We start from the raw sequence: 144179 nt of genomic DNA, 5'->3' as shown, positions 1-144179 counted from the left end.
GGAGCATGATAGCGTCTAATAGCTCAGCTACTAACGCATGATGTTGAATAGGCTTACCAGCCGATGTTAAGAAACCACGCATTTTCCACAAGACACCAAAATCATGGCACACACCAAATGCATACCTGGAGTCTGTGAAAATGGTTGCAACTCTACCTTTAGCCAAAATACACGCCCTCAGCAGAGCATACAACTCTGCAGCCTGAGCCGACATGCCATTTGGCAAGGCCCGGCTTTCTAAGACCTCCCAGTCATTCACAACAGCATAGCCTGCTAAGTGTACTGTGTCAGAAGGCCTGCTCGCAGACCCGTCTGTGTATAGAATCATATCTGAATTAGGGATAGGAGTGTGCAACATATCAGTTCTGGGGGAAGAAGACATGTCAATCGTTGTGACACAGTCATGTGTGATTTCAAAATCTGGAATTGGCACCAGCGTAGCTGGGTTTAGGGGGGGTAGCGTTTAAGTGTGATGTGTGGGCTTGTAAGAAATATCGCTTCATAACCAGAACGCCTTGCTGCTGTCATATGCTGAGTAGCAGAGGTGTTCAGAATATGCAAAACTGCATGTGGGACATGTACTACACCAGGGGTCTTCAACTAAAATTCAACGAGGTCCAGTTAGAGAAAATCTCCCCATGCAAAGGTCCGGAACATCAAAATGTCTAAGTTGCTTCATGAATTAGTGTGATATATATATTGAAGTGACCTGTAGCTTTATCAACGTCTGCATGTAATCAACAACTGACTGCCAATCAAATAAAGAAAGTACAATTCAAAAACAACAATATTTATTGTCAATTAACATTACTTAAATACTGTGGATATGTGTAATGTTTAAATATTGAAGTTAAATGCATCAATGTGGTGCACTTTGAGAGCAACATTAAGAGATCTATGGATACATCTCTCAACACCCATATGAAACAGAACTGTAGCATATTTTCCTTTTAGGATATTTTACAAGTCACTCCCCTTTTAAACTCTATTCTTGTTATTTTTAACAACTTTTTTGTTGCTGTCATATAGTATTTTATACCTGTTTTTCATTTAGTCTAATTAATAACTATAATGATCATATCAAGGTGTGCCTTAACCTCACTGAGCTGAGGTTATTTGAGCCTCTCAGGAGATAGCTCTCTTCCACCTGGTTGTAGAAAAGCTCTTTAAATTCGTTAGCATAGCTAGCTAACCAGATGCTAATAACAACATATCGCCACTGTGCTTACAACTAAAGACACAGCCACGCAAACACTGCGGCATGTGTACGGCTCCTTATGGGTATTGCAATATTTTAAGGGCTGGAGCGGCGTTCCGGTACTCAGCACTCCTTTCAGACGAGACATATACCACGTGAAGACACGTTACGCTCGTGTTGTGTTCATGAACCTGTCCTTGGCCAGGAAAAACAGGTACTCGCTTGTTTAATTATTTTTGCGGTCTAGATTTGTTCTTCTTTTTTGAAGTGAGAAGTTGTCCGTCTGTCGGACTGACTCCCTCCCCCCCACCCCCAAAACGAAAACTCTTCGGTTCTCCACGAATTACACAAGTCACGCAAATCAGCGTTAAAAAAGCGGGAGGCGGCGAAAAATCCCCTATTAATGTATTGATTATAGCTCCGGGTCCGTATAGGTCGGCGTCCGGATCCGGACCGCGGTCCGCCTGTTGCCGACCCCTGTACTACACAGTCACTGGCCAGTACAATAGGAGAGGATTGTCTGATAACAATTGCAGCTGCGGCCACTGCCCGCAGGCATGAAGGCATACTGAGCACCACAGGGGAGAGTCGAGATGAGTAGTATGCAACAGGCCAGAAATTAGAGCCATGCTTCTGTACCAAGATGCCCGTTGCAAAGCCCCCCTTTTCATGGATGTGTAGATGAAAAGGTTGATGGTAATCAGGGAGCCCCAGGGCAGGAGCTGATGTCAGGGCTCGCTTTAAGTCCTGAAAAGCTGTGTGCATGTCCTCAGACCATTGAACAATGTTAGGGGCAGCCTGCAGAGTGGCAGCATGCAGGACAGAGTCCATAGCAGCGTACTCGTATATCGAATGTCTGCAGTAGTTTGCCATGCCCAAAAAGGAAAGCATCTCCTTCTTTGTGCGGGGTGGTGGCACTTTGTTCAAAAGACAAATCTTTGCTGGCGAAAGGAGTCTGTGTCCATCCTTCAGAATGTGACCCAAATACGTGACCTCAGTCTGGCAGTACTGCAACTTAGCCAGGGATGCTCTGTGTCCGCATTCAGAAAGTCTTTTCATGAGCAGAATGGAGTCGATACGACAGGCGTCCATGTTGGGAGAAGCTAACAACAGGTCATCTGCGTCCTGAAGCAAGGTACTACCTCCTGTAAGGACCAAAGTGTCCAGATCTCTCTTAACCGCTGCTGCGTACACAGTAGGTGATTCAACATACCCCTGTGGGAGGCGCGAGTATGTGATTTGTTTACCTTTAAAAGTAAATGCAAACAGATACTGGCTGTCTGGATGCAGAGGAACAGAGAAAAACGCTGAACACAAATCAATCACTGTGTAGTACTTGGAATCTGTGGGCAGAGAAGCAAGGATTGAATTAGTGTCAGGCACTATAGGAGCTGTCGGAATGACAATAGCGTTAATAGCTTGCAAATCTTGGACAAAACGCCACTCATCAGGGCGATTGTGTTTAGGTATGGGTAGAATTGGGGTATTACACGGGCTGGTCGTGTATCTCAACACGCCCTGATCGAGCAGAGATTGGATGACTCCTTCAATTCCCAAAATGGCTCTATGGGGTAAATTGTACAAACTCTGTATGGCGAACAAATCATTGCCCTCCCTTTTAATGCCCGCATTATTATCCCACACTATCATGAAACGCTGGAGAAATTCTGGGACAGTTTCTGTTGGGTTCTGTACGCAAGCCATCACTTGCGAAAAATCTGTGTGAGTCTTAGCGCATGCTCTAATAGCCAAAGCAGCGACGGTCTGGATCCACATATCACGCGTCTGTGTCGGAGGCCAGTCACCTGCAGGCGTACCCTCAGGAAATTTAAACTCGTCTCTGCACGTGGGCCAATCTGCCTTGTATGTTAGGAGTATCAGCTGTTTAACATCATGAACCAAACAGTTATAAACTGAGCAGACATTAGTCAACCACGACAGATACTCATCTGGGCTTTTAGTGGGACTGGGAGCGTGATTAGTGACATCCATGACCTCAGCGGGTGTCCAAGGCTTATAAACTGGAACTTCTCCTATTAGTATTTTCGGGGCGGTCACAGTTTCAGCAGAATTATTATTCTGAGATGTTTCCAGTCTCGTGATAATTCTAAAACTGCTGCCGTACAGCGTGTTTGGATTGTATAATGTTTTTGGTGCAGGACTAGGGGTGGGGGTTTGTAACGGGCTGCTGTCTGAAACTTCCCCTCCACTGTCCACTGCACTGTGTTCCTGCTGCTCAATATCTTGTTCTCCATACTGTCCTGACTGATATCTCAACCCATTTTCATTCATGATAGCTGCAGCTGTCATTAACAGATCATCATCGGAGTTTCTCGCAACAGGATTTGAGAGTTCTATCGCGGGAATTATTTTTCTACAGAGAGCTACAGCCTGCTTTTCCTCCAGCAGCCCAGCGTCTGTTAAAATGCAAATTAGCTGAGAGGGGCTGGGAGATTTCCCTTGTCTTTTCAGCCAATCGTACATAACTGATTTCGCAATGGCTGCAACGTCCTTCCCGTGTCTTTCCTTAATTCTGGACATGTTCTCTGATTTAACATCAAAAGCAGCCTCTAGGCTAAGCAAATGACAACTCGCCGCACATTTAGAAACCCTATCAATCAACGCTTTGAGCTCAATGGAGCCTCGCTCGGTGCCAACTGATTTTTCATTTTTCCGCTCATCATAACCTCTTTTTTCTGCAATAGCCATCCAAGCTTTAACACATTCTTTCATGTATCCTATATCCCAGGAGCAATTCGCCTCATTTTCAATGAATTTAAACGCCTGCCACAACACGGTCATGTCAAATGTACCAGTTAAAGGCCAATCAAATTGAATCTTCCCTTTCTGACTATTCTGTTGTGAGTGTTCACAAAGTAACGAGGTAAACGGCATAACTTTAGACCAATCCAAGCTGCTTCCGACAATTCCTGACGGCATATTAGGGGAAAACATATGAGTGTAGTGGCTGTCTGTAATAGGATTTTTTGGAAGTGTCTTGGTGCGTGAATTCGCTTTCCTCTTACCAACTGAATCGTTTGTGGAGACAGTATTACCCATGTTTAACGGTTAGTACAATAAAACAAACATAAACTCGTAACAAACATCAGCGTGACAGAAAACTCCTCCAACTTAATTTAATCCGAATTAGGGAGATTTTCAGAGGGAGTAGAGAAATATCTGTTTAATTATGAGTGCCTTCTTACTCATAATCCTTGTACAAGTGCTAAGAACGGAATCTGTTGAAGAGCAATAACTAATTTATTCTCGATCAACAACCACTGTCCTGAGTCAGCAGTGCTATGCTGTCCGTCTGGGAGCATAGACTTTAATGTATCCCCACCCTTTCTTCCAAAATAACAGCCAAATTCCGCAACTCATCAGTTATGAAAACACAGCGCGATATCACATTCTCATATCAGCCTTCCCATTAATAACCGCTTTCTTTAGTTCGAAATCGGCAATGGTGTGGAATAATGTGACACTGTGCTCCTTCCTCTCTGTTGCCTGCGGCTCCGCCACAGGGGGGAGGATCGGCAGGCAGCTAGGAAGCGATGCCAGCTGTTGATTTAATCAGTTTAACCTCTGAAATCTCCAGAATTCGGCGATTTGTTTCAATACAAATCTATCACATTGCCCCTAATGCAGAAGCTCCACTTTACTGATGCACTCTTTTAAGGTCTCTCCGAATATTTGCTGTGTGTAATTGTCCGGTAATTTAATTCCGAGAAACACACACACAATCAGTCAAAGTCTATATCCTAGGTTATTTATTAGCCCCAAATATTCTCATTGTTTTTACATGAGCTGTGCTTGCTCTGGAGGCACGTGCCCCAGCAGCAATCACAGGGCAAATCGGCCAGGACAAAGTCCCCGAGACCCCGAATCGCCAGGTTATGAATTAAACCCCCAAATGTAAACGAGTAGAGAAACCAAAAAAATTAAAAAAATGCAACCGCTCAGTTTCACAGGTAATTTTATGATACTGTCAATCACAGATTCTGGTAAGGCAATGTCCAAATATAGATTTGAAATTACACTTACCAGTCTCTGAAGATCTTTTGGTATCCTGTCGACAACGCCAATTTGTAGAGGAAACTTCTGTGTAGCAATGCATCTGGAGTTACCGACTCATGAAGGAGACACAGGACGAGCAGGAGTTCTGATGTCAAACACTGAGATTTAATACAAGTATCGGCCGGAGAAATTCACATCACAAGTCACACAGTCAAAGGTTCTGACTGCACGGGTGGGTTGCCATGTCAAATCTGAATCCGCCTCTCATCCTAATAGACCTTTTAACCAGCTTACAGGGAGTCAACCCCCACATTGGGGAAGGCATCTGTGTCCACCGGGAAGCACTGAATCATTTGTATCTGACTCTAGGGCTCTTGTGACCGAGAGTTGACCGGTCATTAAACTGGTAAGGTCAGCCACAGCTGACCGTTCCCCTTCCTTAAGACAGATAACAGACTTCGGCTTGGTCATAAAACATCAACAGGCTGAAAGGTCAAATATCTTAGTAAAGCTACAATTATTCCCTTACACAGAGGACAACAAATCACTGACTGTTCTCATTATGACAAGATCTTGAGACAGGCTTGTCTCAGACTGGTCAGACTCTGAAGAAATTATGCAATGATTTTACAGCATAACTGTGCAGGAGTTTTCCAGAAGGTGGTGTAGAACATTATGCTTAGTGTTTAGGAAAGGAGGCTGATTTTTTAAACGATGGTTTGGAATACTGAAAAGATTAAAGTTTAATATCCTTGTTTGGTAAACAAGACATCTGATTATTATGTCACATGGAATAATCTTGACATAGAAACTAGCTATGGGTAAAACGTGTGGTTGTTATACCATTGTTATCATGAACTAAAAAATAAATAGGGAAATAGTATCTGGTTAAAGATTAACGGATTTCATATCCTAGAGAGGGTTAGTTATATTGTGAATACTTCACAAGGTATTTACTAATGTATTTTGAAGAACAAATAACAAAGACACAAGTCCAATTGTTTGTTTTTTAGATTAAATTGACCATTACCAAAACTGTTCACCTTAGGTCTAGCTTTAGACTTTGATAGTAAATGAGTATTTAGTAGGGGTGTAAAAAAATGCTAGAATTAACCGAGTATGCTATCATGGTGGGAGCGGACATGAACGCAGTATGGAATTCAAACGGTCAAGTTTAACAGCCTCTAGAGATCAAGAGTCGGCTACTGCTGCACTCCAGTCTTGGGCTGGGAGTTTGGGACTAGTGGACATGTGGTGAGCTTTTAACCCACAGGTTAAAGATTATTCATTTTTTTCAGCCAGACACAAATCTTTTTCTAGGATAGATTATCTTTTTATCTCTCCACAACTTCCAGAAAGTCGATAATGTAATGTTGCTTCCTATTGCCCTCTCAGACCACAAGGGAGTACTCTGGTACTCTGGGCAATTCATCCAAGCGCGCCAATAGATGGCGCCTCAATTCCACTTTACTAGGAAATGGAAAATATAAAGAACAATTCCTGACACAATTGGAAGAATTTCTTGACTTAAATATAGGTTCAGTTGAGGACCCAAGAATATTATGGAATGCAGTCAAAGGCTTTATAAGAAGCAATACCATATTGTTCTCTTCAAATGTATGTAAGGAAAGATCCGCCAGATTACAGGCTTTGGAAGCAGAATTTGCTAGTCTTGACTCCATTTTGCAGAATAATTACTCCAAACAAACGGCATCTAAACGAAAACTTGTCAAAAAAGGAAATAAATGATATCTTGAAACAACGATCGGAATGTCTAATACATAGGGTTAGTTAGCGCTATTACTTCCACGGGTCTCGGCCCAGTCTCCTCTTGGCTTAAAAAAATCAGGTCTAGTGAGCACTTTGCAGATATTCCCTCCATTAAATCTTTGAATGGTAATGTCACAACTGAGCCAAAGCAAATAAATGAGACTTTTCAAACCTTTTATTCCAATTTATATAAGTCAGAGGTTCAGTTGGACAAGAATAGATGTGACGTCTTTCTCGGTCAGCTAGACTTGCCACAGCTTGCAGTCACTGATTCCACCCATCTTGATGATCCCATTTCCTTAGAGGAATTAAAAGTTGCAGTACGCAACATGCAACGAAACAAATCACCAGGTTTAGATGGGATACATCCCGAATTTTATTTAGGATTTTGGGATAAACTGGGTCCACTACTTTTGGATATGATAATGTATTCGATAGATAAAGGCAGTTTTTCGAGGGACGTGAACATAGCCTTGATTTCCTTGCTCTTAAAGAAGGATAAGGACCTGACAGATTGTGCTAGTTGCAGGCCTCTAAGTTTATTAAATTCAGATCTAAAAATATTTGCAAAAGTGCTTGGCAGGCGCATTCAGGATTATATGCCAACTTTAGTTAACTGTGATCAGACTGGGTTTATAAAATCAAAGCTAGCTGCTGATAATGTTAGACGTCTTCTCCATATAATAGATTCTTCAGTAGACAAAAAAGACCCGGCAGCTGTGCTGTCTCTTGATGCAATGAAAGCCTTTGACAGACTAGAGTGGTCCTTTCTGTGGTCTGTGCTGGAGAAAATGGGTTTTGGTAATGGCTTTATGGTTAAGGTGCTGTACTCTAATCCCTCAGCTCTGGTGCTCACTGGGCAATTATCCTCCGCGTTATTCCCTGTTTCTAGATCTTCCCATCAGGGATGTCCACTGAGCCCAGCACTTTTTGTACTCTTCCTCGAACCTCTAGCCCAAATGATACGCCAATCCCCTAGTATCCGATTTCTGTTCGTGACACTCACCATCAGGTGGCACTATACGCAGATGATATTCTGGTTTTCATGGAGAAACCGACTCAATCTATGCCTGTATTGTTATCTACACTGAACAAAAATATAAACGCAACACTTTTGTTTTTGCTCCCATTTTTCATGAGATGAACTCAAAGATCTAAAACATTTTCTATATACACAAAATAACCATTTCTCTCACATATTGTTCACAAATCTGAAAAAATCTGTGATAGTGAGCACTTCTCCTTTGCCGAGATAATCCATCCCACCTCACAGGTGTGGCATATCAAGATGCTGATTAGACAGCATGATTATTGCACAGGTGTGCCTTAGGCTGGCCACAATAAAAGGCCACTCTGAAACGTGCAGTTTTGCTTTATTGGGGGGGGTCCAAAAACCAGTCAGTATCTGAGGCACGTGCGTTGTTTTTGGTAATGATGTCAGAGAAGAACGATTGTCGTGCGTTTTTAAATTCCAAATTATAAAGGCCAAGTCTCTCTTTATAGATTTCAAAGTGCACCTGGAGATTTGTTTTTCGCCACCTGCGTTCAGCTTTTCGACTTTTTCTCTGTTCTCACGGTCATGGCCTTTCTCCATGGAGATATTTTCTTGCCAGTGACTTCCTTTACCCTAGTTGGAGCAATGGCATCTATAACATCTTTAATTTTTGAATTAAAATGATCTACTAGCTCATTTACTGAGATGTTAGCAGGGGCAAGGGTGGAAGAACAATTCTGAGCAAACATTTCCTTAGTGTTTTCAGTTAAATATCGCTTTGTGGTTACCTCTTTTTCAACATTTTTGTGAACAGAAATAGAGCTCTCAAAGAAAACACAGGAATGATCAGAGAGTGCAACATCAGTCACCACAACCTCAGAGATATTCAGACCCTTTGAGATAATTAAGTCCAGAGTGTGCCCCTTATTGTGCGTGGGCTCCGTCACATGCTGAGTCAGTCCATAGTTATCAAGAACACAGTTCTTTAGCCCTTCTGTCCTGGGGGTTGTCAACATGGATGTTAAAATCACCAACAATGACTAGACGGTCAAAGGTCAAAGTTCAGTAAAGTCATCAAAAAAGCTTGCACAGTATTTGGGTGGTCTATAGATATTTAGGAACAGAGCTCGAGAGGAGCATTTCAACTGAAGGGCCACATATTCAAAAGAAGCAAAGTTCCCATAAGATGTCTTCCTGCATTGAAGGGAATCATTGAACAAAATAGCAACTCCACCTACTCTCTTATGCATTCTTTCCTGACTCATAAAACTAAAGTTGGGAGGGTTTGATTCGATAAGAACAGCTGCACTGTTATTTTGTTCAATCGATGTTTCTGTTAAAAACATAAAATCGTGATTGTGTTCAGATTGTGCTCAGTGATAAAATCATTGATTAAAAATGTTTTACCTGCCAAAGACTTGACATTTAATAAAGCTAGTTTAAGTTTGTTGAACACACTATCAGTCAGGTTTTTTGTAACAAGCTGTGGCTGACATGGAATCACTGCTAAATTTGATAAACTCACACAAACTTTGAGCGCTGTTGGAGCAAGGTGTGGTCTGAAACCCACCTTGGCTCCGCGTGTTCTTTGATGAGCATCTCAGATTTATAAAAGACGGAATTCTAAGCACCAGATAAAGGGTTAAACAATAATCTGCTTTAATGGTAAACAACAATACACTTTAAAGGGGGATCCCCTACTCTGTTTCCAATGCCGGGAGAACTTACCATCTTGACGGCCTGGGAAAAAGAGACTGAACAAAACACACAACAGGAGATATGTAAGAACAACAGGAGGAGTTGTGTCGATGCTCCTCCCAGAGGGGTCATCTATTGGGCGATATAAAAATGACAGCCTGTCGCAGTGAATCAGCGCGAGCCAGCCAGGAGAAAGAGTCTCTTCAGTTTGAGGGCAAAACAAACACATCTGGGGGGTATACTGCGAAGCAGGATTTTCGCTTAGCCGGCTAAATTCAGGGAAAACTCCGGCTTTCCGGTCATCCGAAGCTGGTTCTCTTTTTAGCAGGCTAGATCTCCATGGTAACTTATGCTAAGCAGCTAACCTGGTCGGGACCAGGTTAGGTTACAGGCTAAGAGCTCAACTCAGTGAAAGCACCGCCTGCTGACCAATCAGAGCTCAGTGTGCGGAGTTTAAAGCAATCAAGTCATATTACAGGAGAAAGGAAATACAGAAAAGCTGCCGTCGCAGGAAAGACGGCCGGCAAAAATCACCGACTGTGTGAACGTGAACATCAATAGAATATCACCTCCCATCTTCAGAGCAATCTGACTATTATAACATTAGCGTTAAGAAAGCTTACTTAAATATCGGCCACAACATAAGTAACCGGATCAGAGTACATTAAGTACAGTCCGCGGCATATCACTTCATAATGTATCATATATCTCCTTATCTGAGTCAGCTGAGCCGTATCTGGCCGTTCAACACTCACAGTGTCACATACTGTATGCAGAAGTATTATTTTAAGCAACACATTAAGTTGACGAAACACTCGAGACAAATGTAATTAAAGTCAGATCGTGTTTTAGACGGGGCAGTGATATCATAAACCTGTTAATGTACGCATTCAAACACTTTTTCTTTTGCCAGCTGTATTCACCTTGCAGGTGCAGCTCTGTGGCTTTGATCCTGGATCAAGTGTTTAAGTCATGGATGTTTAAAGTTTAACTTCTTCATTTTTGACTAGTATTAAAGTTCACTTTTCATTCAGGAAGTATGACGCTGCGCTGTCAGTACGCTTCTCCATGTTTGTGATTGGTCGAATGCTCCAGATACCACCCCTTTCATGTGAACGCGCACCTAACTAGATAGGACACGGCTGGCTTGAGCGATCCACTTGATAACCAGCGTCGTAGTACAGTTTAGCGAGAGCGCGTATGTTTTGGATTAGGCCAACCGGCTAACTCAAAAATATCCAGGTTAGGTTGAACCAGCTTCGTAGTATAGGCCCCTGGTGTCCGTTGTCTCACATTCCTGCACACACACATTTTCTGCATATACTTCCCTCTCTCCTGCCCCCTCCCCATCAGTTCAATACACACACAGTTTAACATACTTTAGGTATATTAAAGATATGTTTACAACATAGCTGTTTATAGTTGGCCAATACAAGTAATACATATCAGTTACTTTAATATCACACATCTATTTTAGACATGTATTGTTCCAGATACTTGACATGCTGTGTTTAAATAAGAATGTCTCCTTCTTCCACATCTCTAGTCTCCTGTCATGCAAACCTGCTTCTACTTCATACAGAGTAATTAAGCATGTTTAAGCCAACCACTCCACAATGTTGTAGCAATTTAGTACCCACACATGAAAAAATAAAACAGAGAAATCAATAAAACACAAAAATAGGTACAGTTTAAGCAGTAATTATAGCCATGTTTTAACGCACACTCATTTCATCATGCAGCCCCTCACAAATGAATACATTTAATGATAATCCAAGCCGACTATTGTCTCCAGGCCTCTTTATGAGCCTTGCAGGAAATGAATCATTAACTAACAAGACTTTAACTGCATTATATCTGAGGAAAATCTCTCTTGGAGTTCCCCTGTTAATTGCAAAAACCATTGATGATTAACAAAGAGACTCATGGGCCCCTCTTGATATCTGGAAACTGCAACAAGACTTTCTGCCATTCAAATTTAACACACTTCTTATATATCAGGTGACATCATCTTCAATTCCCCCTTTTGATCTCAACCTCAAGAGATCAACTTGCACAAGGCATTGTGAAACATAACCACTGTCATTCTGTTCCCCTGTGTCTGTCCCCCAACATTATACAAATCCATCAGAAGCTGGGATTTAGAGTACTTGAAACCTTCAGGGAGACAGAACACAACTTTCCATGGTAGTGAAGGAACTATTAGAGGGGGTAACCTTGCTAGAAAGCAGTACCCTTGTGTTGGTGAATCATCAGGGTCCTCCTCCCCCTCAGGGGAATAGCCAACAAGGGCATTTGGTACGGAGGGGGAGGGGCAGCTTTTCCTTCAATGGTGGAACTGATTAATCTGATCCGTCCGTCCCGATGTCGTCTAGGGTCCTAGCAGGAGGTTTCCCCGCCGAACACTGGCTCCAGTGGTACTAGTTGTCCCCCTTTACTTCTAGGCGGACAGCATGGGATGTCCTCTGGGTGACTCAGTAGGGGCCGGAGAACCTAGGGTTGAGCCACGTAGGCCTGATGACCTTCAGCCAGACGAACTCCGCTGTGTTGGCCTCGTGCCTCTCGGGTCCCCCTTTGGCGTCAGCAACCTGTGTGGAAAAGCCTGATACCAACCCCTTAAGTTGCTGGAAATAAGGTTTCGAACTCATGACCTCTACTTCCTTTCCTACGCTCAGGGCTCCTGGGCCCGGGAACTGATGGCCATGGGTCAGCTCAAATGGGGAGAAACCTGTCCCTCGGTTAATAGAGCTCCTGATTAACATAAGGGCCAGAGACAAGGCGTCTAACCATTTCCTGCCTGTCTCCTCACATGCTTTGCTGAGTATCTGTTTGATGTTCTGGTTCATCCTTTCTACCTTTCCCTGAGATTGGGGGTGGTGCGTAGGTCATGGTTCTTGAAATGGCTGCCATTGTCTGACCTCACTTTCCTAGGAAACCCATGTAGTGGAATGTAATACGTGACTAAGAACTTGATCACTGAGTCTGCATCCTCATTATATCCCTGTTATAATTCAATCAATATTTAGAAACATGTCAACATTCATCAAACAGTATCTTATAGACATGGAGCAGGTTAACCTCTTAAGCCCTGAGCCTGTTTTTCAGGTTTCAGGCTCGAAAATGCCACTAACACAACAAAGACTATATCTTCACTTCTAAAAGGGGTAAATTAATAATCTTTTCTCTCAAAGAAAGGTTACATCTGTGAGTTGGATGTAGAAGTGTCAGAATCAATATAGATGTTTTTATTATTATTATTAAGTAAATTCAGATGGAACACAGTAAAAACATGTAAATTCTAATGTCCGCCTTTAAAAAATCCATTACTTATAGTGAAAACCACCCTTGAAAGATGGGCTAGTAGACTAAAAGATTTAGGAATCCAAACTATAACATATAATAAGTACCCTGTATCAAGATTGATGCAAAACAAGTGAAATGTGACCTTTTTAGAGAGGTTTAGAAAAATAAAGTCCAAGCGGACTCACCTCTGGGTAATTTGGGAACCATCAGTTCCATTTGAACTTTTTCACTGTAAAAATCATTTTATTACTTTGAATTATCACTATAGGTATTCATTACATCCAAATACAACTGTTATGAAAACAATAAAATAAAAAATAAATAAAACATCGGCCAACTCTGTTATCCTTGAGCCTCTGAATTAGCCCCGAGCGAAAAATGCTAACCTATTACTGCACCAAAAATCACTCCTAGCTCCCTTATTACTTATCCTAGCTGCACATCCAACACATTGTTTATGATCGTAAAGACACATAATCTAACGGTGCCCACCTCAACAGTGAAAAATACAAACTTGCGACGTTATCAACAAAAACGTACATCAAAACAAGTGATGTACGGATGATTGTGGTAGGCATGGTGACGGGGGTGTTGGTGCACGTCCAGGGGGAGGAGGTGGTTGACGTAGGCACGGTGAGGGAGACTGGGGAGGTGGTGCGCGTCTCTGCTTCTGTGATTTTGATGGCCGTCGTTGAGGAGCGGGGGTAAAGGACATGCTGCCAGCCCTGCGTATCGCCTTAGTTTGGTTATTGAACTCCAGGAAGGAATCGGCGCCAACCCTCTGTATCTCCTTCATGTGTTCAGTGATCTCCAGGAGGGTGGGCGAGGGTGAAAGGGTGAACGGAGAGTAGAGAGAGCTGTGGGGTGAAGGAAGAGTATCCTCAGAGGTGATAGGGGGGGGTGAAGGGCAGTCGAGACTCCTCCATTTGTCTCCCATAATCAAGACATTCCTCAGGCGGGTGCAATGATAGATTTTCAAGGTTTTCTGAGCGATGTGTTGTGTCTTTCTCTTGTTTTGATTCCTCTTGTTGCTTGTCCTTGGCAGAGGGAACAGATTGATGATGCAGGCAGTTGAATATGTTAGAGATAAACAATTTAAATCCTGACTTGTTCAGGCAAACTCCATTTGCCTTAAAAATATGTCTGCGGTCCCAGAAAAAGTTAAAGTTGTCAATAAAATGGACAGAATGGTCAGTACAGACAGTTGAAAGCCACGTGTTCAGTGCAAACAATCTGCTTCATCTCTCCACTCCTCTTCTGACTGGCGCTCGAAGGCCACTGATGAACACCTCTGCATTTAGAGAGCTGACAGTTTCCAACAGACATTTCAAGTCTTTTTTCAGCACTTCTGACTGTTGTTTCACAACATAATTTGTTCCAATGTGCAGTACCAAATTTGTTAGTCTGATGTTCAGCCCCAATATGCAGGATCTTCTCAGCCAAGTCAGAGACCTTATCCTTGGGAAAACAGAGTACTTTGGTGTTGTTCTTATTACACAGACTGTTTACATCTCTTACAGCAGAGTCACCCACAATCAGAGTTTCAGGCCCAGTCGTTAGCTTTCCCTCTAGCCTTTTACTTTTGGAGTAGCTATTGGTCCTTACCCTGCTGTGTGAAGAGGACAGGTTATCCAGGTCATCAGAAAGAGTTCTCCGGTTCTCAGTCAGCGGAGCGTATCTGTTCTGGATTGGCACACTTGGTGGTTTAGGAGGATTTTTTGTAGTTCTCCCTTTAGCAGCTGTCCACGGCTGTTTCCATGTATGAATAGGGGTTGAAGAGACGCTCTTCCTGGGTGATAACAATGCAGGCCAGCCGGTCGCATCACAGATTTCAGAGCGCTGGGCTCTGCCTGTTGTTCGTCCTCCCAAATCCCATGGAAATGATTTACTCTTCGGCCTTGCACCCAGAGAGTTCCAGGGAGGAAACTTACATTTCCCGGGAGATCTCGAGATTTGTCAAGGGTTGGGGGGGTTTAGGTTGCCATAAGGCTGTTGATGGTCTTATTATAGGCTACATCCATTGGTTGGTTTTGTGGCACATTTGTAACGCTGTGCCAACTTGGGCAAGCACGCAGGCAAACTTGAGCGCACACAGGGTGGAAAGGTGGGTTGAGCGATGGAGAGAAAGGGAGAGAGAGAGAGAGAGAGATTGAGCGAGGCAGAGAGCATGTGCAGCGGTCTGCTTGCGCACAGAGCAGGAGTTTGTGAGAGAGCCGGCTTGAGAGTAAATTTCTCTTCAAAATATAATTGATTGCCAGCCTCCCTTGTCCCTGGCTGGCTTGCTAGCTCGTTGGTAACGTAACTGATGTCTTCTAATGTGCCTGCATCTGGCGCTGATGTTGCCATATTCCTTTCATGAACCACTTCCTGATATCCATTGTTGCAGATAAATATAAATGATAATAGCCAAACTAACCAAGCAAGAGTAAACTGACAGGCTGCTTTGCCGCATCTCACTCAAAAACCCACACGACTCAACCCAGCAAAAGACCAGTCTCGCGCGCAGCCTTTCATTCAGAATTTCATTCAGAATTTCATAGCAAAATTAAAAAAATGCTATTAAACTAATCTTTCAACATAGTTTAAAACAAAAATATATATTAGGACAAAGCCCTACAAATAACAACAATAAACATAATCAGTGGCGGCTCCAGAGTATTTTTGTTGGGTAATCTCTGGTAGGGCTAACCCATACAGTGGTGGGGCTCAAGTCAGTATTTGCAATGTAATTACATACACGCTCCCCTTGACAGTGAAACGCCACGCGTGAGGTTTAGATTATTTCCCTGTCTCAATCCAAATTGAACTGTATGAAATAAAAAGGCACATTTGTCTTGTAGTAAATAAAAAGGACGACATGGAGCCAATCCTGCAATTTCCCCACAAGTGAAAGAGTTGACATGCTGAAAACCCAACCCCTGCAGGGGGGTCTGGCGGGATTCTCCCCCAGGAGATTTTTTGAAATACTAACATAAAATACACATTCTGGTACTCTCTTGAGAAGAAAAATAAATAAATCTATTACTACACGACATAGGCTATTTGAAAAAATGAATGCCATTTTAGTTTTTTGTTACTTTGTTCTGAAAGCTGAACCTGCTGCTCCTCACAGAGAGAATAGGGAAGAGGCTCTGTGAATTACTTCACATTGTGGATAAGGGTGGATAGCCCCCATTGTTCTGTGTGTCAAAATGAAAGACAGCCCACAGACCTATCAATCATCAAACCGTGGGGTCTTATTTCATTACGTGTTGATTTCTATCAACACGTAGTGTTGTATTGATGTATAGAGATGTACTACAGCAAAAGTATTCTCCGTCGGGACCTTCTGCAACAACACCACCCCGTTATCTTGATTCTGATTGGCCAGAAGACATTACCAAAGATGTTCTATTGAGAAGACGATCACTACAGGACAAAAGTTTTCAAACCGTTTCTAGTCTTCGGTATTTCCAGACAAGTGGCTACTGAAATCAATCTTACTTACTTACTGCTGTCTGTGCAATTTATTCCGCGCGAGTTGGCGGACTTTATTTTGCTTACTTTAAAATCATTTTTCATGGTGGGGTTAAGCCATTTCTTGGTATGGCTGTAGCCTATCCCAGTATACCCTGGCGCCGCCACTGAACATAATAATAAAACAATTCAAATGTTGTATTCAGCCCTGATTGAAACAGCGGGCCCAAATCCTGGATGAGCGGGCCCGGCCCCATGGGGCCCGCCCATGACGCCGGGTCTGGCGGTAACTACGCCAGCTGCCTCCAATCTGTTGATTAGTAGGCAGCAGGGTTCGCTGCAGAGGCCTGGTGGTTATGACTTTTCGGTTATTAAACCACAGACCTTGCGGCATTCCTCTGTCCGAGATACGCCACCTACACACGGTCACAATAAGCCCATGAGCGCCGTGGACAGCACTGCACACACCTCCACTCATCCCCTGAGTGTGTACACGCCTCATGATGACAGCCGGAGTGAAACGCAGCGTGTGGAGGCTTCCTCGCAGCCCTTTCGCCTCAAGGGCAGTGGCGGCGAGGGCAATGGCAGTATTCCGGGCTGAGTGGGCTGAGTGGCCCCAGCGGCAGCAGCGCCACGGCGTCAGGGCTCGCTGTAGAATTCTGCTGGTTTTAACCTATCGGTTAATAAACTGTAGAGCTCGCTAACGGCCCGTCCACACTACAGCGTCGACAGCGTCGACAGCTTCAATCTGCCCATTCACTTTGAATGGGGTGACGTCACGTTGCCTCGCTTTTTCGCCGAACTGAATTGTGGGTAGCATAGCGGTCCGTCTCCAGCCAATCAAATCCCGTTTAGGAAAATCTGACAGCTCAAGCTGTAGCCAATCAAACCGCGTCTAAGCTGGGAGAGATATCCCGCCGTTCATTTCTATATTTCAAAAAAAGTTGGAGGAGAAACTAATTATCGCTGTAGCAAATCACCCGGTTTTGTATGACCAGACCCTCTTCACCTACCGGGATACAAACCGGAGGAACTAGGCATGGAGGGAGGTGGCAGAGACAGTGGGTGAAACTGGTAGGTTTTCGCCTCTTTGGGGAGTTTATATATATATTGCTCCCATAAAATCCCCGGGGGTTTTTGCTTTGTATGTCGGGGGCGGGAGATTCATGTGATTGATTGTTGGTCGCGTTGCTTGAATAAAATCCCCAAGCTACAGACACGCCCAGAGGCGCGGGAAGGTATTTTGAGTGGGGGTGCTGAGGTGCTGGACTCCAGTGAACAATATTACGGGCACTATAGAGCACGCACAAAAGCACTCCCCACACGCAAACACACAGTACACCCGCGACTGTTACAATGAAGGCTCGATAATCAGCTCACGGCATATAGGCAGGGGTAAAGTGCTATTTTTTACGAGTGGGGAGCGGACCTCCCCCGGGAAGATTTTTTTTAAATATTGAAGTTAAAAGCATCAATCTGGTGCACTTTGAGAGCAACATTAAGAGATCTATGGATACATCTCTCAACACCCAGATGAAACACAACTGTAAGCAGATGTTCTTTTTCTTTATGGATAATTTACAAATCACTCCCCTTTCAAACTGTATTCTTGTTTTACTGCCATATAGTATTTCATAACTGTTTTTCCTTTATTCTCTTATTTGTTTTATAACGATAGTGATCATATGAAGGTGTGCCGCGGAAATAATCTTTTGAATAATTTGTGACCAAACCCTTTGAGACCCACTGAGATAACTTAGACTAAAGTTAACTATCTAAACACTCAGAGAGTCCTTTAGCTCACCTGAGTCTCTCAGTCTGAGAGGAGAGGACTCTCCTCCAGCTTGTTGTGGAACAAACAGCTCCGTATGTCTGTTAGTGTAGCTAGCTAACCAGATGCTAACAACACGGTCCCTGCTGCTGGCACCGGTCCCTCTCTCTCTCTCCCTCTCTCCCTCTCTCTCTCCCTCTCTCACACACACTAAATGCGCTATTTCCGCACACACACAGAGCCGAGCTTGAATGACACAAGCACACTTTTATTTCCATGCAACTCTCTGATTGGTCTGGTGTCTTGCCTCTGTTGCATTCACTGAACACGGGAAATTACAGTTCTGTCGTCCTCTCTAGTGTCTTGATGAGGTTCACGTAAAGCATGGATAATGTATTATTATTATTATTATTATTATTGAGGTAGAATTGTCCGGTGCTACAGAAAAAACATTCGGGGCAGGCCAAAATATTATTTTACCAACAATGTGGAATTTATTGGCTACATATTACACAGATTATGCACAGCGGGAGCAGCAATAACCGTAAAATAATAATTCAGACAGGGGAGCTCCGCACCCCCTGCCTGCCGCTAGGGGGTGCTGCAGCGCCCTCAGCACCCCCCTTTCCGCGCCCATGCAGCTCCAAGCTTTTTTTGAAGCTGTAGTGTGGACGCTCCGTAAGTAAGCGGGCTGCCACTAATCTGTTGATTAAGTAGACAGCAGGGCTCGCTGCAGAAGCCTGCCGGTTTTAACCCCTGTTAATAACCTGCAGAGCTCGCAGCATTCCTCTGTCCGAGATACGCCTCGTACACACGGCCTTAATAAACCCATGAGCGCCGTTATAACGCTTCATGTGGCCAGCACTGCACACACCTCCATCCATCCCCTGAGCGTGTACGTGCCTCAGGATGAGAGTCGGAGTGAGACGCAGCGTGTGGAGGCCCCCGCGCAGCCCTTTCGGTCCAAGCTCACCTTGGGTTGCCTCACGGGCAGCGGCGGCAGGGGCTCTGGCGTGGCTCATCACCATGACGACCAAAAACACATCTCGAGCACGTGCGCCCGCTCTCAGAGGTTTTCTCAGAGTGGCAGCACGTGGGTCTGATGGACAGATGGATGAGCAAGCTGATCAGCAGAGGATACGTCCTGCAGTTCGCCTCTTCCCCCCCCCCCACAGTTCAATGGGATACAGGAAACACTCCTTTCCTCCCAGAAGCTATGTCTTGCGCTCCAATCCGAGCTGCTGGAACTCCTGTTGAAAGAGGATATTTCCAGGGTTCCTCAAAGGGAGGAAAATCAGGGGTTTTCACTCCCGTTATTTTTCTAATCCCGAAAAAGACTGGGGCAATGAGACATCCTCGATCTGTCAGTATTCCACATGCTGAAGATCAAACAGGTGCTGGAATGTGTTCACCAGGACGACTGGTTCACTTCCACCTGAAGGATGCATACTTCCACCTGAAGGATGCATACTTCCACGTACCCATCATCCCAAAACACAGGAAATTCCTGCGTTTTCCATTTCAGGGAATATCAGACCAGACAATCGTCTGCCGTTCGGATATTTCCTGGCTCCTCCCATTTTTGTGTAGAGAAGGCTGGAGCCGCAACACAGAGGAGGGATGAGAGTGTGGTTTTCTCTGGACGACCTGCTATTTGCTGGCTCGCTCCAGGGAGGAAGTCGCTTTACAGACGGTACATCTCGTATCGCATCTGTCAAAGCCTGGGTTTCATAAGAAATTGGAAGAAGAGCTGTCCTCTTCCCTCTCAGACAAATGTTTATCTGGAGTGGAATTAAACTCAGCCAGCAGCAGAGCGCGGCTCTCGCGGCGGCGAGTGGAGAAACTGACAGCTCTCCTCCGGCATGTACAGTGGCGCCTCCAGAAATGTTGCATAGGGGTGGCCAAATGGGGCCACTGAAAATCTTGGGGTGGCCCACCAAAACCAAGCATTTAATTGTTGTAAAAGTATAGACTAGATGAAAACAATGGAAAAGAGAATCACCTACTGATATACTTTGGTTTCTTATTTTACATTTTCTGATACTATTGATCTGAAGTGAATATAATACGGATAGTTAACATTTTACTTCAAACAACATTTAAAAGAACCTTGTTTTGTGTTATGTATACATGTGTTAGGTGATTTATTGTTTTGTTTTTTATATATGCTAGTTGTTCTTTCCTTTTAAAAAGACAAATATAGCTTAAGTTAAATAAGTTCCTTTATTGTAAGGCACAACATTTCCAGCATTCTCAACACATACAATACACAACAGCAACACAACATGTTCTTCAGTTATATTATGTCTCTCGATTATAAATAGTTTTAGACTGAACAAAGCCGTTTGTGTCACACTGGGATCAAAGATGATTGACATGACTTTATTAAATCAAGTTTTAAAACATGACTATTTTATTTCAACAGGACCCAAAAACACAAGGGGTATAACATGGTAAATGCATACTGTGATTGAACACAAAAACACCATCTATTATTGACCTTTATAGCAAATTCAAAACATTATAAATGACACAAAACACCACCTTTTAGTGTTAGACAGAAAATAGGTGAGACATATTTCTATTTTTTTTAGATTAGGCCACTGTGGTGAGAGTAATACATATAGCTTGTATTCCATTTGTTTTGGAATGTATATACTTTATAAACAAACTGGTTTCACTTTTACAAAACAGAGTTCCACATGTACTTTCTAGCATGTATGGCCATCTCCTCACTAGCCCTATGCTGCTGCATGACAAACGTTTCGGGACCAAATTAAGCACAGTGTTGGTGTGTTGCAACCCAGTCTCACGGCATTTCGTGTGATAGTAAAAAAAGACACGATTTCCCCATTTTTTTCGTGTCACACAGAACGACTTTAAAAGCAATGTAAATAATAACAAATACAAATACAGATTTCAGTATTCTGACACAGAACGATTTTTAGAAGCAATGCATTTGTATTGGTAATATGTTTCATGCCTGCGCCAAATTACAAGGAAAAAAAGATGACGACAAATACAGATTTCAGTATTCTGAGCCATTTCTTTTCCTCCGACATTATACCATTTAAAATAAAAGGGTTAGGCTAAGGGTAAGATATTGAGTAAGAACATGTTTTTATGAACCACACAGCTTCTGGTCTTCCAAGAAAAGAAAAATCATTCTGTGTGCCACAAAACAAATGCGAAAATCGTGTTTGTGAACACGAATCAATAGATTAAATGTATGCCGTGAGAATGGGTTGCAAATATTCTTAGCAAGATAGTTAACATTATTAGCTACCACAAACAACTACAATTATTTTCAAGGGAAATTAACTAATGTTAGCTAACTGGGGAACAAATTCAATTAAATGTAACGTTATCTAGATAACTCACTGCATGCAGTCTGTTGTTGAGGCCACACAAGATGGCTGCTTCCGCACGGAGCAGAAGAACACGTGCTAGAAAGGAAAAGGAGCCAATTAGCCAACAACTTTATTACTGTACATACACTTAAATAATTTCACTTGGGGAACAAATTCAATGAAACGTAGATAACTTACAGTCACGCGGTCTGTCGAGACCACACGGTCAAAACCCGCGGGGACTGATGGCTGCTTAGGTGACACTGAGATAGTGATAGAAAGGAAATTGGAAAAAAAACAGTTGTTAGCGAAGTCGGCTAACTATACCGATAAGGACCAACACCAGAACCTCTTAGCTAGCTAGCTGTCGAACTAACGTTAGACATGTGCAATACGTTGGTGTTTGTAATGACATAATAGTATGTAACATAGCTAATGTTATCTAATTTGACATCTGTGTGTAATTCGACAGCTAGCCAGCTAGCTAACTAACTGGCTAGCTAACTAGCCAGCTAGCTAACATTTAGCAAGCAGGTGCACGGCCAGTACAGACAAATATTCTTAGCAAGCTAGTAAACATTATTAGCTACCACACACACAACTGTAACATTATTTTCAAATTAAGTAATGTTGGATAACTGGGGAACAAATTAAATGTAACGTTATTTATCTAGATCACTCACTGACTGCAGTCTGTCGAGGGCGAGGCCAAGCGATCACACTTGCTGCAAGACAGACTGATGCTAGAAAAGTAAAAGGCGGCAATTATCGAACAACATTTTTACGGACACTAGAGCTTGTTAGCTCGCTGTCGAACTAACGATAGACATGTGCAATACATTGGTCTTCGTAATGATTACATATTATGTTACATATCTAACGTTAATTCGACATCCATATCTAATTCGACAGTTAGTTTAGCAAGCAAGCATTGACTGTATGGTCTGTGCACCTGCACCTGGTCAAATAGTAATAATTAGCAAGCTAGTAATGAAAACAATACATTTACAATTACGCTACCTACCACACACAACTGTATTTTCAAGCTAAATTAATGTAAGCTATCTGGGGAACAAATTATGAAACGTAGCGATAACTTACCGTCACGGACTGCGGTCTCTCGAGACTGAAGGTTGCATCAAAAAGATGGCGGAGATCTAAATAATTTCACGCACATCACGTAAAAGTACCCGGATTGAGAGAGCACACTATCCGTCATTAAATATGTTTAACACCATGATCCAACCCTGTACTATATAGTGTGTTAACAACAGGTGGTGTTAATCATGTTAAATGTAACACCAAAACCACAACACTTTACCCCGAAAAGCTCTAACACCAGGATTTTCACACTGGCGAATTTGCTGTGTATCCATTGTTATTCACATTTCCGTTTATGTCCATGTTATGATGTGAAATGATGTATGATGACTATTAGCCAATACTTTTTTTTAAATAGCACTGTTGGTTCTGATGTTTAGAATATAACCTTAGAGCGTAGATATGAAATAATAAAGATGTTGTACAAAACTTATTTTTGTAATGTGTCCATCGGTGTGACAGAATGTCCTGTGGTGCGACAAAAAGAAAAGTAAAGAAAATAGGCATTTTGGTTCTCAAATGCCTGAGAAAAGAGTTGAATAGAAAAAGAGTAATATAATCACTATGGATATGTAAAGATAGTTTTTAGTTCAATCAGGTTTCATACATATATTTTTATATAATGAAAATAACCAAAACTTTTATGAAAAGTCCCTATGTGTAGATGATTTAGTAGGGCAATAATATGATTGTAAATGTAAATGGATTACTATTGTTGTAGGGAAATATGTAAAACAAGTTGATAATGGTTGAGCATATATTTCTTCTCTGTCTGACCATCTCTGAATTAAATATAATCATTAAACATAATGTCACACCAGGAAACAATTATTAGGACTTCCGCACAGAAAAGTTCATATTATATCAAATAATTAAGGAAATAGATTGGGTCTCACAAAGTTTTGAGTTATTCACATATTAAGTAATACAGTGATATGTAATTTGAGTAACATTTCAGAAACAAATATAATTTGACTTTTGCTTTCAGTCCACGTCAACTACCCGACTGTCACTGCTTCCTGATCAGGGAGAGCATACGCCTCTGGCCATTTTGTGAAATAGTCTATGGCGGTGAGGACGTAGCGGTTACCCCTGTTTGACAGAGGTAGCGGCCCACCACATCAACTGCTACTCTCTCCATTGGGACCCCCACGGGAAACTGTTGCAGCGGAGCATGGGAACGACCCTTACGAGCCATACAAGGGTCACAACGGCGACAGAAGACTTCCACATCCCTCCGGCACTGCCTCCAGTAGCAGCCCTGGCGAAGGCGGCGGAGAGTCTTAGTGACGTCAAAGTGCCCAGAGCCTGCCGTTCCATGCATGGCCTTGAGTACAGCCTCTTGCAGACCCTTCGGGACCACCACCTGCCATCTCTTCTCCCCCGTTGCTGGCTCCTTCCACGCACACTGTAGTACGCCCTGACACCGACGCAGAGCCTCAAACTGAGACCACAGCCCCTTGGTTGCTTTGGAGAACACTGCCACTTCGTCCCACGGTGGCCGCTGCTGCGCCTCGACCCACTGCAGTACAGACTGTAGGTCTGCGTCCAGCTCTTGCTGTTGCTTCCACTCTGCCACGTCCACTGTCTGGAGCTCCCGGCAAATAACCTCTTCAACTTGTCGAGCTGCAGCACAGACGGTGTCCTCCTCAAGCAGCTCCTCTTCACGGGTCTCTCTCCTCTCACAGTAGTGGCATCCGCCGGCGGCACACGGGCGGCGGGAGAGAGCATCTGCATTTGTGTGACGCACCCCAGCCCGGTGCTCCACCATGAAGTTGAAAGCTTGGAGCTCTTCTAACCACCTGACGACCTGCCCTTCTGGCTCCTTGAATGTCATGAGCCACTGTAATGCAGAGTGATCACGCCTGGCCACACAGGTAGTATTTAAAGTGCCTGATGGACAGCACCACTGCCAAGAGTTCCCTGCGAGTGACGCAGTATCGTCGCTCTGCTTTGTTGAACGCCCGGCTGAAGTATGCCACCACCCGCTCCCCCTCTGGTGTAGTCTGGGGGAGCACTCCGTCTACACCCACGCCGCTAGCGTCTGTGTCCAGGGTGAATGGCAGACTGGGGTTGGCTGGGGCGAGAACCGGGGCCTCACTCAAGGCACGCCGAAGGCTGTCAAACGCTGCTTGACATGGCTCAGACCACAGGAAATCAAAATCACTGTCCTTCTGTAGCAGCTGGAACAGATGTGCAGAAGTGCAAGCAAAACCCCGTAAAAAACTTGCTGTAGTACGAGGCCAGGCCCAGGAAACTCTTCAGCTGCTTCTGGTTGCGAGGATTTGGCCAGCCTAACCGCCTGCACTTTCTCTTGCAGGGTGCCGATGCCTTCGCCCCCCACTTTGTGGCCCAGGAAAGTGACCTCTCTCTGCATGAAATGGCACTTACTGTATCTGGGTGTAGCTTCAAGCCAGCGGCTCTGATCCTTTCCAGCACCACTCTTAGAGATCAAATGAGCTGCCATTCACCAGGATGTCATCCAGGTAAACCAAGCACTGCTGGCGGGGGATACCAGACAGCACCCTGTCCATCAACCGCACAAAGGTGGCAGGGGCATTACAAAGCCCAAAACTGAGGACCTTGAACTGCCATAGCCCCCGGTCGGTGCAGAAAGCAGTTTTTGGTCTGGCCTCTGGGGCAAGAGGGACTTGGTAATACCCACTGCGGAGGTCCAAGGAAGAGAACCACGACGACCCTGAGACCAGGTCCAGGGACTCATCGATGCGGGGAAGGGGGTACGAATCCTTCTTGGTGACCCCGTTCACCGGCCTGTAAGGCAAGGCAAGGCAAGTTTATTTATATAGCACTTTTCAACACAAGGCAATTCAAAGTGCTTTACAAAAAATGAAAGACATTAAGAAAATGGCATTTAAAATCAGTCATTAAAAAGAAAAGCTAATAAAAAAATACATGGATAAAAGTTACAGTGCATTCTAAGATATGAATAGTTCAATTAAACATTAAAAGCAAAAGTACATGGATAAAAGTTACAGTGCAGTCTAAGATATGAATAGTTCAATTAAAAGCAGCGACAAAAAGAAAAGTCTTCTTGCTGGATTTAAAAGTAGTCAGAGTTGCAGCGGACCTGCAGGTTTCTGGGAGTTTGTTCCAGATATTTGGAGCATAATAACTGAACTCTGCTTCTCCATGTTTAGTTCTGACTCTGGGGACAGAAAGCTGACCAGTCCCTGAAGACCTGAGAGATCTGGATGGTTCATAATTTAGCAGGAGGTCAGAAATGTATTTTGGGCCTAAACCATTCAGTGCTTTATAAACCAGCAGCAGTATTTTGAAATCTATTCTTTGACACACAGGAAGCCAGTGTAAAGACTTCAGAACTGGAGTGATGTGATCCACTTTCTTAGTGTTAGTGAGGACTCGAGCAGCGGTGTTCTGAATCAGCTGCAGCTTCCTAATAGATTTTTTAGTGAGACCTGTGAAGACACCATTACAGTAGTCGAGTCTACTGAAGATAAAAGCATGGACACGTTTTTCCAAATCCTGCTGTGACATTAGTCTTTTAATCCTAGATATGAAGCTTAGCGCAAGTTCAGACAGGAAGACCTATCACTCCGTATTGCTCGTCATGGCAATACTCGCTCCCTGCACTAAAAGACAGGGAGCGCCACTCCTCAGCTAACCTATCACTCCCCTCCATTTACAAGCCTAATGATCGCACCTGTTAATCCCTCTATATATGCTCTCCCCTTTCCTATCAGCTGTCTTCCAGGTGTCAACGCGCAAGCAGCAACAGGGCTTCTTCCCAGCTCCAGGCATTATTCATCAGCTCCGCAGTCTGGCGGATTAAGCTACAGGCGGCGTTCCCCAGTCGGCTAGCGGTTCCAGCCGGCCGCCCCGCAAACCCGGACGCGGGAGGAAAAGACAAGGAAATCGGGCTCCACGGAAGTTCCTCCGGCTTAATGGAAACGGGCTACTTCACCCAAACAACTGACGCACGCCTTCAGTCTCTCAAGAGGGCATCACTGGCTCAAATGCGGCGCTTCTGGCTTCACGCGGAACGGGTCCTCATCGTATGCGAAGCTTTACCCATTCTAGCTTCAACCACAACCCCTCCTGCAGGCAGGCAGGGCTCAAGCTACATCCCATTGAAGCTACTTCCTCCTGCGCCTCACCCTAAAACAGGCGTCAGGGTAGCGCTGGCAAGAGGCAGTTGCAGCAAATTCACGAGATGTTTCGTTATATTGTCATGATGTATTTTCGATCAGACGAGATCTCTCTCCCCGGTCTGCGTGCGAGGGGGCGGGGCAGTTTACACACACGCAGCTGCTACATGCAGCGGAGCACACTGCGGAGGTGGCGGAGAGAACGCGCTCCGAGGTGTGGTTAAACTTTACCCGTCTCGACGTGGAGAATGCTCGTTGCCAAAAGTGCAATAAGAGTTTAGCAATTTGTCTAAACATTTATCAAAAGTGCAGCACATTCAGACAGAGGAATGCACCGTTTTCGACTGTCTAGCAGCTCTGTAGCTCCATCCACGAGTAACGTTTCCACGTCAGGTGTCATGTTAGGAAATTAGAGGTAACTGAGTATTTATTTTGTTAAAAAAAAAAAAGAACAGCTGTGGGGAGCAGGGCCACACCTCCCCTTTCTGCCCTTCAGTGCCTCTCGCCGGGCCTAGAGTCTTTCCCACGCTGTTTTCCGGGAATAATAGTCAAAGCCGTCAGGTGCAGCATAGGCAAGACGAGAAGATTTGTCATAACTTTAACGAAAACGTCTGCTCCCACCCATATTGTACATTCCTCCACATCTGCAGTTCTGCAAGGACGCTCATCCGAGGTCTGTATGCCCCAGGCGCAACCGCAGCTTTGCCAGTACCTCGCGCCAGGAACCACCTGGCAAATAATCTTTCGAACCACCCCCCCCTACCCCCATTAACGCCACACATTAGCAGCGGCCGTATCTACTAACTCAGACACTCAATGAGTCTTCTTTTTTTTGTTTTTTATTCACGGATGCTGCCCATCCGTGGTTTTGGGGGGTTTCTTTCAGGGAGAAAGAGAAGTTCACGTAAGATGATAGACAGTCTAATCACCCAATCAAGTGCATCAATGTCTCATCGTGGCGTAATTAAACTGCTAATTAAGCTAGTCCCATATCATGGGTCATGTTTCAGTATTTACCTAAGCATACATAATGTTATGCCGCGCATATTGCACTCATTTATATTGGTTTCACATGGCTTACGATAAGCCAGGGTATAACATTCATGTATCATTGTACTCAAGCTAACAGCTGCATTACATTGTCTACATCTCCCTCTTCGCCCGGACATCGACTCGTGCCGGCAATCCAAGATCTCTCCAGTTTACCTATGGTAAACATGCATATAACTGGTGGTGGTGTCTTAATAGCATTTCAGGGCTTCGTCCAGGATAGGTGCAGCAACCCTGCCGCAATCAAGGTAATTATTCCTCATCCCTACAACAACCAGACGGCCATCCAAGATCTCTCTTACCTGGTATTTATGCATTTTAGTGGTAGTGTTCATCTGTGTATGTTTAACCCTGCATCGCAGGTCATCGATCATCGTGTCAGCAATGTTTAGTGGTAGTGTTCACGTAAGCCCGGCGCTGATTCTGGCCGTCGACTTCCGGGTCAGCATCTTATGATGTACAGTAAGCCCGGCAGCGATTCCGGCCGTTGTTTAGTGGTAGTACGTAAGCCCGGCACTGATTCCGGCCGTCGGCTCTCGGGTCAAGCATTTTATGATGTACAGTAAGCCCGGCAGCGATTCCGGCCGTTGTTTAGTGGTAGTATGTAAGCCCGGCACTGATTCCGGCCGTCGGCTCTCGGGTCAAGCATCTTATGATGTACAGTAAGCCCGGCAGCGATTCCGGCCGTTGTTTAGTGGTAGTGTTCTCGTAAGTCCGGCGCTGATTCCGGCCGTCGACCTTTGGGTCAGCATCTTATGATGTACAGTAAGCCCGGCAGTGATTCCGGCCGATTGTTTAATCCACATGTTAATCTCTCATTTCATCCATAGATCACCGCAGTCAGCCCACAAGACGTTCCGGAACCTCTGCCCAGGAGCCAGCGCTCAACCCGTCAGGATTCCTCCCCTGCATCTCCTCTCTCTCTCTTAAATAGAAGCCCCCTAGAAAGGCACCTTGAATCAGCCAGGTTTTTTATGAGGAAGGGCTTAGCCGCGTCCACCCTCAAAACATATGATTTCGCTTGGAGAACGTTTGCGACGTTTTGCTTTTCCGTAGGCATCACACTTAAACCTGTTCTCATCTCCACCGTGTGTGCCTTCATGTGCTACTGCGCCACTGATCGCCACCTCAAACCCCAATACATCCGGGGCCTCTTAGCAGGAGTTCAGTTTAACGTTCGCTGTTCCGATCCCGGCTTTCCCAGCCTGTTCGCAAACCAGTCAGTCAAACTCATCCTCAAAGGTCTCATTAAAACTTTTCCCCCCGTCTTAGGCCGGAGACGCCCTATTACACTCTCCACTTTACGCCTCATGCTCTCCAAACTTAGAAGTGGGTTATTCTCCCCTTATATCGATGCGCTACTCGATGCTCTATTTCTCCTAGCTTTTTATGCCTTTCTCAGACCAGGCGAATTTACCACAGCTTCCCTTACTTTCGATTCCAATCGAGACGTCAGCTTTTCTGACATATCCTTTCATGCTAGCCACTTTAGCTTATATCTTAAACACTCCAAATGCGGCGGCGCCTGCTCCGTCATCGCCGCCCGCATCGACTCCCAGTTCTGCCCTTATAAGGCCATGATCAAATTCCTACAGCTTAGACCTACCTCTAATCCTCTCTCGCCATTATTCCTTATCTCAGGGAATTTTCCTTTAACTCAACAACAGTTCAATGTCTATTTAAAACAAGTCCTCATTAAATCCGGGTTATCACCCCTTCTATACACGGGGCACTCCTTTAGAATAGGCGCAGCTACTTCCGCTGCTAATCAAGGTGTCTCATCCTCATCCCTGCAACAACTCGGACGGTGGTCCTCCTCCGCTTTCTCATCCTACATTCGCCCTGACCTCAATGCCGTGCTGGCTATCCAAAGGTCTCTTGAACCTTAACAAATTGGTACGTATGCATATAACTGGTGGTGGTTCTTAGCATGTCAGCACGTATGTCACCCCGCGGCTCATGTTTATTTCTGCATATCTAACCCTGTATGTCCAGGCTGTAAAACCTCTGGGTCTGTATAAATGTGTCCCTGCTAAGGCAGGTTGCCCCGCACGTTCGGGAAGCCCTGCACGTTCCGGGCGCCCCGCACGTCGGGTCGCCCGGTGCGTCCGGGATGCCCCGTTCGCCCGGGATGCCCCGTACGTCCGGGACGCCCTGTATGTCCGGGATGCCCTGTATGTCCAGGATGCCCCGTTCGCCCGGGATGCCCCGTACGTCCGGGACGCCCTGTACGTCTAGGATGCCCCGTATGTCCGGGAAGCCCTGTATGTCCAGGAAGGATGCCCGGGAGGCATCAGTCGTTTAAATTCTCACATGTATTAACCTCTCCTTTCCATCCATAGATTTCCACTGCATCCCACAAGGTAAGATTCTTCACATTCAGTACTTCATACTTCATTCTTTTGGGGGTTCATCGGAAACGGTTCTTCCCTTCCCGATTGACATCCTACAAAACCTGGGCCTAATTGCCAAAACACCATTTCATTCACTTGTTATAAACTGTCATCATTATGTTTCATTTATATAATGTGACCGATAATAAATATGTATTCCATACATCACGTCTCTCCTGATTGAAATGAAGCTTAGCGCAAGTTCAGACAGGAAGACCTATCACTCCGTATTGCTCGTCATGGCAATACTCGCTCCCTGCACTAAAAGACAGGGAGCGCCTCTCCTCAGCTAACCTATCACTCCCCTCCATTTACAAGCCTAATGATCGCACCTGTTAATCCCTCTATATATGCTCTCCCCTTTCCTATCAGCTGTCTTCCAGGTGTCAACGCGCAACCCTCCTCCACCCCTTCGCCTCCTGCTTTCAACTCAGGGCCAAGCTTAACCTTCTCCCTTCCAACCGGACCAAACCACTTATCACCACCACCAGTGTCTAGACCCAGGGGGGTTCATCGGAAACGGTTCTTCCCTTCCCGATTGATATCCTACAAAACCTGGGCCTAATCGCCAAAACACCATTTCATTCACTTGTTATAAACTGTCATCATTATGTTTCATTTATATAATGTGACCGATAATAAATATGTATTCCATACATCACGTCTCTCCTGATTGAAATATTCTTTAGGTGATAGTAGGCTGATTTAGTAACTGTTTTAATGTGACTGTTGAAACTCAGGTCAGAGTCCATGACTACAACTAGATCTCTGGCTTTATCTGTTGTTTTGAACATTGCAGACTGAAGCTCAGCGCTAACTTTTATACGTTCTGACTTGGCTCCAAAAGCCAGTACCTCAGTTTTATCTTTGTTTAATTGGAGAAAGTTCTGACACATCCAGACATTGATTTGTTCAATGCACTTACTCAGTGTTTGAATTGGAGCATAGTCTCCTGGTGAAATTATTACGTAAATGTGTGTGTCATCTGCATAGCTATGATAACTTATTTTGTTGTTCTTCATTATCTGAGCCAGTGGTAGCATGTAGATGTTAAAGAGAAGAGGCCCCAAGATGGAGCCTTGAGGAACCCCACATGTCATATTTGTCAACTCAGATGTGTATTTACCTATAGAAACAAAGTTGTTTCTATCCTTTAAGTAGGATTCAAACCAATTTAGAACTGTTTCCGAAAGTCCCACCCAGTTTTCCAGTCGGTCTAGTAATATGCTGTGGTCAACAGTGTCAAATGCAGCACTGAGATCTAATAATACTAACACTGAAGTTCTGCCACTGTCTGTGTTTAAGTGGATGTCATTAAAGACCTTGACAAGAGTAGTCTCAGTGCTGTGGTTTGGACGAAAGCCTGACTGGAACACATCGAAACAGTTATTTAAATGCAAGAAATTACTCAACTGTTGAAAAACAACTTTTTCAATGATTTTACCTAGAAATGGCAGGTTTGATATGGGCCTGTAATTGTTCATTACTGAAGCATCTAGATTATTCTTTTTTAAGAGTGGTTTAATGACTGCAGTTTTCAGGGCCTGTGGAAAAATACCTGAGTGAAGAGATTTGTTTACTATATGAAGTAGATCTGAAGCCATGCAAGGCAAAACATCTTTGAAAAGTCCTGTTGGAATAATATCAAGGCAGCAGGTGGAGGATTTCAGAAGTTGTATAATGTCCTCTAGGTTTTTATCATTAATCTGATGGAATTGTGTAATGGTGTTTGAATTGATGTTAAGTGGACACACAGAGACAACACATTTGCTGTTCCTGATGCAGAGGCACTGACTGCTTGTCTGATTTTCTGAATTTTGTCAGTGAAAAAGGCGGCAAAATCATTGAAATTTGAATTGATTGAAATTCAGAGGCTACTGACACTGGGGGGTTAGTTAGTCTGTCGACGGTAGCAAACAAGGCACGTGCGTTGTTTTTGTTTTTGGTAATGATGTCAGAGAAGAACGATTGTCGTGCGTTTTTCAATTCCAAATTATAAAGGCCAAGTCTCTCTTTATAGATTTCAAAGTGAACCTGAAGATTTGTTTTTCTCCACCTGCGTTCAGCTTTTCTACATTCTCTTTTTTCTGTTCTCTGTAGTCTGAGCACAGCCGCCAGCCACCTGTCTTCTTTGGTACCATGACTACAGGTGCTGCCGTCGGAGGGCTCGATGATGTCTGCCTGCAGCATGCTCTGCACTTTCTCGTCACAAGCCTGCTGACGAGCCAGGGGAAGTCGGCGAGGACGACACTTGATGGGGCACGAGTCCCCTGTATCAATCTCGTGTTCTACCAGATGAGTTCGGCCCACCTCCTCCTCACTCATGGCGAAACTGCCCTGGAACTCTAGCAGCAGCTGCCACAATTGCTTTTGCTGCTCTGGATTAAGGCCACCACAGTTCTTCCTCCACACCTCCAATACTGCAGACTGAGCCTCTTCCACCCCAGTCTGGGGTAACTGGGGGGGACTGTGGTCGGGTGGCACAGGCCGGGGGTGACAGGTGTGGAGTTGTCCTGAGTGGGCGTCACCGGGAAAAAATCTAACATTTATCTAACAGCTACGTTTCCCACAGATCTTATTTGGAGCTATTTTCTAAAATCCTATGGAGAAATCTCATTGCTTTTTTGTGGAGGGAAGCCATGCGCAGCTTACTTCCGGGTTTTAGGATGCGTCACTGCAGCTCTCTCGTCTCCTCTTCACACACCACACTTTTCGCGGCACACGTACTTACAGCCAATCAGCTCTGAATTATGTGAGATGACGTATGGTGGGGATGGCAGCTCAGTGCCCCTATGGTCATTATTGTTTTGCCACACACATTAAATAGGAAAATATTGCTGCGCAGTGTAGTTGTTACAGTCACCATTCAGTTAGACCAGGGTTCTGCAACCTTTTTGACCAAAATAGCCATTTTGTTCCTTTTTCCCCAAAATTGTTTGTCTGGTGCCGCAAAACATATTTCATAGCTTGATAGCTTATAAAGTTGTATTTATTGTTATATCAGACAAAAACTACAGTTGTTTGCATTTATTAGGCTCTTTATTACATTATATAAAACTGTTAACCTTTAATAAGAAACAAATAACTCTAAAAATAATACACAGGCCTACTTTAAAATAAATTCAATCCAATCCAATCCACTTTATTTATATAGCACAGTTTAAAAACAGAGGGTTTGCCAAAGTGCTTCACAATGAACATAACATTATAATAAAATATAATATTACATGAATAGATAAAAAAGGACACATAAGAATAAATACAAGGCACATTATGGACAGACAGTAAAAGCATACAAATAGGTATGACATAGCTCAGACTGACTGGTAAGCGAGGGAAAATAACTTAATAACTTAAACACAGCACTTGGGGAGTCCTCTGCACAGTTGAAGGAAAAAATTGGGCCCACTTTGAAATATATAAAACATATAGCTGCACCCTAAAAAGAGTTGAAGGTAGGGTAGGTAAGAATGGAGAAACGAGCTCGAGTGCGCTAGAATTTGAAATTACACAACCGGGAAAAATCTGCCTCTTCCTTCAGACTTCCTCACAGAGCCCCTCCTCCAACACACGAACGCGCACATGTCCAATGAGGGCACGAGATAAGTTTGTGCACAGATGGAAGGCTGACAGGCAGGTAGGCCATCCAGTTATTTTAGCCGGGCCGGCTAAAATGATTGGTCGTGCTTTTTAAAGTGCTACAGCTTCCAGAGATAAAAAATGTTACGTATTTATTGTCAAATGTAATATATTCATTGCTATCGGGACATTAAGAGCATTCCATGGAATATAACGAAAAGTGTTTTCTAAAATAAATTACATACCCCATTGAATTATGACTGAAGATCGCCAGCTGTCTTCCTCTCCCGTGTTGTTCCTCGATACGTAAAGGCTGCATCAACTTTTACAACTTCTCTCTACATATCAGACATACCGGTAAACCAGCATCGTTTGCTGTGAAAGCAGATAACTCTGTCCACGCAGAATTAAACCCTCTGTGTTCCTCCGGTACTTTTCTTTGATTTATCCATAGTTCGCTCATCGAGCCGGGGGTCAGGTTATTCGCCTGCAAGGAAAGGCAATAGTGCGGGACCGTAGCAGGATGTGATGGATATTTGAGTTGACCTCATTAAAACCGTTTTGTTTTTTATTTATGTGTCACAGTATCACCTCAAAATACAAGATACGAAACATTTTCAACCATGCAAGAAAATCTAAATAGTCCTACAAATACTTTTATTTTATTTCCTTCTTATTTTTGTCTAAGCTCAAGGAAGCCAGAGCAGAAACGCAAAATCCCAGGAACTAAACGAGAAAAGTACGGGGAAAAGTCCTCCGGTGTAAAAGCGCCTATTGATTCAGTAATTCACACATAGCACAGCATTTTGTTGTAGTTGTCTAAACCACTTTGATTAATTTTACTGTAATTTTTGTTTTCAGAGAGTACTGGAAATGGATGCTGATGTCATCAGACATGAATTAATTTGTTTTGACGAGGCTGGCGTCAACCTCACAAAGACCAGGAGAAGGGGTAGAAACATTATTGGTCACAGAGTCATCATAGATGTCCCTGGCCAACGTGGTGGAAACATCACAATGTGTGCTGCTATCACACAAAATGGTGTCCTCCACCGCCATGCCCACCTTGGTCCATATACCACAGCCCACATTCTAACATTTCTGGACAGACTGCACCACATTTTGACCCAGGCAGACCATGTTCATCATGCAGAGCAGCCTAGATATGTTGTGGTATGGGACAATGTCAGCTTCCATTGTGCTGTCTTAGTCCAAAACTGGTTTGTTGAGCACCAACAATTCCGCCTACAATATCTTCCACCCTACTCTCCATTTCTCAATCCAATTGAAGAGTTCTTCTCGGCATGGCGGTGGAAGGTGAATGACTGTCGGCCCTATGAGCGCATGCCTCTTCTGCAGGCAATGGAGGAGGCATATGATGACGTGAATGTGAATGCTATCCAGGGCTGGATACGTCACTCAAGACGCTTCTTCACTCGCTGTTTAGCCAGGGAAAACATCGCCTGTGATGTGGATGAGGTGCTGTGGCCAGACCCTGCTAGGCGGCGAGATGCAGCCTAAGCATTTTTTCCTTTCCTTTGTTTTTTGCTCAAAATATTTTCTGTATGACAAAATGGACCAAGAGTCTCTTTAAATAAAGCTGATGATGATGATGTATATTTTTGTACTCTAAGTTTTCTTTCTATCTACTGTATTTGACAGAAGCATCATTTTTGTTTTCTGATAGTTGTTAGTTTTTTCACTTTCACTATGTGCTGAGATGCATGTTGCACAATGTTATTTTTTGAATAAAATGTGATTTTATTCAACAACTCATTTGTATTTCTTCATTTACTGTATTTATGTATACTCAAGCAATCTTTCTCTGAAGAAACCTCTATGTACAGAGCCCATAAAAGTGCTTTAGATTTTGCTCAGCAGTGTGTAGTTGGGTGGTCAAACAATCTAGTATTATGAATGAAGTGTGTTATATTTGGTGCGTGTTTATGTAGTTTTGAGTGCAGTTCTTAATTTAGCTGGAGAAATTAGGTGTTTTGCACTTTGGGTGTATGGTTTTGTGAATTGTGTTTAGTGTTCTGAGAAACTGAGCAATTTAAAAAAATATGTGTTAGCAATCGAGAAAAACTGTATTTGCAGCGTAACGGTTAAAGCTGTCTTTTCCATTTACTGTATCCAATAGAGAGCATACTTTTGGTTCATACATATGCAACTGTGTTTTCTATGCATACATTTTGTTGTGGAGAGAAATATAAATGTTTTGTTTCAACAGAATATTGGTGTTTCTGCACATTTTTCTGTAGTGCATAATTTTCTACATACAGAAAAAAGCCCATAAAAGTAAGTGTGCTGGACCTCCGATTTACACATGAGGCGGTAAGCAGCAAAAAAGAGGAGCTCCCGGCCGAATAAGTTAAAAAAGGAAGAAAACCCCTTTAAATGCAATTCGAAGTTGGAAGAATAGGTCATGAGCAAATCACTAAGTAAGAAAGGAATGGAGAAAAAGACGAAAGTTGAAAAACAGTCGGGAAAGATGCAGGTCCAGACGGAACACAGACAGCAGCTAACGGCTAACGAAACTAAAGCTAGCAACGACGAGCAACCTAGCTGGGTGTCGGCGCTGCAAACTAGCTTAGATGCTGAAGAAAACTGTGATGCTCCTCTTGCTTCCAGGAAAGAAACTTAAAATAACGAGACTAATGGAGTCTCTGAAAAGGTTCAAATGGGTACTTTAATTAAAGGAGACCTATCATGCTATATTTAAATGATATAGTGTATGACCATACCTATATAAGGTATATTTATACATTTTATTTTTCAAAATACTAAACAGATCATTTTTTAGACATGCCTCGTTTCGCTCATTTTCGCTCTATTCCAAGCCCGTCTTTGAAAATTCTGAGCAGCAGCTGACCACGCCCCCCTGCAGAAGAGCAGGCATGAGCCGGCGAGAGTCACGTTACCATGCTTGCTGTGATTACGAGTGTGGAATAAACATGTCATCTCAGAGCAAAGCATGTGTTCAAGCATATTATCAATTTGATCCAGAAACTGACCCTGAAGCAGCGGAGGTTTTGGTGGAGGTGCAAACATCTCGGTTGCAGCAGGACGTTTCTGAATGGTTAGCTGACAAGCTGTTGTCCCTATTTATTTTACTCTGTTACGATGCTTGCTCCTTATTCCGTTCATATTTTGGCTAATTAGCAAGAATGCAATGTGTACAGTTTGTAACGCAAAAACAGCGATATATATATATATATATATATATATTTATAAAGGGAGACATTCATATTTTCAGCATATATACAATGGCCTCATTGCGTTTATTAATAGTTTACAGTCCTTTTCTTCCAACATCGTGCAATAACCGTTGGAAAGTTGAATAACTTAGGATGATAAAAAGTATAACTCCAACAACACCTCAGTTGTCAGCAATGTGTGTAGTTTCATGTGTTTTTAAAAGCTCAGTTATTGACTTCTTTGTGCAAATTGCGCCACGATGCCTTCTGAACGGAGAATGTGTGCTGCATGGAGATACCACAGGTAACATTTTTGACAGCTTTACTAAGTTGTCTGTTTAAATACATTTTTCACATGTCATTCAATATATGTTTATCACAATGTGTCAAGACGGATGCAGTAACTTGAGGACTCTGTAACCTGTATGGTGGAACCATCCTGGATTGGAGCCTGTGTGCCTAAATGTGTTCTCCCTGCAGAATGAGCTGAACATGGTGGACTACAGTTGAGACAAATAGAGCAGTGAGTGGTTTGTTTGTTTTGACTAAAATTGTAAAACGAATGCTAATATTGTTCATGGAAATAAATACTGGTGTATATGGCTTTATGCAATCTTTCATTCTGTCATTGTACATGTACTATTATATTATATACTACACAGCAATGGCATAACACACCCATGTGTACAACAAAAAGGTCCACAACCTTATGCTTTTGAAATCAGAATATTCTTTACCCATCCAAACATGAATAACATGAATAATCACGACACATTTTGATAGTTTTACAGAAGCTTTGTGAGCTGGTGCTGGGGCTTCCTTGGACGCAGGATCAGAGTGGTGATTCCGGCCTGCGTTGTCCTCAGGATACGCAGGGAGTTTCCTGATCCGTGAAATGTCGATGTTGGGTTCAGACAGCAGCCAAATTGAACCGTGTAGCATACCCGGCGATGACCTCCTCCCTGTCAGGTCGCTCATAATGGTGCAGGATCCACAAAGACTTGGTCGAAGATGAGGTCCATCAAGTTGGCCACGTTGGGCTGTGCAATGGTAAAAAAAAGCACAACAAAAAATGTGGTTTAGATTAGTATATGCATGTAAAAAACTGAAACTTCTTTCTAATTTTTTTATTTTATATTTGTAAATAGTTGTATAATAAATATTTTAAACACTTACGGAATGTGGAGTCAGTCTTTACTGGTTTTGCTCTGCATTCTCCCTTCCTGGCCTTTGGGAACTGCAGTTTATACAGAGGGTTTCCAGTGGATGTAGTGGCGTGTGCACGCTCAGCGTTTCTGCCAGGTACAGTCTTTCATTTCCGCTATGATAAAAAAAAATGTAAATAATAGCAAAGGATGTACAAATTGTCACTAATTAGTAAGTATGTGAGGTGCTGGCCTGTAAAGAAGAACACATAGTTAGAACAAAATCATCTCAACTTAGTATTCAGGATGAGAAAATACTATTTGGATAAATATAGTCTGAAATCCCAAAAGATGGGGCTAAAACTCTATTTAGCAAAGCTCTTTGCTTAGCCTTTTCCAATCCGAGTTAGTTTTGAACCGTAACGTGCATGCTGTGTTTCTGACTCAATGCAGGTGATGTGTTGGAGAGGGGCTGAGCTCAGTAGACTGACTGTAATGAGTGCTAGCCACTAATTAGCCTGTTGCTAGAGGTAAGGCCTTGTCAACAACAACAGACCAACGGGGCTTTAGCTCAGTTTTACTCGTGGTGTGTGTCCCCCCTCGCATACATACAGTGTTGTATCCTAACACACCCCCATTTATATTCATGTGCGCAAACAAGTAAACACACAAAAGCTTTTACATATAACGCTGCAAAACATGGCATGTCTCATTAGCGTAGCGTAGCGTAGCGTAGCTTACAGATCGATGATATCTGATCGTTCTTACAGACTACAATCACAAAAGCTTTTACATATAACGCTGGAAAAAACGGCACTTGCCTACAGAAGATTACGTTTGTTATTATAACTTACTCAATATGATTTTAGAGGATACAAAATACTAATAAATAGGAGAATAAATACTTGTGTTATCGCCTAGGTCGTGGCTGTACAGCCTTCACACAGATCGCCATTACGGCAGTATGTCTGAACATGTTAGCAAATGCCTGATAATTCAAATAAAAGACAAAGCAAAGACTGCGGAGCGTACAAAATAAAATGCTACAAAAATATATAAACACCTAACCGATTACTATTTGGGTTTGAGGCGACATTGATACGACGAAGCTACATGCTACAAGCTAGAGATAGCTTTATCAGGAAAAACACCACTAAATAAAAACTTACAGATTCAAAATTGGATGTGTCCTCACTGGCCTGGTCCCGGATGGTTGGTATTGATCCCGGGTTTAGCATTAGTTTGGAGGCATATCCCTGTCCCGAGTCTTGCAGCCAACAACAGCACAACGTTTAACTGGCTTAGACATCCTGGCAAGAGCAGGCAAAAACACAGATGTGGGTTGATTTAGCCTGCCGATAGCCTATATGCGAATGAGAGGTTTGGCAATGCACGTGGCCGTGGCTCATTCCCCTGATAGGTGGAGAGTTGACCAATAAGCGGAGCACGTCTTTGTGACGTAGAAAAGTATTGAGATCTGGATCCGTTTTTTTCAGATCCGTTGCAGCCCCTTTTTTAGAGATTTGGCGAAGGAGGAAAATAGAGAGGGTTGTGTTTTCTGACACTTGGTGAGTTCCCTGGAACACCGGGGACACATATTCATGTATAAAGGTGCATTTTGCATGATAGGTCCCCTTTAAGTAACGTGGTAATAGAACAAGCAGAAGGTAATGAAGAGACAAAAGCCGGCGTTGTCTCTGATGTGGCTGCAGTGAAGGAGAGAGCAAGCTGTGCTCAGCCGTCTGGTTTTATCCTCTTCCGTGCTGTGAAGGAGGGGGCCGCCCGCCTCAGTCTTCAATGTCCGACATCGCGTTAAACAGAGGATTTCGACATTTTACATTCATTGCTTACTTTCACACGCCTTTTCTTCTCCTTATCTCTTTCATGGCTTTTTATTTAAAAAAATGTACCCGGATGTCGTCATATGCTACCCCATAGACATATAAAGAGTAGACGCCGCATTGGCTGCTGGGGCGCAAGAAATACGGCCGCCATCTTGGACCGGTCATCCTACCCATATTGTACAGACATTCTACCCAGAGACAGCAGAGGTTTCAAGATGCCAGAGCACTGTGCAGCATATTGCTGTGCAAATCGGCGGACGATTGCGAACAGGGGTCGGGGGATTACTTTTCACAAGTAAGATTCAACATTATAATTGGTTGTATTTTGTAAATATAATATTATTGTACTGTATTGATGTCCGCCAGCGAAATCGTAGCCAGCAAACATTATGTTCATGGCCAACTGAGACTTTATAAATCGCTGCTGTAACAAGTGAATTTCCCCGTTGTGGGATGAATAAAGTAAAATCTAATCTAATCTATCTAGGAAGAAGAAGGAAGAAAATAAGCTTGACCTCCTTAAAATGTTTTTGTGTTGACTCTCAAATCTCCCGTTTTTATTTTGAAGGTTTCCCAAAGACAAAGATATGAGGAAGAAGTGGGAAGTTGCTTTGAGGAGGGACGGGTTCACTGCAAGCGAGTCATCCGTGATTTGCAGTGAGCATTTTAAGCAGGACGAGTTTGACAGGACAGGACAGATTGTCCGACTCAGAGATGGTGTTATTCCCTCCATCTTCAGCTTCCCGGTTCACCTCCAAAGAGTAGGTGTATCATCATACGGTTATTAGCATTCATAAATGTAAATATTCTATTATCAATAACGTGTGTGTGTGTGTGTGTGTGTGTGTGTGTGTGTGTGTGTGTGTGTGTGTGTGTGTGTGTGTGTGTGTGTGTGTGTGTGTGTGTGTGTGTGTGTGTGTGTGTGTGTGTGTGTGTGTGTGTGTGTGTGTGTGTGTGTGTGTGTGTGTGTGTGTGTGTGTGTGTGTGTGTGTGTGTGTGTGTGTGTGTGGTATTATTATTATTCTGCTTCTTCATTTTAGCCGGAAAAGGGCAGGACTACGTCTACTTCCAGAAAAGCTGAAGAGAGCCTGTCTGTGGCCCCTCAGGACGACCCAGAAGCTTCAACCTCACACTCACAACCTCAGCCTGATGATGTGAGTATTTCTATTTTCAACATCATATCATAATGGTCCTAGACAAAGTCAAATCTCTCTTGTTTGCTGCCACTCATATTAAACACACTCACACATAAACCCATACACACACAATTGAAGACATGTTGAACATGCATTCCTGGCACACTCACACACGCGCACACACACACACACACACACACACACACACACACACACACGCATGATGCTGGCAGTGGCTTTGACAGGTGATGACCATAAGAAAGAATGTGGGCCATACTCTAGTTGTGTCAAAGTGATGTGTGTGAAGTGAAACATCACTCAAACCATGTTCATCCCTCGTTCTACTAGGATCATAGCGATGTCTCGCCTGCTTCTCCTACTGCTCTTAAGGCCAGACTCAATGAAGCTTTAGCAAGAGTGGAGAGTCTCGAGCGAGAGAGGAAGAATGCCATGGCTAGAGAAAAGAGGGCAGAGACCACAGTGAGGAGTCTTTTGGGGGATTTGAGGGAAAAGAACCTCATTAATGAAGAACTCAAAGAGGCTTGATTTTTACTCAGGTAAGATGAAAGTAGCACTTTGAAATGCATGTACATCTTACTCTTACACTCTTTATTAAACTCCTTTGTTATTATATGAAGGGGACTTATTAATTTTTTCTCATACAATTTCAGATCTTCAAATAGACTTGAAGGCAAAGCAGGGCCATGAGTACTCCAAGGACCACAGAGAATGTGCCCTCACACTCCATCTACATGGTCCAAAGGCATACAAATACCTCAGAGAGACTACAACAAAAAGGTAGTCTTAATGTTGTTCAATTTCATTTTTGGAAATTACGGTTGCAAGTACGTTAAATAGCTACTTCTCAATTTGTTTACAGGTGGCTGTGTTCGGTGGATGGCAAGCCTGGCCTGAACAAGATGATGCTGGATATGCTGGAGAGAAGATCCCAGGAAGACCAGGCTAAATATGGATGTGTTGCACTCGTGTTGGATGACATGGCCATCAGAAAACATGTGCAATATAATCCACATAACCAGTCAATGTCTGCTTTTGTAGACATGGGTGATGGAAACAATGAGACCGATGCTGCTACTGAGGCTCTTGTGTTCATGGTGGTTGGCCTACACGGACATTGGAAGGCTCCCATTGCATATTACCTGACGAAGTCTTTGTCACCTGAAACACAAAGGGTCCTAATCTAAATCTAAAATCTAATCTAATCTATCTAGGAAGAAGAAAATAAGCTTGAATGCTTTTTAAAATGTTTTTGTGTTGACTCTCAAATCTCCCGTTTTTATTTTGATGGTTTCCCAAAGACAAAGATATGAGAAAGAGGTTCTCAGTCATGCTTTGGAGGGGCCGCATGCACGGGGCATTCGGGTGTCATGAGCAACTTTGTGTAAATATGGTTTGGGTGGGGTGGTGTCATGTTCTTGTGTTTAACTTGAACATTTACATTTTTTATATAGATGTAGAAGTACATTTTCATTTTTTATGACATAGATATTCATTTTTACTGATATATAACTTCTGTCTATGTATAATGTATTATTGTTTCTTCATTTTTCAACTTATTAAAATAGCTGAGTATAGGCCTACACAATCTGCTTCTCTATCATATATAGACCATTAGTGTTTTTTTATGTGTGTGTGTATATATTATATATCGTGTGTCTTTTGCAAAATACCTATCATACATAACATATCAAATACCAGAATATTCTATTGCTGTTAAGCCTACTATGAATATTAAAATACGCCGAATCATGTGTCCGGTATCATGCCTACATATATGACGTTTGCAGAAACCCCCCCCCGTGAAAATCAGTTTTGTATTCAGCGAGTTATGATTGATAAAATGCGCTGACACTTCATTGCGCCTGCCAGACAGATTACACTGAGTGGAGCGGGTGACCGGTCCAAGATGGCGGCCCCACGGCTCGTCAGCGCCAATAGGCAGCAGCGGTCGATGCGGCGTCTACTCTTTATATGTCTATGTGCTACCCACCATAGATATATATAAACACTAGATGGCTCATGGGAGATTTTCCAGCGTAGCTGACCGGCCGCCATCTTGCTACAGTCAACAGTTACTCTGATTCGCGTTATGGTAGCTGTTGTAAGGTGAGTGATCTGCACAAACATTCGCTGAAATCTTGACTGATTTACAAACGGTTTGGTTTATTATAAACATGATTAGCATGGCTATGATACAGGATGCTTGGACATGTTGAAATTGCAGCTTTTCTTTGTGTATGTGGTTGTATTTATTAGCTGGCTAATAACAAGAGGCTGTCAGTGAGACCTAGTATTACAAAGTTGACCCAGCAACTTTACACCAGTGGGAGAGGCAGAACTGCTCTTTCTTTCAACACAACTTAAGTTACACATGATTTATTCCAAGTGGTTTGGCTTGTTAAAAACATCTTGCATTATGATACAGGAATGTACAGGAATTTGCTGGCTTTGTGTTTACAGAAGTACCTGACTATGCCGGACTTTTGTGCAGCCTACGGATGCTCTAATCACCGCAGTCTGGAAACAAGAACCCGTGGGATCACCTTTCACGTGTAAGATATGACAATATTATGACTAAAATTAGGATAATCGTTAATTACTTAGTGGATGTATGTACATTACAAGTCCTGCTACACAGGATCAGTGGGGCTATGTGAGATAATAGTATTGCAATATTGTTGTTGACCCAGCCTCTTTAGAATATGTTGTTACCATTTCTTTACACAATTATTTAATGTTTCTATTGGACACCTTTTTTATTACTCTTAGTGTGGTTGTCTTATTCTTAAAGTAGGCTATACATACATGCATACATACCAAAAATATGATAATTTCGGTGTGTATTTTTGTCCTACCCTTAATGTTAAAGGAAAGAAGGGAGGAACATGTTGACAATAATTTATATATCTGGCTACCTTTCTCATGTTTTTAAGGTTTCCCAAAACCAAAGAGAGGAGGAGGCAGTGGGAACTCGCCCAAAGAAGGGACGGTTTTGTTTCCTGTGACAGGACACTGCTCTGCAGTGAGCACTTCAGGAGTGAGGAATTTGACCGGACAGGAGACGCAGCACTATGTTCCCCACATATGTTTATGTTTGCTCAGTCTAATAAACCCATAACATGGTTGTGAAAGAATACCAAAGCTGAGGCTGGACGGTGATTGATTGTTGGTGTGCCATGTGTTCTTCTTAATAATAATAATACATTTATTTTGGGGGGCCGCCTTTCATAACACCCAAGGACACATAGGATAGTTTATGTTTAAATTGTTCCCTATATTGCATAGGGACAATATAGGGAACAATTTAAACAGTGGATTTTGTGATATATCAGCCAGGGTGAGACAAGACAAACCACAAATGGACTACAGAAGGACACATGGCACAGTTTATATTATTCTTGGTCTTTTTTCAATAACATATTTCAAAGGTTCTGGATTTGTTAACAAATCTAGAAACTAAATACAAAACTAGGATGATATGAAGATCTCATGTCAAAAATAATTGTGATAAATTAGACAGAACTGGCCTGTCTGTGAGCACATTTTATGTTGGTTTGGTTCTTCTGATAAAGGTGTGAATATCTAAATAATATACCAACATATGCTATTGTCATTAGTTGTGTCCCTGTTCTTAAAGCTAAGGCATTGCTAAATTAACAACTCTTGGCTTACAGAGTGGTAACATGAGACCGATTTTTATATATAAAATATAAATGTATTTTAATTTTATAATTTATTTGAAATATTAACAATAAAATAAATGGAAATATATACACCGGCAAATATTTAATATAAATACCCTGTGTGTGTGTGTGTGTGTATAGCTATTGCTTTATCTGATTAATGTTATTTTCATATGAAAGTCCATGATTATAAGTATGCAGTATCATAACTACATCTTTGATGTTTATAAAAAACCAAACCGTTTGAAAATTGGTTGAAAATTGAGCAAGGTATCTATGCTACCCACGTCTAGGGTTGCCAACCGTCCCGTATTAGCCGGTGTCAGCATAGATATATATAAACACTAGATGGCTCACACGCGCTGCTGGCCAATGGAGACCGACGTTGCCACTTGGCCGCCATCTTGCTACAGGCAGTGCTCTCATTCATAACATTATGGTTTACTATTTAAATAACCATAGCTTGCTCAATTTTCAACCGATTTTCAAACGGTTTGGTTTTTTATAAACATCAAAGATGTAGTTATGATACTGCATACTTATAATCATGGACTTTCATATGAAAATAACATTAATCAGATAAAGCAATAGCTATACACACACACAAGGTATTTATATTAAATATTTGCCGGTGTATATATTTCCATTTATTTTATTATATTGTCAATATTTAAAATAAATTATAAATAAATTATAAAATTAAAATACATTTATATTTTATATATAAAAATCGGTCTCATGTTACCACTCTGTAAACCAAGAGTTGTTAATTGAGCAATGCCTTAGCTTGAAGAACAGGGACACAACTAATGACAATAGCATATGTTGGTATATTATTTAGATATTCACACCTTTATCAGAAGAACCAAACCAACATAAAATGTGCTCACAGACAGGCCAGTTCTGTCTAATTTATCACAATTATTTTTGACATGAGAACTTCATATCATCCTAGCGTTGTATTCTTTGAAATATGTTATTGAAAAAAGACCAAGAATAATATAAACTGTACCATATGTCCTTCTGTAGTCCATTTGTGGTTTGTCTTGACTCACCCCGGCTGATATATCACAAAATCCACTGTTTAAATTGTTCCCTATATTGCCCCTATGCCCCTGTAAGGTGTCCTTGGGTGTTATGAAAGGCGGCCCCCCAACATAAATGTATTATTATTATTAAGAAGAACAACTTGGTGTGGTGTGGACAGCAAATTCCTGTATCATAATGCAAGATGTTTTTAACAAGCCAAACCACGTGGAAGAAATCATGTGTAACTTAAGTTGTGTTGAAAAGAAAGAGCAGTTCTGCCTCTCCCACTGGTGTAAAGTTGCTGGGTGAACTTTGTAATACTAGGTCTCACTGACAGCCTCTTGTTATTAGCCAGCTAATAAATACAACCACATACACAAAGAAAAGCTGCAATTTCAACATGTCCAAGCATCCTGTATCATAGCCATGCTAATAATGTTTATAATAAACCAAACCGTTTGTAAATCAGTCAAGATTTCAGCGAGTTAAGAGTATTTTTGTGCAGATCACTCACCTTACAACAGCTACCATAACGCGAATCAGAGTAACTGTTGACTGTAGCAAGATGGCGGCCAGTCAGCTACGCTGGAAAATATCCCATGAGCCATCTAGTGTTTATATATATCTATGGGTGTCAGTACCAGATGTGTTCGGGGTACCAGATATGTTCGGGTGTATTTCCATCGCACCCGTCATCCGTCATATCCGTCTACTCACCTCCCTCTGCTCCCAGCGCTCTGCTCCCACACACCGGCCGTCTGCGGAACTGCAGCCGGAGGAACTCGGGACAGCTTGTTATGTGTGGGGTGCTCTGGTGGGGTCCCATGTACTTGTGCACATAAATAATGTTTCTAATTATTTACAATGAAAAAATATATATATTCTGCATTACTTTAGCCAACACTTTTATAAGGCCACTAGATTAGATAATTACGAAATGTGTAGATAGAATACATATCTTTCAGGTTGTTATTTTGTCATTATGTTTCATGTTTTATTTACCTTTTAGTATTTGTATATAGTATCTGAACTTTGGAGAGGAGTTGGGAGACACACGATACATTAAATCACATCTACAGATCAAGACAAAGCGAATGGAAGTACTCCCATACTCCTAGCGTGAAAATGTTTGTGAAAACGTGTGCAAAGTCTCCGAAAATCCTAAAAATAAGCTCATATTTGAATTCCCCATAAAAAAACAAATCATTCAGTAAAAACAAGGCCCCACTGATCATCTACTCTATAAAACGATTCCAGGTATGTCTGGCTTGAGTTTCTACCACCAGGGAAAGTGGACAAAAGTGCCCGAGATCAGCCTCTTAATTTACCCAGGGCCTAGTGCTTGGCTTTGGGCATGAAAATTCAGGAAACTCCCCTGAGTATTTTATTAAATATCTGAACTTTGGAGAGGAGTTGGGGGACACACGACACATCAAATCACATCTACAGATCAAGACGAAGCGAATGGAAGTACTCCTAGCGTGTGAAAATGTTTGTGAAAAACGTGTGCAAAGTCTCTAAAGACGGAGCAGTGGCTGTGATGCTAGCTTTGCGGCTAGCGGTTAGTTGTTGTTGTTTGAAGTTGTTGCTATGGAAACAACATGATGGAGAAAAAATGTATATCTTCTACATATAATAACGAACAAAGTAAAGAATGAAGTGTAGGCTATGCCTGTTTGAAGTTGTTGCTATGGAAACAACATGACGGAGAAAAGTATAATCTTCAACATATAATAACGGACAAAGTAAATAATTAAGTGTCGGCTATGTTTACATGTTCGGAATTTGACCATCATGGCCCTCTTCAGTTGCCGTAAAATATGACTGATGACGGATGCGACGGAAATACACCCGAACTGTTGGAGTCTACCGGACCAGGTCCGTCCTCCGCGCAGATCGTTTGGATATGGCCAGAGCAGGGTCGCCGTCCGGATCTGCCGATGACCTTTCTTAGTTCTGATGGAAAAGGAATTGTGTCCTAGACACTATTCTCTGTTAGCTGTACAAAACTAGACTTTGCACTCCAATGGATTGTTTCTTCAAATAAGCACTTTATTACACAGTTCAACAAAGATATATCAATCCATACTATACCACAAAACGCCAGCGCCTTGGACTCCTTCTTGAGTTCCCACCGTGACAAGCTCGTCAGTGTGAGATCCCAGTTGAAGTGAGTCTCGAATTCTGAATATATCTTGTTCTTTATAGTATTTGCTGTGAAGCCCCCACCTTTGGTGCTCTCTGTGCTGCAATCTGCCTTTTCTGCCCAGCAACACACAGTTTTAGCTAAGGTCACGGCCAGGGCCCTACTCCCTTTTCCTAATTTCGGTGTGTCTTTGTTACCTGCTTTAACTGGTTTTCTCACAAGACGGTTGCGCCTTTTGAAGGTCAGGGCCCCACATACCGTACCATGGTTTTCTAGTCCTTGAAGATAACAGGATGTAGCCGGCCAGCAGTAAACTTTAACACGTTATTTTTCCACTCAGACAGCTCAATGTTTTTAGCGTTTCCATGATAGGATTTACTTTTGCCTTATCTTTCAATCCCCCTTTTGCCCCATTCTAATGATTGGGGCAACAAAACAACGCTATTGTTTATGTACATTTATGTCAGCTGTTTTAGGCTTCTGTCTCTCTTTCCCACATTATGCCATACGGTGGTAATGGTGGTGCTGTCGGGAAAGTGCCCATTGCTGCTGCTTCTTCTTCGCCTTCCTCAATGTCTGGGTTGTTTTCTAAGGATAGCAAGGCGAGTTGTTGACCCAGGGGAGTAGAAGGTGCTATGGCGGTACTAATTATTTTGTCCACCATTGAGCGGATACATGGGATGCAGCAGCACCCGCACAAGGTCAAAATTGCTGCAAACACGGCCATTGATATCTTGTGTAGTTTCATTTTGTGGGGAATTTGGATTATTACTTTGGTCAATGATTTGCCTCCCCCTTTCACCCACTATGATAATGATTATTCCAACAATGATGAAAAAAAAAAAAAAAAGTGTTAAGGCCAAGCAATAGAGGTGTTGGTTAGGTCCTGAGTTCTTCTTCATCTTTGTTTTTCTTGTAAAAGTTCTTTGGTGTATCAGTGTAGGTGAGTGTCTCTTGTGTGGTGTGTGTATGTGATGCGTGTGGTGTACCGCCTACTTTGGGGGAGCGGTCCCTTGTTGTGCCTCCTCGCCGGCTGTTATCTCCTGGGCTGCCGTTGGTTCTCCTGTTGTCTCCTCCTCCTCGGAAGTGGAGTCGATGTCCACACTTGGGGGTTGGGGGGCTTCGGTTGTTTGCCTGATGTTCAGTTGGCCTAGGTCCTGGATGGTGTCAGCGAGGGTCCTGGTAGGTGCTGGTGCTTCCACACACCTGCTCCAGTGGTACCACGTGTCTCCTTTTCCGTCTACTCTGACTGCATGATCTGTTCGCTGGGTTACCTTGAGTGGTTCAGAGAACCTTGGAGCACACCACTTGGGTTTGATCGTCTTCAGGCGGACGTATTCAGCTTCCTCTGTGTGTCCTTTGGCTCTGGCTGCTGTGGATTCGTCCGCGAACTCACAGCGTAGGCCCCTTTTAGGCCGTCCTGGCTTGCCGTGTCTTTGTTCCCCCGATCCGCTTACTGCGGCTTCTGGGCTGCCTGCTAGAGAGATGTCTTTCAGATCCTCCTCCTCCGGCCCGCTGATGGCGGCTTCCGGGTCGATGCTGGAGAGATGTCTTCACGATCCTCCTTCTCCGGTCCACTGATGGCTCCTTCCGAGTCGACCTCCTCTGCGAGGGCCCCGTCCGTCCTGATGTCGTCCCTGGTCCTAGCAGGTGGTTTCCCCGCCGCACACTGGCACCAGCTGTCCCCCTTTCCTCCTATGCGGACGGCATGAGAGGCCCGCTGGGTCACTCGGTCGGGGCCGGAGAGCCACTTTGTCCTGATGACCTTCAGCCAGACGAACTCCGCTGTGTCGGCCTCCTGGGTCCCCCTTTTGGCGCCAGCAACCTGTGTGGAGAAATCTGATACCCTCAAGCATACGCTCAGGGCTCCTGGGCCCTCAGCTTTTTTGATCCTCCACTGCGTATGAATACAGAATTCCAACAAACTATCATCAAATGTCTTTCTATTATAAATTGAGATGAAATGTATATCCCCATAATGACCTAAACAATAAAGTCTATGGCTTTTACTTCTTTACCAGGCTAGTTACATGATGTTGTCTAAATTAAATTCTGTGTCATTACATTACTATGTTTTAGCTTTAACTGTAATATGTTCTTTCTACATTTCAAACCTCAGTTACTTTAATACCTGTTGAAATATTACAAAATGGTTTCATTATCACAGGTCAACTTCTTCAGTATTCCATTCTGGAATTACATCTCTCACAGTAGCCCCTAAAATAATGTGTTAGTCCAAAAGCATGCTTGATAGTCATTGTTTTAAATCATGCAGTTGCACTGATCACATGCAGACATACACTCACACTGTCAGGTTGTAAAGTCAAGTTTGGTCAGGTTCACCCCAGAGTCAGTCATTGTCAGTGCCTTCTCAAGTTACACTGTCGGTCAGGGTCAAAGGTCATTTGGTCTCAGTCTTTTTGGCCATGTGTCGTGCTCTGCAGAGACTTTGACATGTCAGCATAGGCCAGTATCCTTTGTCTACAAAAATATGTCATATATGGAGCGCCATCATTTATTAATTCACGATTACAACTATATTTTTCAAGATATCTCTAACTTTTCATTGGGACAGCTGTTTCCCACATTCCCTGCAACTTGGTACAAAACTCACTTCAGAAACTTGTGTCTATAATTATTTTCTTGAGTCAAAACATTATCAGGATCTGTAAAGCTCTGCTATGTATTTCATAACTCATTATATTAATTTATCTTCAATTCTGGTGCACTTAAAGAACAATGTTACCCTCTTTAACAATGCGTGGAACCTTGGGTGTCCGAACATGCAACAATTACTCCCTACTTTATCAAGGATTTAAAAACAGAAGTCATTTCGTATGTCCATCCGAAAGTCCTCCTATGGTAATAACTATGCCACAATGGTGAAACCAGCACCTCAAATTGAAATACTATATTTTGTTTAGAACTAGCTTTCCCTTCAACATGACCTATATAAAGAAATATTTGTCTGATCATATAGAGCTGTTACTAAAACTCTCCCTTTGAACTGATCAATACTGTAACAAATTATAACACTACCAAATTCACACTTGAATAAAAACTCTAAAAGAATAATTTGTAAACATGATGAAAAGGGTTCTACTCTATACTCCTAACTCCCAAACACCCACTACTTAAAGTCTAGTGCATACCTCCATCATGCCCTCCCCCTCCCTCATCAGTGTGTTTTAGGATGATTTTTCACTTCACTTTAATAGTTTTCTCTTTACCGCTATTTTTATTTACCAATTGATTAATTCATGGTTAATACATCTTCTTATCTTCACTTATTTATCAAGTCAATTCAAGTTCTTTACAATACATTAGTAGATACCTTGTGGAGTGTTCACAATAACTAATCCTCTCTAGGGTATGAAATCCGTTCATCTTTAAGCAGATACTATTTCCTTATTTATCTTTTGTTCATGATAACAATGGTATAACAACCACACGTTTTACCCATAGTTAGTTTCTATAACAAGATTATTATGTGTGACATAATAATCAGATGTCTTGTTTGCTAAACAAGAATATTAAACTTTAATCTTTTCAGTATTCCAGACCATCATTTAAACAAGCAGCCTCTTATCTAAACACTAAGCATTAAGGTTTCTACACCACCCCCTGGGAAACTCTTGCACAATTATGCTGTAAAATCATTGCATCATTCCTCCAGAACAATCTGAGACAAGCATGTCTCAAGATCTTGTCATAATGAGCACAGTCAGTGATGCAGCTGTAGTCAGTGGCAGGGTCCCCAAAAAGCTAGGACCGGCCCTGGTCAGTGGGCTCCAAGGAAACTCTCCCTGGCTTTGGAATGAGGGAAGGAATCACTTGACAGACACACGTTGTCGGCTGTACAGCAGAAATCCCCCAAAACCGCAGTACCTCTTCACACCACTGTTGCCTTGACAACGAGGCACAAGCATAATGTCAATATCTCCTATGCGTTCTTTGCACACTTCTTCTGTTCGCAGTGAGCAACTCTTCACCAACACACTGATTCAGAGAACCCAAAAGGTGGTGCAGAACTATCCAATGCTGTTGTAATCCCAGCCATCCAGCCACTGAGAAAAACTCAATTTAAATCTCTCTCCCAACGGGTTGCAAAATAAAACGGCTGAGGTCAGGAATGCTGAAACATGTGAGTGTTAAAACAAACTAATGATAGTAGTCTGCCTATTCTTTATTATTTCAGTTCTAAGTTAATAGGCAAAACAAAGACACCCTCCAACCACTATACTAATCTTTTATCTACTTGGTTAATTCTATTCATTTTCAAATTGTTTATCTAAGTTGTGTTACAAGCATGGTGATGTTGTGCCGTATTTGAAAGCTGTAATGAATTAAAATCAATGTTTAAGGACGTAATATAAGTTAAATATATTGTTAATCTAATTACTGTTTTATTGTGAAGGCATCTCTGGTGAACAGCGGCCTGTGGCTTTTATTTTGAAAGGCCGTTCCGGAAATATACTCCGTAATGTGAACAGTGAGTTTGAATTCTATAAACACGGAAAGTTACGATAACAATCGTTCTAATGCATTAAATAAAGTCATGAAAGAGACAAGGAGGGGGAAAGGCGTGTGGAAGTAAGCAATGAACTGAAAATGCCACCAATGCTCTGTTTTAACGTGAACCACTTTTTACTTTCCCTTAACGTTACAGTCTGTAATATAATTGTTTTCCTTGAAATATAATTAAGTACAATCCTTAGTTAATGACAAATACCATGACATTCACAATGTAATGCAATGGTACCAATCAGTTCTCAAAACCCCTCATAAAACCACAAAGTGACGTAACTGTATCCTACAAAAACTATGCTAAAAACAGCAAATTATAGTTTCTTATTTATTTCAATATCTACTACTTCAGCTCCCACATTGATCTATTAATTTTCAATGTTATTCACTCCTTGTTTTAAATTCAATGCTCTTTCTTCATGCATTTAAGAAGAGAGCAAATAGGAGAGAGAAAAAAGAAGGAGGGGGGTGTGGGTACTCTCACAGACACCCCGGTTGGAACAGGCATTCCAGGAGGAGGGGGGCTTCCTTGAAATAAGAATGACTGCGTATCTATTTATCTGACTAGGTTAATATGTGTTCACTTGTATTTATTAATACACTGGACAAATCTTGTCGTTTCTCTTAATGTCCTTATTCTTATTTATTTGAATGTCCGTGGAGCAACACAGAATATTGAAGAACAGAGGGCAGCTGACCACAAATGAGCTTCCCCTGTTATATAAACATTATTCTGACTGACAAGCGTTCAAAAACCCTTCTGCTTATCACTTAGGCTACTACTTTTTGTTTTATTCATAACCTAAAAATACAATTGTGATGAATAGCTTGCTCTTTTTCTGATTGAAACAAAGAGTACTCTTCTACAGAATCCGAAAGTGGGGGGAGATTCTTTCACAGACAAATACTGACACCCCGGCTCCGGCTGGAGCTCTCAGCCTTTTCAAGAGAAGGGGGGGCTTCTTTCAACAACTAACAACAAACTATTGGTATACCAAAACATTTACCAACATAAAACAAGGTCTTTACGAATCAACAATGACAACCAACAGACAGAACAATCAACAAACAGATCAATACAACTCCTTTAAGTTCCCAGGGAAGGTTTCCCACAAACTATTCTTTCTCAAACAATCAAACATTGTACACAGATATATTAGCTACTGATACGGCGACCAGTTTTACACCTTTCCTTAGATACTAGAGTCTCCCCTAGTTTTACACTGTACTATTGGCTACTAGTTTTACTAGTTTGACACCTTCCCTTTAGATACTAGAGTCTCCCCTAGTTTTACACTGTACTATTGGCTACTAGTTTTACTAGTTTGACACCTTCCCTTTAGATACTAGAGTCTCCCCTAGTTTTACACTGTACTATTGGCTACTAGTTTTACTAGTTTGACACCTTCCCTTTAGATACTAGAGTCTCCCCTAGTTTTACACTGTACTATTGGCTACTAGTTTTACTAGTTTGACACCTTCCCTTTAGATACTAGAGTCTCCCCTAGTTTTACACTGTACTATTGGCTACTAGTTTTACTAGTTTGACACCTTCCCTTTAGATACTAGAGTCTCCCCTAGTTTTACACTGTACTATTGGCTACTAGTTTTACTAGTTTGACACCTTCCCTTTAGATACTAGAGTCTCCCCTAGTTTTACACTGTACTATTGGCTACTAGTTTTACTAGTTTGACACCTTCCCTTTAGATACTAGAGTCTCCCCTAGTTTTACACTGTACTATTGGCTACTAGTTTTACTAGTTTGACGCCTTCCCTTTGGACCGCGGCGGATCCTCATAAATTACGGGTTTTACCCGCTTCTCATCACAGATTTGTTTATACCCTTGTTGATCTATTTAGTGCACACAATTTTATTTACGTTTTATCTTTACTTTTTAGCTGAGACAATTATTTCTGCCATTTTCACACAATCCTAAAATGTAGTGGTATTTCAAACACATCTATTTGTTGTAACAGGCAGATGCTTACCTTGATTCTAAATTACCCGGGTTTTGTGAGATGGTTTCTTGTAAAAGCCGTAAACTCAATGTTTTTTTTGGGGTCCTCTCAGAAGGTCATCGGTGTCCAGACTACCCGCTCTAGACCATCACGTCACGGGGTCACCAAGCTGTTGGAGTCTACCGGACCAGGTCCGTCCTCCGCGCAGATCGTTTGGATATGGCCAGAGTGGGGTCGCCGTCCGGATCTGCCGATGACCTTTCTTAGTTCTGAGGGAAAAGGAATTGTGTCCTAGACACTATTCTCTGTTAGCTGTACAAAAATAGACTTTGCACTCCAATGGATTGTTTCTTCAAATAAGCACTTTATTACACAGTTCAACAAAGATATATCAATCCATACTATACCACAAAACGCCAGCGCCTTGGACTCCTTCTTGAGTTCCCACCGTGACAAGCTCGTCAGTGTGAGATCCCAGTTGAAGTGAGTCTCGAATTCTGAATATATCTTGTTCTTTATAGTATTTGCTGTGAAGCCCCCACCTTTGGTGCTCTCTGTGCTGCAATCTGCCTTTTCTGCCCAGCAACACACAGTTTTAGCTAAGGTCACGGCCAGGGCCCTACTCCCTTTTCCTAATTTCGGTGTGTCTTTGTTACCTGCTTTAACTGGTTTTCTCACAAGACGGTTGCGCCTTTTGAAGGTCAGGGCCCCACATACCGTACCATGGTTTTCTAGTCCTTGAAGATAACAGGATGTAGCCGGCCAGCAGTAAACTTTAACACGTTATTTTTCCACTCAGACAGCTCAATGTTTTTAGCGTTTCCATGATAGGATTTACTTTTGCCTTATCTTTATCCTTCAGAACACATCTGGTACCCCGAACACATCTGGTACCTACACCGGGACGTCCCGTATTTGAGCCAAAATGGGCGTGTCCCGCAATGCAGTGTGCCTGTGTGTTTGTGTGCTGTATGCGAAGGGCACTAGGACCGCTCAGTTGACAGGGCAGGCACAATGCTCGCACGTGTGTGTGTGAGATTTTCTCCATTGGGCCGCGGGCGCGGCATCATTGTTTGTGTGGCCTGTTCAGTCGTGTGGGAAAATGAGCGCTGCCGGTGGAGGATAATGAAAGAGGAGAAGAGAGAGAGGATGTGGTTCTGGGCCCTGGCCCTTCTAAAAAGAAAAGACTTGTGTCTTACAACAAACAGTGGAATAAAAACACAGTTGGGTTAAGCCCGTGAGTGGAGATATGTCTCGGGTCTTCTGCGTGTGTGAGAGAGTCAGTCAGCTGATTGATGGGGAAATGCTGGGAAAATGGTTGGTTGAAGGATAACATTAAGTCTAATAATGATGTACCGTGCATGTTCGCATCATGTATACTTTACATTACTTAATACCATTTTTCAAATATTTATTTTTTAACATTTTGGACAAAATAGCCAATTGTACATCGAGGTGCCCAGATGTCCCAAGTGCACACCTATCCGATTTGAACATGCTGATGTACAATGTGATGTAGTAGCCTAATGCAGGTGTAAGATCATTGTGTTTGTATTGTGTTATAGGTATGCATAGTTTTCTATGCATTTTGAGGGTAACAAAAAAAAGTAACTAAATCCGCCAGAAACCCGAAAATCTTCGCGCGCGTGCGGGGGACACATGCATGTGTCCCGTTTCTCCATTTCTGGAAGTTGGCAACCCTACCCACGTCTGTAAACAAAACGTATTAAAATAAACTGTACCTTCATTTAATATTCAGCAATAATAATATCTCGACGTCTATAGATGTAGTGTTAAAATCAGTAGGTTTTGGTGTGCAACACTCCGTGTCATTTCTAGAAAACGTAATATTAGCCACATGCTAAATGCTAACCGGAGATGAAGAATTTTCAGAATAAAAGCTTGGCATTAAGATTGTGCGAGAACTTCCGTTTTTTTTCGTTCCTACCCTCACCCAGCGTTTCCGCCAGGGGGGCGTCTTGCCGTCATTTGACGAAAAAATTAATAGTTCGAGAGAAGATCGAGAGTTTTTATAGCTTGAAATAACGGAAAAAGGACAAGGACATCCCTCTGTTGGAGGGGCAAAGGATTCTGGTGGGATTATTTTCGACGCCAGCAAAGCGTGTTCCTGTGACGGAAAGTGTACTGCCGGCGAGCCTTGACGGGGGGTGCTAGTGGAGGGGCAAAGGATTCTGGTGGGATTATTTAAGAAAGTACTCACCTGGTCTTTTTATAGTGCTAACATCCTGATTGATGAGCCAACAATTATGCAATCAGGTGTTTGGTCAGGTGGAACGTGTTACTTGATCATTGGTCCATGTGTGAGGCATTTTGAATCAGTGTTTTAAACCAGCTAACACATGACTTTATGTCAGATTCCTGTGTCTTACGTGGAGAAACGTGTGCAGTGGTTTGCAAAAAGTGCCATATTGATTTGCAAATTGTGTGAAAAGCTGAAAACGTGTTTAGAGTTTTGGAGATTTGAGCCGATGTTTTGCTCTTTGAGTGTCAGTTAAAATAATTGTACTTTATCTACAATTTGTGTGTGTTAGCAATCGAGAAAAACTGTAAACTCTTCCCTCTCTCTTATCCTCCCTCTCTCTCTTATCTTTCCTCTACCTCTTCTATTCCTCTTGCTGCTATCCATATCCATTGTTGTTGTAAATGTGGAGCGTTGTTCAAGTGCTTACATCCTGATTGGTGAGTCAACAATACAGCAGTTTGGTGTTTATGTTCATTTGGTATGTGTGTTGATTGGTTCATGTGTGTAGCATTTTGTTGGCAGTGTTTTGAAAATGGCAAACAAGTGACCATTTCAGATTGTTGTGTCTTACTAGAGAACCGTGTGCAGTGTTTTGCAAAAAGTGCCACGTTGAACTGCAAATTGGGTGCAGAGCTGAAAATGTGATTAGAGATTTGGAGATTTGAGCTGAGGTTTTGCTCTTTGACTTACAAATAATTAGGCTATGCTTTATGTGAGATTGTTGTGTTAGCAACTGAAAAAAACTGTAAATAAGATTTTGAAAGTCAAGCTCTTTTTCTCGTTTAAATGGATTGTAAAGGAGCAGTTTAAAATTAGGTATTTCTACTTTAGGTAGTTGGGTAGGTAAAACATATGAGTAATTTCACCACCACTGGTAACTTGTAATATTATTTTTGATTTGACCACCTTGTCATGGAACACATATCCCACAGGAGACAAACAGCTCCATCTTGTGGTTCAGTCTGTGTAGCACAGTATAAGAAAAACAATGGCAACGCAGTTGGCTACGGAAGGGAAATAGCCACTATCCATTTAAACTAGATAAACAGGCGGCAAAACGAAACCAATGGCACTAACTGCGTCAGTATTTTCTGTAGTTTTACTCAGCCTTTCATGATATTCTCCAACCACCGACAGAATATTCCGCTGGGTTAACTACCAAGACGATGTGAAGAAGTGTTTATTTGTATGCAGCCGACAGGAAGGATATAACCTGCAGTGCAAGGCTACCGAAAATAACTGGAGTCTACTCATAACATTTCGTGTTCCGGTTTGCTCAATTGAAACGTTTTTGTCATTGAGAGTGTAGTTTTACATGTATGCACTCTGTTTTGATATCGCTATTGCAAACAAAATGGAGGTTGCTAAGTTGTCTGTACCATGGACCAGGCTTAGTTTAACAGCGAGTGTTATTGAACTGTTTCTGTGAGAGACATAGTTGCACATAAATAAATACATTAAACTCATAGACGGATTCATTCCAGAATAAAAGCACAATATGTAACGTTAATGATTATGTTTACAATAAAACAGGGTGTTTTGTTATGGGACACGCCTCACTAACAGGCATTAAAACAATAGAATATTAAAAGGAGGTCCAGACACACAGAATGACCGACTCTGAAGACACAGACAGTGTTCCCGGCTGCTCCGGCCTCAGCAGCGGGGCAGCGCTGAGTTTTCCCCCGGGCAGAGGACTACTAGGCCGGGTAAGGAGTCAGTCCTCCCCCGCCCCCACTGCAAGACTGACCTCGCTCAGAACAAGGGACTTGACACTGGGGGGAGTCTTTAAGAAACCAAAGGTAATGAATGATACACCTTTTTGAAATATGTGGTCATGTGTTTCATTGTTGGTCTTAATGAAATGCCTATAGGATTTGGACTGAAACAAATACTGCAACAAAGGGCCGCCAACACTCACGCATTGAGCGTGAGAGTCACGCAATTAACCCATATCTCACGCACTCACGCCACACTTGCCTTTCCTCACGCTAAGTTTTCGTCCAAAATAAATGTATATAAATATACAAATAAAGTGAAGGAACAGCAAACCGAGCGGTCTACGAAATGAGACGGTATTCTGGCTTAGTTGGAACGATATTGGGATATTTTGATTTCACGGATCAATAACTCATGAACAAAACGTTATTCAGACACAAATGACGTCTCCTAAGTACCGTGGTAAGGTTGACAACGAACTACAATCACATTTTGATAAAAAAGAAAGCCAATACGCGCCGTCCTCCGAGCTGGACACATTATATTGGTCTCGATCTGCAGCCGGAGAAGAAACGAGTGCTCAGGGACCGTCTGCATAGTGCAACTCCGAAAAAAGAAAATACAATAATATTCAATCACTATTATACAGCGTATTACTAGCAAACTCACCACACACATCAATAGTCTCCTGGTGGTCACACTACAGCAGAGAGTTTGGAAGAATATGCTTTTGAATCATTTTGCGGAATATTTATAATGTAACATCTTCAATAACTATGGCATCATCTTCAATAACTTTACTATTATACAGCATATTTCTACCAAATTCACTATTTGCATTGTTGTTGTTAGCATCTGGCTAGCTAGCTGCGCTAACAGATATTAGAAGCTATTTCTAAAACAAGGAGAGGGAGAGCTCTCTCCTGTCAGACTGAGAGAGATAACTACAGCTCAGTGAGGTAAGGGACTCTCTGTTTAGATAGTTAACTTTAGTCTAGTTATCTCAGTGGGTCTCAAATGTTTTGGTCAACATTTATGAGAATAAATGAAAAACAGTTATGAAATACTATATGACAGTAAAACAAGAATAAAGTTTAAAAGGGGAGTGATTTGTAAAATATCCATAAAGAAAAAGAAAATCTGTTTACAGTTCTGTTTCATATGGATGTTGAGAGATGTATCCATAAAATCATTTTGCTCTCAAAATGCACCAGGTTAATTCATTTAACTTCAATATTTAAAAAAAAAAAAAAATCTTCCCGGGGCCTATGCTCCTCAGACAGGGGCGGACTGGGACTACAAATCAGCCCTGGAAACTCGACCAGCCGACCGGCCCAACTCAGTACCGCTAGTCAATAGTGAATTAATGGGAAACCCTAGTTTGTACATGTTCAATACATTTGTAACACTGTACACATGAACATTTCTTTTTTCGGTTCACCAAAAAAAATGTCACTCCAAGCTGAACTCACATGTTGGCAGCCCTGCTAGCACCAAACAATGTTATCTTGAAAAATCAGCAAATGTTAGAGAGTCCAATTAAATAAGAAATGTCTTGAACTAAATGAGGTAAGTAACTTAAGTTAAACTAACTTAAGGTAGTCTCATATACTCTTCACTGCAATAGAGGCTATAGGCTACTGCATACTCAGTTTTTGAAAGTACATATACTCAAGTAGGTGTACTTAAATACAAATTTGAGATATATGTATTTGATTTGAGTATTTCCATCTCAGAATAATTGATACTACTCCACTACAATTTGGAAGAAAAACATTGTGCTTTTTGATAGAACACATATCCTCAAGTTACAGGCAGTGGGGGGCTCAGACTCTTATTTTACTGTAGAGACTGAGTGCATGTTTGGATCCCAAAAAAGAGATATGTGTACCGTATTAACAATATTTTTCTTTCCTCATTGTGCTCTTATTCAGAAATCCTTTGAGCCAAATGTCCACGCTGTGAGGAAAAACAAAGATGAGTGAGTGGCCTTAACAATATCATGTCAGTGTCCTGTTTAGTAATATAAGTTGTTGCTGTTAGTTTGTAGTGTATAATAATTATAAATGTTTGTTAGAAAAAGTAGTGGGGACACTTTTTTGAGATAAAAAAAACACTACTGCATTGAGCACCCCCACAAATAATACATACATAATGTAAAAAAAAGTATTGTAAGCATATTTCTGATATCTAAATACATACATATGCTTACACTGCTGCAAAGCTATTCTCTATCCAATTCTTATTTATATTAAACCTGTCACTGGTCCAAATTGCACCGCTTAGGTTAGCAGACATACACCCAAAAAGTGTGAACAGTCCTCGAGATTGTACAAATAAAAGTGCACATCACTTCTCAACGTGTACAATTCTTTGAGCACGCTGTTTTCAGATTACTTTATCAAATGACCTAATGCAAAATGGTGGGGACATTTCCCCAGTGTCCTCAGTATAAATGATGCCTATGGTCATGTCTGAATCTACCCCAGGTTAAAGGAAGAGATCAGAGCGGTTCCTAAAAAAGAGAAGAGAGAGAGAGATGAGAGGAAGAGGGAGAGCAGGGGGAGGAGGAGAGAGAGGCCGCAGACCATCCAGTCTCACTCCATCTTCGAGCAGGGTCCTGCCGACACCGTACGCAAAACAGGTGCACATATTCTTTATTTTTGTTTTAAATAATTTTTATTTTCATTGGAACTCAAGCATGCACACAGTCGCACTTCCTCCCTCATCATCATCATCACGTCTCTGTGTTCAGGCTGGCGTGGTGCTACAGACCTACACGCCTCCACCACATCACCTGCCTGTAAACTGGTGAAGAAGGAGAGGAAGGAGTCGGAGGAGGATGAAGATGAGATACTCAGTAAACTACAAAGGGACGATGTGAGTACTTTCCACCTTAAGGGATACATTCACAATTGTTCCAGTGTGTCCGCAGTAAACACACAAACGAGTGACCGGCCCACTGAAGGTCATAAAGTGGCTGGTTATTTTGAGTGGAATTGTGTTTATTCTTGCGCTGCTGTTAGAATTTAATAGGCTTTTGTAACTTCTTAACAGCGATGAAGACGAGGACAATACAGCACAATCAGTGAAAGTAAAACATGTATAATAAAAGCATAGGTTCAGCTCACAATCCATATCGATGAGGTCAGACATCAAAATAATCACAATCAGGTACGTTTACACAAACAAGGAATTTGCTTTGGTGTCTGGTGGTGCAAACATAAACAATCTAATCAAATAAGTTGCAATAGTAGGTAAATATATAAAGATAACAAAAATAAGTATTTTTAAGAAGACAAGTATTTACACCAAATGTAAATGTAAATATACAAAGGCATTGTTAAGGTCCTACACATTTGTAACAATCCTATTTTTCCCAATAAGTATTGTCCTTTTGGATTCGTAGAGTAAAAGTGACTTCCCTTGTTGAGCAGATGGATCAGTCTGTTTGTTGGTAACTGGTGACTACATTAGTATTGCATGGAGCCCGGAGCAGAGGTGATATGCTGCCTCTATTTCTCTGGAGAAACTGCACATTAAAGCTTTTAAACAGACACATTGTGGACCTTTCTAAAACCTATATTGGACATAGTGTCTCCTCATGAGGTTGGTATGTTATTATTACTCTGAAGCCGACGTGCAAAGAACAACATTAGAATGTATCGGTTGTGGTTTTGTTCGGCTGATCTTTGTAAATCCAATATGTACTCCTCTTGTATCTCTGGTTGGTTCTCCACCAACTCCGGAGACAATATCTGACTGACGGACAGACGCCTTTCACTTTCGAGACAGTTATTTGATCAACTGTTAATATACAAATAATGACTTTTAGATCAAATCAGAAACTAAATGAGGGCGCCCCAACTCCTTGGTCTTTTTAGTTTGGAGTGACAAAGCATGGCTTATTTCAAATAGTCTTATTCACCATTAGGAAGTAAACTCTTATTCACTGCGACAAAACTGACACCACCATGTTTCCGTCTAAACCTAGAAGTAAACGTGTGTTTAGTGAGTTTGATACGGCGGTTTGCCAGCAGACAAAGACAGTTCTGATGTTTTCCAAATGTTAATCTGCGTAGCATTCGTTTATAATGACTGGGAAGTCAATACGTTGTAATTGATACTGATATCAATAGTTATAAATATCACTAATCGTTTTGGTCATTACTTGTGTTATATTTGTACCCTCAGTTCATAGATGATCCAGGTCTGAGGAACGATGAAAAGCTAACACCCATCCAGCTGCCTCTGTGTCAGCCCAGCAGCGTCTCAAAGACACGGACATCCAGCACATGTGAGGAAACCTCCTCTGACTGAAGCACTGCTGCTGTCTGATGTGTAGCAGTCTCATTACATCTTGTTTAGTCACTGAACCTGCTTTTCTAGCAGCTACTCTCAGTGGTGAAGTGTTTGTCCTGTTGGCAGGTCCAGAGAAGCCTCGTGTGTTCAGAGCTCCATCCTGTAGAGCCGGAATCAGAACAGAGCTGCCCAGAGCAGAGCAGCCGTCTGTGGGAGAGCTGCTGCAGCAGCTCAGCCTGTCGGACAGAGAGGAGCTCTTCTTCATGCAGCTCCCTGACAGCATGCCGGGCAGAGCTGCACAGAAAGTGGACCCCCCTCCAGCACCGCCAGCAGAGAAACCTGCCAAGAAGGAAGGCAAGCTTGCAGACAAGAGGCCGGCACAGCTGCAAGCACAGGTGAGTCCGAATGAAGCAGTGCTTCACCAGTGGACATACGGCTGCACGGCTACACGCTAACCACTAAGGTTTCTCTGATAGCTTCAAATCTAGATATCCAATTTAAAAACCTCATCCGGTCTGTATCGTGGTGAAAAAGACCAAGCTCTAAACAAATGTATCGTAAAAATGTAGCTTAAAACTGGATAAAAAGTCAATTCATGACATCGTCTGACAGCATACTCAAAGGGACATGACTGTTACCTTGATTCAAGTTAAGATGTCCCTTGGATTGAACATTTTTGGAAACTTTTGGGATAAAAACAAACATTTCAACAAATTTAAAAAAACATAATTACATTTTTGAAAGATATTAAAATGTGATTTACAAATAATTGGAATCGTCAGTCTAGCAGCCGTTGGTGATTTAAACCCAAAAATTCTTTTTGCAGCCAGTTATTAAGAGTCTGTGCCTGTCCTCAGCAGGTGCCGCTGAAGGAGGGCTGTCCCGTGCTGTCCCAGCTGCCAGAAGGATTTCTGGGTAAACTGCAGATCAGGAAGTCCGGAAAGGTGGAGCTGAAGATGGGTCAGGTTGTGATGGACGTCTCTGAGGGAGCTGCTTTCTCCTTCCTGCAGGTACTGGTGGTGACTAGGTGCAGTTAACTGAACTTAAACATTTGCAACACCAGAATATATCTCTGCTAATAAAGTGAAACGAATCCATGTTGTCACTATTAATGTGGAAGCCTTCTCTCCTTTCTACTCAGCAACTGGTGTCTGTGCGTCTGTCTGACGGTCGAACTGGAGACATGATGGTGTTGGGAAACGTCCGCCACAAACTGGTCTTATCTCCTGACTTCCAGGCGTTACTGAGAGAAGCTTCACCACAGCAGCCACAAGGACCCTGAACGCCTCTCGAGGTCACTGACTCTTTGGTGCTTTCCAAGCTCCAGCTCCGAACCGGCCCTGAAACACCGTTGGTGTGAATGAGGTATCGGACACTGTGAGAACTGTGTACGCTGGCTGATCGGATGTTGTGGGACCACACCCACACACCACTGAAGGAAGTGACCTGGAGTCTAATATATTCTTCATGCCTCTGGTTTGAGGTTAAGGCAGCTATGCAGGCTATCAACGGCGACCTGCATTATTTGTATGCTAGAATTGAGCCTAGCACATTTTAAATATCGTGTGATAGAAAAACAAACTCATAAACAGTTTTTACCTCTGATGTGAAGACACTGCCAGTTTTTGAAAAGATGCTTTAAAATCATTGTCTTAGAACCCTCCCCACTGATCTACAAGGACTCAATTGGAGATGTTACCTGAGCACTGAATACCTGTTAACTGATGACTTCTCTCACTCTATCAGTTGTACATGCACCCGCAGAGCACTCAGAATGATAGTGACACCAGGTTGTTATCATATGCCGGAAGCTTCCAGACTTTAGTCCAACACTGAGTGACTGTAATTTGAATGTACAGATGCTTTCATAACGGAACTTTCCCATGCTTCAGTGTATCAGTCTGACAGTGTGGATGATAGTTGAGCCAGTAGATGCACTTATTGCAGTTACATTTTCTCTCCACTAGATGGCGCCTACTATACATTTTGTATTCTGATCTGCTGTTAATCTGTTACTTCCTCTATTTTTAATTGTCTGTTTTAACATGCTTTGTATATTCTATTTTTGTAAACCTGTAATTATCTCTTGAAGAAAATAGATTTGAATGTCGAGGGACTTCCTGGTTAAATAAAAAACAACTCATGTACAGATGGAATGTGTCACTTTTGTAGTATTTTGCTAACTGCAGTATTATTGTAAGATTCACGTTGTGTGTTTTTGTTAAACTTGAAAACACGTTCACCTCGAAGCTTTCATGGATAATCTTCAAAGCAGCTGCAAATCCAGATGTTGATTGCCTTCAGTGTTCAAAATTGGCACAGTAAAACTATTAGTTTCTGGAGGCCCTTTCAGAACATTTCGAAAAATGTCAATCAATTGTTTAAAACATTGTTGATTAACACTAATGTTAGCTTGAAGCTAAATGGTGTGGTATGTGATGCTACAAAGCAGTACATAGCTTATTCCATTATGTTTAGAACTGATGCAGATCAACGATTCAAGGTAATTGAATGGGACTTTAAAGGCCCCACAGAACAGAATCTGCTGTGTTTTTGCTCTGTGTTTTACACATTTTGCTGGGTTGGCGAGGTAATTGAAAATATATACACACGTCACCTGGATTTGACTTTGGCTGAAACTTCTTGATTATAAAAATGTATAACTAAACTAAATTGGGAAGGTTGTGTTTTAACACGTGCCACATTCGTCCGTGCAGTTACAGTACTGATGACCAGAGGGGACCGAAACACGGGCCCCTCGTGTTTCGGCCATTCTGAACCAACAAGCCTGAGCAGGCGCATTTAATGGGGCTTTGACTCCTATGAGAAAATTAAGTTTACATGGATGCTTTTGTACTTCAGCTTTGACTGTAGCTTTGCTCGCGTAAACACGTGCATAGTCTCACTGAGGCAGTTTGCTTAAGCATAAAGGAAGGCTCTTTTGAAACATACCAGAGATGAAGGGCGTTTGAGCGTTTATATTAACAGAACAATCATTTGGATGAAGGCGCAGTAGGAAAAAGCACATTTTATTATCAACCACAACAGCTTTTTTACAGCAGTTAAAACAAAGCTAAACAAAAAAAAGTATATTTTTGAAACCCAAAATGTCAGTCAACTGTATGATTATGGCATAAATGAACAATAACAGTATTTCAGTTTGAGGTGGCGACAGGAAAAGGTGAAGCTACATCGACAAGAGCGATGAGATTCATACTTCAGTGAGGTTGGCTTTATTCTCATTCATGCTCATCTTTAGGGGAAGCGGTGTCTGTAAATATATATGTTTTGCTTTTAAGTAAACAACTGTATGGGGCTCTAAAGATGTACGCCTGAGAGCCAGGCAGGTACTGGAGGTATTGATTTTGGACATTTCATGGACTTGTTGGCAAGTACAGAATAACATCAGACGTTTACTTTGCATCAATACTCTTGTGTTTGCTTTGAGACTGCAACAGTAACCTTTATATTCGCTCAAGTATATTGTGGTAACACTCAGGGCTATGAAGCCTTTTGCACGCTGCAGACAGACATGTAGAAACCTTATCTGAAACTCCTTTCATAACTTGATTTAAATATCTAAGCTCATGAACTCATTATATTGCATCTCTTTCTTAGCCAGGAACCATCGCACTTTATAAACCAATAAGTCAGGATGATTATTAGCGTCATATTGTGCGTGTTATAATCCTGCTCTCCGGGTTACATTTCACTAAAGCACAGGTGATACTGGTTTCTGTGAAATGACGTTGATCCGTCTGAATGATGGAAAAGCGTTGCCCTTCTGAACCGAAGGAGCATTCATGACAATTGGGAACGTTGTGAAAAACCAAGCAGAGCATGGACACTGCTTCCTCTTGGGACCTGAACACAGCGATGTGTTCATTTACTGCGGACAGTCTTGCTTGCAGGGGCCTTCTTCGCTGTATCTGTAAGCTTCTTTGTTCCCTTCTTGATTGTTTGAGCTTTAGCTGCAGGTTTCCTCTTGGTAGGCAGGATCTTCTCTCGGACCAGGTCTGGTCGTCCAATCTCCACCATGTGCTCCTCCCACAACCTGATCTCATTGTTATAGCGGATCTTGTCGTCCTGGGCCAGCTGTGTATAGATCTGAGACGAGGAGCAAACAGAGGAGATATTGTTTCACATTAGCAGCAGCATTAATGCCTTATAGATCGGTGCAGTGGTGAAGTCTTTTTGTCGAGCGATCTGGCCGTTAGCTTAGAAAGGGCGTTGTCCCATTGTTGGAAAACAAAATGTGAAAAATCCCTTATGTGTGTGACCTTATGTCAGGCTCCTTACCAAGGCCACATTTAAAAAAACACTGACTTCTAAACGAGAGAACAGGAAGTGGTAATATGCCAACTCATTCATAGTTTCAGGACTCAAAGCGGCACCACTCTGTAACTGTAGGAATACAGGATATGTAATGATTGTGCAACCAACCTGTTTCTGATGAAGTGGAAGAACCCTCCAGTCCTGCACCAGGGACTTCAGCTTGTCCTGAAGGAACACCATTGGCTCATTAATGACTGGTATTATGAAAACAAAGAAACCGCTTGGTAATCGTCTCTGTTTTAACAATAGAAGCACTGAATCCTAACCGTTTTTACATGTCGAACTAGAGACACACTGGTCTAAGTCTAATGTATCCAATTTCATTGTGGATGATAAAATGCACACTAATGCATGTGCTGGTTTTATGAAGCACGGTGTGGACGTTCTTCAGTGTGAGGGAACAAGACATTTCTTCCAATCAACAATGTGTTATATATTGTTTTTCACCACTAGGTGGCACTATGACTCCGTAATTCTCCATTTTATAGGTAGAGCCCTCATGTCAATCAAATGAATGTTATAGATATGTCGCACCTGTTTTGTTTGAGAATGTAAAACATGGTAAATAAAGTACAATATGGTGCAATTGTATTTCAGTTGGATTGTATTAGTCAAGTTTGTTTGAGGCAGGGCGAAACAATCCTGAAACTTGGGAGAGTTTGAGAAAATGAATTAGTTATATAGTTAATGTTTTATTACAACCTCAAATTGAGTTGAAATCTTCTCCATGGAAGAAGGTCTACACGTGTCTTTGAGAGAACATTTGGATGGATTGGTCAGACTTCGCCCTTTTTCCATTCTGCACATACTAATCTCTCCGACCAATCAAATAAACCCTCTGTAAATCAGCAGCTATGATGCACGTCACATCGATGCAGCTGATGATACATTTAACATCACGACATTATTTTACAGTATTATATTTGTGTTAATTACAGTTCATTCCTTCACAAACACTCTGGCAAGGTCTCTGAGCTGAGGTCACTGCAAAGGTAAGGGAGCTAGCTTTAGCTATCTTACTTGTGTGGGTTCCTGTGTAGAAAGTCCATGCTGGCAAACCACTTCATCCATCAATATTACTGCAGTGAGCATCTCATACCAATCTGTCCCGTTACTGACCTGTGGGGTGAGCCCTCTGCCCTCCGCATAGTGCTCCGAGACGAAAATGTTGACCGGGATGCGGTTGCGCTTTGGCTTCCCAAGGGTGTTTAACTCCTGGAAAACACACACACACACACACACACACACACACACGTTAAGGGGAGGAGAGAGCTGCACCATGGTCCCGTCAGGATCAGGGAGACTTGGAGTTCTGTGGTCTAGTGTTCCTCGTGTTCGTCCATAAACAGCGTATCATCAAACCAAGACAGAATACAAAGACACAAACTAATGCTTGTTGAAAGCATATTGAGAGTGTGTGAGTTCATCAGCCTCTGGGCATGCATTGTGTACAAGTTCACGTCAGTACACTGAAAGAACTGAAGCGTTGACTTTAATTAAATGTATTGCGTCAAAAAAATGCACATAACTGTATTAGTTGAAAGCAATAATATTATATATATTACACACAACACAACAGTGTGACAGCAGCTGATGTAATAGGCTTAGATATTCAGATTGTTAGCAGCGTCAAACTTCGAGATTTTTAAAAATAATCTAGTCTTTGACGTGTTTCAAAGAGCATATCATATTACATTTCATTAAGCTTAGGGGTTAAGTGTCTTGGCCTAGGACACTTTACCGTGTTGACAGCAGGGACTGGGGATCGTAATACTTGGTTAACACTAGTGTTAATTTCGTCAGCTATTTTTTTATTTAGTCTTAGTCCTGTGTTCAATTTCATTTTTAGTCATATTTAGTCACCTTCATCCTGTTTTTATTTAGTCAAGATTTAGTCGACTAAAAGTTAGATAATTTTAGTCATATTTTAGTCAAAGAAAACTAATTATTTTAGTCTACTTTTTGTCAATGAAAACTGTTGAGTCTTTTTTAGTCATCAGATTATATAAAACATTTCAGTCAAACTGTTCTAGCCAAAACCAATAATTTGTCATTTTAGTATATAAATAAATAAGATTATATCTTGTCCTTATTTGATGAAAAACAGGTTGAATGATTAAGAAGCTTTGCATATAGAGTATCTGGTCAGGTTTGTGGTGGTTTTACCAGCTGTGTTGTGGCCACATTGCTTCCCTTCTGATAAAACAATGTTTTTCGGTGTCAGTCATTTTGACGGACAGGATCGTAACATTTCCGTCATAATCCATTAATACCCGTCGACTGCACAATTTATCACTCACTCGCACTGACGGGGGGGGTATTCGGTTAACGCGAGTGCGACCACTGCTCCCAACCCCAAGCCCTGTTGTTGCCATTTCATTTTCTGTTAAATAAGGTTAGTTAGACCACGAGTTAGACCACGAGTTAGACGTAGGCCTTAATTGTAACTAGGGATGCTCCGATCGCCAATTTTGGGGCCGATCGCCGGAACCAGTATCGGCCGATTCCGATCGAGTGGGCGGGGCCTATGGGGATCTTCCATTTAAAGTGATGTTTAAAACTCAGTTAATGGGGCTCATTCACTGGCGCTTCCACAAACAACAACCAACATAATTATTACATTCAAATGAAGTACATTATTCAAGTTTACATTCACTTAATAACACGGGAGAAATGAGCTCACGAGCTCACTCACGAGACAAAAAATGTGCGATTAATTTGCGATTAAATATTTAAATCGACTGACAGCCCTAATATATATATATATATATAATTACCTTCTTTCGAATGGTGGACCTCCTCTTGGCCAGCCTCTGCTTCTTCTCCTGGGTTTCTTGCTGGAACTGGTCTGCGGTCAGCAGGGCCTGGTAGCGCTGGAGGTCAACCTTAAACTGCTGCCTGGCTCGCTGAGCGGCTTCATCAAAAGGCTACAAGGAGGAAGACAATCAGTAAGAGAGGATTTGCTACAATGTCTGCACAGAATATTCTAGTTCATCTCATAGAATCCTGTTGTGAAATGTTGAGTACATCTCATTTAACATTACTTGCAGTTTTTGGGCAACTTTCCCAACTAGCATGAATTACAATTAGGGATGCTCCGATCGATCGGCCGCCGATCGATATCGGCAGATAAAATGGCTTCACCAGTCTGGCAGTAATTTAAGGTGTCTGAAAATGACAATAAAATAGCGGTATGCAACGTGTGTGAAGCAGAAATCCTGCAGCTCCACCCGCTGTGACGGACCGGTGAGCGGAGCAAAACACACACTAACGCAGCATCCACACCACGGCGTGCGTTGAAGCTTGCCGGTGGGCGTGTCTGAAACTCGACCAACAACCAATCACATGAATCTCTCGCCCCGGACACACAAGCATGCGGTTTGATTGGCTAGAGCTTGTACTGGCATATGTGACCTGCTCCATCGAAATCAGTCGCATTGACCCGAAGACACATTTTGAGTTGTATACACTGTTGGAAAGAGGAGAGTCCTAGCTTTCTAACGATATCAGGATTGTTTTTGTACTCCAAATATTAAGCGAAATATGTCACATAATATAATGACTGTCACCGAGTGCTCATTTTGAGAAAAGGGCCTTCAAAGTTTCCTCTTCTCTGGAATCCATCGATCTGATTGGTTATTAGTGGAGCAAATGATCAAAATACTACGGAGGGAAGATATTTTCATTTGGAGGGGAAGCTTGCGAGTGTGTGTGTGTGTATACGTGTGTGTGTGTTTGTGTAATTTTGCATTTGTGTGTATTGTGTTTGTTTCCCGGGGAAAACCCTCACGAGAAACACCGGCTGTTGTTCTGCCTGCTGTGACGTCAAGTTACTCCGTTCTCCGCTTGTAATTATGCCGAAGCTTCAAAGTTGTATTTATCATCTGAATTTGTCGAAACAAGTTTAATATTCTGAAAGCCAAGACTTTGTTTAATTTAAATCAGATGAAAACAAACTGTAACGGACCCTGCCGTGTTATCTATGATTACTTTACTCTTACGTTCATAATGTCAGCCGGAGGGAGGGGGGCGGCGCTGCTGGAAGAGCAGAGTGCGAGTGAGAGGTGCCTGTCTTCGTCCCTTCACAAGCTTCACAAATGTATTTATCGTGTGATTTTGGAAATAAAAGTTTCATATTCTGAAAGCCAAGACTTTGTTTGTTTAAAATTAAACAAAACACCCGAACCCTGAAAAGATATTTTTTTACGTAAATCCACGTTTATTCTGAAATGAGCCGTTGCGACTTCCGACTGATTTCGATAGAGCGGGTCACATATGATTTGATTGGCTTCCGTCGAAGCTTCAAAAGTTGAACATTGCTCAACTTTTGAAGCGAGCAACGCGAAGCGACGGAACCACAATGCAGTTCGGCAAAGCGTGACGTCACCCCATTCAAAGTGAATGGGCAGAAGCATTGAAGCTTCAATGCACTCCGCCGTGTGGACGGGCCGTAAGAGTTAGACCTAACACACTTAGCTATTTTATCTACCTCTGGAACTATTCTTCACAGTGAGCTGCATGAGACGATACTGACAGGCTGTCAGGAGAGAGAGAGAGAGAGGGAGAGAGGAAAACAGAGAGCTTCCGCTCATTTCTCCCGTGTTATTCTCCAAAGTTAATGTAAACTTGAATAATGTACTTCATTTGAATGTAATAATTATGTTGGTTGTTGAAGCGCCAGTGAATGAGCCCCATTAACTGAGTTTTAAACATCACTTTAAATGGAAGATCCCCATAGGCCCCGCCCACTCGATCGGCCCCAAAATTGGCGATCGGAGCATCCCTAGTTACAATTAAGGCCTACGTTTTTATCCTGAAAATGTCAGAAATTTACTCTGCATCATCAACAACCCCCAACATTGTCAAGCCATTATTTTACTATTGTCAATAAAGGCTTTAATGTCTTTAATGTTTAATTAGATTCAAGATTCAAAGGCTTTAATGTCATATGCACACAAGCTACAGCAGGCCCGGTTCTACGGGGGTGCATTGCACCCCCAGTTGAATGTTATGCACCCTCACTGGTAAAAGAGAAGGGAGTGAAAAATATTGTATAAGAAGAAGAAGAAGAAGAAGAAGAAGAAGAAGAAGAAGAAGAAGAAGAAGAAGAAGAAGAAGAAGAAGAAAGTTGAAAATAAAATACATTTTAATTGTGGTTAAATAACATTGTCTGCTGCATTTATTTGGTTAATTTAAACGGTAAGTAACGTTACTATGTCATGCGTGACCTGTGCCGCTGCGCGTTCGTCAATTGCGAAGTGTTTACACAGCAGTCATGGACATAAGAAAATGGTTAAAACAACCAGCCCTTATCGCCAGTAACACTGCATCTACTGCAGGTAATAGTAACAGTTCAGATCATGGGGACATTACGTTACCCGCGGCCGCCGTCGTGGACACTAACGTCCTCCCACCCGACTCGCCGGCTTTGGGCCCGCAAGTGCCAGAGGACCTCGGCAAAACAGAGCCTGCCCAGGTATATTTAAACAAGTTCCCAACTCGCCTGTACAGTGGGGTAAGGTGCTCATTTAGCAGCTCATGGTTTCAAAACAGAGATTGGCTGGAACTTCCTGTAAAAAATATGCCATCTTCTGCTATGCATGAAGACATTTCGGTTCAAATACATCTAACTCAGATGCCTTTACCACAATTGTGCCAGAGTACCAAACGCTGTATCCTGGTACTCATCTGAGTACCTCACTAAAAATGAAATACTATATGGCAGTAAAACAAGAATAGAGTTTAAAAGGAGAGTGATTTGTAAAATATCCATAAAGAAAAAGTAAATCTGTTTACAGTTCTGTTTCATATGGTGTTGAGAGATGTATCCATAGATCTCTTCATTTTGCTCTCAAAGTGCACCAGATTGATGCATTTAACTTCAACATTTAAAAAAAAATCTTCCCGGGGGAGCATGCCCCCGGACCCTCCTAGAGGAAGTTAGGTACACCCCCCACTTATAAAAATAGCTTACATTTATATGCCGTGATCTGATTATCGAGCCTTCATTGTAACAGTCACACTGTGTATTTGCGTGGGGAGTGTTGCAGTAGAAAATTCCACAGTAGCGCCCAGTACCTTAATGGGAAACCCTACATATTTGAGCACCCTCTATGAAACGTCAAGTTACCCCACAGCACCCCCAAAAGAAATATCTGGCGCCGCCACTGTGGGCTAAGCCCCGAATGTTTCCAGGTCCAGGAAACGCCCCTGGTGTACCCCCTCTAATCTCAGATGCACCCCGAGTCATTTTGTTCTGGAACCGGGCCTGAGCTACATTGTAGAAATGGCAATGTAAATCTTAAGTCCCGAGCTCATCCAACAATGCAACAGTAATATATAAATAGTAGGGATGCACGATATAGGTTTTTTGAAACCGATACCGATACCGATAACTTCCTGCTTCTCAAGACCGATACCGATAACCGATAATGATATAATATATATATATATTAAATGTACCTGTAGTTTTTGCACACCTGGTGGTAAAAAAAGACTAGTAGTGAGCAAATGACATGAGCATTACTACTATGAACAAAACAAAGCCAAGAACAGTTCTGACTCTTCAAAGTGACCATATTTATTTTCCCAAACAAACTTCTTGCCTTTTTCAAAAGCCTCGTCGATAGGTAAAAGCCCCGGTGCCTTTGCAGCTGGCTTTGGATTCGCCGCTAGTTTAGCAGCGCAGGCGTCTCCGTACGCTTTTAACACACCATCGTAGCGATGGCGATGTTTCAGGTGACTGATCAGGTTGGAAGTATTATAGCTCGTTTCCTTTTTCCCTCCTCGTGGAACTTCTGCATTGCATTTGTTAATACAAATAGCAAGCGAACTATCTAACTCTGAAACTTTGAAATAGTCCCATACTACCGACGACATGTTTATTTACTGTCCTGGCTTCACGGCCGCACGCCATTTACGTCACAGCCAGGCACGAGTTACGGAGCGCTGGATTTGTGAAGAACTCCCCTCTTCCTAAACCACTAATACCACAGTACTGGCAAAACGGGAGGAGCCGAGTGAAAAACAAGCGCCCCTCATCCCAATCCACCCACACCGCAGTATCTTTTTCTTTTTTTTTACCCAAAAAATATATTGTATATTATCGGGGCTATTAATACTTTTATCGGGTTTATCGGGATGACGTGATAATTCCTAATATCGGACCGATAATTATCGGGCCGATAATTATCGTGCACCACTAAAAAATAGTGCAACAAGAAACAGAGTAGAATAGAACAATGCAGATTATGTTGCACTCCAATGTGCAAGTTATGCAGATGAAGATGAAGTAAACTATATATATATATATGTCAGGAAAATAAAATACATACAATAAGCCAAATAGAGAGAATGTTGTAAGTGACCAAGTAAATGAATGCTAATTAACGCAACGTGTACTAATTATGCTAATTGCCAAACATTATGCAAGTTAGCATCCGGCAGTTTCTATGAGCTGATACTACTACCACCTACTATACATAAAACTTTGATGGGGTACTCAACATTTCCAGGTTGACTAAGCTGGCAACTAGACAATAAGGCACTATTAAAAAAAGGCGTACAGTTTGTACTGTTTAACAAATAAATGAGTGAAATACCTTCTTCTGTTCTGCAGTCAGCATTCTCCACTGCCCGGCGACCTTCTTGATGATTTCAACTGGTTTGATACCTGAAGGCAACAATTGAGTGATCATTAGACTCTCAGACTGATCAAGTCCAGCTGTTTGCTCTGAGATAACATTTGTATTTGTCTTTATGAAGCTTCCTTCACACTGCTTGTTGTGCCAAGAGCCGCTAGTTTGTGAAATCAATAACTTAGGCTTTTTTTTTTTTTTTATGTAGCAACTGTTGCAGATTTACCTGGGAAGTGTCTGGTTATGTCTGGCCGTTGTTGTACAACAAATCTCAGGTATCCGTTTTCTGGCTTCTTTGGCGGTCCGCTGGCCTGAGAGCTCAGATATTTCACTGGAGTGATGTGTGTCGCTGAGAGGACACTGGAGCACCTACAGCATGAGCCAAACACACAAACATAAATATAATGCAATGCAGAAAACATCATAGCACACATTTGTTTTAACAGAGGGAACTCTTATCCAAACTCCGTTCACAAATCTGACCATTTAGTGGTACTTCAATGGTGACTAGTCCGGAGTAACCTAGTAAGGTACCACAGTACAGTAAACACTCTTATTTAAATTACAGTAAATGACAGATAAAGAAGTCTCCGTAGGCCTCTGGAAGTAGTGGGGGATGAAACATATTTTTACATTAGTTCTTGACATTTCTAAGACTTATTTGAATTAAGTTAAATAATTGCTCAAAGAAATTAAACTATGCAAGCAATATCTTGTTTATTTAAATACTGTCAATCATGCACAACCCACTAAATATTTACAAAACTTCAACTTTTAAGATCTGCGCAGCTTTCCACTTTTTGTAAAATACTGCAAATATTTTATTATGAGTATTATGTCATATTATATATTATTATATTCAGTAATTGTTTCTCTATTTTAATGTTGTAATAGTTTTTACAATAGTCTTATTTTGTGGTGGTTTTTCTTACAATGATATCTTCTTTAACTGCATGTATGTATGCACCATATACACCAAGGCAAATTGCTCGTATGTGTTAATAAACTCGTTTCTGATGGTGATCTGTGTTAAAGGCATTGACTCATACTCTATTAGAAAAACACCAGACAGCATTAAACTGCAAGAGGATTAAAATGGGGTCAGAAGTTCACACTCCTCTAGCGCTCACCTAAACACACGTGCTTTACTTTCGATGTAATACATATATTATGAATGTTGCTTTCTAACTGTTATTCCTTTTTATCACACAAAGGCCCTAAATGCTTGTAAAATACATCCAAAAGTGTCTGAATCAATAACAATATTAGTTATGACTTAGTAACTTAAGATGATAAAGTCTTTTTTATTTACCAGCAGCATATGCAGTCATAAGTCCAAAACACATTTCAGTAAAAGTATCCAAAGTGATGTAATGACCATAACATGCTTACAGCCAAAATGAAAGCTAAAGCTAGCCTTTGCTTCGACTTGAGCTAATGCCAGCTAACACAGTAAAGTGACTTCAGGATAGCTACCTTGCCAGAGTGCTTGTGCAGGAGAACACACTGAAGGACTTAGCCAGCCAGCTAGCACCTGCAGTCATTAAGCCGAACGGAGCCATGTTGCTGTCAAGGATGTTACGCTAATGAATGGAAGACACACGTATTGTCCCTAAAAAGCAGCGTGTTATTATATTAACACATTCGTTTTTAATTGTAGCCGAGCGTCTTCCTTTCCTCCTTGTTGACATGCATGGGCTACAAAAGGCGCCTTCTGTCGCCCCGGTGGATTGTGGGAAAGGTCAAAGTAATTCAGCCGGATGTGGATATGATGTGCAGCATGTTGCAGCTCCGACTATGTTCTATAATAAGGAACCCTTTCCTTAAACGGCATAGTGCATGCGACAGCGTGGTTTTAAATATGAATACCTATTTACAGACTCTAATTATCTTTACACTTTGCCAGAGATGGAAGAAGTACTCCGATATTGTACTTGAGTAAGAGTAACAATACTACATCGTAAAAGTACTTTGTTAGAAGTATAAGTCTTGCATTCCAAATTGTACTAAAGTAAAAGCACAAAAGTGTTGAAAAAATATACTCAAGTACAAAAAGTCAAACTACAAATTATTCAGTATTTCCCATATATGATTTCAAAATATTACATTTTAGTATTATAATTACAGTATTGTGTATTAAGTCAATATTGCACTTAAAGGTGGGGAATATTTAAATGACTAGATATACCCCTGGATAGCTTAACCCAGTGTTTAACCTACAGGGGCCCCGACCCCCGGGGGGCCGCCAGGGGGGTCACGCAAAGTTTGAGGGAAAGGGGGATTTTTTATTTTTTTAAAGTTACATTTATTTAATTTATTTTTGAGATGTTATTATTAATAACTGCATATCTATCAATCTATGTGTCCTTTGATGCCAATCTTTTAATATTTTTTGTTTTTAAATCACACGACTGCCCTTCAAGCCAATCAGAATCGAGCTGCCGCTATTGAGAGTGAAACTGAGTATCTGCTCAGTTTTTGGAGCAAGTGAATATTTCGCTCTGCAGCTGGATGAGAGCACAGAGCAAATGTTGCAGAATTGCTTGCATACATCAGATTTATTTCAGAAGACAACTTTGTTGAGGAAATATTATTTTGCAAAGCACTGGAAGGTAGGACCACAGGAAAAGACATTTTCCAAGTTTTAGATGAGTACATCATCTCAAATGGACTTGACTGGTCTCGTTGTGAGTGTGTGTTCAGATGGGCCAGTGGGGCTACGACAGGCAAAAAAAGTGGAGTGACAGCTTTGATCAGGCGGAAGGCCCCAAATGTAGTGGCAACGCACTGCATGCTCCATCGCGAGGCACTTGTTGCTAAACGTATTTTGTGTAACGAGATGGGCGCAAAGTTTGAGGGGTTACTGCTCCACTCCAACGTACGCTGGCTTTCCTGTGGGGCGGTGCTGAATTGTGTTTTTGAACTGCGAAGGGAGATCAGTGAAGTCCTCTCTTCTGAAAATCATCAACTGGCTGGCCGTTTTTCAGATGCCTCATGGCTCTGGAAACTTGCATACTGTTGCACTCCCTCAGTAGTGGGGACGTAACAATAATAATGAATCATTTTTAATGTATATCACTGATGTTATTATAATGGTTACTGTTGCACACATAACATTTGATATACTATATTAGATCTGTGTGAATGATTATCAAATGATTTGTAAACCTTTAACATTTTAAACCTTCGCAAATTGTAGGCCCATCTCCCAGCTGCCATTTTTATCTAAAGTCCTGGAGCGAGTATGTAATCTACGCCCAGCTGCAGTCTTTTTTAATCACACATGGCATTCACGAAAAGTTTCAGTCTGGCTTCAAACCCATGCACAGCGCTTTGAAGAGTTAATGATCTGCTCCTAGCCGCCTGACGATTCCCTGGGTTTGATTTTTAGATTTGCTGTTGTAATGTATTGTCTTCTGTTTGCGACTGTAGTAATGTGTTATTTATTATTTGCATGTACAGCACTTTGGCTCGACCAAAAATCGTTTTTAAAATGTGCTATATAAATAAAACCTGATTTGATTTGAACAAATAAACACAAATGGAGCAAATACTTTTTACAATTTGTTGATGATTATTAAACTGTGCATTATTTGGATGGCTGTAATGTTACAACTTATACCTTTGAATGTTTATAAATACTTATAGCATCTCTATACATTGAGATGTAATACTTGGTCAAAGGTAAATATTAGTTATCTGATCTATTTAAGGATTTCATGTTTAAATAAGTTTTACAAGTAGTAGTAACAAATACTTAACACAGAATCTAAAATGTCATCAGTAATGATCTTTTCTTTTTGCTAGAAGATACAACACTGCAGAATACAGATGTACTTTTGGGAATATGCACCATAAAAACATAGCAATGGTAACAATAAATGTATAATCCCTTCACACATCACATTAAGCTCAGTGATCCAAACCACAAAGTCGTGATAAAAACAGTACCTTTCTTTAATTCAGTACAAAAGGTGCCACACAGGCCTCAAAGACACAAGTGAGACTATTTACACAGGAACAAACAAATATATTTTCACCACTTTTATAGCATAGATGGATATACAGATGAACACATGTAACCCTTTATTACAGGTCAGTCAGTGGATTCAAATCTCTTCTTTGTTCCCGTGTAAAACCAACGTCACTTCTACTCTCAGGGGAAAAGAGAACATCATTTGAATGACAGATTTACATAGTGATAACTCTAATTTAAATGAAATATCCAAGACGATTTTAATGCTATGCAATTAATAACAATAGGAAGAAGAAGAAGACTGTAATACGTGACTTGTAATTTCTCCCGTTTTCAGGAAAATAGTACATTGTTTCATTCCACTTCGTCTGCTACAAGATGCAAAAAAAAAAAAAAAAACCTTGATCACCCACTACATGACATGTGTCAGAATGTTGGGCTCACATATTTGGCATTCACCCATCCACATTTCCATGGTTGGGGGTGTCCTGCAGCTGATGTTGCAGCAGGGACTGGAAGTGGGCTATTCCTCTCCAGGAGCAGCTAGCATGTATGCTGCTCAATCACTCAGCTCCTCTGGGAAAAGGCTTCTCGCTGAATGGCATATGTTGGCATTTAAATCCTACAATCTACTAGTCTTACTTCAAAAATGAAGAATGCAATTTGTAATAACCTTGAGTTATAAATAAAAATTCCTTGATGCAAGAACAACATGCCAAACTTCTTGGAAACATCATCGTCCATATAGCGACCGCAGGGAATCATTCTCTTCTGCTTCCTTTCAAAAACAATCAATGTACATGTCATGGATTAATGATATTGTTAATGACAGTTCACTTTGATGGAAGTTACCTGGATTACTTAATGATTCCATATTATAATGTACAGTGTGTTGTGACTTTAAAAAAAAGGAAGGAAAAAGGAAAATTCTCAGCATGTTTTCTTCTCTTTTTTTTTACATGGCGTACTTTTGGGTCCAATCTTTTGCTAGTTTGTTGTATCTGAGGAGAGAAAAGACGAGAGTGGTGATTGGACAACAGGTCAACACATGTCACATGATGTAGATTGATATCAGTGGACGTCTCGTTTACACTCACTTGTCTTTGTCGTTCTTGTACATGTGTGCTATGTCTGGAACTAAGGGGTCATCTGGGTTCGGATCACACAGCAATGAACATATGGACAATAAAACTGCAATGAAAAGGAATACAAATTAACTTTAAGGGGTTAAAAACTGTGATTATTCAAGTTAAAAAAAGTTCATTGTTTATCTTGTAAACACCTTCATTTAGATTGTGTTCATTATTGTATTTAAACATACCGTAAATACATATTGCAGCATACTACCTCACAGGATATATTTTTACTTTAATTTCAAGGTAATGTACATTCTTTGTTATGTAAAGAGTACACTCTGTTTATATGTTTAGTAGATTGGTATATTCGAAATTATTCACATTCATTGTGTATATTTTATAGTGTTTAGAAACTCCTTTGAAAATATATATTTTTTACTGTGAATATGTAATTATGTTTTTTAAATGTGTAATGTTTACCTTTATTATATTTGTATTTAATTCTATTTTGAAGACATTTTGTAATTCTTGTTGATTGACTTTCAAAATGCTGCAGTGACCGATTTCCCAACTTGGGATAAACAAAGTATCTCTCTATCTTAAAGCAAATATATTTTACAAATGTTTATATGCATGTTGTATTTGTTCTTATTTGCGCACTGCTTGGCAATATTGTATGTCATTTCAGTCTTGCCAATAAAGCTTTTTGAAATTTGGATTACAGGATATTATTACATTCATTTAGTAATATAGATAGGACCTGCTCCAAAACACCACCACTGCTTTTTTTTTATATATAAATAAAGTACAATTTAATAGGTTCATTCTTTTTCATTTTACAGACAAAAATAAAATAAAACACTGATAACATAAAAAACACAAGACATTAGATAAAGTGGATAGCACAGTGAAGTTGGAGTCGTAGTTACCTTTAGACACTGTAAGTGCTGGAGACCACTGGGACCGTAGAATGTCCAAACAGATACTCCCGTTGCTGTTTATATTTGGGTGATAAATCTTTGTTGTAAATGCTACCTGTAAAAAGATAAGATATACATTATAAATCCTATAATGTACAACTTATCAGGTATTATGGTTTACATCATTTAGGTGATAAGAGAGAGTCTAGGACCTGAGGACTTCCTGACAGTGAGGTCCACAGTAGGACTCTCCCTTAGGTGATAAGGGAGAGTCTAGGACCAGAGGACTTCCTGACAGTGAGGTCCACAGTAGGACTCTCCCTTAGGTGATAAGGGAGAGTCTAGGACCAGAGGACTTCCTGACAGTGAGGTCCACAGTAGGACTCTCTCTTAGGTGATAAGGGAGAGTCTAGGACCAGAGGACTTCCTGACAGTGAGGTCCACAGTAGGACTCTCCCTTAGGTGATAAGGGAGAGTCTAGGACCAGAGGACTTCCTGACAGTGAGGTCCACAGTAGGACTCTCCCTTAGGTGATAAGGGAGAGTCTAGGACCAGAGGACTTCCTGACAGTGAGGTCCACAGTAGGACTCTCCCTTAGGTGATAAGGGAGAGTCTAGGACCAGAGGACTTCCTGACAGTGAGGTCCACAGTAGGACTCTCTCTTAGGTGATAAGGGAGAGTCTAGGACCAGAGGACTTCCTGACAGTGAGGTCCACAGTAGGACTCTCTCTTAGGTGATAAGGGAGAGTCTAGGACCAGAGGACTTCCTGACAGTAAGGTCCACAGTAGGACTCTCCCTTAGGTGATAAGGGAGAGTCTAGGACCAGAGGACTTCCTGACAGTGAGGTCCACAGTAGGACTCTCCCTTAGGTGATAAGGGAGAGTCTAGGACCAGAGGACTTCCTGACAGTGAGGTCCACAGTAGGACTCTCTCTTAGGTGATCAGAGAGAGTCTAGGACCAGAGGACTTCCTGACAGTGAGGTCCACAGTAGGACTCTCTCTTAGGTGATAAGGGAGAGTCTAGGACCAGAGGACTTCCTGACAGTAAGGTCCACAGTAGGACTCTCTCTTAGGTGATAAGAGAGAGTCTAGGACCTGAGGACTTCCTGACAGTGAGGTCCACAGTAGGACTCTCTCTTAGGTGATCAGAGAGAGTCTAGGACCTGAGGACTTCCTGACAGTGAGGTCCACAGTAGGACTCTCTCTTAGGTGATCAGAGAGAGTCTAGGACCTGAGGACTTCCTGACAGTGAGGTCCACAGTAGGACTCTCTCTTAGGTGATAAGAGAGAGTCTAGGACCAGAGGACTTCCTGACAGTGAGGTCCACAGTAGGACTCTCCCTTAGGTGATAAGAGAGAGTCTAGGACCAGAGGACTTCCTGACAGTGAGGTCCACAGTAGGACAGAAACGTGAGCAGTCTTACCTTTGGAGGCTTGAACGGGTAGTCGGTGGGGAAGTGGATTGTGAGGAAGAACACTCCTCCTTGGTAAGGACTGTCACCCTGACATGAACACATGGGGAGACATAGCTGTCAGTCAAACATGGAAACAGCTTCTAACCAACTTGAGTGTGTCCACATTGAAAAAGTAATATTCGTTATTACAAGCACATAACAAACAACGCTGACAAATCCAGAGCAGTAATCTGATTTATCATTTCATGAAAATTACTTCAGCAGTGTAAAATATTTAGAATTTAAAACACACAACTAGAATAGAATAACATGCAACAAATACCAAACATGACCTATTTGCCAAGCTTAAAGAGGGTCTGTCAGTGTCATGACTAATAAGCACTTCATAGGTTGCCATGGAAAAGGTAAGCCAGCTGTGAAATAATGATTGTAGTAAATTGCCACATTTCTACTTCTTATGTATATATTAAATGTTTTATTCTATTTGATCTTTTACTGGATATTTGATTTCAATGTCTTATGTTTATTTAATGTTGTTATTGTTCATTCTTACTTTAACTTTGTATGTCTTTAGAAATATATATATTTTTGAATAATTAGTATTATTTTCATTCTTAAATGAAGCGTATGTCTAGCAATCCAATTTCCCCAGGTCAATTGTATTTGCTCATTTCACTTTGGTAAATGTGTTCAACCTGTTCAAACACACAGTCGGGCTGTGCAATTCATCATATTTTAATCGCAATTACGATTTTGGCCTGCCACAATTACGAAAACAACATAATCGAAAAACGATTATTTTGCTTTGCTAGGTTGTGACAGTGCAACATATTTGATCTAATTTATTTTAGTCTAATTTATTTTTATTTATCATATGTTTATATGTTTAGTAGCTTGTTGAAGTGCGCTCCAAAATATTTGTTGATCTTGTTTATCGGTATTTATTATGTTGATATTATTTATTTAAATGTGAATATAAATGTATAATTTATTTTTGTATTGGTTTTTCAGTTGAATTATGCGTTCAGGGTAATCAACAGTTAAAAAGATACTGTTCAAATTATTATTTGTATTTGTTTTAAAGTTCAATAAATGGATGTTTTCAAAGTCAATGAATAATATTATTTAATAATCATGATATCAATTATTGACCAAAATAATCGTGATTAGGATTGTTGCCATAATCGAGCAGCCCTAACACACAGGCTTATATTTCAACATTATATTCATGTGAACCTGGTGTTGAATCCGTTTTTCATAGTTCAGTTTTTATACGAGTATCTGTTTTTATTCACTATTGGAAGCAAATATGCTTCTCAGTTCAACGTGAATACAATAGCTTGTTTAGATGCCTTACAGCGTAACCGCAATGAGCCAAGTAATATGAGGAGATGCAAAACTATTAAAAGGAAATGCAAAAGTGTTCCAAACAAATCCCTAGAGTGATTTTAAAGGCCTACGTCAAGCAATGGTAATCATTTCCAATAGCAGCAATTAAGAGACTATTTCCAGTGTAGCAGAAGTGTGTATGAGAGGACTGATGCTGTGATACTCACCGGACCCATTATGGTCGCCTGCCAGTGAAACACTAACAGCATTTCAGGGAGAAAGAGACAGGAGAATGTAAGACGCAATGTTCATCATCCATCATCCATCAGTTACACTCACTGTGTCTAAAGAAGCTCATCCCTCCCTTTCTGTTTCAAACTTTCAGGTGAATCTAACCTTATAATGTACCTCTAAGAGAAAGTCACATGCTGCAAATCACAGCTGAGCTAACATCCTCACAGCTCTAAGCTCAGTTGGTCAGTGTTCCAATGGTGATTCAGTATCGAGTCGTGCAGTGATGACGTATGTTTGTAGGCCATCAGGGAAGTTAGCGTTGCATCGTCAAAAAGCAATGGGATTTTTTTTAGTGGAATTCAGAAAATAAAATCTGCGGCAAACATGAATTTCTGATCAAAGTAGTTTACAACACTTGGTGCTGTCTCAGATAGCATTATCTGCACAACAGATATGCTGGATTGAAATATTCACCCCCACTTTCCCCATTGACTATGCCTGTACACCATTTCAAACAATAAAATGACAAAATAATCATTTGAAAAAACACATGAAATGCATGTGTACTCACAGTCTTCCCCCACTGGTCCAGCAGAGCACTGAGCTGGAGGGTCTCTCTGCAGGTCATGCAGCTCCTGCTCAATGCAACAGAAACACAACTCTTAGTTATTCAGCTTAATCATATCTAATACTTAGTCTTTCATTTCAATAACCATTTGAGATCACATGTTCAAATGTAAAATTGTGCAGGCACTCAAGGTCAACTCAATGTGACTTTTGCTCTCCAGTTCATGTCATGGTATTCCTCAAGTGAAAGAGAAAGTAGACACTTGAATCCAAGTTCAAACCCCAGTTTTCACACGCTAACTGTTATTACTTCCAAGGACATTTCACAGCATGTATATGTTGCCCCTTAGGAACAAAAAGTTTGTAAAACAACTGATCCAGCAGAGAAAAAAGTTTGAACAAAGGTTATTTACAGTGGCGGATTGGTCCATTTGGACCAATCCAAGGACTTAATCCGTGGACGTAACCGCTCTACGGATTGGTCCATTTGGGTATGGGCACGTCACTGTACCCAGGAAGAAAAAGAGAAATCTCCTTCGAGGCGTTCTGGGGCAGCACAGACAGGTCTTCTCTGTGTTAGAGTTTTACTCGCTACAGGGTGTACTTTGAGGGTTTGTGACTCTGCAGACCGGTCACATGCAGGAAAAGCTACATAACACACAAGGGGACGGGTAATAACCGGAAAAGCATGATATGGGACCTTTAAAGGACAGCCATAAGTGTATACACTCATGCTGATGCACTTGCATTTTTAATCATATCATAATACAATTATGGATTTTGTAAGGACTCGTGGTTGTTAAGAGATACATCCCGTTCCCCTGGTGTCTATCCATTTGATACTAAGGCAGTAGCCCATGACCTCACTAACTAAATGGCAGGGTTATAAACACTGGTGTAACGTAGTGAAGGACATTTACTTAAGTATTGTACTAAAGTACGATTTTGGGCTTCTTATACTTTACTTAAGTATTTGTATACTTCTACTTCACTACAATTTGGATACTTTTGACTCCACTACATTAACTTGAAAATATGATTTATTAGTTACTTTACAGATTCAGATTATTAGCAAATGCACAATATAGATAAACAAAGAAATAAACTATATCGTTATAGGTACAATATTCAGCAGCAGTATATAAAGTGATTACAAGTTGCTCCACTTTTACCAGCTGTGAAGAACACGCTATTGCTAAAACAATTCAAATAGTTATTTAGTACACATATTTTTTTATGAAATGGGACAGAATAAGTACTTTTACTTTTGGAACGTTAAGTATTTTTCTGAGGCCAATACTTTTGTTCTTTAACTTAAGTAAGATTATGAATGCAGGACTTTTATTTGTCACAGAGTATTTTTACAATTTAGTTTTTCTACTTTTATCTAATCAAAATATCTATAAACAACCAAATGGAGGACAGTGAGGCTTTCTTCGTAATGCAGTATTTGTTTACCACAAAGAAGAAAAGTACAAATGGACTGTTGTCCTGTTACTTTAAAGAACACACAGTGACAGATTGTCAGGGAGTAGTTACTGAGCTAGCTAAACTGTTAGCAGGCTAGCCCGAAACTTTGAAGTTGACACCGGCTGCTAGCTGTTCTAGGCGGTGTCAACAGACAAGTTCTTTGCAAAAAGCTAAAACGTTAGATATCAAAATGCTTCAATGCGAGGGTAGCGTTGAAAATGTTGTTAATAAGCCGTTTGGTGGAAATTAACTCTTTACGTTAGCCTCTGCTGTTAGCTACAGTTAGCTGGCAACCGTAGCTAGCCAGTCACATTTACCTTCTGTATTCTTTTCAGTGCCATGATGCCCGGTGCCGTTTTCTCCTCCACACAGGTCGACTGGGTCTTTATCTGGTTTTAATATTATTGCTGGCGATGTCAATGGCTGTAGTTTATTCCCTGAGTGCTTCGAGAGACGGAGATGTGTTTGTGTTTTCAGAAAACCTCTTTTGTTTCCGCTTTCTCCTTGTTCTTCTCGTTATTCTTCTTCGTCTCCTCTGGTTTATTGTAAACTTCAAGATGCATACCGCCACCTACCGTCCAAAGAGTTTAATATCCTGTTTTAAATTCCATATCAGGTCTGATGTCTCAGTTATATTCGTTTGAAGAAAAGGTGTCTATTAACTTGGGTGCATATTTTCAAAAATGTACTTTGGCCAAACGCAAATGATACAAAAAAAATCACTCAATTTCCCCATTCATAATATCAATATAAAGGTAATATGTAATACATATATACTTACCTTTCTACATTTGTCTTCAGTAATTTCTTCAAATTATGCAGATATTTATCAACTCATGAAGCTTGTTTGTTTTTTGTAAATTCACAGTTGACTTCATGTTTGTGTTCTTTATTGTCAAAGTGACATTACCAAAGAAAGAGAAATGTAATGAAATGCATTGATTTGTTACAACTTTCTGGTATGTATTTGACATTGTAACATTCAGAATATAATTACAATTTGTTATTTGTTAAATAAAATACAGTAACCACAGCAATAACAAAACAACCAGATGCAAATGTAATGCCAGGTAATGTTGATTGTGTACTTTAAGGGCCAGTGTGAAATATATATGCAAAAAATAGAAAATAATAATATGAGCACTTAAGGAGTGGGTCCTCTTCTAACGTCTTCTTCTCAAGTATGGTGTTATGGTCTTAACGACGAGGCAAAGGTCCTCGACAGGCCCATGTCGTAAACACTATCATGATGTTGTTTGGAGCCAGAGAACTGACTGTAAACAGAGCTGCAATCTGTTTACTGTTCCCAGAACTTGTGTTTATGGGACTGCATGCTGGTATGAGTGATAACATAATCCTTCTAACAGATAAAGGTAGCCTAATTGTCAGAGCAATTATGAACATGGACCTTTCTGGATGTATGAGGAGAGGAGGCTCTTAAAGTGTCTGACAGGGAAAGTCTCATGGGGGATCATTTGATGTCAGGAACACAGATTATTTATTTCACATGCATTCCATACTAGACTGTATATTTCAATAAAACAGTTGTTTTGTCACACTGGGATAAATAATCAACAGTTATCCATCAAAACACAGAGGCGTTTTATCGTAAGAAAAGGCTACCCTTGCTTCTTACATGTTATTGAAGGGTCATGAAGCAAACCCCAAAATGAAATACATTGTTTAAAGTTTAAACAAATAAGAGGCCCAGAAGATGTAAACCTATCCCTTACAAGTTATGTTCATATGCAGTGAACAGTATGAACGATATGCAGTTGAGACTCATGATCACTCACAACATTCAGTCTCAATTCAGGAGGAAGTGTGACGTGTAAATGGCTCAATCAAACATATCTATGACATGTTCTTCTCCCACAGCAGGGAGAAGAGTAACATATTAAATACAGAGGGAAGCATGCGTTAATGAAAGGAAATCAAATAACTAAACATCCATTGTAAATTATAATATATAAGTAAACATATATTAGTACTGAGGTAGCAGCAAGTGACAACATTAAGTGTGTAAAAAGTGTGTATTCCACATGGCAAAGTCTTTTTTTCAACCGTGGTGTTACAATCTGAGTATTGAAATAGCAGCCAAAAAGACATTCTATATTGCACATAACGTGGGGTTACACTCTGGTTTACCAAGGGCTGTAATGGTGGTACAGTCTGACTGCTGCAGGGAGAAAGGACACCAGCCTGCTGTTGCTGAAGGAGCAGAGTACCCTCGGGTGGGTGGGACATGATGTCCAGCAGTGAAGACAGATTGGCCATCACTCTCCTGTCCCCCACCACCTCCACCGTGTCAAGCGGGCTCCCCAGAACAGAGCTGGCCTTCACTTTTGACAGCTGGACTAGTTTTGATATTATGAAGGGCCAAGAGTGAGAAAGGAGGCACAGACTGACTATAATATGTACTGATGTTCTGGCTGATACAAGAGAGAGACATCTCAAACTCACTGTTGAAAACATACAGTATGTTACTTGATACAGTGTTTGAGAATCACTTCTAAAATATTGAGAGTGGCTAGTTTGCTTACGAATTACCGACTAAGTGTTTCTTTTAACTTCCTGCAGCATAGAGAGAACACCCAGTTTTTCTTTGAAGGACTTTCAGAATGTCTTGCCTTATTTATTATCAGTTAACAAGTCCTCAACTGATTACAAGAGTGATTCATTCAGTCATTCATCTTCTACTGTTTAGCAACTAATCATTGCTTAATGTACTATGTGTATATTTGACCACTAATCTCTCCATTTCCAGCATTAACATGAATCCTCTTCTGTGGATCTGTTTCCTGCTCCTCTCAAGATCACCTGCGTATCCAATAAGCTACGTTAAATTAATGAATTTACAAAGAGTACTGTAAGGCTAGAAGGTCTCTATAATGAAGTTGTCATTTGGGATATGTTTTGATTATTTAGCGATCTTCCTCAGTCCAAAGACATTTTACTGTTACTTCTCAGTGACTGCCTTTTTTCCAAATGAAACACAGAGAATCACATAGGCATCAACAACATTAATACATTGATTCCATAATCAAACATGCTTATTACCCATCATTCACTAAACAAAAACAAATGTGGAAAGGGTTTTACTGGTAACAATAATATCCTGAAAATATAGATGTATTATTTTGAGAAATTAATGAATGGATTAGAAAAGGAGCCTACAATATAAAAAGGCACTATCGTTTCCATGCAGTATACTTCAAAGAGCCTCCTACGTGAGGACCATACTGTAGCTGTCACATTTCAGAGTGGGTGGAAAAAACAGCAGCAGTCTTTGCTGCGGACCCATTGTTCATCAGTCCCTCTGCTGCACAGAGCCTTTTGCTATTTCACTTCCTAATGGAATTCCACTGCCATTTGAGGCCCAATGTACCGTGGATGATCCAGTGCCTACTGGAGCCACACTGAATTGTCATTATTCCTCTCTTTTGAGGCGTGTTGCCTTTACAGTCCAACTACTAACTGGAGTTCCACTTTTGCTTGGATACCATTGATTTTGCTCTACACTAAAAGGCTGCTGAGATATTGCTGGAGTTTTATCACCAATGTAAGTTGAGCTCACCCTTTGACATATTTCTGACATTAAAAATGCTTTCATGGGTGTATAGCAGGACAAATTCAGGGTACTACTATTCAGCTTCGTCAGAGCAGACATGTCGATATATAATATCAGAAAAAGCCCAGGTCTTATTTATTATGATGTCATATTTTGCATTGTGGGTCACTGCAAGGGCCTTATGAGACACTTGTGGTACTCGGCCATCATCTGCTGTTCTTGCTTTGACAGGGCAAATGTCCATCATATTGTATTAGTTTGTTAAGATTTGCAATAAAGAAATAATCAGAAACGAAGGATATTTGAGTTAACGGAACCCTTAAATCAAGTTTCTCACACATGATTTAAACCTTAATAAACCTTAAACACTAATATCTCCATTAAAAGCCATCTACTATATCAAAACAAAACCTAAATATGTATATTGGTCGGTATATAATATCACTGTCGAACCAGGATTAACAACTATTTAGCAACTAATCATTGTCTGTAATGTACTATGTGTATATTTTACCACTATTCTCCATTTCCAGCATTAACATTATCTTCTGTGGATCTGTTTCCTGCTTCTCTCAAGATCACCTGTGTATACAAAAAAATCCAATAATCTAAGTTAAGTTAATTAATTTACAAAGAGTACTGTAAAGGCTAAGGTCTCTATAATTAAGTTGTCATTTGGGATTGATTATTTAGCGATAGTTTAAACCTTGGTGGTATACCAATGAGAAATCACTATAACCACTCAAACAGTAACAGTTATTATCCACATGGTGTCAAATACATAATTTTCATTTAATATTTACACTTAAACTGAAAATAAAACATTTACACATTTTAGTTAGATGTATCCTAGAGAGTAAGGTGTTATTATTTTTAACTAAACACATACTACCTCATGTTATCCAAATTCATGCTTAAGGCGAGACACCCCAGGTGAATAGGGTAATTTTTTTAACTTAAAGATATCAGCTAGAAATGTCTCCAGTTAATTACTTACAATAAGGCAATTGTTCTTTGTATTACAAGTTTTCTGAAATAGCATGTTTGAATATGCAAATGACACATTATCTCATTAAATATGCGCATATTTTAACACATTTCAGGAACCGAAATCTGAACTTTGGATAAAGCCAGGTTCAAAATTCTTGTTTCATTTTTGTAGTCATATTAGTACAGTATCTAAGGCTTTTACAGAAGGTATATATATTTTGGATATCTCTTTTTATCACTCCATAAATCAGAAAATACTGTCAACAGCCCTAACATATCAATTTTCACCATGTTTTTAGGTGTACAATGTTGTATAATTCAGGCTATGAATGATATATGAACAAACCCTTCTGTAAAAGCCTTCATAATATTGATAGGAATATAACTGGAAGGTTTGGTGTATGTAAGTGCTACTGAAGTGGACATTTCGAACTCAGGGTAGGAGAAAAAACTCATTTTGAGAAAACGACCTTTAAAGATTGCAGTGAGGCGCTAGCTAAACCCTCCTGTTCTTTGGATGACAGCTTGCGCATCGACACACTCCGTGAAGGTATTTCATGTTCGGGGTCATTTGTTTTTTGTATAACCTTGCTTCGTGCAAGTGACAATTGTTGTCGTCTTCTCTGTGAACGTTTTTTTCGCCGTTCTTTTGCCATTTTGAGATTTAAATTTCTAGCGGAAAGCTAACCAGGAAGTGTTTTAGCACACCACGTTACGCATCTGAACGAATCACGTTGTCAAAAATGTACACCAGCCAATGAGATTGTGTTTCTTGGTTTAAGACCCCTTAGTGCTTTCACGATTGGTTGCTGATACAAAGGAAATGACCATATTTGGATCCGATGAGATTGTGCAGGCGAGACGGAGCTTTCCAACGATGGCCCAATTCCAAATCACCCCCTCGACCCTACCCCTCCGTGACGGAGTGAACTCCGTCTGTAGCCACACTCGCAGCTGAATGAAGTTCCCTCCATTAGGGTTAAGGGTATAAATCATAGAGGTATAAATACAGCGGCAAGCTTTGGGACAAACTCCCCTCTCTCCGGCAGAAACAGGAAATGCCGTAACTGTAACAACTGTTTCAAATCAGCTCTTTGACAAAAAATGTAATAACTCAAATAAAATTCCAAACATCTTTAATTGTGTTACTTTTTTGTAAAACTCTTTTAGTTTTAAACCTGATGTTTATAAGCTTCTTAGTGTTTGCAACAATCTGTAAATACACAACTTTAAAATAAAATGCACACATTTACCTTTTTCTAGATTAAACACAGTACGATCCTAAATTAAAACATATGAGGTTATCGTGAGGTTGTTAACATTGCAGTTTATCAGTGGATGTTTGCTGGAACTACTTGTTAACAGCGTGTTTCCTGATGGACACACACAGCGTGACTCCGGTCAGGTAGAGACTGGGGCTGCAGTCGGATAGTTTAAAAATCAGCTCCTAAATTCTAACCCTATCGTCTATTCCTTGACCTCTGAGTGAAACGTCACGGGGTTAAGGGATAGTGGATAGGAGAATTCAAAAGGACTTAGGAGAAGAGACTGTGGTACTTTAGAGAATCCGAATGCACTTTCACTATCCGACGTGTTTATGATGCGCCAGCGGACGTCATTGTGTGTGTCTGCTGCTGTGGGGAAACCATGGAAACCACAGTTTTCTATACAGCGGACTACAACATGGATGTTTAATAAGAACGAGGGACTACTGTAAACTCATCTAGAGACTCTGCACCGTGCTCTGATGCTGCTGCTTTGCTTTATGAACGTGGACAACAGAGAAACATATTCTTCAGGACCAACGTTGGAATTGAAATAAAAAAGGAAAGTGAAACTTATGCTCTCACCCTCTCCCTCCGGTCCACATTAACACAAATGATCCCAATACGTATGATTGTATGAACTAAAGATCTTAAAATCAATACAGATGTATTTATTATAAACGTTAGTCCTTAACATCTATCACTGTGTATATCACCATTCAAACATCTTTTAAAAGTTGAACAAACCCCACACAACTCAGTAAAGACTGAAATGTTGACTTTATTTGATAATTTCAGTGAAAACTAACGTTCATATTTCTCTTTTTGATTATAATACTGATGAACGTTCAAAACAAAGCACGTTGGCAACTTACCACCTATGTTTTAAAATGCTTAATAAGCACCGTAACTTTCATGATATCATTTCTCGGTCATAATCGGTTGTTTCCGTGAACGGCCGACTGTTGAGTGACGGCAAATGCTGCGGCTGCAAGGCATTGTGGGGCAGCATTTTCGCTTCTCCTGTCGGTTAGGGAGGTCCAGTGGTTCCTAAGCTAAAGGAGGTTATAAAGGAAGTTTGAAACCTCCTTTCCTATCATTCTCATCATTCTAGAGAATTCGAACGGCACTTATCATGGCTGCCACTGAGGGACTTCCGGGTCATTTCACTCCTTTAGGAAGGTTCCTAAGCTAAATGGACTATTGAAGTTGAATAGTCCATGATAAGTGCCGTTCGAATTCTCTAGAATGATGATGGTCTAAAATGGTGCTTATTAAGCATTTTAAAACATATGTGGTAAGTTGCCAAAGTGCTTTGTTCTGAACGTTCATCAGTATTATAATCAAAAAGAGAAATATGAACGTTAGTTTTTACTGAAATTATCAAATAAAGTCAACATCTCGCAGTCTTTACTGAGCTGTGTGGGGTTTGTTCAACTTTTAAAAGATATTTGAATGGTGATATACACAGTGATAGATGTTAAGGACTAACGTTTATAATAAATACATTTGTATTGATGTATGATTTTCAAACAATCATACGTATTGGGATCATTTGTGTTAATGTGGACCGGAGGGAGAGGGAGACGAGCATACAGTAAGTTTCACTTTCCTTTTTTATTTCAATTCCAACTTTGGTCCTGAAGAATATGTTTCTCTGTTGTCCTCGTTCATAAAGCAAAGCAACAGCGTCAGAGCACGGTGCAGAGATAGATGAGTTTACAGTAGTCGCTCGTTCTTATTAAACATCCATGTTGTAGTCCGCTGTATAGAAAACTGTAGTTTCCATGGTTTCCCCACAGCAGCAGACGCACAAAATGACGTCTGCTGGCGCATCATAAACACGTCGGATAGTGAAAGTGCATTCGGATTCTCTAAAGTACCGCAGTCTCTTCTCCTAAGTCCTTTTGAATTCTCCTATCCACTATCCCTTAACCCTGTGACGTTTCACTCAGAGGTCAAGGAATAGGAGATAGGGTTAGAACTTAGGAGCTGATTTTTAAACTATCCGACCGCAACCTGGGGCTGCAGTCGAATAGTCCATTTAGCTTAGGAACCTTCCTAACCAAGTGAAATGACCCGGAAGTCCCTCAGTGGCAGCCATGATAAGTGCCTTTCCAATTCTCTAAATGAAAGGAAAGGAGGTTTCAAACTTCCTTTATAACCTCCTTTAGCTTAGGAACCACTGGACCTCCCTTACCGAAAGGAGAGGAGAAAATGCTGCCCCACAATGCATTGCAGCCGCAGCATTTGCCGTCACTCAACAGTCGGCTGTTCACGGAAACAACCGATTATGACGGAGAAATTATATCATGAAAGTTACGGTGCTTATTAAGCATTTTAAAACGTATGTGGTAAGTTGCCAAAGTGCTTTGTTTCATCAGTATTATAATCAAAAAGAGAAATATGAACGTTAGTTTTTACTGAAATGATCAAATAAAGTCAACATTTCACAGTCTTTACTGAGCTGTGTGGAGTTTGTTTGAATGGTGATATCACAGTGATAACGTTTATAATAAATACATTTGTATTGATTTTAAGATATTTTCATAGTTCATACAATCATACGTATTGGGATCATTTGTATTAATGTGGGAGAGGGTGACGAGCATAAGTTTCACTTTCCTTTTTTATTTCAATTCCAACTTTGGTCATGAAGAATATAGAATATAGAGACCGGTCCAAGTCAGCACCGCTGCAGACTCGCTGTTTGAGGGCTTGATAGCCCACTCCCCCTCCACACCAAGCCCCCAGGAAGTGCGCCGGACTCAGATGAAAATATTCGTGGTGGCCAAACGGCGGTACTACACTTATGTTTGGTTGCCAGGCCAGGAAACACTTTTTCCCATTGACTTACATGGGGAAATAGTGGTCTGTAAATCGTTGGATAATTTTTTTTAAACTAAATAAACTACCCAGTATGAACACTTGTATAGCCCTTATTAAAAACATTCGTTCCTCAAGTTGTAAAAATGTGCTTAACGTTATTCTGAGAGTTATTTCCCTCTGCATTATGAACGCGCATCTAACCCACGGGACCGCGCCGCCCTGCACGTTCATGTTATGTGTTCAGCACTACATGAGTTTATCTTTCTTTACCCATGGATGCACAATAACAACGGACCCATATCGCCTTACTGCCATCCAACGGAGCTGTAATAATGGATATATTGCACATGTTTGCTGTAATTCATCATTTGTAAAATAGTATACTACATGGGCTGATTAAATCTTGTACCGTAAATGTTGTATTAAATAAAGTTAATATTACCGACGTAGATTAACGTCCCTGTAGCTTCTTATTGCACTAAGAAGCTTATTGCACTGTATATATATACATATACATACATATAGATATATATATATATACATATGTATGTGTATATATATGTATATGTAGCCTATATATAATATATATATACATATATATCATCATAATAACAACCATTACCATGCTGTCATGAACGCGCGGTGCTGTTACGTGCACGCAAATTGACGTGCTTGATGTGAACGAGCATTTTGGGGGGCATGGATAAAGTTGCGCATGCGCTATGAGCGCACATATGGGCAGGGCTCGACATTATGGCCCATTGCCAAACCGCCCCCTACATCCTACCCCTCCGTTTGTGCGTTCACGCGGAGGGTGCGCCATATTGAGGGCTGTTTCAAAGCAACGAGTGTGGAGCGGTGTGGAGGGGGAGTGGGCTATGGAGTCAGATTTGGGTCAATATTCTAGCGCGTAAAACAAGCTACTCACGAGTGGGAAATGTGCTTTTACACGCGCATTAAATGACCCTCGCGCGCAGATTAAACCCCCGCGGCCCGCGAGCCACGAGCGAAGAGCCGCGAGCGAAGAGCCGCTCGCGAGAGAGACAGCCCTCTTGCTCGCTCGCATGACTGTCACAGCCCCTACACACGACGGCGTGCGTTGCCGCTTGGCGGTGGGCGTGTCTTGAGCTTGGGGAATCAACGCGAGCAGCCCGACCAACAACCAACCACATGAATGTCCCGCCCCGGACATACAAAGCAAAGCATTCATGCTACATCCATGCTGGCTAAATATACTGTCTATGGTTGCTAGCTGTCCATTCAAACGAAATACACTGGATATAAACTCCCCAAACAAGCGAAAACCTACCAGTTTCCCCCACTGTCTCTGCCACCTCCCCCCATGCCTGGCTCCTCCGGTTTGTATCCCTGTATGTTCCCTACCGCCACGATCATTTTCTCCTCCTTTTGTTGATATATGGGAAATAACTGCGGTCTGGCTCTCCCAACATACACCCGGTTTGATTGGCTATACTGCTTGTACTGTCAGATTTACATACGAGGGATTTGATTGGCTGACGCCTCCGTCGAGGCGGCAAAAGTAGAACATTGCTCTACTTTTGCAGCGAGCACCTCGAGAGAAGCTACGCTTTGCTCCCACAATGCAGTTCGGCGAATCGTGACGTCACCCCATTCAAAGTGAATGGGCAAAAGCGCTGAAGCGGCAACGCATGCCGCCGTGTGTAGGGGCCGTCACTCTCTGCTAGAAAGTGCCGGAGGCGGAGGCGGGACCAAACCATTCCATGTAAATAGAAGGGGGTGTACAGAGGCTTTGGATAATTAACTTTTGGAAGAAAATAAGTTAAATGAATTGTAAGTTTAGTGAGTACATTATCAATATAACGTTATATTTATGGTAATTATTGATGAATGATGAAAGGTTACTTAAACATTTTGTTCTTAATGTTCTAAAATTGTTTGGGCCCCCGTGGTGAGGGTGTTTGGGGTGGCCAATAGGGTGGCCAGGATTCAGCTGGGGGTGGCCACCCCCCAGCTCCGCCACTGGCAGTGACACGTCCTAAAACCCTTTTATAATCTATCGATTCGATTTATGATTCGAACATTATAAAAAAGTAGGGTAGACATGTGGAGATTATCCGGCTGAACAAAACGTGCATATCAAACAGGTTTGTTTTCCACAGACCTTATTTCCAGCTATTTTCCAAAACCCTGTGGAGAAATCCCATTGCTTTTTGTTGAGGGAACCAGCAGCTTACTTCCTGGTTTTAGGACGCGTCACTGCCTGCACCTCTCAATATGATGCCAATATAAACAAGGTCTGCTGTCGGCTCTGTACATCAATGCCGACCTATGCTGACAAGTAAGTGAAGAGTAGACAATATCAATCAATGTTTATTTATATAGCCCAATATCACAAATGTTACATTTGTCTCAGTGGTCTTCACAGTGTGTACAGAATATCAGTATGACAATACGACACCCTCTGTCCTTAGACCCTCACATCGTACAAGGAAAAACTTCCGGAGAAAACCCACAGTTTAAAGGGAACATGGGAGAAACCTCAGGGAGAGCAACAGAGGAGGGATCCCTCTCCCAGGACGGACAGACGTGCAATAGATGCCGTGTGTACATTGAAAAGATAATACATTTGCAACATAGGTAGTCCAAGTGTTTGGAAAAGCATGTGTGTATAATAGGAAGATGAATCCACGAGGATATCCATCCAGGACCTATGATCCAGGACCACAGCCACGACTTGCGATCCAGGGCTCGCGATCCAGGACACAGGACCGCAGGATCATCCATGATTCTGGATCCCGGCGTATAGAGACACCAAAAAGAAAGAAATGTGGTTTGATTGATTGATTGATTGATGATTGAAGAGTAGACAATATAAAGGTATTGGCTGTAGGGAAATGTCCCAGCAGTTTAGGATAATGAAGGTTCTAATCAAATCAATTACATAGCCATTACATGTCTCTCCTAATGACAGGAAGGCAGAAAGTGCATTATACAAATAATAATACTCATAATAATAGTAGACATTTTTTAACAATGACCACAATATCATTATTGTAATAAACCAAATATGAACAATTGAGGAAAATGAGGAAGAACTGATGATTCAAATGTTGTAGTACAAGTAGTAATGTAGTTAGTGCATAAATTATTGCAACAAATGTGTTAATTTTCTTCATTATTAGTCGATTTTTTTTTTGGTGGACGAAAGCTCCGGGCCAGTGGTTACAATGGTGGGGCGAGTGATAATACAATTCCACCTGCCCGGAGGGCCAGTGGCATTTTACCCTTAATGTCTACCCCTGCATATGGGTGCTTCTCAGGCATGCCGGGTAATCTGTGATGTTTCGCTCTCTCAAAAGCAAAAGTTGGGCCATTCTATCATGCGCAAATGAGCAACTTTCATAGGAATTAATGGGGGCCCGCCTCCCACGCTGTATCCAGTTCTTATTATACATCCATGCTCCACACCGCTCCACACTCGTTGGTTTGGAACAGCACTTAATATGGCGGACCCTCCGCGCGAACGCGCAAACGGAGGGGTAGGGTGTAGCGGGCGGTTTGGGAATGGGCCACGGACAGTGGCATAACAATGGAATCCAGTGAACACTATACGGGCACAAGCATGCACACACACGCACGCACGCACGTACACACTACAAAGATGTAAAATATTATTTTACCAACAATGTGGAATGTATTGGCTACATATTACACAGATTATGCACAGCTGCATGCAGCAGCTATAACCATAAAATAATAATTAAAATACCACAAACATGATATTGATACATATACAGATTATGCACATGAATCATGATTTAGCAGATTTAGCATTTGTAGAGAGAACAAATTCCGAGATACGTTTTTGCGCCATGTCAGTTACTTGTGTTGTTGTGCGTCACGTTAAAAGTAGCCGACTGAGGGTTAGGGTTATACTGTTCCTAACAAAAAACTTTTTTTCCACATCTTTTTTATTTTTCTTCCCTGAAGCAAAATAATTTATCATATAGTTTTAAATTATCATTTGAATAATAATGTATCATATAAAATATAATCTCAGGCACAATTAAATGAAATAAATATATATAAAATAAAAATAAAATAAATGTGCAGACAGGGGAGCTCCCTCCCCCCTTCCCGCGCCCCTGCCGGTCTCAACGCTGTGTGTGTCCGTCAGGAAACACGCTGTTAACAAGTAGTTCCAGCAAACATCCACTGATAAATTGCGATGTTAACAACCTCATGATAACCTCATATGTTTTTAACTTAGGATCGTACAGTGTTTAGTCTAGAAAAAGGTAAATGTGTGCATTTTATGATAAAGTTGTGTATATTTACAGATTGTTGTAAAAACTAAGAAGCTTATACAAATCAGGTTTAAAACTAAAAGAGCTTTACATAAGAAGTAACACAATTAAAGATGTTTGGAGTTTTATTTTAGTTATGAATTTTTATTTTTTGTCTAAGAGATGCTGATTTGAAACCGTTGTTATACAGTTATGGCATTTCCTGTTTCTGCCGGAGAGAGGGGAGTTTGTCCTAAAGCTTGCTGTATTTACTCCCTCCATCTGACAGGAGGGAGCCTCGTTGAGCTGCGAGTGTCACTCCACAGAGTTCACTCCGTCACGGAGGGGTAATGTGTAGGACTTGGTTTGGGATTGGGCCGAACTGTCAGTTGATGTGAAGGAATGATTTGCGGCACTATTGGAAACTGTCGCAAACGTGTGGGAGGCTTTGGGCGCTGTTCGGTACGGAGAGGTAGCCGCCTACACTCACCTGGATATCTATAACTGAGACACAATCCCATACAATATGATGGATTTAAGGACGATAATGCATCTTTTTTGTGATCATCTTGAACGGGTTGCCTTTCGTCTCGAGGACGGTTGTACGACAAGTGTCAGGTCCCTCTGGTGTGCCGAATTGTGACGCGAGGAAGGGCTCGCTTCGCAGCCTAATGGACAGTATCGATGACTTAGCAAACACAAGGAATGATGAATGGCCCTTTATGCAATTTCGACACTTTATTGTCTCCATTCGCCTCGCCTGCTTCTCTATTTGATGACTGGAACTGGATATCACTGTTAAGTGTGTCGTAATATCACCATTACTGAGAGACAACAGTATTTACTTCTCTGGACCGAGGAAGTGAAGTTGCGTCAGGTTAGCAGAACATGATCAAGTTGAGACCGGAAGTGGGTTGACCTTGCCTTCACAATAAATGTGCCAAATGTATTTGGTTTGACTTTGATCAACATCGTTTGAGATTGGACAGAGTCTAAACACTTCGACACAACGACAGGCGGCTCTAATAGCAACATACAAGTATTAATACCGTAGTACACTGCAGATTCGATATCTCCATTCGCTTTATTTTGGAAGTTGCAAACGGAAGTCGGCCTTGCCTTCAAACTATTTGACACTAGTAGGAAGTGGGATGTGGCCAGGGTGTATTTATGCTTCTGTTTAAGATATGAAAATCACTCAATTCACGCTGGTTCGGGAGCCCTGTTTCGCAACCGGACACAGCGGGGGGAACGACACTGTTGCTGCCCGTGACTGTGGCTGTTGTCGGTGGTCGAACACGGCAGACACGACCGAAGCTGCTGTGCTGGTTTCGCCTGGACTGGACCATTTCCATGAGGGCTTCTCAAACTCACGCCCTAACCATTTGTGTCCTGGGCTGTATTGTGTTCTTACATAATAACAGCATGTGAATCAATTCAGTCACCTGGTTGATTTTTTATTTTATTTTTTTCTTAGACAAAGACTGTTTCCCCCCATTTTTTAAATATTTGTTTGCAAATGTCAACAACCCAGCGTCAAATGATGATGGAGTCCTCTCTAGCCCTTGGAAGACTGGAACTGACCCCCAGCTCAGGCGCTGTTGGGGTCAGCCTGACCCCGCGGCTCTCCGCCGGGCACCCCGTGAAAGAGAAGTCCGGTCAACGGTCACCGGGGCCACAAGGCCAGGCTCACCTGAACGGCTGCGTCCCGCTGTCACATCAGGTGGCGGGTCACAAGTATGGAGTGGATACAGTGGGTAAGTAACATGGACAAGACCTTTCCTATGATTAAAGCTTCTGGCATTAAAATAATAGATCAATTTGTTTACACCTGGCTGCCAACTGTTGTGAATTGGACAATATATTGTTTTTAGATTGGGGGGAACATTTAGCCCACAAACAACCCACCAACAGTTTCTTATCCACAACTTTCCTCAGACTGCACCACCCACAGGTTGTTATTGGAAAACCTGTGTGGGAAGATCAGTTAACCGAAACAATGAAAAAGAAGAATTTCACAAAAGGCCTAACTACTAATTCTATAGCCTACACTTGCTGTCAGCAAGAGTGAAGTAGGAGATGTCATGTAAGGGAGCAGCAAGCAAATTGTAATGAGAATCAGGTTTATCGCCAAGTGGTTTTACACTTACAAGGAATTTGCTTTTGGTGTACAGTGGTGCATACATAAACACAATGTGAGGAATTCAGTTGTAAAACAGGAACAAATATCAAAATGATGCAAGGCTCCATCAAAGGGTCAAACGGGTACAATTCAGCCACATTACATCGGATGCAATTCATGTTCACAGGTGAACTTCAACAAGCTGGGACACTGACAATGACTCGTTAATTCCCCCCAATACAAATATAAAAAAAAAAAACGTAAGCCATTTATAATACAAATACATGTTTAAAATAAATATAAATACAGCAAATATACAAACAATAAAGTACAACAATAAATATGCAGAATATACATGGGAAGTGCGAGGTTCACAGTCACATGATATGCGTTAATGTTCCATATAGTATCTATTGGGGGGATTAACGAGTCATTGTCAGTGTCCCAGCCTTGTTGACGTTCACCTGTGGAAAAGAGTTACATTATCTGTCTCACTACTCATCGACCCCAGCTACATCTTAACTTGTAGAGCTCTGCACTGAATGATCAAACAGAGATACTTGGTGCCTTTGCAGTCACCTTCACTGTCTCACACTCCTATAGGCTACGCAGGTCATCTGACACTATTAGAAGACCCATTCTGTGTCCTCAGCGAGGTGCAGCGCTGCATCGGCTGAGCGTGATACTGGAAGTAAGAGTGCCTTTCAGACATGTGAGTCATCGCTGATCAGTCGGTTACTCCATGAATGGCAACCAAAGACTGTATGTACACTTCCTGGAACACATATGGTAATGATGTGTGCTGATCGTCCTCAGGAGCGTCCTGCTGCCAACCGGTCTGTCCACAAGTGGATCTGGCTGAAGTGTACCTGTTTAACCTGAGCGCTTTGATGGAGCCTTGCGTCACAGTTGTCTTTGGAATGACATTGTGTTTCCTTTTGGTTCACTGTGTTAGTTAATGGGCTTTCCTGTGTTGACCTGTGTGTTATTGATACGGTGTTTAACTCCAGCTTCAGTCTAATGGTGCTACCAGCAGATCCTGATCCATGCTTGCTTACTGTGTCTTTGCTCTGGGCTAGCTGGAGATGAGTCGGTGTGAACACAGAGTGGGACAGAACTAGAAGTGTGTAATATTGCATTTTATTTATTTCCTAGTTGATTTTCTACTGAAATTAAAAGTGACGGCTTAAGCAGTTTTTTCTGAAATGAAGCAATAAACCGCCATGGAACATGTTTGCACGCAGTACATGAAATATCAAATGTATAAGCCATCTTAATATGTACTCTGATCAATGCAATCTAAATGTGTGCAATGGTGCGTGAGTGTGTTTCTGTAGATTATAGCTGTTGATTTCTCCGGAATGTCTCGTGTCTCATCTGCACGAGCCACAAGCAAACAGGAGGAGGGAACGCAGTACATCTGACGGTCGTGATCTTATCTGAGTCCCTCCTTGGGCTCGTGAACAATCATTAACCCAGGCCGCATAGTATAGCATGTTGAAACTAACAGCCAGGACAGAGGACATTGTTCTGCAGTCTCTGGAACCGATCAAGCAGTGGATCCTGTTCAGCTGGAACTGACTGAGCATCAGCCTGTTTACTCAGGCCTTCACTTTGTAGGGCTGTGTTTACATGTGTGTAAGTGATGGCACACAAGTGGAGACTGTCATGGATGGTAGACTGAGGCAGCTTTCATTAGCTCCTGTGTGTGTGTGTGTGTGTGTGTGTGTGTGTGTGTGTGTGTGTGTGTGTGTGTGTGTGTGTGTGTGTGTGTGTGTGTGTGTGTGTGTGTGTGTGTGTGTGTGTGTGTGTGTGTGTGTGTGTGTGTGTGTGTGTGTGTGTGTGTGTGTGTGTGTGTGTGTGTGTGTGTGTGTGTGTGTGTGTGTGTGTGTGTGTGTGTGTGTGTGTGTGTGTGTGTGTGTGTGTGTGTGTGTGTGTGTGTGTGTGTGTGTGTGTGTGTGTGTGTGTGTGTGTGTGTGAGACACAGAAAGGCAAAGGTGAAAGTCCGGCTGCCTCTGTGTTGCTCAGCGTTCACCTGCCAGCTGCTGCATGCTAGTTCTTAAAGGTGAAGGCGGGGCAGGACTTTTAAACTGCTGACATTACAACCAGTATTGTGTCCTCCGATCCACCTGGTGGCAGAGTCACTATGCTGCAGGAAGGACGTGTGGGTGGACCTGGAGGTCAGCATCATACTGCTCATCCCGACAACATATCAATATGATTTTGGATTATTGCAAACAATGGGCGAACATACGTTTATGAAACTCACAGGTTGTCCAGAAAGTGAATATTCACAAAGGAAAAGCACTTGTTTCTGACGCCTCGATGCCTCGATTGCTTGACTGACTATTTCAAAGAAAAACACGAGTCAGTTCTATTGCAGTTTTACTCAGGCGTCTGTTCATTACTGATTACTGCAGTTAGTCATTGAATACAACACAACCTTTTTAAACTCATCCTCATATAAGAAACAGTTATATTGCAGCGTTAAGTCATGGCTGCATCTCATGTACTAGCGTGTGGTGTGTACAAACACATGAGTTATGTTCACACTGGTCTTATTCGCAGCACTCATCTGGACCGCCAGACTCCCTCCGTGCTTAATGTACAGTTAGAACACGACTTATCCACTCAGTCATTTGACTCTTTGCAACTCTTCTAGTCTCCGTGCCTTCCATCCTGCATAGAGCTATATGCTGCTGAAGCAAGTGGAAGTGCTTTAGTTGTTAGTGTGAATTACATTGTGATGTATTCTTTTGAAAGTGTGGCTGACCCAAGTCCTTGCTGCTGAGAAGCTGTATCCTGATGTTGGACTGCTAATCAGGCCCGACCTGGCAGAACACTGGAAGCTTGCTCACCCCGAGAACCCCCACAGCTGTAGACCTCAACGTGTCGTCTGATAACCCATCATGTTCATGCGTCTGTCAGTCAGCTGGCGTCCCTGGCTGTGATGAATGAATACAAGCCACCCAATCAGCCAGCATGCCTCTGCCTGGTGACTCTAACATGTTTCTCACGCTCTCCTACACATGAACACGGGTGGAAAGCCCTCTCTTAATGAAAGCAAGGTCATGACACTTCCATCCAAATCAAGCTGCGACCTAGGAGTCTAAAAATGGATTCCTTAAACCCTCATTATTCCTAATGGCCAGCAGGGAGCGACTTCACTTGTAGCTCAAATAGGTTTGATTGTATACTGTAGAAGTGTATGAGAAAAGGACCCTACTTGGCAGTTGATTAACTACATGGGTTAACATTGTACACATCCGTTTATAGTCTGAATTGCTATCTAGAGTCTTGACTTGATTCTGTGTGTGAACTAAAGGGTAAGATGGCACGAGAGCCGACGCTCATGCATACAACATGGCATCGGCTTATCTCTTAGAGAGAAGTCCCTTATGCTGCTCTCTCTATCTTTGAAATGTTCCTCTCAGTTAGACATTTCCTAATGAATACAATCACCCCATATCGACGGATTCTCTGTCTGTGTCCATGTTCTCAAACGGTGTCTACAGAGCGCTCCCCGTCTCTCTGGACTCTCGTGCTGCTGTCCGTGGTGTGTGTGATGGATGGCAGCGGGTGGTCTGATGCACTGGGTGACGTTAACCTCACACACCGTGAGAACCAGTGAACTGTTGATTACCCGTGACAGCCACTTCTGTTCTGACCACGTTACAATGTGTCCACGGGCACCACCACCACTGATAGTCTGCTGAACAGGGGCTGAGGACGGAGCACCAACTCCTCATTTCACTAACTGTTCCTTATCATCTGACCGCTGAAGCGCTGTACTTTAAGTTGATCAACTTTGTTTTGATTATCAGAGCCTGGTATTTGTTGCAGGGATCTTGCAGCACCCAGACGGGACGGTCCTGAAGCAGCTGCAGCCCCCGCCCAGAGGGCCCAGAGAGATGCAGTTCTACAGCATGGTAACACCGATGCACTCAACACTACTCTCACAGTCGCATGCAGAACAATATCATCCCCTGCTAAACATACTTACGGCTCACATGTAGCTTCACTATCTCTTAGAGCATGAGCGGTCATCGTATCGGAAGAACGGGTGGAAATCAATGTAGTCTGCAAAACTAATAGATTTAACCGTCTAAAGCTACAGGTGTGTTTGATGACTAAGCCGTTCAGAACCGGTTGATACTGCAATGCATTGTTCATCATCACTCTTTGTATTGCGTAATATCATTCTTTGACATTGTTACCCCACTTCTCTAAAAAGCCGTTATGAAATATCTTTTAATATTATTTTATATAGACAATATTATTTTGCAAAACACACATTAAGCACAAAGACCAGATGCACCATGATTAATGTTTAAAGCGAAAAGCTCATTTACAACATGCATGTAGATCAGTGTTTCCATTTACTCCACAAATATCCCAAAACACATCGTTTTTATAGAACAGATTATAAATCGCCTGAAAGTGGTACAAACAAGTGGCAACATGTGTGATGAAGGTGTTGCCCTGGGCTATATCATGCAATAGAAAGTGAAACTTAAGCTCGTTCCATTGCGGAGATATTCCCGCGAGAGTGCGGAAAACTTAAATTTATTTATTTATTTCAAATGTGAAATGTTACCAATATACTCACGGACCACTAGGGGGCGCTCACGGACCACCAGTGGTCCGTGGACCACACTTTGAGAAGCACTGATGTAGATAGATCCATAAAACTACATGCACAAATACCAAAAGGAAATACACAACAACAGGTGTCTGTCGGTGTTACATGTTCGTTAGATCTCTTTCAGCTTTAATTGGATATTTATTCAAATCAAATTGTTTTGTATTTTCAATTCAATTTGTAGGAAGAGCTTTCCGCCTTTACATACAGCTGCAATACAGTTTGAATGATAGCCACTTAATGCTTAGTCTTAATAGTCTTAATGCTCAGTAAAGATATCAGACATTCCATAGCGCACTGTGTCCTTCTCTGTGACAGGTGTGTGTGCTGCTCAGTATTTGCTTTAGAGCCTAGCATCTCTGTCCGCCTTCACCCAGCCAGCCCCACTAATCCAACACACACATCTCAACCCCCCGACTCCAGGTGAAGTAACTATAACAAGACAAGCTGCTGCGGAGAAATGTTCGCAGAACTTTCCCCATTTTCATCTTACAAATCCAGATCGTGCTTCCTGACCAAAGACCCTCTGTCATCAGTTCAGTGACTGCATGAACTGAAGTGTACCCATGTGTTGTGTCCGTCAGAGAACGGGCACCTTGCTTCAGATTGGGATGTTTTCCAGTATTTTCTTATTTCCCAGATTCCTTCCAGAACATCTGTTGACAGGCTGAACTATTGGGGAATCCAGAAGTAGCCAGAGTAAAGCATAATGGAGAGAATGGTTGGTTGCAGCCGGTGTTCCCTTGTGTTCACCAGACTCTGACCGGGACATCTGTTGGAATCTGACATTTATTAATATAGTGTCTCGTTAAAGAGCCTGCCGTATAGATGAGTCAAGCATGCAACAAGATGCCATCACTGGGATGAGCGCGTTATGGAAGCTTGGATTTCTCCACGGCCTGTGAAGTCCTCAGAGGTCCCAGACCTGCTGTCCGCTCGTCTCTAGGGTGCCGGCAGAGAGAGGATTCTCTGCACAAGCAACCCTAATTCAAATATGATCAGTTTGTTCACAAAGGGTTTTTTATTCAGTATATTTTATATTAAAAACAAAGTGAAGGCTTCAAACTGGGCTACAGCGTCACTGTGAATAGCCTTCCTATCAATTGTTTCTAAATTCAATTATACATAGATAATATTGGACCAGAATGTCTCCCCCAATGTCCAGGACTCTAACATCTTCACAGACAAACTGACTGGCACCAATTCTTTCAGAACAGAAATGACGGCGACAGATATATAGTTTGCTATCCATCCATCTGTATGTATAGTATGAAGGTGGTAATGTGTGTGTGTGTGTGTGTGTCCTAGGTGTATGCAGAGGACTGCTGTGATCCATGCCTTCTGGAGCTCCAGAGCCATCTGCCCAAGTACTACGGCACCTGGTCCTCTCCTGACAGCCCCAACGGTGAGACTCAGAGATGGAGATGTGGAGACACCTGTTAGCAGGGGAAAGCTTCTTTCTTACCTGAGCCATATGGGTTTGTTTATAAAACATCAGTCTCCTATAAAAACACTATCGATAACTCCTCATCACCACTCTTCTACACAACCATATCAACATCTGCAAAGTATACCTTGGGCTCGTTCTTTATACGTCTTTATAAATATCAGGACATGAGCGGTCAACATGTTAAAGGAACCGTGGGAAATGAAGTTCTGTGTGAACATTTATTTTCTTAACCAACAAATGGACTCCGCAGCTCAGTACAAGTTGATGATGCATTCTCTGTTCAGCATGACTTTGCATATGAATGCTTACCTTGTTATAACATCTCCCCCCCCCCCCCCCCCCCCCCCGCCTCAGACCTGTACCTGAAGCTGGAGGACGTGACGCGGCGCTTTGTGAAGCCGTGCATCATGGACGTGAAGCTGGGCCAGAGGAGCTACGACCCGTTCGCCTCGCAGGAGAAACGGGAGCAGCAGATCAGGAAGTACCCGCTGATGGAGGAGATCGGCTTCCTGGTGCTCGGCATGAGGGTGAGCGCACGTTGAGCCTCATAACCCACCAGAGGGGCTAGCTCTTCAGTTAGCTTTACTGTAAACATTACAAGAGGGCTTTCTGCTCTGAAAAACCGTTGACTTTAGTTCAATGTAATATGTCAACACATTTACGTTTAATAAGAAAACAGATCGGGTTCAGCAGAATCAGGTTTATTGCCAGGTACATTTAAACACTCAAGGAATGTGCTTTGTAACGGGTCGTGCCAACATAATAACATAAAAAAATAAGTTGCAAAAGTAGGTAAAAAAAAAAAGAATACTGAAGACAAGTATTTACACCAAATTTAAATATACAAAGAACCTTAAAAGCTAAAAATGCTAAAACACTTAAGACAATGAGAATATGACAATACATGGCAAACTACAGTGAATGATGTTTTGAAGTGGAGGGCTGTGCAGACTGTCATGTGCATACTATTATTGCATTTAACAAACCTAATACAGTTACGTGACATTTGTTGACATAATACATTTAATTCAAGTTAACAGTTCAGTTCCTCAGCGTATGAAGCGTGCCCAGACCAATTGGCGCTGCAGTTTCTATAAAGGCGATTTAGAAGAGCTTAAAGGGCCAAGCAGGAGTCGAGTCTCTAAGAAACGTTTCAAAGTATACGCTGAGTCCTGGTTTGCTGTCGTGATGGTCCTGCTGGGTTCTCCGTCCTCTCCTCGCACGCACACAAACACACGTGTAACTATCTGTTGTTGATCTGAGCGGTCTGTTGACTCGGGGTGATGAGCAGCACCATTTACTTTTCCATACGAGTGAGAAAGAGATGTATCAGGAGAGAAGCAGACGTTCTTATCTGTTTGGAAGGAAGAGAGTCATAGCGTTATCGCTCTGATCAGTTTCCATTGCAACGCTCATCAGTATCATCATCAGTACATATCCTGCTTTGGGTTGTTCTGCCTGCAGCGGGACACAAACACACAAACACACAAACACACAACTGCTTCCGTGCAGAGCAAACGCTGGACATGGTTTGAACCCCGACTGATACCACACACTTTTATACTGCACTTTCAATCCTGAAGACAGAAGGATACTTTGATCAGCTGAGCATAAACACACTTTCTGACATTTCATTAAATATAGCATCGTCTCATTGGCAACGTGTGTGTTATTTGTTAGTCATTTAATTAATGTTGTCATTGGACAACATTCAAACGTTATTCAGCACTTAGAGCAGGTGATAAACGGTGTTTTGAGGAAGTAGGTGATATATTGTTCGACCTGCCCTCCTTTGTGTAGTATGTGAGAAACGGCCCAGTGACTGGTGCGCTGTGCTCAGAGGCTTGGCGTGTAAGCTAAGTGCCTGGTGAGACAGTATGTCCGCACCCTGCGGATCATAAACGTCTCTCTATAGAGACCAGTGGAGATAAAGACCTGACCCTCATCTTAGGTCTGTGCTCACTTCCACTAAGCTCTGGAGCTGAACTGGAACAGTCGTGTTCCTACAAATTGAAAGTGAAACTCATCAAATCCAGCAAAACACAATTGTGTAATTCATTAAACACCGGAGTTGTTCCAGCTTTAAAGGCTCCGATAGGCTGTGGGGCTGCACAGTGCGATCATTTTGACTGATATTACAATTAAGATATACTTAGTCAAAATAAGAGGGAATGATCATTTTTAAAACATCACTATTAATGTAAGATATAACATTTGGAATGATTTTTTTCTGATATCTTCGCCTTTACCAAAATGTGTGTGTGAGGTAGAATTCTTAACAGTGTGATTTTGATTTCACTACTCCATATTAGCATTTAGAGTGACGTGTTTTCTGTGCACAGTAGTTGATGTTGGCTGATTTCAACACGTCTTCGAGGGGTTGATCAGAGCGGGGCAAATGGTGGTGCATTGCAGCATCACTTATTCTCTGTTGGATGAAGACTCCACTCCTGAGGCTGACGACACACCATCTCCTCGTCTTGACCTTTAGGGCTTCACGTCTATTTTCATTTAATAGGCTGACAAATCTGCTGAGACACTTCTGCATGAAGAGGTCAACACTCCAGAAACACTCGCAGTACAAAGAAGAACACTTTTAGTATTCAGAAGAAAATGTTTAGTATGAGGAACAATCTTCTTGTACATTTGGTCATTTATTCTCAGAAAATCTCAGTTTCCCCGTTTCCTTTTCAATCGCACCCACGAGGCGGTCTCCATCATTCGTGATGTTATTAACATGCATTCATAGCATTCTAATCTGATGGTTAAAAAAAGGAAAATAAGTGATATTAAGGCCACACGAGGACGAAAACGGTCGTTTGCGTTACTGTTTAGTGTCATATAGACCGTTCGGCCACACGAGGACGACCGAATACGGCACTAAACGACTACGGTAACGATAACGGGTCCCAAGGGGGATAGAACGGCATACGCAACGCTCTGGGGGGTCCAACGGCTCCGTGTGTACGCCCTATACGATCATTTTCTGATAATGATGAGGCAATAGCCCCGCCTCTCCCCACCTCTGCTGCTCACCCCGCGTCAAAGTAAACTGCACACTGAATTCAGATTATTTATCTTTCTCTCGATATGGACCTAAACGCGAGTGAAGTCTAATCTGACAGGACGGAGACACCTCTCAAACTCCCTAAACTAGTTATAAATATGTTTATTTTTACTGTCGGCCGGTGTTCCTGATCAACTTGTTTCCTGATCAACTTGTTTCCCGATCAACTCATTTCCGTGGGGTGCGTGGCTTTCGACTGAAATACACATTTCGATCGCTTTCTTCTGTCGTTTACATACATCTGTTGGTATATTTGGCTTCTTAGGAACACGTTGATGCACATCCAGTACCAGTGTGTGAGGTTGTGATTACGATGGCGATATCCGGACGCGAACAGCGAGGACTACAACAAGACAAACGAGTTGCTCGAATAAATCATTTAAACCAGCTATTGTTGCCAGACTTATTACGGAATATCGTGGTTAATGTCAGAGTCCATCTGTGTATACCTTCAGACAGCCTCCAAGTGAGCACACGGTGTTTACTCGGTTTGAAAGCAGCGTGGCGAAGTCTTCCTCTGTGATAAACTGTGATCCTCCCAGGGAACTGGGACCCGCCCAGGTTAAATTGTGACCCGCCCAGGTTAAATTGTGTTACGATTTCTGTGGCTATCTACCAGCGGTCATGTTTAATATGAAAGACTACATGCATCCCTTATCAAAACGGTATTGTGCAGCACTCATCCAGATAACATGTGACTGTTACCTGGTTTTGCAAAGATAGCAGCAGAAATGTCATTGGGGATATTTAGACTTTAAAATACTGCTTGGTCGTGAATATTGGTGTCGGCAAACAATATTACAAATCCTCTATTCAAACATAATATTCAATGTGCATCGACATGAAAATAACAAAAAAGTTCATGCTGGACTCAAACCCGAGTCCCAACAGTAAAAATCGATCATGCCCTGCGCGTTATGAGTGCGCCACGAATCATCACGTCTTAACAGATCACCACAGCTCATTTTGTTCCATTAACATTGTCAACAAGTTCTAGAAAAATGCAACCCGACATCATATTGATAATAATATATGATACAAAGGTAAGACTGACAACAATAATAGTTAGTAAAGGATTTATTGATATGAATGTTTTGATTCCACAATGTTTATCATCATGACATTAATATCTATATATTTTATACTATACTTGCACCGCTTAGCATATTCATACACACTGTTCATACTGCTCACAGGCAGCTGTGTATATCTAGTGTATTCATACCCCTCACTGTTTATTCATCATTCATTTCATTCTATATTTTATTCTGTCTATTGTGTACACTACTTTTCACTTCACTGCTTGTTGCACCTGGTTAGAAGCTAAACTGCATTTCGTTGTCTCAGTACCTGTAATCTGTGCAATAACAATAAAGTTGAATCTAATCTTGAGCAGGAACAAATGTATTTACTTGGTACATATCTGACATTAACGACACAACACGTGTGCATTCTTTATAAATGCAAACCGAGTCAAGCCGACTCCGGAGGTGGCGGTATGCACCTTAAAGTTGTTTGCAATCCGCCAAAAAACCGAGAGAAGAAGAAGACGAAGCCGACTCCGAGCTGTCCGACTTCAGGCGAGCTTTTTGAGACCTCCCCCGGCTGCAATCGGCTATTCTCGTCTACTTTCGAGGCGAGCCGCAACGCGTCTCAAACAAGCCTACTGTCCGATGAATATTGCGTGTGGACGGAAGCTTTTTTGCGTTTGCGTTAATCCTATGCGTTTAGCCGTTTTCGTACTCGTGTGGCTGGGGCCTGAGTGCCTCAGGACCAGGGACGTGCGGTGAGGTTCATGGCTGGTGAGGCACTGACTCTTTCAGAGTCAGATTTACAAATATTATATTTTGACCTTTATCGAAATATTGGGTTATTTTCAAAAGCTTTTTTAGTCTGATGCTTCGATTCATTTTAAACAGACTGTTCAACAAAAGGATACCCACAATCTAAATATTGGATTGTTCTTTCTTAGTAAGATGCGCTGAGGGCCGCTTTCCAGCCAGTTTCTGTGAGGTGACTCATCTGAGGTGAGGCAGAGCTCCTCTGTGCCTCACCTCACCCCACAGTAACTGGCTGGAGCGCGCTCACAAAATAAGTGCCCGCGTTAAATGAGTGCCCGCGCTCCAGCCAGTTACTGTGGGCTTAGGAGAGGCAGAGCTCGTCCCTGCCTCACTTCTCATTGCTACCCGTAGTTGTAGCGGAGCTCTGCAAATTTGCTGATTTTGACTATAAGAAGCGATTGGAATCGTACATAAATCACACTTACAACACAGATCAGTGGAGACATTTTATTATTATTACTATTTTTAGTTTTTCTTTAGTTGTTTTTCCGTTACATTGGAGTATGACCGGTGAGGCTCCGCCTCCCTTGCCTCCATGACTGCACGTCGCTGCTCAGGACAGGGAGGGCACTGGGAACATTCCCTTACTAATCTCTGCATTGTGTTTGTTGACATGGAGGAGACTAATTAGTGATAATGACTTCCTGGTGGAAACATGATCATGTGGGAGGAGAGAGATTGGCAGGCGATTAGGAGTCCTTCTTCCTGCTCTGAACAGCTGGAGCTGCTCTGACAGCAGAGACTCCCGTCGTGTCACAGGCGGGCTGTCGTCAGGCAAATGATCTGTCATTTACTGATTCTCTTATTTCAACATAGTTTGAGGATTTCATTGTTAATCCTGGATTACGTTTTATTAAATAATAATTAGATTTAGGCTACTTATATATTACTATTTGTTCCTTTTCCCTCAACAACAAAACAGCTTGGTCGTTCATTCAGTGCATAATACAGAACTGTGTGTTCTGTCCGTTTGTTTCTACCCGCCCCCCCCACCCAAAACACAAAAACATGTCGTTAAAATTGAATAAAAACTAAACATAACATTTAGAGTTGAAATAAATATATGTACAAATACATACATGTACAGACACAGTAATTATTAACAAACAGTATATACAAGTACATTTTCAAACAGATCATTTGCTCTTATGATGATGTTTTTTAAATCATTGAGCACAGATTGAGAACCTCTATCATGTGTCGTGATGATCCTCATGAAGGATGGCTATAGGTCGATTATTTTAGTGTAAAAACCTATATTTGATTATATATAATTATGAGGAATAATGTTTATTGACTTTCGATCATGAAAATGATAGTTCAGATGATCTCCATGCTGACTAAACACTGTTGATTTAAAGTCCTCGTTCTTTGGGTTTGAACGTCAGAAAGCGAGCCAGAGTTCTGATCCAGCTGACTCTCACTACGCTGCACCCTCGCCACTTTGTGTTTAAGGACTAATTTTTCTGTTAAAGCGTCAGAGAACCAAAAAAATCCAGACACAAACTGGACCGCTCGGGTCCCGGGGCCAGCATGTGTTATTCAGTTTTTAAACCAAAACGTAAAAAGGCACAGCTGGTGCTGCACTTCTCAGAAGCGGAGTTACACGTCCCGCTGCCTCCTGATGCTGCCTGCAGCCATTTCATGAAGTGAAGGAGGCTTTCCTTCAAACAGCTGCGGGCAGCAGATACCGTGAGAGTCCCGGACATGAAGTCATAGATCAAGGCAGACTGGTTTACTCTCCTGTTTTGCTTAAACAAAGGCAAGGCAAGTTTATTTATATAGCACTTTTCAACACAAGGCAATTCAAAGTGCTTTACAAAAAAATGAAAGACATTAAGAAAATGGCATTTAAAATCAGTCATTAAAAAGAAAAGCTAATAAAATAAATATATATATACACCCCTGGCTGACATGTCCTTAAAATGAAGTCCAAGTTTGAAATATATCTCAAATAATGTATGCACTGCCATTTCCCCACATAAACATAACAGTCTGCAATTAAACGGTTGTCTCCTGTGCGCTCCTCTTCCTACTTGGCGCACCGGTAACTTTCTCCGCACGCACTCTCCAGACAAAACTCTAATAAGCATTCATTCACAAACTAAATCAGGAGACCTTTAACGTCTTACGTCCGATTCGCTCCTTTTTTCCTCTCTGTACACAGCTCCAGTTTGGGCATTGGCCTGTCATCAGATTGTATTTGTTATTGCTGCTGTAGTGGAAGTTTAGTACAATTATTTTTGATTAAATACTCCAAATCTCCACGCTCCATAATTGCACTTGCTTCAGTTGCTTGCTACTTTCTAACGGTGGTGAGAGTGGACGCTATCTATCTTATATCGATTAGATTTATGATTAGAAAATTATAAAAGTAGGGTAGACATGTGGATATTATCCGGCTGAACAAAACATGCATTTATCAAACAGGTTTGTTTTCCACTGACCTTATTTCGAGCTATTTTCCAAAACCCTATGGAGAAATCCCATTGCTTTTTTGTCGAGGGAAACCGAGCACAGCTTACTTCCGGGTTTTAGGACGCATCACTGCAACACTAAATTGATGCGATGTGATTGGATTGTGAGGCATGGCTTCCCTTGGCATGGCCCTGACCAGCGGCCCTGACTAATCACAGGTTGGCAGGGGCATGACATGAGCCTTGTCTGATTTGTCAATCCCTCAATTTTTTTTCACCAAGGGAAGCCAATTTCGGCTGGCCTCCTCTCGCAACAGTGAGTGTAATCTACTGTTTCGCCATAACATCTAGAGGGGCGCTGTTTCACTCTTTGTAAAATACTCAATGAGAATGGGGGAGAGACGGGCAGGCAGCAACACACAACAAAGAATTTCCGAAACTAAACTAAGTGTTTTTATTTATTTATTAAAATTATAACTACAATCCGAAAAAACAGCGGAAGCCTGGCTTCCCTTGGCCTCCAGGAGAAAACACCACTGCTCTGCAGTCAGAGCTCAGAGCTGCTTCACTCTGCAGTCAGAGCTCAGAGCTGCTTCACTCTGCAGTCAGAGCTCAGGGCTGCTTCACTCTGCAGTCAGAGCTCAGAGCTGCTTCACTCTGCAGTCAGAGCTCAGAGCTGCTTCACTCTGCAGTCAGAGCTGCTTCACTCTGCAGTCAGAGCTCAGAGCTGCTTCACTCTGCAGTCAGAGCTGCTTCACTCTGCAGTCAGAGCTGCTTCACTCTGCAGTCAGAGCTCAGGGCTGCTTCACTCTGCAGTCAGAGCTGCTTCACTCTGCAGTCAGAGCTGCTTCACTCTGCAGTCAGAGCTCAGAGCTGCTTCACTCTGCAGTCAGAGCTCAGAGCTGCTTCACTCTGCAGTCAGAGCTCAGAGCTGCTTGCTTCACTCTGCAGTCAGAGCTGCTCAGGTTCTGCTCTGAGCTGTGAGGCAGCTGAGGAACACCAGAGGGAGGCAGAGTCTGATCACTGAGAGAGAACCTGGTCAGCATGTTCATGATGCTATGGGTGCGTTTCACTTCTTATTTTTCATTTCCTCGCTCCTCGGTCCTCGGTCTCACCGGAAGTTGATTTGTCTCCGCCATCTTGAGTAGCGTCCCAATGGCCTTATTTCTGCCGGAGGATCTAGGAGCGATAATGGAGGAGCGATAACCGAGGAACCACCAGACCATCCTCCGGTGAAATCCTCAGCCACTCGCCCCGCCCCCTTACTGTGTATCGCTCACTGATTGGACGATGCAGTGCATGCACTGATCTGATGCTTCTTGACATGAGAGCAGTTTCCCAGCGGAGTGAAGAAAATACATGAACCTCACGAGACTCACTCCTCAGTGTTTTGTTTCAATTAATGTATCATTTAGTTACACATGTGATATATCTGAACAACAAAGTGGTCAAAAATCATTTTCTTCATTTATTGGAAATCGCTTTTTTCGTTTATTCATTTTAAGAATGGCGTTTATCTTTTTTGAGAATGAGTTCTTATTTGATTTAATGTATGTGGATCTACAACAGATTATACACATGTTTGTGTCAGTAAATGTGTACTAACAGAGGCGGGGGTGTGTGTGGAAATAACGGGGACAGAGCTGGCTGCTGTCAGACGATCAGCTGTGCAGCGTCATCACAAACGGACGTCGCTTCACGTGACGCTCCGGAGGAAAGGACGTCCCATTGCTCTTAAAACTCATTTCCCTGCTTCTCGTGGTTTCCTTGCGTCCCTCCAAGCTTCCTTGGTGGGAGGGACTAAACGCAGGGAAACGACGCAAGTGAGGGATGCAAGGAATCCATTTAACCGAAGTGAAACCCTATGTGAATCATCGGAGTACTTTATTTATCCCGGGGGATTGACTTTCTAGACATTTGCTCAATTTGAGAAATAAATACAATTAAATTAAATATGTATATAAACATAAAAAGTTGTAGTAAAACATCTAATAAAGGATAAAAAAATTTTTTTTAAATAGTAATATAAACTTTAAATGTTAAAGTAAAATGCGTAATACAAATATTAAATAAAGTAAAAATATGTATATGGACATAAAATGTCCAATAAACGATTAAATAAAATGAAATATTTATATAACCATAACAAGTTAATGTAACATATCCAATAAAAGATCAAATAAAGTACAATAAAAATATTCATATAAATATAGGAAGTTAAACAAATATTAATTTAATAAAAACATAAAAAAGAAAATATGTTTATATAAACATAAGAGTAATAATGTCCAAACATTGAAAGAATGAAAATATCTATATAAACATCAGAAGGTGCACATTGACATGTACAGTATTGCAATGTACTGTACAGTGGTGTATTTATATTGTTAAGTATCACCTCTGAGTTTTACAGTGAGGCTCGTTGTGAGTTTTGAGACACAATAACAGGATCAGACATTCGGAAGCAGCAGAATGTCTTTTATCTGTGATGGTTTGTTTCCTTCAGCATGATCTTGTTTATCATGTGATGATTGATGAGGGTTGATCACAAGCTGTGTGACTATCTGTCAAACAACTAAAGGAATATTAGTTCAGTTGTGAGCAAGGTATGCCCCATGTATGTACACACACTGAGACAACAGCACATTGTGTGTTTTAAAGGGGACCTATCATGCAAAATGCACTTTTGTACATCTTGTATACATGAATATGTGTCCCCGGTGTGTCAGGGAACTCACCAGGTGTCAGAAAACTCAACCCTCTCTCTCTTCCTCCATACCCAAATCTCTAAAAACTGGGCTATAACGGTTCTGACACAGACTGATCCAGATTTGAACACTTCTGTGACGTCACAGAAGTGGCGCTACGGCTATTGGGCCAACTCCACCAATCAGGAGGAGACAGCCACGGACATTGCCGTTCGAAAGCGCTGGAGACGCTGTAGTACATATGCCAGGCCTGTAGATGGTGCTGTTCTCACAGAATCAGCCCGTGCAAAGACAGTGTTAAATTGAGCGAAATGAGGAATGGCTAAAATGCATGATCTGATGGGTATTTTGAAAAATAAAAAGTATAAATATGCCTTATATAGGTAAGGTCCTACACTATATTAATGAAATATAGCATGATAGGTCCACTTTAAGTACCAACGCAGTGCACACACTCCTAACACAATTCATCTCTTCTGTTTCAGGTGTATAAGATGTGCAGTGACACTTTCGACACCTACGACCAGCACTATGGGAGGGGGCTGCTGAAAGACTCCATTAAAGATGGTACGTATGGTTCATATGCAGAGGCATGGGGGCAAGGGACACCAATCTATTCAATTATATCCAAGTCTGATCTCATTTGTGTTTCCTGTGTTTATGAATGAAGGGCACTTAAACAAAGGTTTTGCTAGGATGGTCTTTGTTCGCTAAGTTCCTTTTTGTTTGCCATTTGTGAAAACAGGTGAGAAAATGTATTTACAGAAAGAGTGTGTTGTTGTAATACCCATGGTGTCCACCAGAGGCTGATGTGCACATGTCATTGAATGTTTTAGCACTAAAAGCATTCATGTTCCCTCCATGTGAGTTTACAGTTCTCCCTGCACTCTACACAGACGGCACGTATTGTTTATTCTGCAGAGCAGCCTTTATGGCAAACATATGTATTGAAACTGCAAACACACTCGATGACAATGATCCTGGGAAAAGGAAATAGGACCAGGGTGCGCAAAGACTAGAAGAGCAAGTAGGGATTTTATTTAACCAAAATATATAAACACTTTTTATTATATAAACAGATATACTCTCGAGTTCAAGCATAAATGAATACACGCAGAACTTCCAAAAAGTGGGTGAGCTGCAGAGTGCTCTTCCTCCCCCGAGCCACTGCCTCCCTCCACACTGCAGAGAGCAGTGCTGGGCTGTTGAGTAACGGGGAGAGAAGACTCTGCAGACGGGTGGAGTAGCTTGAGTGGCTTCTTTGAGCACCCTTCAAGCTTCAGGGACTCTGCCTTTGTCCACAAAGACATTCAGACTTAATGCGACTGTTTATTAGGAGTCTTTGAATAACTCTCCATTTTTAAAACAGCAATTCAGACTCCTTATCTAACTGTCTCCTCTCTCTGCTCTCCTCCCCTCTCTCGTCTCGCCTCTCCTCTCTCGTCTCTCCTCTCTCCTCCGCTCTCCTCTCGTCTCTCCTCTCGTCTCTCCTCTCTCTGCTCTCCTCTCGTCTCTCCGCTCTCCTCTCGTCTCTCCTCTCTCTGCTCTCCTCTCGTCTCTCCTCTCTCCTCTGCTCTCCTCTCCCCTCTCCTCTCTCCTCTGCTCTCCTCTCGTCTCTCCTCCCCTCTCCCTCTCTCCTCTCTCCTCTGCTCTCCTCTCGTCTCTCTCTCTCCCTCCTCTCTCCCCTCTCCTCTCTCTCTCTCTGCTCTCCTCTCGTCTCGTCTCTCCTCTCGTCTCTTCCTCCCCTCTCCCCTCCCCTCTCCTCTCTCCTCTGCTCTCCTCTCGTCTCTCCTCCCCTCTCCCCTCTCCCCTCTCCTCTCTCCTCTCGTCTCTCCTCTCGTCTCTCCCCTCTCCCCTCCCCTCTCCTCTCTCCTCTCCTCTCTCCTCTGCTCTCCTTTCGTCTCTCCGCTCGTCTCTCCTCTGCTCTCCTCTCGTCTCTCCTCTCGTCTCTCCCCTCTCCCCTCCCCTCTCCTCTCTCCTCTCCTCTCTCCTCTGCTCTCCTTTCGTCTCTCCGCTCGTCTCTCCTCCCCTCTCCTCTCGTCTCTCCTCCAGGTCTGGCTAAATTCTTCCATAACGGTGTGAGTCTGAGGAAGGATGCGGTGTCGGCGAGTATCCGCAGAGTGCAGCGAATCCTCCGCTGGTTTGAGTCTCAGCAGCAGCTGGCCTTCTACGCCAGCTCCCTGCTGTTCGTCTACGAGGGCCTCCCCTCCTCTTCCTCTTCATCCCCTCTTTCCTCCCTGCTCAGCACGCCGTCCATGAGCCCGATTGCAGGGCACACCGCCACGCTGTCATCGGCAGGTCACAGCGATCAGGGTGGGGAGGGGGACGCCAGACCGGAAGGGGCGAGGCAGGAAGAGGAAGTGGCCGAGTTCAACAACAACAACATTCAGGCACCCTGGGACTACAGCCTGGAAACCATTTACACCAATCACAGGAAAGGAGGCCACCAACACTGTGCCAAGGGTTTCCTAGGCAACAGTGGAGACGGGGATGGCACAGAGACGAAGGCGAGCTTGGACTCTGCACCTTGTGAGGAAGATAACTCTGTGTGGAAACGAACAGGTGAGTCGCTACCAGCGCCCAATGCAAACGGAAACAAATCACAACTGGAAGGGAAGGGCAAGGACGGGGGGAGGAGGAGGAGAGAGGAGGAGGAACTAAAAGGACGAGGAGGCGGGGCCACAGAGGGGGCGGGCGGAGACACGGAGGTGGAGGTCAGGATGATCGACTTCGCCCATGTGTTCCCAAGCGAATGCCACGACCGCGGGTACAGCTACGGCCTCAGACACCTGCTGATGGTGCTGGAGCAGATCCTCTGCGACACCGCATAGAGGTCTCACTCCTCCCCAGATCTCTGTACCTGCTATCAAAGAATCAAAGACGTGAACATAAACAACATCATCGTCATCATCTCGTGTGTGTGTGTGTGTGTGTGTGTGTGTGTGTGTGTGTGTGTGTGTGTGTGTGTGTGTGTGTGTGTGTGTGTGTGTGTGTGTGTGTGTGTGTGTGTGTGTGTGTGTGTGTGTGTGTGTGTGTGTGTGTGTGTGTGTGTGTGTGTGTGTGTGTGTGTGTGTGTGTGTGTGTGTGTGTGTGTGTGTGTGTGTGTGTGTGTGTGTGTGTGTGTGTGTGTGTGTGTGTGTGTGTGTGTGTGTGTGTGTGTGTGTGTGTGTGTGTGTGTGTGTGTGTGTGTGTGTGACCATTGTGTGTGTGTGTGTGTGTGTGTGACCATTGTGTGTGTGTGTGTGTGTGTGTGACCATTGTGTGTGTGTGTGACCATTGTGTGTGTGTGACTGTGTGTGTGACTGTGTGTGACCGTTGTGTGTTCCCTGTGATCAGCAGCACTACATGCACTAATCAATCCATGAAGGCATTGCGACTCGGAACTTAAACGCAACGTCTCCAGATGCAAGATTTACAGATGCTCACACAACTCAATGTGACTTTAGTCCATTTGAAATGCAGCAATAGGGCATTTTTATATCATGGCCAAATATATATATATATATGTATATTTCTATTCAAATCGCATATCCTTACACCTCAAACTAGAACTAGGCTTTGCAATATCAAAACATATATATCAATATATATATATATATATATATCAATAGGAATTTGTCAGATTTTTCTACACCGCTTATACTGTTATAGCTGTTCCCTTTAAATATCTCTGCTTGTGTCAGCCTATTGCAGTGCTGCAAATCAATACGCAGCAGTGTAATGGCAATATCCATTTTACATGATTTTTCCATTTATTTATTTAAAGTAGTTAGATTTACTGTTATGCAATTCACTAGAAAAGTCTGAAGCAAATATTGCCAATTGTGTGTATTTGGTTCCAGAGAGGTGTACTGTTGGATATGCAGTCAAACTAGAAAAGTACCCAACTTTTAGACCACTCTTTTATCCTCCTCTTGGATTTGGTTCATACAGGTTAAAGAATTCAATGAAAATAAGTGTTTCCGTTGGCATCCATTGAACCCAACGACAGAAAGGCACACGAATGGCCTCTTGAGATGTGGGCAGCGCGTACAACAGAAAGTCTGGAGGCGTTGAGGTTTAAGTCGGGTCGTCATTTTGTGTTTTTGTTTAAACACTGTCTACAGGTATCTAACTCAGGTAAATTTACTGTAAGAAATAAATAGTTAATATTACTACTATGACCGTGTCCGCAGGATGATCCTCATGCTGTGTGCTCGTTCAGTTGATGTGTTGTGTACTCTGATCTCAAGTCATGTTCCTGCCTCTCATGACCTTCCACGTCTTATTAGCTTTTACCATGGCTGTTTTAATCGTTGTACATGTTCAGCTGCCAAACCCCCCCCAACCTCTTCCGAGACCCTGAGCTCTGTGCTGTGTTTAATGCAGTTACTTGGTGCCCCCCCCTCTCTTTCTGCCCTAGTTGTAGGAACGGCATTATATTGTCGTACTCATTTGTTTAAAGAAAAGGTATATCGGAAGATAACACTGCTCATTGGTTGGTCTTTAGTTCCGTTGCTCTGGCGTTACCCATGAGCTTTTCTATGATTGAGTTGTTATAATGGGAGTTATTACTGGGCAACAATAGGAACTACTTCCCTCCCAAGTTCTGGATAGTTTTTCTGTGTTCAAGGGCAAAAGAGAGATGTTATACTGGAAAAGACATGATGCTGTGCTTGGTTGTCATGACAATACATACTAGTGTGATAAAACTTCCCTGAGGATTTTAAGATTGTAGATATTTGAAACGTGCTGCTTTAATGCGAGTCGCCTGACAGACTCAGCAGAGGGACGGAATGCTAAAGAGAGAGTCGCCTGACAGACTCAGCAGAGGGACGGAATGCTAAAGAGAGAGTCGCCTGACAGACTCAGCAGAGGGACAGAATGCTAAAGAGAGAAGACAGCCAACGAATGCTTTCATTTTATTTGACTTTGATTTGGTTTTGGCTTGGTGCAGATGGGCAGTCATTTTAATGTACTGGTTGTGAGAAGTCAGCACGTCCTTTTTACACTAATATCAGTTGAACTGATTTATGTTGCTTTTTTATTTTGTAGGGTTGACTAATATAGTTTTTTGGCGAATGCACCCTCTGAATCTGCAGATATTCTGTATGCATATCACAGTTCTACTACTATCCTGCCAGGTATGTTAAAGGTTAGCAGACGTTCCATTCCCACCCATTGAGCTGTGAATTGATGGAAGCCCAAAGCTGCCTCAGTTGCTACCAATATTTTCTATATTTTCTTGAGAATATGTTTTCATTCAATCTTGAGTTCCATTTCTCACGGCTTAGTTTGATTACACACATTTGATCTCCAGTGTGTTTCTGGAGCTTTCAGCCACGTCTCATCGTCTTCATCGGCAGATTGTGTTTCCTCAATTAAAGGACACACTGTAGGCTTTGGAAAATAAATAGTAAGTGGACCAAATTATTATAAGCAGCTGTTTCCATTTTCTATATATAAATCTTAAAGCTTAAACTTTATTTTTTTATCCTGAGGTTGACATGATTTGTTTACAATCTGAATTCCTCCATGATGAAACACTCAAAATGAGAATATAAGGCAGAGGGATTGGATTTGAGTCCAAATATGTTTGGAAATATCCACCACTAAATGACAAGGAGTGGTGCAGGAATGAGTCAGCATGTACCGCTTCTGGATCCCTCGTCTCGGAGAGTTGTAACATGTTTGTGATTAGATGCCTGAAATAAGGTCTGTGGGTAACACCACCTGAAGAGACTTTTTACGTTTTGTTTTATGACATCAAATATGTCAGTAAATACCCCACTGGTAAATATTTACAGCTTCTACATCTCATTCAAAACAGCTGTTGCTAACAAGTGGCTAAATGAGACAACTAAATGTCATCACGCTGACCGTTAGCCGCTAGCCAAAGCTGCTAGCTATAGCTGCTAGCTATAGCCGCTAGCTATAGCCGCTAGCTAAAGCCGCTAGCTAAGGAGGTTAGCTTTTTACTGTTGGAAATTGCATTTGAAAATCCTGAAAGTGGAGATGATATGTGGAGATGATCCTCCTGAACAGAGTTTATTTCTTGTAATTATCCACATTCCTCTTGAACAATCCCATTAGTTTTGTGGAGGAAGCCCTGCACCACTCTTTCAGATCTGAACGTGAGACTGCAGGACAGATGTTGAATACATGTAGACCCTCACATTAGAGCTGCAGTCACACCTTTAGAGTCCAGCCCTACTTTAACAGGACAGACTTGTAACGGCTTGATTGCCTTAAGACAGTCATCCTGGTGTTTTTATACGGAGCCCCCCTGGTGACATTGGTGATAAAAATATGAATACGTGGCCACGAGTTAATAATGCGTGGCTTTAGTATAATTTGCTATATATTGTTTTCTCTTCGTGAGCAGTTGCTTTGCCCCGTCTGTTCTCTACACTAACATGGAGCTGATTTAAACTTGACCCCCCCCCCCCACCCCCCCCCCCCCCCCCCCCCCCTGCCCTCAGAGGCCTCTCAGCCTCTCTTTGATTTGAACCCATCCACTTGTCTCTTCAGTTTATGTAGCTTGTTATGTGAATAGAATGAAAATGCTGATATTTTGTAAATTAACTCCAACCTTGATTTTATTCTATACCAAAAGAGACTGCAAACTATAAGAATATCATATTTTCTCTAAGGTTTTTTTTCCTTTTATAATAAATTGATGTTTGAAGTAATCAAATCTTTTAAAGGATGTTTACAGGAGATAGAGATTTCTTTTAATCACTGCCTTGTTTCTGTTGTCTCCTCTTTGTGTTGAATATGATTTATTTGTATCATTCCGGCAGCTTTGTGAATCTCCTCTGTGTTCAGGCTGTGTCGTCATGGCTACATAACAAACAACATATCATGCATTTGTATACTGGGCATTGTTAATGAATGAGTTTAATGATAAACTGAATTATAGTGATGATGCAACGTTTGATTTTCTGCAGAAGACTTGTCCCGAATCAGCGAACATGTATCTCAGCGTAGGTGGGCACATTAACTAAGGACCACAGCAGGGTTAGTAAACTTATCATTCCCAAGACTTTTTACATTTAGACTGATTTAAAAAAGTGTGAATTTCTTAATCATCAGAAAGAAAAGCAACATCTGCCTGGAGTGTGCCACTAAAGGCTTTTACAGTGTATGTCAAATAATATCAAATGATTAAACACATTTTACAAAACAGTAAAAAACATTTGCATTTGAATCATTTTTGCTTTATTCTGTATTTAAATGTGATAATCGTTTGAATGAAAATGAAATTGTTTATTTTTTACATTCTATCATATTCACTCTCTATTGGCAGTTTTTATTTAATGTTTCGACTATTGAAACTCACTGAGCAGCACGGAGAGCTCTGATTGGCTGGTTGTTCTGACCAATCAGAGCTCCTGCTTCTGCCTCATTCATTGTACAGTGATACAAATGCAAAAATGATAGCAAGAAGAAAATATAATGTGGAATATGGTAAGCTGACGAGGTGAACAGAAAACGATTATAATTGAAATATGGAATAAAGAAATATAATTTTTGGCAATTTTTTATTAGTGTTTTACTCTATTTTATTGAGTCAATTTATCATTAATATACAAATCAATGTATTGTATTTTTGAATCATATATGATTGATTTGGTTATATAATAAAACCATGTAAAGGTCATTCATTATTTCAGTGGCATAGTCCAGGCTGCCTTCAGGGTACTAGGGGACAGTCATTTGATAAAGTACATGCTATTTGTTCAAACATGCATAAATATGAATATGGTCATACAGAGACATGTCCCATGCTATCTTGTAACCTTTGAAGCCAAACATCTTGCATAATGTGGATGTTTGGAATGTATATCGGAGTTACACTGCTCACCTTCTCCGCCTCAAATAGTTTAAATGCACATGTAGCCGTACTGGACATGATGGTGATTAGAGCGACGTCATGCTCTATGCTTTACTCTGTTTACATCTCAACTGCCACAACTTTTCTTTTGTTTAACTCCAGGTTGTTCGTCACTTTATTCCTGTTAGTTGTATTTGTCTATCATGCACCGCAGACTGATGGAATAGTTTGTGACTTTTCGCTCTCCTGTGAACAAAATGCCAAATCAGTCGCTCTCCATTAAAGAATCGTGAAGCTGGTTTGACGTGTTTTAGGTAATTGGCCACAAATAATGTACATTACTGCCAGCCGATTTCAAAGCACCCTGCACTCTAAAATCCATACAACTATATTTCATTCTTCTTTTGGCACGATTCCTGTAACTTAATACATTTTCACTTAAATCATGAAGTAATCACTTTCTTCACTCCAACGGATTCAAGTAGTATAATAATAATAATAATAATAATACGTATTGATGACCGTGCATGGACATTGCAAGCTTACTAGTGTTTACTTTCTGCCTTTTATTGGCTTCAAAATTGCAAAGAAGGTCCTTTTTATCATTTTGAAATGTAAACAGTGGGTGCTGTGATCGGACTTAACAGCAGCTGGTAAGAAGAGTGAGAATCAGTCTTCAGAACTGGTGCTTTGAAAATGGACGGCAGTACTGGACAAATCAGTGGAAATTAAAAACCAGCCATATGCTTCCTTAATGGGGTCCAGTGTGAAAAGAGTGAAGGCAGAGTATGGAAGACGTGTGTCTGTAGGTAATGCTGCATTTATGTCCTATGGGAAGGAACCATATCTGTCTCTACATTTATCAGAGGGTTTGAATTCATCATTTCAAAGCTGAGGTGAACTGCATTTTTTAAATACATATTTTTCCATTAGACATAAATGCAGCATTATCCGAGTGCACACAATCTCTGTTTCTGATTGGCTGAGCTGCCTCCAACTCTTTTCTTCTGGGCGACGACTTCTGATCCACTCAAGTGTCTTCATGAGGCCTGATGGAGCGTTCAGGTGTAAATGCAGTCAGTAGGTCATTGGGGTGTCGGAGCTGATCAGTGTGAATGATGTGTCGTGGTGTCGTTGGACTGCTAGCATTCAAACATAGAACCTGTAATTGGAAGTTAAAGGGACTGACCCTGGAATGGACATGTATCTCTTTAACTCCTTTATTGTGGATATTGGAGTGTTTGAATTTTGATATACTGGGTTTAAAATGTCTTACAAATGAGCCTGAGCAGGAAATCTCATCAGCGTACATAAAGAGAGGAACTCCTGTTGAAGTCCCTCCACAACTACAAACCTGATACTCGTTATTTTTTCAACAATAAAAATATTAATCAAACTGTTTGATGTCTCGTTTCTGGAGTCCCCTTTGTATTAGTGTTTAAAAAACAAAATGTGATTCATCATGTATCTGCTTTTTTAATTGTTTTATATTTGCAACAGCAGTCTATTACTCACATGCGACTCTGGGATTACTTTTGGTTAAGTACTTTCAAAATCTAGTTTACTAGATGCCTACTCCATCTTAAATCATCCCACAGGCCTTCACATTCATCTGGTTTCCCTTTGGTGTTTGGAATGCACTGATCTGAACTCGTTGACTGTGTATAAAGTAGCCCAAAGTAGAGCAGCAACAAATGCTGCTTATTCATGGTGTTCTCAAAAGATCTGACCTGCACAGCAAAATCAGCAGTGCTAATTTAACTCTTATAGAGTCAAATCCAACACTTTTAAAGTGTCTATATAGGTCCACACTGTTTTGAGTTAAAACTACACTTTTGAAAGTGTTAAAAGGTTTGCACTAGGACAGAGTTCCAGCAACTCTCTCTATAGTTAAAATGTAACTCTGGTCAACACCGGTCAGTGTTAAATGTACGCAACACTAGCTTGCAGTGTCAAAAGTTAACACCACAAGTGTACATTTTTAACACTAAATAGAGTTAAAGTCATATTAACACTATTAAGGATATAAAATGTAACTCAATATTTAACTCTTTAGAGTTGATTCATAAGCACTGTAGGGTGTCCATTTATAATTTCACCTACACACAATGCAACATTATTAATAAAAACGATATAAAAGAAAGACACAAGCCAAGTTTCAAAGTTTGCAGTTAACATGTAACTGTATTTGTGTGAAAACAACACATACAACATAGTCTTACATTAACATTCCACAGTACGTCCATGCACAGGTTACACAATATGACAATGTGGCACTATGTATGTTTTTCCATCCATCTCATTAGAAAACTGTTTGTCATAGGGTCTATAATAACGTAAATCATCAATAGAAATAACAGAACATGAATCAATCGTCTCCTCAATACAGTATGAACTATAGTGTTCATCAAAATACAGTGTGTCCACTTTGCAAATCAAAATGAAAGCTCGATCTTCATTTAGAATGATATTATTGATTTTTCCAAAAACAGGAGTTTCTTTATCAGTTCTTATGGAAACAAACATTCCAATTTCATAATCAGTTCCATAGTTCTTTACCCAGTTAGTAGTTGACACGTCGCAGTATGCATTCACCTTAAATGCAGCACTTAAAGCCTCACCACCCTCCAAACTGTCGATCATTTCCTTCCTGACTGGACCAAACTCGAACCTCTGAAAATTAAAATTCTCCCAGTGATAAGCCAAATGTCTTTGGTGTTGTTTTACTAAGCTTTTTGTAATGTTTTTGAAATTCTTCACTGATCTTTTAAAAAAATTATGTTTGGCCTCAAATCTCATGCACCATACATGGAGGAGTGGACCTATTTTTCGAATACACCTTGGATAATGTATCATAAAATGATGCTTTGGAATAAGTCTTCTGTCAGGAAACAAAGATTTGAACAGCTTGTGGTGATCAATGATTAAATGCTTCAAATAATATGTCATACCATTTGTAATAATTGTAATCTGAATCAAGAGGAGGAGCAGATTCCAACAATTGTTGTTTCTTTCAACAACATCACCAAGAATAAGGGGAGCATTTGGCAAGAGACACCATGACTGAATTGCATTCAATCCAAGATTTTTGCTCTCATCCATTTTTAAACCACTTGGCCTGTTCCGTCTCTCAGTATATCCGTAGTTGAAACTTTGGATCCTCATTGACAGTGTTTCCAGAGATAGACACTTCTGATTGACAAGGTACTGAAATACAAGTTTCAGTTCGTACTGCACTACACCTTCAAGCACATCGTGCATGATGTCCACCGCGTAGTTATCAGAGGTGTGGAAACATGTTAGTGTATTGAGCAAGCATGTCTTCTTGACACCAAATGTTGACCCTAAAATAGGATTTTCCTGTAGAGCTGCACAATGTTCTGCATGGGTTTCTTTAGTACGAAAAACCATACCAGGGTCATCTTCAGTGAAGACGGACTGTAAATCTCCTTTGGTAGTTAAACAAAATCTACAACAGTATGTTGCGCTGAAACACTCAACAAAACCAAACAGCCCGTGTAAACCCAGATTATCACCTGTTACTTGAATAACAGACCCTAGCAATGGCGAGTCAGAGAAAGGCACCTCTATCCCTTGCATTTCCAGTATTTTAAGATCATCAGTGAGAGGCTTTAGTATTGCATCAAATCCATATTTGTTCAGGTCTTGTGCATGAAAAAGTGCCACGACATGAATATTCATCAGCACAGAATTACATTTTGGGGGTAGGTTCCTCAATATGAAGTAAATACAACCAAGTTTGTGTATACCCTTCTTTGAACCTAAGGGATTTGCTGTCTCAAAATCGTCATAATAGAGTTGAACCTGTAGAGCGTGTTTTTGCTTGGAAAACAAATCATTGCTTTTGAAATATGAACCATCACTTATGTCTTTATAAGTACCTTCTTCTTGTTGTTTTGCCTGCAGGAATAATTCACATAGTTCACTGTTCTTAAATATAGACTTAAGGGTTCCCAACAAGGGTACATACACACATTTATCTGTTACAGGTATCTGATTGTAAACTCCTGTTGTTCGATCTCTGCGTAAATCAAATCTGACCCCAAGAACATACTCAACAGGTTCAACAATCCCCCACTTTTCTTCAAAGAACCTTTGTCGTTTGGATCCTGTATAGGAGGGTTTCACTTGACGTCACACCGCTGCGTTCCTTTGGCGCGAAATTCCATTGGAGGTCAGGAAGTAATTTTCGACAGAGGATCTAGCTGCTGTTACCATTGTGAAAATGCCGGTGTGTTGTGTCGTTTACGGTTGTTCCAATCGATCCGGCCGAGAGAAAAACAAGAGGTTTTACCGAGTGCCGAAGGTTGTCGTCCAACTGTCGTAGCAATTTAAGAAGCTAACCGAAGAACGCCGGAAAAAATGGCTTTCAAACCTACATCTGCGGTCGGGAGGAGCAGAGTCGTCTAATGCACGTGTCTGCAGCGACCACTTCATCAGAGGTATTAGCTAACTTGGTTTTTGTGGCTTTGTTTATGTATTATTGGGTTGTGGTTAAATGCTTATTTACTTAGTAATAGTGATCATGTTTAAGTTACCTGTAGTCTAATATGGACTTTGATGGGACTTTTTAGGGTGCCCTAGCGCTTTGGGTGACGTTGAGTCGGTAGACTGGGCTCCCACTGTTAGCCTCGGTTACCACACAGCAAGTAAGCCCAGATCAGAGGCATCTCTTCGACGAGAGCAGAGGATGGAGCTCAAGGAAGACCAACAAAGACAATCAGAATGTGCAGAGGCTTTGTTGGATCTCCTGCAGACAACCGAGAGCCCAGAACCGACGCAGCCCCCGTCTGACAGCCCACAACCAGAGGACACCAGTGGGATATTAAATGACCAACAAGGTAAATTAACCACCAGCATTATTATTAAATATTACAAATGTGATTGTCAGAAAATCAATGCAAACTTTGAATTAGGTTTAGAAAATAGAGTACTAACTTGAGAATCTGCAATAATTGGAACAGAGAACTTGCATGTCTGTAAAAAGGTTGTCAAAAAGATAACTTCACAACAATTCACATTCATATTTGACTATTTTAAATAACTAATTATGCTTGCTACTGCTATATTGTATGCAGATGCAGGATGCCAGACTGATTTAACGATGGAGGACATCGAGAGGATGGAGGATGTTCTGAGACAGAACACAACAGAGCTGGGAGATCTTCGGACAAAGGCACTGGACACAAAGTTCAACCAGGAGTCCTTTGAGAAGAACGAAGAGAAGACAAAGTTTTACACCGGGCTCCCCAACTTCTTAGTTTTACTTCAGGTTTTTCAACTGTGCGAGCCCTACATCACCTGTGGCCCTATGTCTGTGCTCTCCAAATTTGAACAGTTCATTTTAGTTTTGCTGAGGCTGAGACTAAATCTCCCTCTGAAAGATTTGGCTTTCAGGTTCAACATCTCTCTCTCCACTGCTTCTAGAATTTGGCATAAGTTAATTGACATACTTCATGAGAGTACAGCATTTATAATTGAGTGGCCAGAGCGACATGTACTTCAAGCTACAATGCCAATGGGATTCAGACATTTGGGTGTAGAGTTGCTGTGATTGTTGACTGTTTTGAAGTTTTTATTGAGAGGCCCTCTAATTTACTAGCTAGAGCACAAACATGGTCCAACTACAAGCATCACCATACGGTTAAATGTCTGATTGGTGTTGCTCCACAAGGCTATGTCACTTACATATCTTGTGCCTGGGGAGGAAGAGTTAGTGATAAACAGATCACAATACAGAGTGGGCTCCTAAAAAACCTGTTACCTGGAGATATTGTCCTAGCAGACCGTGGGTTCCATATTGGCGATAGTGTGGGATTTTACTGTGCTTCACTAAATGCCTGCATTCACCAGGGGGAAAAGTCAGCTGTCAGCATACGAGGTGGAAGAGACAAGAAAAATAGCTAATGTGCGTATTCATGTCGAAAGAGTCATAGGATTAGTCAGAAGAAAATATCAGATTCTGCAAAGCAGGGCTGTGCCCATAGAGCACATGCTAACAAAACCAGGTGAGGCTCTAGCATTAATTGACAAGATTGGGGTTATTTGCTGTGCCTTGTCTAATCTGTCAGTGTCTGTCGTCCCATTGGCGTAAAGTCATGGAGCTGTAGTCTTGTAAATAAGAAACCATGTGTTATTCAGTAAACATCTTTTTGTGTTCAAACAATTTGTGTTCAATTCTTTTCAGTAAACATCTTTTTGTGTGTTGTAAATTGTGTAGCCCTACTCAATATACAACTTTCATCTACATTCAGGCTTAATTCATTCAACAATATTCTAGAGATGACAATTGGTCTGGTGACGCTCCCATGTATGGCCATTGAGGGTTATTGTAAATGTAAATAAGAAACCATGTATTATTCAGTCTTCTTAGTATCATTTAATATTTTCAGTAAACATCTTTTTTACAATAGCAATATATCACACAGCCCTACTTCCTCTAGTGAGTGTGGTCAGTGCAAATAATAATACAACAAGGAGAGAACCACAACTTCAGGGACCAGGACAGACCACAGGTGCTGGTAATCACGCCTTCTCTCCCTCCTGATCATCTTGCAACTGAAACTGAAAAATGGAACAGCAGACAGGGAGAGGAGGCTTTTAGTCACCTGATAGTTATGCACCATCATGTTCTTGTGGAAAAAAATGAGCACACCAACTCTTTATGACTTTTACCTTTCCCCTTGTAAGTTTCTGTCCCAACACTTCAGGGAGAACACATAGTCTGAAGAAACTCTCAACTCTGGGAATGACGACGTGGAGCTGAGCCTGTACTTGATGGAAGTAGGCATGTCTCCTGTCCAGCTTCACAGTTCCCCCATCGTTGACGAGACAGAAGCCCTGTTCTCCAGCACACAGGCGAAGATTGGCCTCCTCTTGTTTGCTGTGTGGGCACTAAAAGTTCAATGAAAAGAAAAGTAATATATTGTACTGTAAATAAGTGTCTGCAGCTCAAAATGTATTGGGAGAGGATCCCCAGACTCAGGATCACGTCACAATCCTATACTTACCCGCTTTACTGTAGCACAATACTGAACAAATAACTTACCTTTATCTCACAGATACCAGTTCCATGGCAGGTGCACGTGACACATCCGTCTGGCGACGCTCCCATGTATGGCCATTGAGGGTTCAGCCAAAGCCCGCTGTCTTTACAGCTGAAACTCTGGTGGTGCAGACTTTGTACTCCTTCATACTGCTTTCGGGCAGTTGCCTCGTATTTGCATCCATACCTGTAATGTATACAACAAGGAACAGAAATAGAACATTGTACATTATAAAACAGACAAGTCAAATCAAGCAATCTGATTGGTTCTTAGCCGTGATATAATCAGCGTATACCACGGGTAGAATTAAGTTAAGTTACTTTTCACAACAAGTCGGTATCCCTCCGCGTCTGAGAAAAACTGTACAGTTGCGTTGAAAAGGAAACTGCCTGCAGTTTGCTTTTCAAACTGGAACAAGAAAGCAGCGGAGAAGTAACGGGGCAGAAACCCTCCTTTTTACGCAGCGGTCCAGACGCTTCGCGTCGGGCCGAACCACGCCCCTTAGCTGTGATATAATGAACAAATACCACGGCCTGTCGTGAGCTATTGCTTAATTATACCATGGTCTGGGTGAATACTCCATTCTGATTGGCTCCCTAATCCCTAATAAATACCTTGTTGCAGCTGTAGAGAACTTGTGTGCCTCTGGGTAGCATATGGACTTGATCAAGGACTTTGATGGCTGTGCAAGACTCGTCTGTAGAACCTGCTTCAGTCTTGAGGCTGTGATCCTTCCTGCTCTTTGGCTAAACCATATTGGTGATAAGCTCTGGTTTCTGGTCTCCTCCTCTACTGCCTGGACCTGTGGCTGTGTCAGTTCTTCCTGTCTGAAGTCCTGGCATGCATTCTGCAACTCTGTTGGGGATAGCTGTAGCATCTCTGGTGTCCTATACTGAGGTAGTGGTTTAGGTAGCTTGCTCACAGATTTAGGGACAAATTCTTAGTAATATGGTTCCCTGGACATCAGTGCAGCACTTCTTGGGGAATTTCTGCTCAAAGTCTTGAAAAACTGCATATACCTCTCTGATCCTCGCTCCAATTTTGAACCCTGGACTGTGGGACGCTGAAATGTGTGCTTCTCACCTGTCCGTCCAGCAATGGCATCATCCAGTTTTTGCTTTTTGGATTTTGCGGATGAAAAGTCTATCATCGCAACTGGAGCAGCAGGAATCTGCACATGTGAGAGACAGACCAACATGTATGTGAACATACATGTAGGTGCAGTGTAACAATGAGACAGGCAAGGACGGCATGAACAGCTGACTGACCACTGGGGTCTGAATACCTTTTTGACATGTGATGGCATTAGCCACTTGCACTTCTCAGTGGTGCAGGATGCAGTCTCTCTCATCTTCACACCTGCTTCGATAGCAAACAGAACTGCTCCAACATGTGAGCAGGATTCTGACAAACTGTATAGACAGAGACATACTAGAATAACTAGATTGATCGTAAAAGCTAGTAATGGTATAGCATGAATATTATAGCAGGCATTATTTTGTCTGAGCTTAAGTGTTGTCAAATATGCTTTGGGTTGGGATATTTATTTTATGACTTACCCAGCCATACAGTTACAGTGTGCTGTAACAACCTCTCCATCTTCTTTAGCTACAATCCACGTTTTTAATGGTGTTTCTCCAGACCTCTGGGAATGGTTGACCTACAAAATTGAAGCTCCAGTTAACAGCTTGCTAGTTAGTAATATACATTTAACAACATCAAGCCATAGCTAGCTAGTCTAGTTCTGTTACGTCCCCAGCTCGTTTCGGGGTAAAAGGGAAGCAACACATAACCAGAGGGTCTTGGTAAAGAGGTTGTTTTTAATATTAACCTCAACATAGAGTGATATAAACAACGTGCAGGCTGTTCAAAGGCTCTGAGCTGTCTATACACAACAGTACACAAAAACGAAGGCCACAGAATATCACAGTCACGAATCAGGACACTTAAGACAGAAGTGGTGAGACGTTTCGCACAAGTGCAACGCCGTCACCAAAACACAATATATCCTAAGCTAAACACATACACTCACATCAATATCCTAAGTACACACACGCACCATAAGCACCCGAGTTAACCTCTGTTAACAATATCATAAGGACACACACATAAGCACCAATAACACACAAACATTCTGAGGTATGGTAGCATGGCGTCCTAGCACAGATCCAGCGCCCCAAATGTCAACAACGTGGCAGCTTAAGTAGCGTCATCAAGAGGCCTCGGGACCTCTGGTAGGAACGAAACAACGTCGCCGACGCAGTAACCATAACACACATACATATATATATATATATATATACACAGAACACTCACAGGCCAGTTAATGCTGAAAGCAAGGCGACAGCCGTAACCCTGCCTTACACGAGTCCATGTAGCTAAAGTTAGCTAGCTAGATGTCTCCTAATAATGCTACTTAGAGGTAAGAAGGTATAGGTAGTTAACACTCACCCGGGCAAAAACAAGGCGACAATTGTTTAATGCCTTTTTGGTGCCGAGGTCATTCACCCATCCACACACAAAGTAGTTAAAAGCTTCCAGGCTTTTATACGCTTTCATTTGGCTAGCCGTGTAGTAGGAGGTATGAAGGACGAGGTAGCTGGTGATATCCATCGCCTCGATAGCGGGCAAATCTGATAAATCACGAGAAAAGTCGCTCTTTTTCAGCTGATACGGATCGTATCCGATGTGTACTGTGATTTTTTCACGATATCTGCGGCGTGCAGGTTCATTTAATTGTTTGACATAGTCGGTGTCCTCCATGATTCCTGCGTTGATGAATGATTGCGTTTTCACTTCCTGACCTCCACTTGAATTTCGCGCGTCGTAGAAGTCACGTGACTGAAACCAAGATATTAAAGGATGTGAAAGGATTCTCTAGCTGATCAAAACTATTTTCCAACTTTTTACCCAAATCAGTGCCTTGGACCTCTGAACTGCAGTTGAGAACTGCATCTCTTGCTTGTCTATGAATATCATTTACAAGCTCTTCCATGGACCCCACCATTGCTTGGACAGTGCTCTCAGCAACACCAGATGCTTGTAACTGGGCTACAACAGAACCACACATGTTTAACACGTGCTGTTTATCAAAAGTAACCTGGGAGGTTACGGAAGTGTCAGTACAAACTGCCTGAGAACTTGAAGATTCAACAGTTTCTCGTTGAGTGTCCACATTGTCCATAGTACTAGTTGAACCAGTGTCCCTGTGCAGACTGAAGAGGTGCTTTTTGAACCCTGAATAAGTACAAAAGGATAAAGAACATCCCGGCTGGCCACATTTCAAACGTAATGACTTTCCAGGATATAAACCATGGTGAAATTTCAAATGCTGACAAAGCAATGCAGAACTTTTGTGGTGTCCCTTACAGATAAAACAAATCAGCATATTTGCATCCAGTGATGTAAATAACTTCAGATATCAGTGTGCAGAAGCCTTGCTCTGAGTACTTTGACTCTGGGACTTTCCTTGGCACTTCCAATATCAATGTTAAATACCGTGGTTTGTATGAAAGTGTAGAAGCTGGTGAGGGATTCATGGTAGTTGACACTGAAGATGAAGTGAGCTTTGAAGAGTTCATCGAAGGCTGCCATGGATGTCTGCCCCTTGCAAGGGATGGCCTTGTGGTCAACGATGACGTAGAACCGTTGAATGTTGTTCTTCTGTTCACCAACACACAGCAGGAAGGGCTGCCCTGGTTCCAAACTCGAAAGGAAGGTCTCAACACTGGCTCCAATCTTCAAAAACGTAGAGAGACAGAGAAGTTTTAATGGCATACTAAGCTACTTAAAACAAAATTGTCCCAACTCAAGGAGTGCCAGTGATATAACAACTGCATACTAAAAATAAAATAATGCCTACCTTGAGATATCTCACAACATGGCTGACAGCTTGATACGAGCTAATTTTAGCACTCTTCTTATGGCCTTTTGAGGTTGGGGGGAGTAGATGAACCAAGAGTAGAATGCTTGACAGGTCACTGTCCCATCCTAGGGGCAAAAAATATGCAAATATAACAGTCAGTCGTTTAAAGCTGAAAATAGTCTTAAATCAAGGTTATGCAACCGATAACATTGAAAGGTCTCAAGATTTTCAGTAAACAAAATCTGCAAGAGAAAATACTTGCCTGACTCATTTGAGTTTTGTTGTGCAGACAAGAGGTCATCAACATGAACATTAGAGTGTAGGTTCTTGCAGTCTGCCAAGATCCTAGGTTTGAAGAAAGTGGGCCATCTCGCCAACATTTTTCCAGAAATCTCTTCTCCAAACATCATTGTGAAATCTTGGTCAACCTACAGGAGAAACACCATGAGTCATGGCAACCCCTCAGACCATCCAAATAATAAACAAAATATGACATGTTGTTCTTACCAAGCCAGGGATGTCGAGGAAACACATCCAGGACTGTTGAAGAGGCTTGCTGGTCCCGAGTCATTGCTTGCCAACACTGAAATGTTGCCTTCATCTTCTCTTTGACAACTGATTCGTCAGCTGAATGCTTTATGAAGGATATTGTCTCTCTGCATTCCTCGCCAGTCAGTTGCTCACAAGTCAAGAGAAAATCCCTCTTGCTCTTTGGACCATCTTGATAGGTAGTGCTGGGGTAGCACCTCCGGGACTGAACCGCAGTGTTGCGCTGAACCGTCTTTATCCTCCATGCCAAGTAGCCAGATCCACCATCTGCATCATAGTAGTGTTCCTGTAACATCCAAAAATAAATCAAAACTGAGAACACAGAAGTGACAGCATTACAGGAAGGTTGTTCTAAAAGTTAAGAATGAACACACTTCCTTTTCACAAATTCGAATACAGGTCATTCATTCATAGACTTACGTATCCATTCTTTGAGTATGGATCTCTTAGACATGGAAATAGAGTGATGATGCCAAGAGCACACTTTTCTCGCACATGTGTTGGCGGGATCCTCCTTTAAAAAAATATATATATATTTTATCTTAAAAGTATAAATGCCTTACAGCTTTAGATTGTTTTAACATGTGAGCAGCTGTTTCCAAAATGTACATTACTTAGCACTATCTGTGAAAACATGATTAACACCAAAAGGGAATATTCAGTCCTTACCCATGAACTTCGATCATGTCAGCCACCAGTAGGTTTACCATCTGTCGTCGTGTACCATCCATCAATGTTTTAGTTGTCGCATACTCTTGCAAGATTTTTTCTCCCCCTAGCTTAGACTGGAGAACATCGCTGACCATCTAGAACAGGGGTGCCCAACCTTTTTTGAACCGAGAGCTACTTTTAAAGTTGCCAGTCTGCCAAGATCTACCAGTCCAAATAGAGAGGCGTAGCCATTACTGACAGCCTACTACCAGGTAAATACACACTTCTACTTGTATAAAACTGACCTTTGTATGATTAATACTTCATAAAATACTGCAGATCCTTTATCTTACCTCTTTCTAATCTACACACATACAAGTATTTAACTGAAGTTACACAACAGTGTTGTTGATACAGAGTTGGAGTTTATTCACACGTCACTACAGTGGGTAATGTTTTCAAGAAACATTGAACAGTGCTGCCACATAAGACACAGGAAAAAAGAAAAGACTCTGAACCCTTTCTTTGCCATTATATCAAAATAGTGTTGCTACAAACGTATAAATTAGGCTTACTAATAAGACAACTCAGATCTGAAGCTACTCAGGAATCTGCAGCAACAGTGCAATAAAAGAGACACAATTAATAGAATCAAACCCTTTTTTTGTTGCATTTTAGTAGATTATAAAAAGAAATGCCTTTAAAATAGGATGCAAGCAACACTAGTTTCTTAACCTGAATTGATAATAGACTATAATCAATTTAAGTTTGCATTCTTATACCATTTTGTACAATAATTATAATGAATAAGTTCAAACAAACTCAAACTTACAGCTGATTAATAACGGTATCTAACTTGAGTTTTTATCATATCAAAAACATGTTGAAATGCTGTTATTTTTATTACGCATCGACAGCCTCCAGGAATGCTTCTTTCACAACTTCGCCGTCTTTGAAAGACTTCATGTGTTCCGCAAGAACGTGACTGACACGATAAGATGCTATGGTAGCAGCCTTGCTCTTGTTGTTGGGCGGGTGAAAATGGACTGCTGTGCATTTAGCTGTCCTTTCAGGCCCCTCCCCTTTTGGAGCGTAGGGCAGAATTAGGAGGGAATTCCGTCTCGTAGCGTTTGTGCACTGTTTTTAAATGCCGCTCCTAAATTACCCTTCTTCGATAAAGCCACGCTCGCATTGCAGATGAGACAGATGGACTTTGAATTGGAATAGATACAAAAATAATCATCCTCCCACTCGGAGTGAACATTATATATGTTTTGCTTCTGCCATAATTGCGGTCTTGTGTGTGTGTGCGGACTGTCACTCCTGTTGACACGGACAACGTTAGCGAACTAGTGCACTGCCCACTGCTCACCAGCCACGCCCCGACACATGGGGTCACGCCGGCCAATCACAAAGCTTTGATGCGTTCAAGTGCATTATTCTGGCACAGGAAGATTATGTTACAGGACATTAACGATAAAACAGAATATTGTTGTTCTATTTTTAGACACATCTCGCGATCGACTGGGAATCTCCCCGCGATCGACCGGTCGATCGCGATCGACTGGTTGGGCACCCCTGATCTAGAAGATAAAGAAGAATCATATGGGAAGTCATTATCTTGGGCATTCCATACAAATCATAGGTTATCTGCCCAATATATCCATGTTTAATGATTAATAAAGAACTGAGTAAATTGCAAAAGTGTAGTCCCCTGTACCTCTTTGGCTGATTCCCGATCAGCGTGGACTCTTTTCACTCCACTGTCTCTCTCAAGAACTATTCTTGCATCTGATGAATCAGACACCGCAGAGGATGAAGCATTGGTCACGGAGAATGAGGTGTCTGAAAGGTCCGACTCCAGCAAAGTGTGCGATACATTTTGAAGCACAACTGCAAGATAGATAAAAGAATGACATACTCAATGAAAGAAGAAAAAAAACATACTTTCAGCCCTCCAAACGATGTTACAGGGTAATCTCAGAAAAAACTCAGTAGGGATGGGTCCCTGATTTTCTTACTAACTTACTAACACTTTAAGCTTACAACCCGCGGCTAACAATAGCAGCTAATATACTAACACATGGAGCTAAACGCCCCAATAACAGACTTTGTAATGATATTAAAAAGATGTTAGGTTAAACACCCCTGGCTAATGATAGCAGCACATATTACTAGCATGTGGAGCGAAGACAGCAGTCAATGTAAAATAATTAGTATTTATGTAGCTGAAGGTAAGCGCTGTTCAATTAAATAAATAAATACCTGTACTAGGCTACTTGTTCGAAACATTTACTTACACTTTAGTCAGTTTATCCTACAAATAGAATGTGGTGGTATGCTCCTCCGATTTGGTCTCCCGCCTCGACTGCGCGCACACACATTCACAGTCACGGCCACACCCAACAGAGCAACAGCCAGTGATCCACAGAAAGAGAGATTGTAACACTGGCTATGTAATTAAATCAACACTCTAGAGTTGTTTGGAGAATTCAACAATTGACTCCCTGTTTCAACACCAACTCGTTTTGAATAATAACTATCTTGGAGTTGAATGACACTTAAAATGAGTTGAAACAACTCTATATTTAAATTTCCAACTCCAACACTGAAAATATAACACTTTTGATTTTGCTGTGTGCCATAGGGTCTGTAATCCTGGAGACCCCCCTGATCACTAACACAACCTGGGTGGCTAAAAGTCTTGAAATGTCATATTTAATCTTAGAAACAATGAATGATATTCAGAATATCTTCACTTATTATTCCAGTCTTTCTGAAGTTGCAAACCTGTCTGTATTAACATCATGGGAGAGGGCAGAGAGTGATGAGAGATGTCATTGTGCCATTGTAATTTTGGCTGACTTTATTACTTTTATTTGTATTTTTAACTGTTTTAAAGTCTATGAGACTTTATCGATGTCAATCATAAAAGATAAAGAGATATTTTTATTTTCTCGTTTTCCTCAGATACTCCTCATTTTGTGATTACTGTTACGTGATATTTTAAGAAGAAAATGGTAATAATACTTTAGAGCTTTCTACACTTGAATTTGAAATGGACTGAAATTAGCATTTTTTACAGTGTGGTATTAGTAACTGACTGATTGACCACTCTGAGTAGTTCTTGCACCACAGAATATCATCGTTATTGATATAAAACCATTACCCATATTCGAAAGGAATGTAAGTATTCATTTATGATTTCACATCACGTCCTCCAGACGTTTCATGGTTTTTAATGTTGAGCAGCGAGTGCCTTTCTGTGGAGCATCTTCTGTGTGAGATCAGGTTGCCTGTGTGTGTGTTATATTACCACTGACAAGGTGGAGAATTAAAACATTGTATTATTAGTCACAGCCTTTAGACTTTATGACATGCCTGAGTTGAATAATCACAACAGTAATTTATCAAAATATAAAAATAGCATTCATACAATAAAGAATCTATCCCACATGTAGCGTTTGTTCTAGGGCTGTCAGTCGATTAAAATATTTAATCGCGATTAATCGCATGATTGTCCATAGTTAATCGCGATTAATCGCAAATTAATCGCACATTTTTTATCTGTTCTAAATGTACCTTAGAGGAATATTTTTCAAGTTTTTCATACTCTTATCAACATATGAGTGGACAAATATGCTTTATGCTAATGTTTATTATCATTTGAACAATGACCTCTCTCATACAATAATACAATACAAATTGTGTGTGTGTGTGTGTGTGTGTGTGTGTGTGTGTGTGTGTGTGTGTGTGTGTGTGTGTGTGTGTGTGTGTGTGTGTGTGTGTGTGTGTGTGTGTGTGTGTGTGTGTGTGTGTGTGGTGTGTGTGTGTGTGTGTGTGTGTGTGTGTGTGTGTGTGTGTGTGTGTGTGTGTGTGTGTGTGTGTGATGGATCGTTGGAGCTATGTGCAACTCACGGCATATGCTCGAACGGGAGCTGCCTGGACGCTGCAATTATGTTGCGCACTATCTGAGCTGAGTGTGCTGTTTTTTCGTACAATGTCCCGCTGTCTGGCTTCCTGCATAAAGTCAAGTGCTCGGCGCAGTTGTGGCGAAATGTCGCTCCTCTGTTTTCATTTAAACAGCTCCTTATATCCGTTAGCGCAGCTAGCTAGCACCAGATGCTAACAACAACAATGCACGTAAGGCAGGGATGGGCAAATGGCGGCCCCCACCTTCTCTTTTTGCGGCCCTCAGATTCATTTATAAACAACTTAATTAATTTTAAAAAATGTAAAAAAAAAAAATGTAAATATATTTTTTTATTTGTTTTACTTGTAGTTCTGATACCGTCCACTAGTAGACTCCTAGTTACGTCGCGAACTGCGTACATGATTTCAAATACCGCAAAATAATCTGTGACGCAGTATTGTGTTTGTTTCCCGGGGAAACCCTCACAAGAAACACCGGCTGTTGTTATGCCTGCTGTGACGTTAAAGAGCCTGTGACACCATCCCAACAACTGTTGTGCAATGAAATATTGGGCTACTAGTAATCTCGAACCGTCAGTTTAAAAAAGAAAAAGCGATACCGTTCCGTTAAATATCAATAATTTCGAACATCGCGGGGAAATTCCTTGACTCATTTTGAAGTTTTGGGGGAAGCCGGAAGTGACGTCAATGCGGGAACGCTTCGAGAGCCAAACACGGACAAAGTGTGTCGTCATGCGTAGAAATGGTGAATTACTGAGATTAGGCACGTTAATAACGTTTTAATGAAGTTGACTACAGTATATTCATATTTGTCAGTGCTTTCATGTCAATTCGGCGACATAAACATAAATGATCGTGGTGAAGATGATGATTACATTAGGATTACAAATCGGGAGTGAGAGCTGCTGAATTTCCTCCCGTCGGATGTGATATCAAAACAAATCGATTATTTTTGTGGTTGTAAACTCAAGTGGATGAAACTACATTTATTAGTGCTTTCATGTCAATTCGGCGAACATATGATACATTAAATGATCGTTTGTTTGAGCCGGTCTGCATTTCCTGATGAGAAAACAAACCGATGCTTTTTGTAGTTGTAGTACACCAACAACATGGATTAAACGTGTGGTTTTTTTACCACAATGTTGGGGAAATTAATGGATAAAATGCACGGATTATTATTATTATTCCCACTCCGATCGGGACACTAGGTCCACCGTTTCCCCGCAGCGAGGCTCCCCCCGTTGACAGTTTACGTGGGCTGGGTGCAGTGGCGGACTGGCCATCGGGACGAATCCCGATGGGCCGGTACCAGTGGCGTAGCCAGGAATTATTGTGTGGGTGGGCCTGGAGAAATGTAGGTGGGCCAGGGGGAGACATTAAGTGTGGGGTCTGAGCTGAAACTTCATTAATGATTGTAATGATTTTTTAATGCACCAATAGAACTTAAGCATAAATTAGCAGTGAAAACAAAAACATAGGCACGGCGGCCTCAGAATGTGTGTAAAACTGACATCCACATAGGGATGGCTATCGTTAAGGCTTTAACGGTACTACTACTTTTATCGATAGCGCTTACGCTTATGCTCCAGGTTCAGTACCAACCACATCATAAAGTACGCGGACGATACAGCAGTGGTGGGACTCATCAGGGACAACAACAAACAGGCATAGGGAGGAGGTGAAACATCTGACAGACTGGTGTAACACCAACAACCTGATCCTGAATGTCGATAAAACAAAAGAGATGATTGTCGACTTCAGGAACAAAAAGCACTGTCACCCACCACTCCACATCAACGGCACAGCAGTGAAGACTACAGACAGCACCAAGTTCCTGGAGGTGCATATCACAAGCAGTCTGACCTGGTCCACTCACACGACATCACTATTTAAGAAGGCACAGCAGCGCCTACACTTCCTGCACAGCTCCCCCCTCCCATCCTCACCACGTTCTACAGAGGAACCACAGAGAGCGTGCTGACCAGCGGCATCTCCATCTGGTCGAGAGACTGCAACGCCAAAGACTGGAAGTCTCTGCAGAGAGTGGTCAGGACAGCAGAGAAGATCATCGGAGTTTCTCTCCCTCCCATCAGAGACACCGCTCAGAAACGCTGCCTAACAAAAGCCCAGAACATTTTTAAAGACCCCACTCATCCTCACCATGCTCTGTTCTCCCTGCTGCCCTCCAGCAAGAGGTTCCGCAGCATTAAGAGCAGAACAGTCAGATTCTGCAATAGCTTTTTCCCCAAGCCATCAGACTGCTGAACAGCAAGCAGACCAGTAACATAAAGATTACATTGCGCTGTGTAAAGGGCACATATTTGTTATATAGTATGTCTATTTTATTTATATGTATAGTAAGTCTTTATATTTTAAACGCACACTTTATCTTTAATTGTATCAGCACCATGTCACTATTATTTATTTATATGTACAATTTTAGCAAGTTTTTATATTGTCCTGTTCCTGCAGCCAGTACAACGAAATTTCGTTTTAATAGTACACTCTGTGTCTTGTTGAAATGACAATAAAGTATGTCTATGTCTATGTCTTATCGATCCGGTCCTTTAACATTACTTTTATCGGTTCTTTTGGAGAAAAAAACAAGGTAAACTCACTAAACAAATTGTGAACAAAACTAACATTGCTTTTTATTTAAATTAAATACATAATATTTCACATCAAAAGAAACAACAATGTTTTAACAAATCATATTAAATAATGTGATGACAGAACTGTAAACAGAATAGCTGAAACTTTAACAAAATAAATAACTCAGTTTCCTCTAATCATTAACCCATGTTTGTATAATGTAGTTAACTCGGTGTGTTGCTGCTAGCAAACATAACACCTGACGTGGAAACGTTCCTCGTGGATGGGGCTACAGAGCTACTAGAAAGACAGTGGAACCCGGTGCATTCCTCCGTCTGGATGTGGAGCACTTTTGCTAAATGTTTAGACAAATTGCTCGTGTTACCGCCCTCACATGATAAACTCTTATTCCACTTTTGATAACGAGTATTGTCCACATAGACACGGCTATAGTTTAACCACACCTCGGAGCGCGTTCTCTCCGCCATCTCCTCCGTGTGTGTGTGTTGCTGCATGTTGTAGCAGCTGCGTGTGTGTAAACTGCCCCGCCCCCTCTCACACAGACGGGGGCGAGATCTCTTAAACGGAGTTGGCGACACTTAAACTGCAATGTAATGTTTGTGTAGCAATAATACATACAACATATATCGGGGGCACAGGTTGTTTATCCTTGACAGTCGCACAATGGGCACACACTGAGTGTTTTCATATTCAGCAAATGTGTACACGCTAAACTGCAGACCTCAAGATGAAATAATACTTTCATTCACTCACGGCAAAAGTTACTTTACTTAC

At 41.7% G+C, this 144179-nt stretch overlaps 5 protein-coding genes and 1 long non-coding RNA gene across 8 annotated transcripts; 3 read left to right on the top strand and 3 right to left on the bottom strand.

Annotated features, from left to right (window-relative positions):
- The first annotated feature begins 43165 nt into the window (after nt 1–43165).
- Nucleotides 43166–44395, top strand: LOC139435828 (uncharacterized). The gene is made up of 3 exons (XR_011645030.1): nt 43166–43256; nt 43611–43702; nt 44084–44395. It is a non-coding gene; the product is annotated as an uncharacterized lncRNA (long non-coding RNA).
- Nucleotides 44396–57734: 13339 nt separating this feature from the next.
- Nucleotides 57735–64918, top strand: LOC117465078 (DNA-directed RNA polymerase III subunit RPC4). 3 transcript variants are annotated; one of them, XM_034107959.1, is made up of 8 exons: nt 57735–58560; nt 60412–60458; nt 60967–61121; nt 61233–61357; nt 62672–62774; nt 62906–63174; nt 63640–63789; nt 63921–64918. In XM_034107959.1, exons 1-8 carry the CDS (start codon nt 58369–58371, stop codon nt 64059–64061), a joined length of 1182 nt encoding a protein of 393 aa, XP_033963850.1. In that variant the 5' UTR covers nt 57735–58368; the 3' UTR covers nt 64062–64918. The 3 variants fall into 3 exon arrangements, with proteins under 3 accessions (XP_033963850.1, XP_033963849.1, XP_033963851.1); XM_034107958.1 differs by having other exon boundaries at nt 63637–63789; XM_034107960.2 differs by having other exon boundaries at nt 63637–63806; nt 63921–64066.
- An 874-nt stretch (nt 64919–65792) lies between these two features.
- Nucleotides 65793–76505, bottom strand: tfam (transcription factor A, mitochondrial). Its single transcript, XM_034107928.1, has 7 exons — nt 76228–76505; nt 74978–75120; nt 74716–74786; nt 69892–70041; nt 68234–68329; nt 67223–67279; nt 65793–66886 (listed from the first exon to the last, which is right to left on the bottom strand). The coding sequence occupies exons 1-7, from the start codon at nt 76311–76313 to the stop codon at nt 66662–66664; spliced, it is 828 nt and encodes a 275-aa protein (XP_033963819.1). The 5' UTR covers nt 76314–76505; the 3' UTR covers nt 65793–66661.
- A 2182-nt stretch (nt 76506–78687) lies between these two features.
- Nucleotides 78688–86270, bottom strand: LOC117464935 (ubiquitin-conjugating enzyme E2 D4-like). The gene is made up of 7 exons (XM_034107714.1): nt 86056–86270; nt 84273–84336; nt 83695–83726; nt 82148–82225; nt 80733–80838; nt 79825–79918; nt 78688–79728 (listed from the first exon to the last, which is right to left on the bottom strand). The coding sequence occupies exons 1-7, from the start codon at nt 86077–86079 to the stop codon at nt 79683–79685; spliced, it is 444 nt and encodes a 147-aa protein (XP_033963605.1). The 5' UTR covers nt 86080–86270; the 3' UTR covers nt 78688–79682.
- A 12692-nt stretch (nt 86271–98962) lies between these two features.
- Nucleotides 98963–119879, top strand: ipmkb (inositol polyphosphate multikinase b). The gene is made up of 6 exons (XM_034106696.2): nt 98963–100418; nt 104627–104712; nt 106734–106830; nt 107230–107402; nt 117394–117475; nt 118961–119879. The coding sequence occupies exons 1-6, from the start codon at nt 100181–100183 to the stop codon at nt 119737–119739; spliced, it is 1455 nt and encodes a 484-aa protein (XP_033962587.1). The 5' UTR covers nt 98963–100180; the 3' UTR covers nt 119740–119879.
- Nucleotides 119880–135205: 15326 nt separating this feature from the next.
- LOC117464492 (uncharacterized) lies at nt 135206–136997 on the bottom strand. Its single transcript, XM_034106945.2, has 6 exons — nt 136875–136997; nt 136626–136719; nt 136164–136491; nt 135919–136084; nt 135654–135781; nt 135206–135529 (listed from the first exon to the last, which is right to left on the bottom strand). The coding sequence occupies exons 3-6, from the start codon at nt 136188–136190 to the stop codon at nt 135206–135208; spliced, it is 645 nt and encodes a 214-aa protein (XP_033962836.1). The 5' UTR covers nt 136191–136491; nt 136626–136719; nt 136875–136997.
- Nucleotides 136998–144179: the final 7182 nt, after the last annotated feature.

This window comes from Pseudochaenichthys georgianus, chromosome 19 (genome assembly GCF_902827115.2).
Source record: "Pseudochaenichthys georgianus chromosome 19, fPseGeo1.2, whole genome shotgun sequence".
NCBI classification, from domain to species: Eukaryota; Metazoa; Chordata; class Actinopteri; order Perciformes; family Channichthyidae; genus Pseudochaenichthys; species Pseudochaenichthys georgianus.
This window is presented reverse-complemented; position numbering and strand designations above follow the sequence as displayed.

What these genes read in the sequence shown, in the direction of transcription:
- ipmkb (XM_034106696.2), top strand. Translation starts at nt 100,181, where the DNA reads ATGTCAACAACCCAGCGTCAAATGATGATGGAGTCCTCTCTAGCCCTT. An exon ending in AGATGCAGTTCTACAGCATG is followed by an intron (nt 104,713 to 106,733) that starts GTAACACCGATG and finishes TGTGTGTCCTAG; the next exon opens with GTGTATGCAGAGGACTGCTG. An exon ending in TCCTGGTGCTCGGCATGAGG is followed by an intron (nt 107,403 to 117,393) that starts GTGAGCGCACGT and finishes CTTCTGTTTCAG; the next exon opens with GTGTATAAGATGTGCAGTGA.
- LOC117464492 (XM_034106945.2), bottom strand. Translation starts at nt 136,190, where the DNA reads ATGTGTTTCCTCGACATCCCTGGCTTG. An exon ending in TCCTCGACATCCCTGGCTTG is followed by an intron (nt 136,085 to 136,163) that starts GTAAGAACAACA and finishes TTTCTCCTGTAG; the next exon opens with GTTGACCAAGATTTCACAAT. An exon ending in ACAAAACTCAAATGAGTCAG is followed by an intron (nt 135,782 to 135,918) that starts GCAAGTATTTTC and finishes TTTTGCCCCTAG; the next exon opens with GATGGGACAGTGACCTGTCA.
- tfam (XM_034107928.1), bottom strand. Translation starts at nt 76,313, where the DNA reads ATGGCTCCGTTCGGCTTAATGACTGCAGGTGCTAGCTGGCTGGCTAAG. An exon ending in GGTCCACCATTCGAAAGAAG is followed by an intron (nt 68,330 to 69,891) that starts GTAATTATATAT and finishes TGTGTTTTCCAG; the next exon opens with GAGTTAAACACCCTTGGGAA. An exon ending in GCAGAGGGCTCACCCCACAG is followed by an intron (nt 67,280 to 68,233) that starts GTCAGTAACGGG and finishes GTGTTCCTTCAG; the next exon opens with GACAAGCTGAAGTCCCTGGT.
- LOC117465078 (XM_034107958.1), top strand. Translation starts at nt 58,369, where the DNA reads ATGACCGACTCTGAAGACACAGACAGTGTTCCCGGCTGCTCCGGCCTC. An exon ending in GAGTCTTTAAGAAACCAAAG is followed by an intron (nt 58,561 to 60,411) that starts GTAATGAATGAT and finishes GCTCTTATTCAG; the next exon opens with AAATCCTTTGAGCCAAATGT. An exon ending in CTGCTTTCTCCTTCCTGCAG is followed by an intron (nt 63,790 to 63,920) that starts GTACTGGTGGTG and finishes CTTTCTACTCAG; the next exon opens with CAACTGGTGTCTGTGCGTCT.
- LOC117464935 (XM_034107714.1), bottom strand. Translation starts at nt 86,079, where the DNA reads ATGGCACTGAAAAGAATACAGAAG. An exon ending in AGGCGACCATAATGGGTCCG is followed by an intron (nt 82,226 to 83,694) that starts GTGAGTATCACA and finishes TGTTCATGTCAG; the next exon opens with GGTGACAGTCCTTACCAAGG. An exon ending in TACAAGAACGACAAAGACAA is followed by an intron (nt 79,729 to 79,824) that starts GTGAGTGTAAAC and finishes TTCTCTCCTCAG; the next exon opens with ATACAACAAACTAGCAAAAG.